We start from the raw sequence: 119,217 nt of genomic DNA, 5'->3' as shown, positions 1-119,217 counted from the left end.
ACTATTTATGTCTTCATTTTAAGTTCTAAAAACCATTCGTTAAACATGTTTGTGGTTTTTACAATAAAAAATATCACTTTTTTCATACTCGGATTTTATGCTTTTGTCTGATTTTATATCAATTGTGCCAATACAGTATGTCAAAATGAAAAAATAACTGTAATTTCAGACACATTAGGTTGTGCTGAAAAAAAAGATACCAAACAAGGCAAAGTAATGGTGAAGGAAAATCCCTTCACATGGCACAGAAGAGTCTGGAGTGCAGAAAAACTGGTAGAGATGCAGTTATGGCTCCACAAACTATAAAGAGAATAAATAAATTGCTGCACATTTTGTAGACTAACATTTCAAGATTATTTTTTTAAAACAAAATATATCTTTTTATAACATTAAATGTTACGAGTCAAATGGAAGTTTTTATAAAGTTATTTAATGATATTTATATTATGAAAAGCAGATTTTTGACATTTTTTCCCGTTTTCAGATAAAATAAACACGCACAAAACAAAAGCAAACAGCCAGAACACAAAGCTGGAAAACCCACCGACCAAAATCAAGTCAAAATACTCCCACACAACAGAACCAAATCTCTCAGTAGAATGATCAGTGGTTCGCTATCTGTCACCATCAAAACACTCCACAAATCCCGCGAATGATTCACTTCGTTCCATTTGAATCAGGTACCGAAGCAGTTACGTGCGTAATGAAGCTTCGGATGTCACTGGTCACGTGACTTTTGCCAAACGAAGCAAGCCTCGACACAGTGCTTCTGAACCAGTGTGTTGTTTTTTTCGACACACGCTCCGAAGCGCCAGCTTCAAGCGGGCCATCACTAGTAAATATTGTTTTTTTCATCTTTACATATTGTGTATTTGAAATATTCTGGTTTATTGTTGTTATTTACTTTATTGCTATCAAATAAATATCCATGTAATATTGTTCATAGTTAGCGTTATGTTCATACATGTTAAAAATGCCTGTAAATCAAATTGAGTTCAGTATCAATAATTGTTTGTTTTAATCAATTTATTAATGACATAAAACCTTTAAACTAATGCAACACATATAACAATGTAACAAACATATTCAAATACAATACAATAAAACTTTATTTGTATAGCACGTTTAAAAGACAGGTTACAACTGTCCATGATATGTGAGTAAATAAATGATATTCTGCCTTTTTTCATCTCATTGACCTTTAGTATAGAATCCAAACAGGAAGGAGGGGGGAGAGTGGGAAAATTAGCAACCTTTTTACGTATAAAATCTCTGATTTGCAAATATCGCAAAAAATGGTTATTAGTCAGACCAAATTTTCTAGATAGCTGTTCAAAGCTAGCAAATGTATCATTAATATACAGATCCTCAATACTGTGAATGCCCCTGTTGTGCCAAATTTTGAAGCCATTGTCCATTAAGGATGGTTGAAAAAGATGGTTATGTATTATTGGAGAGTAAATAGAAATACTCTAAATACCCAGATGTTTTTTAAACTGATTTACAATGCGTAGCGATTGAGTAACAATGATGTTATCTTTAACATTATTAACTAGAGGTGGTAGGGGTGCGCAGAGTAAAGCTGGGAGTGAATACGGCCTGCTTGTGACCCTTTCAATCTGTAGCCATGCAGGGATCTGATCATTCCAATCCTTTAGCCACAGAGAGATGGTACTGAGATTCGCCGCCCAATAATATGTGCGCAGGTTTGGCAGTGAAAGCCCACCTATATTTTTAGGTCTTTCCATAAATTCTTTTCTTATACGAGGCGGTTTATTATTCCATATAAATGAAGTCACCATTCGGTTAAATGACATGAAAAAAGACTGTGGTATGTAAACAGGTAACGCCTGAAATAGGTATAGAAATTTTGGCACAATATTCATCTTTACAGAACTGGCTCTCCCAATGAGAGATAATGGTAAAATAGACCATCTTCTAACATCTTGTTTGCACTGTTCCAACAGAGGAGTGAGGTTACTTTTAAACAGACTATAATAGGATTTGGTGACTTCTACACCCAGATATGTAAAGGACTCGGTAGACAACTTAAACGGCAGATTGGGGTATTCTCCTGCATTATTACTAATGGGGAAGTATTCACTTTTAGTTAAATTCAGTTTGTATCCAGATATGCTTCCAAATTCCTGTAAGACTCTGAGGATTTCAGGGGTAGATATGATTGGATTTGTTACATATAACAACAAATCGTCCGCATACAGTGAGACAGTGTGAGTTGTGCCACCACGCGAGATACCTTGTATACTATTATTGCTTCTAAGAGCTATTGCAAGTGGCTCTATAGCTAAAACAAAAAGCAATGGACTCGCTGGATCCCCCTGCTTGGTCCCCCTGTGAAGAGGAAAAGGTTCTGATGAGATACCGTTAGTATAGACTGAAGCAGTCGGATTGGTGTAAATGAGCTTGATACAATGAATAAAGTTAGGACCAAAACCAAACCTCCAAAGTGTGTGAAAAAGATAATCCCACTCAATCCGATCAAACGCCTTTTCAGCGTCAAGTGATATTACTGCTTCTGGGGATGGAGTATCAGGCTCAGTATAGATGATATTAAACAATCGTCTCAGGTTAAAGTAGGATTGTCTACCCTGGACAAACCCAGTCTGGTCCCCCGAAACAATATGAGGAAGAATTGTCTCAAGTCGGAGTGCCATGGCTTTTGAGAACACTTTGCCATCACAGTTTGTTAAGCTGATTGGTCTATAAGATGAGCAATCTCGGGGGTCCTTATTCTTCTTTAATAAGAGTGTAAAAGACGCCTGCCGAAGCGTAGGTGGAAGAATGTTATTCTCCATTGCTTCTGTGTAAACCAAGAGAAGGAGAGGGGCAAGTTTGTCCATAAATTTCTTATAAAAATCAGTTGGAAACCCATCCGGACCAGGGGCTTTTCCACTCTGAAGGGACATTATTGCATTTTTAATTTCTTCCAGTGTCAGACTTTGTTCCAATTGTTCTTTCGAGTCAGAGTCAATTTCAGGAATATTCAGATTAGAAAAAAAAACATCAAACTTATTTTGAGCTGATGCTGAATTTGAGGAATATAATTTAGCATAAAACTCTCTAAAATGGTTGTTAATAACTTGATGATCCTCAGTTGATGAGCCATCCGATAAGAGAAGTTGTGAAATAACACGGGATGCTGCTTTTTGGCGGAGCTGGCTAGCTAATAATTTGGACGGTTTATCTCCCTCTTCATACAACCGACTACGGGATTTTAAAATAAGCTTCTCTGCTTGGGCAGTAGTTAATAGATCAATTTCAGCTTGTAAGGCCACTCTCCTCTTAATCAAATCAGGGGTCGGGGAACCAGATATGAGTCCATCCAGGGTCTTGATTTCTAAGGATAACTCTTCAATCTTCCTATACTTCTTCTTCCTCATATAAGCAGAATGAGAGATAATCTGTCCCCTGAGATACGCTTTAAGCGTCTCCCAGAGGGTCGAAGCTGAAACGCCATCCGTCCTATTTACCTGTAGAAAAAAATCTATTTGTTCTGCAATGAACTTCACAAAGTCTGAATCAGCCAATAGGAGTGGGTCCAGCTGCCATGACCGCTTTGTCCTCAGAGTCGGAAGAGTTACCTTAATACTAACCGGGGCATGATCAGAAATGATGATTGGATCATATTTACAGTCTGTAATAGCACTCAGTAAGTACGGGTCAACCAGAAAAAAAATCTATCCTAGAAAAAGACTTATGCACATTAGAATAAAACGAATACTCCCTTTTAGTGGGATATCTAAATCTCCAGGGGTCTACAAGTTTATGTGCCTCTACGAATGACTGAATAGTTTGCACAGATTTAGATGGTCTTAGTAAAGAGTGGGAAGAGCGATCCCAAACAGAATCCATTACCAGGTTGTAATCCCCAGACATAACCAAATGATAACTATCCAGATTGGGAATGGAGCTTAGCATCTTCTTATAAAAGTTCTCGTCGTCAAAGTTTGGACCGTAAATGTTGACCAACACTAAGCGAAGTCGAGACAGCTCTCCCACAACCATTACATATCTGCCATTAGGGTCCAAGATAGTATCTGATACGATGAAAGGAATTTTTCTATGGATGAGTATAGCCACTCCTCGGCCTTTACAATTAAATTGTGAATGAAACATTTGGCCCACCCATTCTTTGTGAATTTTAGATTGATCACAATTCCTCAGGTGGGTTTCCTGTAGGAAGGCAACACCAACCCCAAGATGTTGTAAATGAGAAAGGACCCTTTTTCTCTTGATTGCCTGGTTCATACCCTTCACATTCCAACTTATAATTTTTACGTCAGCATTATCTGGGACAAGGTCCAATTTACTCTTCGTCAGAACTATGTAATTTAAATATAGATGTTTGCCCAATTTGCACAATAAGAAAGCACAGTAGGTGCACACGGTAAATACAAAACAAATGCCACACCGAAACAACACATAACACTGTAATGCACCTCTCCAACAGGGTATTAAACAAACTGTAACGCCCTTTCATAATTCGAAAAAGAGAAAAAAAAAGAAAAAAGAAAAAAAAGGGCAATAACATCAGTAACGAAGAAGAGAAGAAAAAAAAAAGGAAAAGAAAAGAAAAAAAAAAGGTTGAACATCCAGGAAGGTGTTCATGAGTGGCATTACGTGTCGTCTGTACTTACACCATCAAATATAAAACGTTCATTGCCACTATGACCAATAATAATAGAACACAATGGGAGTAAAGAAATATTCAAAATATGACAGAGTAACCATGTCTAATGATGCCACCTTCTGTGAGGTGATTTTCAACGTAATTAAGCCAATCGTTACCGTTACCTCAGTCACCAGCCTCTGCAGGGTGCGAGGCGGGGCGCTCGTTGTCAACAGTGATATTATTATTAATGTAGGTCAGCGCCTCTGCAGGGTCGGTAAACCTCACGCGTTTCCCGTTGTGTGTGAACTGCAGAGTAGCTAGCGAGAATTGGGAGGTCTCCATGCTGCTCAGTCTCTTGTCGAACTCATTCAGTCCTTCCTCCACGTCGGTAATTCGTTGGCCGTACCCACTCAGGATTGAATGTAGAGAAGCAATAGATGCCCGATTCTCCTCCCGAAACGAGTCGATAGAGGTTTGTACCGCCGTAACCTCATTCGCTGGCGCATCCATGCTGTTAGCATTAGCATCTGTTTCTGTACTGGCCGAGGAGTTTGAATTGTCGCGCGCCGTGGATTTCCCACCCTGTCGTTTGGGCGGTTTAGGAGGCATTCATCCACTCAGGATAAAAAAAGTCACCTACTAAATGTTCAAACGAAGTTCAGTCGGTTGCGAGGTGCAGAATGAATTAAATTAATATACTAAAGCGGGAGCTGGGGAAGACACGTCTACTCACTACTCATGCTCACGCGCCCAGTCCTCAATCTGGAACTTTTGATCGTTAAATGTCGCCCTTTCTATCTCCCTCGGGAATTCACTGCGGTCATTGCCTGCACTGTTTACATTCCGCCTCACGCGGACTTGGACACTGCCTTATGTGAGCTACATGAGGCTCTCACACATCAACAAACACTTCACCAAGATGCCGCACTCATTGTTATGGGAGATTTTAACAGAGTGAATCTCAAACGGACATTCCACAACCTTCATCAGCACATCAACTGCCCCACTCGGGGCACTAGGACATTAGACCACTGCTACACCCCATTCAAGAACTGTTACAAGGCTCAGCCCCTGCCGGCATTTGGAAAATCGGACCATGCCGCCATCTTCCTCATGCCTGCCAACAAACAAAGGCTAAAGCAGCAACCACCAATCAGGAGGGAGGTCGCTCGCTGGACAGACCAATCAGTGGCCGCGCTGCAGGACGCACTGGATGACGCACTGGATGACGCAGACTGGGACATGTTTCGGCGCAGCTCTGATGACATCAACATGTTTACGGAAGCGGTTGTGGGATTTATCGGGAAACTAGCGGACGACACAGCAGAAAGAACTATCATACGAACATTTCCCAACCAGAAGCCGTGGGTGGATAAAAACATCCACGACGCTCTGAGATCCCGCACCGCTGCCTACAATGAAGGGCTCGTCTCCGGTAATATGGACCTATACAAGGCTGCGTCCTACAACGTGCGCAGCGCGGTCAGAAAGGCAAAGCGGAGCTACGGGGAAAAACTAGAGTCACAGCTACGACAGTGCGGCTCTAGGAGCCTGTGGAAAGGACTGCGGACTATAACGGACTATAAACGACCAGCTTGTTCAATGATGAATGCCGATGCTTCACTGGCTGATGAGCTGAACACGTTTTATGCTCGCTTCGAAGCCGCAGCAATTAAAACAACAAACGGCTGCGCGCGCTCGGAGTGCACCAGTGAAGACAATGCATTCATCATCACAGAGCATGGCGTGAGGAACAACTTCAGGAGGGTGAACACCAGGAAGGCAGCAGGACCAGATGCAATCCCTGGCCGGGTCCTGAGAGCCTGTGCTGACCAGCTAGCACCGGTGTTCACGGAGATCTTCAACCTTTCCTTGGCCCAAGCAGTGGTTCCCACGTGCTTCAAACAGTCCATTATTGTTCCTGTTCCAAAGAAACAACAGCCAGCTTGCCACAATGACTACCGTCCAGTAGCACTGACTTCAATTGTGATGAAGTGTTTTGAAAGACTGATGAGAGATCACATCACTTCTTCACTTCCTGCCACCACCGACTCACTTCAGTTTGCTTACCGGACTAATCGTTCCACAGACGATGCCATATCTCACCTGCTCCACACATCCCTGAGTCACCTGGACACTGGCAGAGGGAATTATGTTAGGATGCTGTTCGTGGACTACAGTTCAGCATTCAACACAATAATTCCCTCTAAGCTTTTCACCAAGTTGACGGATCTAGGACTCAGCTCAGCACTGTGTCAGTGGATCCTCAACTTCCTCACAGACAGACCCCAATCGGTGAGGGTGGGAAAACAAGTCTCCCCCTCCATCTCACTCAGCACTGGAGTGCCTCAGGGCTGTGTTTTAAGCCCCCTGCTGTACTCACTGTACACTTATGACTGTGTAGCCACTTCAGACACCACCTCCATTGTCAAGTTTGCTGACGACACTGTTGTTGTAGCCCTGATCTCCGACAACATCGAGACAGCCTACCTGGAGGAGATTAGGAACCTGGAGAACTGGTGCCAGGAGAATAACCTCCTCCTAAACGTCAGCAAGACTAAGGAGCTGATCGTGGACTTCACTACAAAGCAGGCGAGGAATTACAAACCCCTCATCATCAGTGGCACGCCAGTGGAGAGAGTGGACAGTTTTCGATACCTGGGTGTCCACATCACTCAGGACCTGTCATGGTCCTGTTACATCAACACCATGGTTAAGAAAGCCCGTCAGCGTCTCTTCTTCCTCAGAAGACTTAGAGACTTCCATCTACCACTGAAGGTGCTCAAGAACTTTTACTCCTGCACCATCGAGAGCATCCTGACGGGAAACATCTGCACCTGGTTTGGGAACAGCACCAAGCAGGACAGACAAGATCTGCAAAGAGTGGTGCGCTCGGCCGAACGCATCATTCAATCAGAGCTCCCTGACCTGCTGTCCATCTACACCAAGCGGTGACAAGTCCAAAGCTAGGAAGATTATGATGGACCTCTCCCATCCCAACAATGGACTCTTCTCACTGTTGAGGTCTGGGAAGCGCTTCCGCTCCCTTAAGGCCAAAACAGAGAGAATGAGGAGGAGCTTCTTCCCCCAGGCTATTCACATCACATTAACACACGCACCACCACACATTTCCTATAATTTATAATCTTTATAATCTCTTTCTGCTATTTGCACATTTTTTACTGTAAATTTCTAAGCTAATTTGTAAATTTTGTAGTAACCTGTAAATTGTAAATACTGTAAAACCTTTTTCTGTCATTTAATGGTCGGGCATTGTACAGCTACAAGCATTTCACCCCTATGTCATACTGTGTATGGTTGTGTGTGTGTGACAAATAAAATTTGAATTTGAATTTGAATTTGATTAAAGTGGTGGGTGGGTTCTTTTACATTTTGAGAGAAGCCAATTGAGTCTAATAACAGATTAAATGCCATGTTGAGGCTGTCATTTTTAGCATCTACATGGATGTTAAAATCCCTCACAATAATTATTTTATCTGAGCTGAGCACTAAATCAGATAAAAAGTCTGAGAAATCAGAGAGAAACTCTGTGTAAGGCCCAGGTGGACGATAGATGATAACAAGTAAGACTGGTTTCTGAGTTTTACAGCTGGGGTGGACGAGGCTAAGCATCAGGCTTTCAAATGAATTAAAAGTCTGTCTTGGTCTCTCGTTAATTAATAGACTGGTGTGAAAAATTGCTGCCACACTGCCCCCTCGGCCTGTGCTTCGAGATTTTTTGTAGTTAGAGTGACTTGGGGGTGTTGATTCATTTAGACTAACATAATCATCCTGCTGCAGAGTAAATCGATTTGTTGATCAATTATTAAGTCATGTACTAACAGAGACTTGGAGGAGAGAGACCTAATATTTAATAATCCACATTTCACTGTTTTACTCTTTGGTTCAGATGTGGATACTGTATTGTCCTTTCTTTGTGATTTTTTATGTTTAAGTTTTTTATTGCTGGTTTTTGATTTGTTTTTTTGTGTGTTTGGGAGCTGACACAGTCTCAATGGAGATGGGTTTTTGGGGGGGTAGCAGGAGGAGAGAAGCTGCAGAGAGACATGTAAGACTGCAACTCTGCTTCCTGGTCCCAACTCTGGATAGTCATCCAGAGTATCTGTTCTTCTACTTAAATAAATAATGTGTGTACTTTTATCACCTGTGCTCATAGCATTGCAAGAAAGAAAAAGAAAGTGAAGGAGGAAGGGAGAGCTGAACATCCGAGGGTGTGCCTGTGGACAGCCTGACCACCCGACTGCAAATGATTGCTGTAATAGGTGTGGGCTGCTGGGTATTCCCATGATGCACTGGGTGTTTCTTCTTCACTCACTATGTGTTAATAGACCTCTCTGCATTGAATCATACCTGTTATTAATCTCTTTCTTTCTTCCACAGCATGTCTTTCTCTCACTCCAACAGATCACAGCAGAGGGCCCTGCCCCTCCAGGCCTGGTTCTGCCGGAGGTTTCTTCCTGTTAATTCTTTCAGCACAAAGTTAAACAGCCACAAACCGTCAGTGTGACTTTACATTAGTTACAGAGTGCTCTTATTGTGAAAATCTGTCTGCGGTCAGGTGAAGCCCTGGCTTTCCAGAAAGCAGCTGAACTATAAGGAAGTAAGTGGAGCTTGTTGCTGGTGTGTGAAGAAACTGTAAGTTTGCTTTGTTTCCTCCTTTAACAGTTTGTCTTTAGGAACTTTACTGTTTGTTCATGTTTGATTTCTTCACACAACAAACTGTGTGTGTTTGTATTTCCGGTCTCTCCATTAAAGTCAGTGTGTAATGTTTTTCTGGCTAACATCAGCTGTGTGCAGCTTAGTTCAGCACAAATCTGCCACTTCATAGTTCACGGTAACGGACTCACAGCTGGACCAACGAGGCCGAGTGTGTCCGTCATTCTTGTGTTACGTTCGTGTTTGTGTACTTATATGGGCAGAAATCTGTGCCATCAGAAACTGAATTTGAATAAGTTAAATTTGAATTTGAATTGTAACTTGAATAAATGCTTTTGAAAACTGAATTTGAATTAGTCTAATTTGAAATTGAATTTATGGTTTGAAAATGAATTCATTTGCTTTGAAACTGCATTTTATCCTTTAAAAATTCAGCTCTCGAATAATTTCAGTTTCACTCTCACCATTCAGTTTCAGTTCTACAATTCAATTTCAGTTCCAAAATTCAGTTTTTTGGAACTTACATCCGGTTCCGGTTCAAGCGCAGATTAATAGAACTACATTTTGCCAGCGGACTGAAAGTGTTACTGACGGAATCTACAGCGTCTTCAGCTGAATTAAGACTTCAGAAGTCATTCGTCATGTCGAATGACCAGCGGATAAACTCTCAGGTTGGTAATAAATGTATTACATGTATAAGAACAAGCGTCATGTTAACAAATGATAGTCGTACAGTAACTTTTATGCTTATTGTAGCTGCTAGCTAAAAACGCTAATTTAGCCTAGTTTGCCCTGGATTCAGCTTTGACAAACAAATATGATCGACTGTTTCTAGTAGAAATCCAAAGTTGTCATCTTGTACCCTGTCAGAGCCCTGTATGCTTGCAGAGACCCCTACAGTAGGGAAACATGCAAAACGGTGTCCAAACCTTTGTATTTTAGCTTTATGTCTTACACAGCATCCCAACTCTTTAGCTAACTTAATAACTTTAGCTAAAGTGAATAGTTAGTCTAATTCATTAGTGCAGTATTACTGGATCACCTCCGTTTGAAGTGATATGATATATGACTATCACTGTGTTTAACTATCATAATAATTCTTAGGGTACTGAGTGCATGATTAAGTAGTTGTTGTTTTTTTAAACATACTGCTCCATTGCTATGTTTGACAGGCTGAAGTTGTCGGGTCACCTCCTAAATCGACCATCTTTTACAGGTGTTTTGTGCCAGAAATGGAGTGTCCACTGAAGACTGAAGATACTGAATCTCTATGCCGTGCCATTGATCCCACTTGTGCCTTCATCTAGACAAGAGACATCAACTTAACCACTCTCACATGCTCTGTACCTACATCACCTTCCCTGACAGTCGTAGCTTGGCTCATCTGAGGGTGAAATTATAAGAATGTGTTATTTTGCAAAGTGCTCTCTAGGGTTCCTAAATAAAATATGGCATTGAGGTCATTTCTTTTGAATTAATCCCTTCTTCTGAAATATAAGAACCTCTTCTGGTTTTATTGGCACTTTGGATTTCCTTACTTTCTGTTCCACTCCCAACCCCAAACAGATGCTGACACAGTAACATGGAAGAGGGAAAGAAGTTGGAAAGGACTACTATAAATAAACCTAATGCCTAACAATGAAAAATGTAAAATAAGAACAATAATAATAATAAAGATAAAAGATGAAGTAACAAGTTTTTAGTTTTTTGTTTATTCCAAATGATCATCCAGATGTCTGTGACATGTGATGACAAACACCATAATGGAAGGCCTTTGTCATCACATGCTTAAACTCATATATTTTTGCATTTGCTGAACAGGCAGTCAGACATGCTGTAACTGTGGGGTAGAAAACTGCATGAACACCATACGGCAGGGGTCTCAAACTCCAGTCCTCGAGGGCCGCTGTCCTGCAACTTTTCCATGTGTCCCTGTTGCAACACACCTAGTAGGTCATTAGCAAGAGTATAGAACTTGAATGCATGCTGAGTTGGCAATTCAGCCATTTGATTCAGGTTACAGCAGCTCATGAGTGAATGAACATGGTGCAATAAAAGTATTTTAGAAGTATATGTTTCCAAATACATATATTTACTTAAATTTACTTGAGTAGGTAGGGGTTAGGGGCTGCCACCTCAGCATGCAGTCAAGTTCTATACTCTTGCTAATGACCTACTAATTGTATTCAGGTGTGTTGCACCAGGGACACATGGAAAAGTTGCATGACACCGGCCCTCAAGGACTGGAGTTTGAGACCCCTGTCATATGGAATATGACAGGTGTGGTTGAACTGCATGAAGACTCTGAAGTTTCTCTTCTCTTCTGGCAGGACAGGAATGTGGCCTTGTCCTGTGAGCCACCGTAAGGATGTACTTGGAGTAGAACTGGACTGTCACCGGCCTCAGGCTCTTCACCTTTTCAAAGACAAAGCAGTCATTTAGATAAAATATTAGATATTGTTTACCTGTAAATGCACAAAGAGAATTTAGAAATGTAATTATTGTCAAGAGTGAACAAGCACTGATAGTGTAATCTACAGCTGTGGCCAAATGTTTAGAGAATGAGAAGTGTTGTTTGTTTACAAAGTTTGCTGTTTCAGTGATAGTTGTATATCATATCATATCACTTCAAACAGAGGTGATCCAGCAATGCTGCACTAATGAATTAGACTAACTATTCACTTTAGCTAAAGTTATTAAGTTAGCTAAAGAGTTGGGATGCTGTGTAAGACATAAATAAAGCTCAAATACAAAGGTTTGGACACTTATTTGCATGTTTCCCTACTGTAGGGCTCTCTGCAAGCATACAGGGCTCTGAGAGGGTACAAGATGACAACTTCAGATTTCTACTAGAAACAGTCGATCATATTTGTTTGTCAAAGCTGAATCCAGGGCAAACTAGGCTAAATTAGCGTTTTTAGCTACCAGCTACAATAAGCATAAAAGTTACTGTATGACTATCATTTGTTAACATGACGCTTGTTCTTATACATGTAATACATTTATTACCAACCTGAGAGTTTATCCGCTGGTCATTCGACATGACGAATGACTTCTGAAGTCTTAATTCAGCTCAAGACGCTGTGGATTCCCGTCAGTAACACTTTCAGTCCGCTGGCAAAATGTAGTTCTATTAATCTGCGCTTGAACCGGAACCAGATGTAAGTCCCGAAAAACTGAATTTTGGAACTGAAATTGAATTGTAGAACTGAAACTGAATGGTGAGAAGTGAAACTGAAATTATTCGAGAGCTGAATTTTTAAAGGATAAAATGCAGTTTCAAAGCAAATGAATTCATTTTCAATATATAAAATTCAATTTCAATTTAGTGATGATCATTTTCAAACCATAAATTCAATTTCAAATTAGATTAATTCAAATTCAGTTTTCAAAAGCATTTATACAAGTTACAATTCAGATTCAACCTGAGTAATTCAAATTCAAATTTAACTTATTCAAATTCAGTTTCTGATGGCACAGATTTCTGCCCATATACTTATAGTTTGTACTTTGAGAGCTGTCCTTTACCTCGTTTACTGTTGCTGTGATTAATATTTACTAGTGATGGGTAGACGAGGCCTCATGAAGTGTTTCAGCACATTCCCAAACTGTGTCGACACAGTGTTGCTGTTTTTGCTCACACCTGCTGCACCTTAAATGTCATTGCAGGCAACTTACTTGAGACTCAACAGACACTGATTCAAATACTGTCATACAACCTAGTCATAGTTGTATACACTGTAACGAATTGTACTTTCCATGGAATCATTTTATATCTTTTACATTACAAATATTGTAGACATCTTTAAAATATATTGTGAATGTCATTAAGTGAAAATTAAAATGAAAGTATTATGAAAGTAATATTACCCATTTAAATATAATTGACTCAGAGTTTATTATAAATTTCTGTTCAGAAAATTAAGTTTATCCAATATGTTTGTCTATTGCAATTTTTGACACCATTTCCCCAGCTTTCTAAAACTCAGAAGCATAGATGATGCTGGGGTACATAAAAACTGTAAAGCCAGGTGGGAAAGGTTCTGATAAAATGTCTTCTTATTCCCCCAGTACGTTAAAGGATCCTCTGATCTTGGAATGTTTCTCTCCGACACTCTCCACTAGGGCTGCCACAAACAGTTATTTCGATAGTCGACTAGTCACTGATTATTTTTTTTAATTAGTCAACTAATGAGATCATGCATCCATTGGACGTAAAACATACAGCTTATTGCACCAGCATGCATCTGATCTTAAATAACTAGCCTTAGCTTACAGCTTAAAATAAAGACAAGATGATAGTTTATGATTTTTAATGAAAACTGCAGATTGTTTCGGTGAAGTTTAATAAACTCAGCCGTCTGCTCCTTGCTATCTAAAATATAACAGGACACCGGAGTACATTTTCCAGCGTCTCACACTTCTGATAATCAGTTTTCTGCTTGACGTTTATTCAGCTGTGTAAAAACTATAACTGTAATCTCAGCCAAACCAATTTACTCAGGATAAATGAGGATAACAAATAAAATACTGAAAAAAGCGAAACAATAACATTTTATGTTATCTAAGTGACTTGTATGTCACGTTTAACCTGAGTAGCGAAAGACAGCGGTGGGTTTGAAAACGATTTGCCCCGAGTCTGTTGTTCTCACAGGCACTAGTGATCCTCAAACCCCGGCTAACAGATGTCTTCTAAAACGTCGCAGCGATTTTGAAAATATGTGGTGTCTTGTCTGTGAAGGTTCTTAGTCATACAGGTCATCGTAGTCTAAGGAGCTTGAAAAGAAAAGCGTCTGGACTTCTTTAAGTTGCTTGAAGACGTTTCACCTCTCATCCGAGAAGCTTCTTCAGCTTTAAGGGTCAAAAGGTGGAGTCCCAGATTTAAACCCAGTGGGAGTTTCCCCCCAAAGAGGGACAAAGGACCCCCTGATGATCCTCTGATCCTCTACCTAATCACATGAGCCAAGGTGTGAAAGTGGGTGTGGGTCCCAATCAGCCAGGGTTTTGGGTGAGCTCGTTGTTAAACCTGGCCCCACCCTATCATGTGATTTCCTGAGGTCAGATGGCCCAGGATGTGAGTGGGCGTTAAGGCGTCTGGGAAGGGAACTCAAAACTGGATTATAGATGGCAGACAGTTGGTGTCGTAAACCACCGCCTCTGTTCAAAGATGGTCGCTAAGAGTGGACGTAAATGGCTACTTTCACTCCTCTTTCAAACCATCTGTCCTCTCTGTCCAAAATGTGAACGTTGGCATCCTCGAAAGAGTGACCTTTGTCCTTTAGATGCAGATGAACTGCTGAGTCTTGTCCCGTGGGACTCTCCACCTTTTGACCCTTAGAACTGAAGAAGCTTCTCGGATGAGAGGTGAAACGTCTTCAAGCAACTTAAAGAAGTCCAGACGCTTTTCTTTCCAAGCTCCTTAGACTATGTAGTGTCTTGATAAACTGAGCAGATATTTGAAGATTACACAGCTACATTCTGGCCTGAAAACATGTTAAACGTTTATTTTGTGACCCAGAAAGAGTAATAAGAGTAATATTAAAAGGAACTAGCTGCCGCCATTGTTGGAAAGTGAACAGGGCTGCGCTATGAATTCTGGGATAAAGCTTCTTCTTCTTCGGGGTTTAACGGCAGCTGACATTTCTGTACATGCAGTGCTGCCATCTTTTGTTTCAGTCTGTTATTACACTCTTAAATGCTACTACTTATTCCTGCATCTTTTGTGATCTTCCAAAGCTTCAAATGACACGTCGACTATTAAATTAGTCATCGACGATTTTGATAGTCGACGTAATCGTGACTAGTCGACTAATCGTAGCAGCCCTAGTCTCCACAATACTAAGGGGTTGGCAGTCCTTTAGAATAAAATTCAGCACTGCTTGGTCCAGAACAGTCTTCCTGGATGCCTGATTTCAAAATAATAAAACGCATATTAATAACAAAATGATGATAAAGCTGTTCAGTGTCAATATAGGCCTACGTGTGTTCATTTTTCAGTGTGTTTGTCTCCTCATTTTCATGTTTGTAATGACTAAACATTGAGGAGGTGCTTTTGTTTGTGTAAGAAAGCTCCGCAGAACAAATGCGACATTTAGCCTGCATAAAATGAAATAAATAATTTACACTGCAAGTCACATTGCTGTTTTTCCTATTCTGATAGATTACACTGAAACAAATAGAGACAAACTATTACTGTATTTGCAGTTAAAAGATCAAAATGATCACACACAACAGAAACATTTCTTTTTTTTTTTCAGGCTCCATTTTGTTATCGAGAGATGTGTATTTTTTTTTTAATCTTTGTTAGAGTAATTTTGTGTTTTTTTGGCGGCGACTCATTCCGTTGACAGATGCGGATGCGGTACCTTTTAAACACAGTCTGTCGCGTTCGCAATGCAAGAGCACTTGGCTGTAGCCACTGGGGAGTGCCGGAAACACGTAAATTCAGTTAAATCGACTTTGACAGCGAAAACTAAATTGTGTTTTTGTTACTAGTGATGCTGCTGATAAATAAATGTGGTTTTAAGTTGTTTTTTTAATGTGTGTTCTGATTGCTGTAGACCATTGTCAATCAATCTAGTGCCGTGTCTCCTGCACAGCAGTTGTCCCCAACACCCAGCATCGTTTGGTACCGGGCCGCGAGAGTTTAGGCTCGGGTGTGAAGTGTATGGTTTTCAGTGTTTTTAATTGTTAAGTCGGGTTCCCTGGGTCTTTTCTCATGTTGTAGTCATGTGTCTTATTTTGAAAGAACTATTTACACGTTACCATAGCGACCAGAGAACATTAAGAAGCAGAGAGGAGGACTTTGCTCTCAATGTTGTTGGTTTCAGGAGGATGCTGCTAATAAAGTTACACAATCACACAGTGAATTCACTTTTATTATTATATGTACAAAATACCACAGTTTTTTCTTTGTCTGTATCATTTTATTTTGTTGTATTTGTCCGCGACACCTTAAAGGCCGGTCAGCGGAAATATTTTCTGACATTAAACTGGTCCATGGTGCAAAAAAGGTTGGAGACCGCTGCTGTACAGTACATAATGCATTTAGCTTGTCGAATTTATATAAATCTTCAATTGCTAGCAGTGTAACTCTGAAGTGCTGCACTGTATGTTTGTGAGTTTTCTCCCCGACAAACAACAATGTTGACAAAACATTTTGCAAAGTTTCATTCTATAATACTGGATTTATGTTTCTATGAAGATTTGAACTTTAAGAGTGTTTAAACAAAAGAGAAAAGTTTGAAAATGTTCATGCCTTTCTGAGAAAAGTGTATAAAGCATGTAGTGAGGGGTTTTACAGTCTTAAAACAGCTACAATAACTGTAAAAAATAAAGTTGGCTACTTCGCAGATTTCACCTGTCGCAGGTTATTTTTAGAATGTAACTCCTGCGATAAACGAGGGACCGCTGTATTATTAACAGTAGAGTGTGGGGCATCTAATTGATTAACATCAACATTGAAAATTATGCACTATTATTTTTGTTCATGGAGAGCAAAACATTTAAAACTCTCTCTCAGCTTGTCCGTTGCCAAAAATGGCCACTTTTGTGCATGTTCACAAAATGCTGTAAAATGTATATTTATTAAAACATTTATTTACTTTTACCGACTTGACACTTCAAATTACTAACAGTCTTTTTCCTCAAAACCAACATTTTATCTACATTCTTATTTTTTACACTAAATGCCAGTTTGGTTATATACATCATATACATTAGGTTACATTTACACTTAAATTTGTTACTATAAGTATGGGAACAAGTGAACATTTTATAATAGGTTTAACTGGAATTCTGTACGCTGAAAAACAAACAACACAAAACCACAAACAAACAGACAGGGCCTTCATCTATCCATTAAATGTCAAACATCGCACTGACCCGTAGTCCCTGCTTGTCAGCACGTTTTTAAAAAGAGCTCCATGTCCTCTGCAAACTGAAAAACAAAGAGGAAGAAGTCACTCTACACAAAAACGCTGCAGATGACAGGCCAGGCACACATCTATAGACCTGTTTGAATGCCTCCTTATCATGTGAGCCTTGACGTTTTTTTTGTAAGAAGACTAAGACCACAGTGAGGGCATTTCATTGTTATGGACTTTCCACAAGCCACAGTTTCATTTAGCGCAGAGGGTAGAGCACATGAATGTTCTACCGAAGATTCAGAAAATGGTTTAGATGCTGGAGACAAGACATCGAGAGAGAGATGGGGCTCCGCTGAGAGTTCAGTGGGGAGCAGTCCTGAATGCTGACATGACAATAATTGCCTTGCCATATCCTCACGCTGTATGACTGTCATGTTACAGACAGGGCACTGAAAGTGCACCGTCATATAACTTTGTCTCTAAGAGAGAAAAACAACAACAGCATGTAATTTAAATGCAGTTATATATAATGTAATCAGTTTATCTAACAATCAGATTGTACATATTAACAAAAATATCCAAGCCATCATCAATAATGAAAGCAAAATGGTGTGGATCACAAGAGCTGTCAGGAAATGTGGTGAACAGGAAAAAACATTTAATGAAAACACACTTTTTTGTCTTGCTGATGAATGCACTGAACTGTACAATGTGAAAAGCAACTTTAAGTCAACAAAGAGACTGCAGAAGTGCTGAAAAGAAGTGCATATTTATAACTATAACTATGAGGTATATTTAATACCAACACACCAAAGCATTTTTAATGTGTCCATTTATATGCTCCTCAATCTTTGCCCCTACAGTAGGGCTGAGAGTGGGGCACAGAGGACAGTGAAACAGCCAACACATGGTGCATTACTGCAATTCTGGCTTGGAGGCAGAATTCCAAATTGATATGTGCATCTAAAACAGAGAGAAAAACAGATAAACACCATATACACATTTAAGTTCAGGTTTTAGCAGAAATAACACGTTACAGTTAGCATTTAAGAGATTTGGGAGAAAATTCTTTACAAAAACATAATTTACAAGAAACTTTTATTTGTGACATACGTATCTATTGACATATAACAGACAATTTAAGGCTAACTAAAATCTGGGCAATAAAAAAGCAGAGCAGAATGGTATAGAGAATATTAGTATTTATAAATAAATATAAACCTCTTTGTGACGATCTTTGCAATGTTTTTGCAGGTGGAATGAAAGACATGAATAAAGTGCAATATGCAATAAATGGAACAATGTGCATTGATGTTACAGATAGTGAAAAGTAGTGAATTTGTTCAATAACATGCAGAAAACAAATACGTTTGAAACTGACCACTAAATGCTAACCAGAGGTGTAAAAAGTACACACATTCCTTACTAAAGTTTAGATACTCAGGGGTCTGACCATTGTTGTAAAGCAAACAAAGTGCCAACATAATCAGTGTAAGCAAACTAGATGATTCCTAGAATTATATAATTATTAACATCAAATTTATACATGAAAGACTCTGTGCCAACCTTTACGATCCACTTGCAAGGTTTCCAGAGTTGATGATGCACGTGTGGCAGGATGAATGTTATTCCTTGGTTCAACCCACTTTCAGCCTGGCGCATTAGGGGGCGCTAGTATAAATAGTGGCCATTTGAGCGTCCCTGGATCGCTTACCTGTGATCTCCTTTTTGGTCACCTGACTTCCCTTTGGTGTTGCAGAGATCATTTGCGGGTTACTCTTCTGAAGCCTCCATCGCGGCTGGTAGGTGTTTACTCATTGTAGTGTGTATATTACCTTACTTGGTGGTAAACGGCTATTGTTTGTAGGTCGTAGCTGGAGAAGCCTCCTCTGAGCCATTCTGCTCACGTTTTATGACACGGCTTACTCGGTACGTAATCAACTTTTGTTACGCTCTCTGCCTTCTATTGTTCTTGGGCCTTAGTTTTGCGCCAAGCTACGCAAACTGAAGTGCTGCTGCTTTGCTTTGCTGTGCTTTTACCGTCTGTTCCCGTTGCGAGACTTCTTTTCCTGCTGCTGCCAGCTTTTACAGTGGACGTCGGCGTGGACAGCGGCCATATGCATGCCGGTTATCGGAGTCAGCTGGCGTGCATATTGATTGACCGTTAACTTGTAATCGTGTAGACGGCAAGTTGGAGCAATATGGCGATTCCGTTTGCTCCAGATTTTAGAGTTTTATCCAGATTGTATGTTGTTTTACTGTTTTTGATTTGTAGTTTGGATTTTTGTTACGCCACTGGTGGGAGGCCCTTTTTCTAGCTGTGGATCACCAGTGTGGTCCTGCAGTTGGGTTATCCCCCAGCGCTACATATTAGTTTTGTTGTAATGTATTAAAATTTTCTTTGTTTGTTTTATTCAGATGCGGAGTGCTGACGTGGAGGAGACTAGGGTGCCTTGGTGGTGGGATCCCTTGAGTGTACACACCTGCCTTGTTTATTTTATTAGTGTGAGTGTGTGATAATGTGTTGCACTTGTGTCTTGGTGTGTTCTTTTTTTATTGTTTGTGCGTGGCATCCCTGCCCCTCCACTGGTAAGCCTCAGCTCTGAATACCGTTTTAAGCATATTTGTACATGGATATTTATGATTGTGCTTTTATACGGTGTTTTAAATAATTATTAATAAATTGTCAACTTGTTTATCATTGAACCTCGTCTCTGTACTGAGTATAGCGAACCTAAGTGCCTTTTTGGTGATTTAGTGTTACTTCCAGTATTCTCTGGGTGAAATTCCCAGGGTGGCATTGTCTTTTAAAACTGTGAAGAGTATTTACTTTATTTCCACCTGGTGCTGCCACTGTGGAGGTCACGTGTTTCCGGTTAGTGTGGAGGTCACGTGTTTCCGGTTAATGTGGAGGTCCCAATATGGCGCTCCCCAGTGGCTGCAGCCAGACCACCAACAACAACAACAATCTTTATTTATAGAGCACATTTAAAAACCAACGGTATACCAAAGTGCTTAACAAAGAGCAAGGAAATAACACAAGTATTATAAGGCCTTAATAAAAGTGTAAAATTATGTTCACAGGAAAATGCCACAAATACACAATGGTAATATAACATACACAGCAAAAACCAAATAAAAGCATAATAAAACACCAGTCAAAGAATGAGTAGGAAAATTAAAAGAATAAATCTATGCAACAAATGCAAGCATTAACAGGTAGAAAAGGCAAGATTAAACAAATACGTTTTAAGCCGTGATTTAAAAGATTGAATAGAATCAGACACCCGGATCCCAATCGGAAGGTTGTTCCACAACTCTGGTGCAGCCAGGACAAACGCCCGGTCACCTCTAGACTTCAGCCGAGATCTAGGCTGCACCAATAGTAACTGAGTAGATGATCTTAAAGCCCTGGCAGGAACATATGAGTTAAGGAGTTCCTTAAGATAGCTCGGTGCTGTATTGTTAGTGATTTTAAAAGTAAGCAGCAGAAGTCCCTTCTCTGGCCAGTGTTGCCAACTCCTCAGTATTGAAAATCGCTATTGGCTGTCCTAAAAGTCGCTAGAAGTCACTAGATGATGTCATCGCCTAATTTGCATAATTGGTCATGCTAATTTAATTGTAACCTATGTTGGAGAGAGAAATAACATCTTGGATGAGACATAAAGTGAATGAAAACTAAATGCATTTAGAGTTTGTTTAGAGCTACAAATTAAATTTCTTTTAGCAATTTTGTTTTTTTTTAATATCACAATTCCAACCCTGCTCCTTTATGTGGACCGGCAAAAGTGACCCGAAATAGGCACTCTGCGGGAGTTACTTTGTGTGCGTGTGTTCATAAGTAGTTTTAAACCTTGCGATTCACAAAACAGCATAAGAGAAAAAGAAGAACTGACTGCGTTACAGTCAGTGCGGGAGCAGCGGCTTCGCTCATGCGCGATTTATTTGCAGTTTGGAAGCATAGGTGTGAATGTCTCTTGCCCTGATAGCAGCTGGGGGAGGACTATCCTCCGCCTGTGAGCGCTTTGGAACGGGCGAGGTGCCCACGGCAGGACCCGCTGCTTGTTGAGAGTAAGAGCGATACATGCTTTCACGTCAAAAAGTCGTCATAAATAAGTCTCCAATAACACCAGAAAAAGTCACCAGATTTGTCCCTAGTCGCTTTTTAGGAAAAGAAAAATTCACTAAGGGGGTCTGAAAACTCGCTAAATATAGTGACAAAGTTGCTAAGTTGGCAACACTGTCTCTGGCAATGAGCAATACAGGAGCTCTTGGATCACATGACTTTTTCTTAAAGCGACGCATTCACCGATACAGGTTTCACTCTGTGAGCTTGATAGATGCGTCGGTGTTGCTGGACCCATCACTAATATTTACAGACGAGACACCTGCAGGGCTCTGATGCTAAGCTAGCCACACAGCATGCTAATGCTAAGCTAACTCTAAGCTAACGCTAAGAGCTCTTAAATACACTAGTTAAAAAGCTGCTTTTAGTTTGTGATCAGAATCCAGGACTGAGAGTAGCAGCAGAGTTGATGGATAATGAATTACTGGATGGAAGAAGCTTCTCATTAGCAGTAAATCAGTGTGTGTGCAGTTCTCTGCAAACTCAGCAGGAATAATTAGTGTGAAGCTTTAACTCTGCTGATCCTCTTTGAATCATGGATCAGCTGAAAGGTTTAAAACGTTGTTCACACGCGTTGGACTGACTGAAGCTTCCAGTCACAGTGAATCAATGTGTGTCAATGAATGCATCGTGTGTGCTTCACGGCTCCATCTAGTGGACTGATAGTAGAGCAGCTGATGGCAGCTTCCTCTGCCTCACACTGCTGTCTGACTGCATTCAGCTGACACTGAGATGAAGCAGGAAAGAAGCAGCTGATATTTGGACAGCACACATGATGGAAAGGAGGATTTCAGTTGATGTGCACATGAATGATTTGTGTTTCCTCTGCAGGTGAAGGTAGAAAGTGTGTGTGAGCTGAATTGAGCAGCATGGATCAGTGTGAGGACAGAGAGGAGGGAGTCCCTCCCTCTAAAAGCACTCTGTGTGGGGAACATGAGAGCCAGACCAAAGCTCAGAGGTGAGATGACCATCTCTAACTGTCCATGACTCTTCTCCATGTCACAGCTCAGCACTCACATCACAGCTCCATCATTGTTCACAGGAACCCACCTGGACCTCCACCCAGCTCTGTGTCCTGTAAGAGTGATGCGTTTAAAGAGGCTGAAATTGACTTTAAATCAGGCATGTGCCATCCTGCAGAGAGGTAATGTGAGTGTAAATGTTGTTGTGACTCAGTGTTTGTGGCTAAATCCTGTTAATAATCATGTTTAATGTCAGCTTAGCTCTGTTTCACACACATTTCTATGTTCATATGTGAAGCAGTGTGTGTTGGAGTGTTTCCACAAACACAGAAGAGGTGTTTCTGTAGTGAAAAGGTTCTGTAGGACTCCAGCTGCTCCAGCAGGTGTCTCCTTTGTGCTTTGCTTCAAACACAGTGTAGGGAGGAACTTCCACTCAGCTGTTCAGGTGTTGCTGATAGATGAGGACAAATAGTTTAATGAGACATTTCCACCTGAAACTAGAAGAAAGATGTTAGGAGTTATTGGGATTTGTGTGAAACTTGTGAGTTTGTGTTTTAGAGCGAGTGATCAGCTCCAGTCTGTGAGTGCTGCCCTCAGTGGCCAAAGTTTAAGCTCAGCTGTGTGTTTGTCTGCTCTGACAGAGCTCATTAGATTCAACAGGAACCTGAGTTAACCCATCATCAGATAATTATATTGTAACTGTTATTATAATGAATTCCTCAGTACCAGATTCCTGATTTAGAAACCTCATGTTAAACAGGCTCAACTATAACTCTTGACAAGGCTAATTTGATAGTTCATTGTTTTCATTGAGTCTTCTGCTTTTATTTTCTTTATTTGACTTCATATTACATTTTTTTGTACACTCAGCTGCTTTTAAACAGTTTTCTAAAGTCTGTAAGCTCTCTTTGTATAGTGTTGATCAGTTCAGTCCGTTTTTATTTCATTTACATTTTAACAGCAGTGTTAAAGTTAAAGTTACATGTCACACTTACGGTGTGTTCACACCGAACGCGATAGGCGCGAGCGAAAACGCCCCAAACGCCCCTAATTTGACGCGTGCACATTCGCACGTTGATGCGTGTCCAACAGAAATCCTTCGCGCCTCAAAATTGGATATTTTGACGCCCGTGAACTGGAAACGTGGGAGGGATGTGGGAGGAAGTTGTGCCAGACGGTATCTTTGCTAGATGGCAGCTGTCGAGCTAGCGTTTGAAGAGAGAGAGTCTCCCTCCTCTATTTACTGTGGAGAGCAGAGCAGCGGCGTTAAGGACGTCCTCGCCAAACCTGGGTCCGGTCCTCCAGAGGCGGCAGCAGTTTGATGAGTTTCACCACTTGCTCCAGGAGCTGCACCTGGATGACGGCGATGACAGCGATATCACCGTCTTTCACTTGCTCAGTTTGAGGACCTGCTGTCCCGCGTCGGTCCCAGAATCGCTCGCCTAGACACCAACTACAGGCGCTTAATCCCACCTGCAGAGCGCCTGTCCATCTGCCTGAGGTTAGTAAAAGTGTTTAATACAGTAGTCCTTTATTGATACCTGTGTTAATATATGCTAAACCATCCATTTATACACTGCTAACATGGATGTGGTATGCTAACAGTGAATGCCGTCGGTGTTTACTGATAGCAAACTGTGGTACGGAGACGACTGTGTATAATATTTCTAGTGATACTCGAAAGTTCTCATCAAGTCCCGTTTTAATTTGATTTCTGCTGTTATCAGTGTTTGCAATGATAACATGGCTGTAGTGTCTATCAGTGTATGCTCTCGGTGTTTGCTGATATCAAACTGGTATGAGGCCCACTGTGGGTTAATCTTATAGTGATACTCACTCCTTTTTTTATTTACACCTGGTTTAATTCTGGTATAGTTGAATATTTGTATGTAATCCTTGCAGCTGTCAGGCTCTATAACAGGGGTCACCAGCCTTTCTTAAAACTGTGAGCTAGATGAAATTGTGAACAGTTTGGTTCATCTTTAGTTAGAATATGCTAGATAGAATCATATATCTTGATATGTTGTCTTATCACAGGTTAATTTTTCAAGAATATTAACAATGATTTAAGCAAGGAAAGGGCTACATGTCAACATACAACTCTTTATTTCTATTAATGTCTTACTTCATTCCTACCTGACTGACATGTCTAGGAATTATGAGTGATTGGCACACTGTAGTGGTAAAAGTTGCTACCAATCAAATTATGATATTTGAAAGTTAAAACAAAACACAACTGACTGTTTTATATTATATCTAATATATATTATGTAATTATCCTTATAATTACCAAATGTTTTATGTAAGATTTGTTTTGTAATTTAAATCTGACATCACAAAAGTATTTTTGAATTTGAATATTGTATTTTGTAACTGCAGTACACATAATACTAATTTTGAACAACTTTGTCCAGGTTCCTTGCCACCGGGGACTCCTTCAGGACCATCACGTTCAGTTTCAGAGTCGGTGTGTCTACGGTGTGCCAGATCATCCCCCAGGTAGCGACGGCCATCTGGGACTGTCTAGTGGACGACTTCATGGCTGTGCCTTCACCTGGAGACTGGCGGTCCATCACAGAGGGATTCCAGGAGCGCTGGAACTTCCCTCTCTGCTGTGGAGCTCTGGATGGGGAGCACGTCCAGATGAAGGCCCCCCATATATCATATAGGAGACACACACATTGATATACACTAAATATTTATTCCATTTCTTTTTTTGTGGTGCCCAAATTTATGCACCTGCTTGATTTTGTTTAAACAATTATTGCACACTTTTTGTAAATCCAGTAAACTTCTTTTCACTTCTCAAATATCAATGTGTGTGTCTCCTGTATGATTTATTTAACTGACATTTATTATTGTAACAACCAATAATTTATACAGGAAAATAATGGCTATTAACAAGGTTGCCCAAACTTTTGCATCCCACTGTATTAGTATATTTTGTCATTAGTATAATATGAAATAAATTCTACATGTGTCATGTCGTGTGCCAACATTTGCTGTGTAGTAGAACTGAGACATTAGTCATTATAAAAATTTATTTGAAATAATATTAAAATTCTCAAACAGAAAAACATTAAACATAAATATATAAAATTTAAGTATTTACAGCGAGACAGGAATAAAAAGGACCCAGCTGCTCTCCAGAGCAGGAACAAGGCTGAGGAGGAAATGCTCCATTGGAGACTGGCGTGGCCTCTTCAGGGACACCAGGATGGCCAGCTCCACCACCGATGGATCGTCCTGGGACCATCCCTCATCTGCCTCGGAGCTGTCCTCCTCTCTGGGCCTGTAAAACAGCACAAAACACAAAGAAATGAGAAAGCTGCTACTAGATTTTCATTTCAACATTGAAAACAAAAACAAAAAACAGGATATAATCAGATTAGTTGTAGATATTTAGTAAAGGTGATCACAAGGGAATCCCACCGAGTAAGAGAGGGGAAGAAACTGTTCTTATGGCGAGAGCTTCTGGTGCGAATGGACCTGAGCCTCCTGCCTGAGGGGAGCAGGTCAAACAGACTGTGTCCAGTGTGAGAAGAGTCAGCTGTGACCCGAGCTGCACGCCTCAGTGTCCTGGAGGTGTACAGGTCCTGCAGAGATGGGAGTCTGCAGCCAATCACCTCCAGGTAATCTGCTGGACCTTCTTATGGTTCTGTGTGCTTCCTGAAGTCCACAATAATCTCCACTGTCTTCTGGGCGTTCAGCACCAGGTTGTTGTGGCTGCACCAGGACACCAGACATTTACCTCCCTCCTGTAGGCAGATTCATACCCCTCCTAGATGAGGCCGATAACCGTGGTGTCATCTGCAAACTTAACTAGTTTAACAGACTGGTGGTTGGAGGTGCAGCAGTTAGTGTACAGGGAGGAGAGCAGAGGAGAGGGAACAGAGGCCTGAGGAGCGCCAGTGCTGATGGTCCGGGAGTCCTAGACATTCTTCCCCTGCCTCACATGCTGCTTCCTGTATGTCAGGAAGTCAGTGATATACCAGCAGATGGGATCAGGCACATTCATCTTGGAAAGCTGGCCTTGGAGATGGTCTGTAAGGATCGTTTTGAAGGCAGAGCTGAAGTCCACAAACAGGATCCTGGCGTAGGTTCCTGGGGAGTCCAGATGCTGCTGAATGACATGTAGAGTGTGGGAGCTTTCCGAGCATTCAGGCTCTTTAACTGTTTCTTCACATCTGCTTCATGAACATGAGGGGTTGTAGTGGGAGAAGGTGGTGTTAGAGCCTCATAGGTGTGGGATGAAGAGCAGGGTTTGTGGTTGAAGTCTTGTGTTGGTGGTTTGTGGTGGTGATGGCTCTGTGGTGGGGGAAGGGGTGGGGGGATGAGTGTCCTAGATGTCTCTATTTTGGGGGCTGGTGGAAGTGTGAAGGCTGCTTGATGGCTCGTCCAAACGGCAGTAAAAGTCGTTAAGGGTGTTGGCCAAGAGCAAGTCATCAGTGGAGTGGGGGGTTTTAGGCTTGTAGTTGGTGACCTTCCTAAAACTTTTCCACACAGAGGCCGAGTCGTTCTCTGAGATCTGCTGCTGCATCTTCTCAGAGTGCTGATGTTTAGCAATGTCCACTTCTTTTCTGAACCTATACTTGGCCTCTCTGTAGCAGTCCATGTCTCCGCTTCTGAATGCCTTTCTCTTTTCTAGCCACAGCTATTTGAGTTTAGGAGTAAACCAGGGTTGTCATTCTTATAACTCACCCTGGTGCATGATGGCACAAAGCTGGCCCCCGCAGAAGTGGATATAGGAGGTGATAGTGTCCCTAAACTCATCTAAGCTGTTAGAAGCATATGAAGTAGTAAATCCATTGCAGATGCGACAAATACTGGAAGAAAACCAAAGGTGTTTTAGTCCTGTGGTTAAGAAGCTCTTCTCTGAAGACTTTCCAGAGTGTCCAGACACACAAATTATGTTGAAAAAAAAAGACAGACGTAGCACACTGAAGTACCAGGGCATCCATTCGCAGTGCCATCTTGGATGTGATGTTGTCATGACTTATTTTATAAATGTATTTAAGTGTTTTAGTCTGACTTTTTGTGTTTCCTTCTCAAAATAGTTGAGTACAAATATCATACTTGTATTTTTTTGAAGACAAATTTATTACTCAAGGTGAACTTTCCTCCAACAGGAAGTGCTTCAGCCCATGCAGCTTCATCACTTTCATCAGAAGGTAGGAATTCATTAGTTGGTCTCAGGACATGCTGATAAGGCCGTAACACATTAAGCCTGATGTGACTAAGCAGAGCTCGGGTTTCTCTGTAGCCTCAGCTCTGCAGTACGACTAATGTCCAAGCTTTATTGAATGAAGACCTGATTGGTTTATTAGTCTCTTTAGTTCACTAGATCACTTGATGGTGACAGAGCTTTAGATGACATGTGAGGATGGTTCATATGCAATTGAATTTTATTTATGCAGCGTAAATCCCAATAACAGTTGCCTCAAGGTGCTTTATATTGTAAGATGGACCCTACAGTAATATATACAGAGAAAAACCTGAAAATTGAAGGCTCTGGCTCCCATTCTACTTTTAAATACACTAGGAACACCAAGTAAGCCTGCACACAAAAACCCTGAATTTTATAGTGTTTTTTTTATCGGTAAAAATAAGTTGAATTATATCTCTGCCCAGTACCTGTGCAACAGATGGTATTGATGGTTCAATAGAACCATCCTATAAAGCAACAGATACAGGTATATGAGCCCGTTCTCACTCCCGAGGCGTAACATCCCGACGTTTTGTCACGTCCTGCAGCGTTCCTGAGGAACGCGAAAGGTGACCTTCCACGTTGTTATGGTACGCGGCGAGTTCCAGCCCTGTGTTGCAGCCCTAAACCTAACCTTATCCCTAAGCCTAACCATAATCTTATCCCTAAACCTAACCATAACCGTATCCCTAACCATAACCTTATTCCTAACCTTAACCATAACCGTATCCCTGTGCCTAAACCTAACCTTATGCCTAAACCTAACCATAACCTTATCCATAAACCTAACCATAACCTTATTCCTAACCTTAACCATAACCGTATCCCTGTGCCTAAACCTAACCTTATGCCTAAACCTAACCATAACCTTATCCATAAACCTAACCATAACCTTATTCCTAACCTTAATTACTGGGGGAGAATAATGAATGATACTCACAGTGAGTAAAAAGTAAACTGAGGGCATTTTTTGGACAGAGATTCACTTTTAAAGTGTCTGTATAATATAATACAGATACATAAAAATACACTCCAAAAATAGAAGAGTCCTTGAAATGTACAAAATATTATTAAAAAATTTAAAAAAAGAGACACCTTGGTCTATGGTACAATGTATACAATGTATGAAAAGATCTTTACTGCAGATGCTACTATGGCTCTGCAGATTTTTTCTTTTCTTTTATCCTATGTCGCCTCACCTTGAGGTTGGCAAATCTGTCGATCACATTTTGGTGGTCAAGTTTCTCAAGCATCTCTTTCTCAACTGACATCACAGCCAGGTGCTGCAGTCTGCTTTGACCCATGGTCCTTCTCAGGCAGGTATGGAGCTGACGCAAGACACTAAAAGACCTTTCACAGCTACAGCTGCTAACTGGGTTTGTTAGGGCAACCTGTATAACAGTTTTCAGTGTGGGGAAGATCTGATTATCCAGAAGATTGTACAATGTTAACATATCTGGGATGGCACCAGCCTCACTCTTGAGCTTCAAAAAGTTTTTGGCAACCGTGACTTCCTCTGACTGAAGCTCAATATGATAATGCAGTGCCAGGGCTGACAACCCAGTTTGCTTTGCAGATTCTGTACAGCAGCTTTAATATAGGGAGAACACAACTTCCAGATTGTACGAGTAAAATTAGTTCTTTTTTTTTCTTTGTCAGTTTAACAGTTTCTGTTTTGCCTGTTAGTACTCCCTGTCGGTTTTCTTACCTGGTTCTTCCTGACCTTGTACTTTCTCCTCACGTTCCCCTCTTTCCTCTCTCCCTCTTTGGACTGACAATCATACACAAATAGATTGTATTCTATTAGATTAAAAAAATACTATTAAGAGAACTAATAAAAGTCCTCTCTCAGTGTACTTTCAACCAAAAGGCAAATAACCAGACCACATGTACATCTAATAAAGGATATAAATATTGGAACACTGATCCAACATTATCTTTTATTGATGGATCATTTGATCTTAAATCAATTTATTTATACACAGTTTCACAGGATAAAAACCACAAAGTGCTACACAGTAATATAAAACAGAAATACATAAAATATATACAGCACAAATTTAATTAAAAGCCAACCTAAATTAATGAGTCTTAAGCTGCCTTTAAGAAAAATAAATACAATCAAGGCAGGACAGTGGTAACAACAGCAGCTACGGACAATGTTAAGTTTTAGATTTTAAATAGGCTGTATAAATGTCAATGGGAGCAACAGGACGGTCAAATATCGCTGATTTTACTACAGAGCAGGACAGACTGAAGGGTAGCAATCATAGGTTTCCAACACTGCAGGTTACCTGGGTGTAAGGTTTTTCAGCTAAAAAGAAACATGGCCTGACTCCTACCTAACTATATAACTATATATACATACCTAACTATAGAAAGAGTAACTGAAGGTTAAGCCAGGCACTTCCACCTCCGCTCCGCTGCCTCTCAGCCTCTATCGCTCTGGCAGCAGCGGCGCTAGAGCCGGAGAGCCGAGCTGGAACAAACCATTTTGGGAGGGGGGAGGGGTTATCTATACTTTTGTTGTAAAAATGTTCCATCTCAATTACGTACTGTATGATTTCTATATTTTTAGTAGTGTATCCCACAAACAGCAAATATTGTCAATAAAAGTACGAAATCTTTGTGGGTGCTTTGATTCATGGGCTAAAATGCTGCTCTCAGGTTAAATGTCTGACTGTCAGCAGAGAACTCTGACGAGGTTTGGATGAATGTGGAGCTGAATCAAAGTGTTGACAGATGTTTGTTTCAAACAGGAAAATGAGCTGAAATTAATCAGCTCTGAACAAACAGCCGCCTGTCAGTATTATTATGGTCTGTGCAGACAAACATGTGCTGCTCATTCACTCAAACTAATCTATTCTGTGTTTTTCTACGTTCAACAGAAAATGTGCTGCGTTCACTGACTCCATCCTCTCTGGCTGTTACTGACGCAGTTTACTGCTGTGGAAAAGCGGAGGGGACGTAACAAAAGCGGAGTGAAACGGAGCGCTGTGATTGGTCAGAGTGTTTGTGGCTGTGGGATTGTGGACCCTCTGTCCCACAAGCCCCTCCCTGGTTTTTCCCTTCCCGAAGTTTTTCTCTCCTGAACTTTGACGCTGATCGTCTCCGTGTGAAGCTCTGTGTGAAGGTAACGTTAGCAGTGTGTAATGTTTCCTGGCTAACATCAGCTGTGAGCAGCTTAGTTCAGCACAAATCAGCCGCTCCACAGTTCACGGTAACGGACTCACAGCCCGACCGAGAGGCTGACCCGCCCTGAGCTCTGAGTGAGGCCGCTGTACGTGACGTGGAAACAGATGTTTCTGTCAAACAAAGGAAACATGCTGTGAATATTTGCTCTGTCGTTTGTTTCTCTGCTCGCTCTGCTGTCGCTTTGATTTTAAGAGGAAAAAACATTTTCAGTTAGTCTCTGTGTTTCAGGCTCTGAGTGTTTGTAGGAATCTGGACTTAAATGTAAAGTTAAAGTAAAGCTGTTTGTCATCGTGTGTCTGGGATGACGTCACATCAGAAACAGAGGGTTTGTTATCTCTGTGAATAATTAGGAACAGAAACACACCAGAGTCATTACGTCACTGAGAACAGCGAGAAACTCCCTCCTGCAGCTGCGCACTCTGACGTCAGCGCTGCACAGCTGCTCTCTGCTCTCAGTGCACACAGGTGACAGTCAGTAACCATGGATACAGGTGACAGGGAGGGCTTCTCTTGGATGAAGAGTCCCAATAAAAGATCTCAGCTCATTAACAGACAAACTGGTCTCTAGAGTAACTCGACTGGAAACCATATGATCCACAGATTTACACAGGTGTGCAATGATTTGTGTGTTTCATCTGAGGACTCACAAGCGTGTGCTTCAATCCACACATCCCAACCTGAGTAGATCCTCAACATTTACACTCAGTTTATTAAGTTCAGCTTCACCAATTAAAAACCATCCTGTGCACAAATATCTAAAACATCTGGCTCCATCACACGTGCAGTTTTGAGACAAATGTCACGCTGTCAGCTTCATGCAGCTTTCCACAAACTGAGCTACGTTTTGTCTTACAGATAAACAGATTTATCAGCATTTTAATTTTTTCCTTAAGATTTTTTTTGTTGCTGAAAAACAAATGAACTGTAACAACGATGAAGAACTCAGTGCTCTGTTTGCTTATATCAGCATCATCCTGTGACTCCAAGCTTTACTTTTCTCTTTAATGTTTTATATACATTCTGAGCAGCATTAACATGAGTTAGCTTAGCTAGCAGAGCAGCTAGCAGTCAGAGTATGAACTCTGTAAGCAGTCAGCTCGGTCCTGGGCGTTGTTACTGACATAAAGCTGCTCTCTGCAGCCATGTTTGACCTTTGTAGGACTACAGTAATGGAGGATTTGGAGGCTGAACTGGGCTCTGTGGCACTGATGTGAACTGATGAAAGCTGTGTCTCAGATGGATGTTAGTCCAACACATCAGACACGACCTCTGCAGCTCTCAGTTGATGTGCACATGAATGATTTGTGTTTCCTCTGCAGGTGAAGGTAGAAAGTGTGTGTGAGCTATAGTGAGCAGCATGGGTGGCAGTGAGAGCAAACAGGAGGGAGTCCCTCCCTCTAAAAGCACTCTGTGTGGGGAACATGAGAGCCAGACCAAAGCTCAGAGGTGAGATGACCATCTCTAACTGTCCATGACTCTTCTCCATGTCACAGCACTCACATCACTGCTCCATCATTATTCACAGGAACCCACCTGGACCTCCACCCAGCTCTGTGTCCTTAAGGAGTGACCGGTCTAATGATCGCTGGATTGATTTTAAAGTCCAGCCTGTGTCTGCTGCAGAGAGGTGAGCTGTTAGTAAGATGAACTCTTTGATGTTGTTGGATATAAACTGGAGTGCAAAAAAGTAATTCCCTCTAATCCCATTTAAACTGTTTCTTAAAAACGTGCCTTTGGTTTCTGAACAACTGAAAATCCACTTTAGCAACCAGGAAATTAAACATGTAAAGGATCCCGCAAATGAGCGATAGAAATCCGATCGGTGCCCATGTAATCACAAAAATGTGCTGGCATGATGTTGGGGGAGCAACCTTTTTTTTGCCAATGCCAACACTGACTCCGCCCCCACCACGATGCCGCCCTGATGTCGCCTGTATCAAAACCCACCACTGTACACAGGAGAGGAAACAGAACCATGATTAACACTAAATCAAAGAATATTAATGAACCCAGAGAACACATAAACACTGGGTCACAGGACCATAACAGTTACTGTCTGTGTAACACATTTTTGGGGTGTTCTTATTTCACATCACTACGAGCCGTCAAACATCTCAGCCTAAAAAGAAACACATGAAATGCTTCTGCTCCTTCATTTATCACCAGAAGATGTCAGATAAATACAGACGACGTATGCCAAAGCCGTGGGTTAAAAGTGGAACAGTGATTTATTTTGCCAGGTAATTTCAAATGCAGCATTTTTATCAGCTCAAAAACATCAACTGACAAACTAACAGACAAAAAGAAAGAGAGCTGAAGAAAGATAAGAAAGGACAGGGATAAGAGAGTTTACATTTAAAGGTAAAGACTGCTTATTAGTGTTGGTTAAACTGTAAATGTAAATCTCTCACATGTTTTTAAATCAGATATCAGGTCTGTACATGTGACATTATGTTTCTTCATATTGTGAAACGTGCTGCAAAAAACTGAGTCAGGCGAACTGTGTTTGATTCAAGCTGAAAACAATCAGAATTAAAAGTTTGTGTTCACATCTACTGATATTTATTATATTAATGTTCAGTTCATTTTTATTTCAAACATGTGCATTCACAATCCTTACAAAAAGCAGAAACTCCAGCAACACTTGAAGAAAGAAGAACAATGTTAGGTTTTGTATTGTTGATTGTCTTTTATGCTTAGAAATATCTACTCATATACGCTTAGAGTTTTATAATTAGTTGTAGATTAATAGAGGTTTGATCCTTAGTAGTCTGCAGACACACGTTGTGTGCATTCCAGAGCACTCTGGCTTTCACACCCACATCTTGGGAGCATGGGAGAGGTCGTGCCTTGTCTTATTGTTTTATGGTATAGGAGGACACCTACTCTGTATCTGGTTAAGCATAAGAGTCTTTTGTTAGACCGCTAGACTCCTGGCACCAGCTTTGGGGAGTCTTCCTGGGGTCACATCTTGACCCCACACATTTCAAACAGGACAGTGGTAACAACAGCAGCTACGGACAATGTTAAGTTTTAGATTTTAAATAGGCTGTATAAATGTCAATGGGAGCAACAGGACGGTCAAATATCACTGATTTTACTACAGAGCAGGACGGATTGTAGGGAAGCAAACATAGGTTTCCAACACTGCAGGTTACCTGGGTGTAAGGTTTTTCAGCTAAAAAGAAACATGGCCTGACTCCTGACAGATACACACACACACACACACACACACACACCCCTATACCCGTTTCTTGGGTTAGAGGGACAATTTCTGAAATTTTTGGCAAATTAGACTGGACATAGGGCTATGGGGACACCGGGTTCCAGAGGTGCTAGAGCTACAATATGCATATCAAAAATCATGAAAAAAATCAGCAAACCTATACACAACTTAAAATTTAAACATTTTCTTTGCTCGACTGAGATATAAAAAAGGCTATTTTTTCAGACATTCTGGTGGTTTGTAGAGACTTTTCTGTAGCTCGGTCTATAAGGACAGTCTGGTGTACAAGGTCAGTGATGTCATCATACATATACACAAAGTATAGTCTGTTCTGAAGGGACACATGGTGTGTAAAGCCAGTCTACTGTACACACACACACACACACACACACACACACACACACTGAGTAAATCTGGTTTAAAAGGACACATGGTGTGTAAAGCCAGTTCACTATACATATACTCACACATGCACTAAGTATAACCTTCTTAGAAAAGAACGTGTATTATAAGACTGTGACTGATACATCATTATAGTAAAATTGAATAAATTTGCTTAGGCTGCTGCCCCCGCGACCCGGCCTCGGATAAGCGGTTGAAGATGGATGGATGGATGAATAAATTAAAAAATAATAAAAAGACTATATTTTGGTTTTCTCTGATGAGCATTACAATCTGACATACAAGCTTACATAAAACACCACAGATCATATCTGTTGTGATCTACTAACAGGTGGTCAAAGTGTCATTAAAACAACTAGAAGCATAACACAACAGTGCTTGCATCAACTAGAACAAACTATATATTATAGAGTTTTTCATTGTCCTGAAGAAACTGGCACTGAGTGGCTGACCAATAAAACAGCACCTTTGCACACCAGGGGTGAGTCGGGCTGACACCATGACTTATACATAAGACTTATATCAACACACAACACATTTGTTGAATTACTGAACTATATTTAATATAACCAACTCAATAATCAATTCCTTAAAAGGACATCATTGTAACAATTATTGAAGGAAAATAAAAGTGAATCCTGGCATTAAAAGACTCAGGCTAACCACACATCAAAACAAACACTGCCTGTGAGCACAGTGAAGTCAACTACATACTTTTTGAATGGAGAACACTAACCTTGAAATCAGGCCCAGAAAGGTAAAGGCTCAGACTGTAAAAAAAGTGCATTTAGTGTTTAACATTTATTTTTATTTTTTTAAAGGCCAGTCCTCTGTTGCGCACAAAATCTCGAATGTTTTGAATAGATCTCGTCTCCAAGATAGGTTGTTCCTTTTCTTTGCACTTCAGACACTTCTGGTTGGTGACAGTGATACCGTTTTCAATAAAAGGCTTCATATGTTTCATCACCGCTCCTATCTCCTCCTCAGACCATGGTCTCTTCACACACCGCCTTGCTGAAACACGTAAACCTGTTCAATAAAACAAAACAAATTTGAAGTTTAAAAAGATCATGTGAGATGCACTTGTAGGTAGAGATGGTGTTCAAAACTGTGAAAACAAGCTGGTACTTGTCTAAACAAATTGTGTGTGATAATAAATAGACTGTAGACCTGATAAAATTTAAAGTTTGATTGTTTTCATTAACATGATAGTTCATCACACTGCTTGGTAAACACAAAATACATTCAGCTTCTTTATATGTTGTATAATGTCTAACGACATGATGTTGGTGTTGACTGCACATAGTGCCTAGTGATGGACATGGCATCTGATTTATATCATACCTTTAGTAACTGAGTCAGGGACAGGAGGTGAACCAGAAGTCACACAGGCATCATTCCCCTGGTCATCTAAAAAATATTGCACAGTATAAATGTATGGGCTTAAAGAGGCTTTCTGCCTACCAATCAAACACCATGGGCACAGAGGGAACAGTGACAGCCAGTTCTATTATAATAACTATACACATGGCAATGCTGCTGAACTGGATGAAGTCAACAATACCTTGGGTAATAAGTTTACTGGGAAATGATGTAGATTTTGTACAGGCCAAATCTTGCTTGGCCAAAACTGATGAAGCATCAAAATACTAGTCATAAAGCATTAGTGTCACAATAAGGAATGGAACAACTAACAATCGACCATGTAAAAATGTACTGATGGTTAGTAATATTGTTCTATACACAATCCCAGGTTATCATAATCAGCATAGTAGTGTTAATAGTAAAGTCTGATTTCATTTTTAATGCAATGAAAAACAGAGATGCAAGTGGCATTAATGAAACAAGAGAGCATCGTTATCATACGTGATGTGCGCTGTTAAAATACGTTACTGCACATTTCACTGGATTTGTCTCTGAACAGGACTAACTCACAGATCCCAGCTCATTACATAAGATATGTTGGGCAAACTTTGAGTACAGCATTGAAAATGTACCTTGAGCTGCAGTCTCGGAGAAGTGAGGCAAATCAGAAGTCACAGAAGTTAATATTTCCTCATTGTCATAGATAGATAGATAGATATTTTGCTAGAAATATCTATCTATCTAATACATACAGTGAGGAAAGTAAGTATTTGAACACCCTGCTATTTTGCGAGTTCTCCCACTTAGAAATCATGGAGGGGTCTGAAATTTTCATCATAGGTACATGTCCACTGTGAGAGACATAATCTAAAAGAAAATTCCGGAAATCACAATGTATGATTTTATAACAAGTTTTTTGTATATTTCTTTGTAAAATAAGTATTTGAACACTTGAGTCAAACTATATTAATATTGCCTTTTAACAATTACAGCGGCCAAACAGTTCCTGTAGTTCTTCATCAGGTTTGCACACATTGCAGAAGGTCTTTTGACCCACTCCTCCACACAGATCTTCTGTAGATCTGTCATGTTTTGGGCCAACACAGACTTTTAACTCCATCCACAGATTTTCTATTGGACTGAGGTCTGGAGACTAGTGAGGCCACTCCTGAACCTTGAAATGCCTCTTACGGAGCCACTCCTTGGTTTTCCTGGCTGAGTGCTTCAGGTCTTTGTCTTGTTGAAAGACCCAGCCAGAACCCATCTTCAATGCTCTGACTGAGGGAAGGACGTTTTGGCCCAAAATCTCACAATCCATGTCCCCGTTTATCTTCTCCTTAATACAGTGCAGTGGTCCTGTCCCCTGTGCAGAAAAACAGCCCAGAGCATGATGTTTCCACCCTCATGCTTCACTGTAGGATGGTATTATTGGGATGAGACTCATCCTTCTTCTTCCTCCAAACCCCAACAATGGAGATTAGACCAAAAAGTTTTATTTTGGTCTCATCTGACCACAGGACTTTCTCCCATGACTCTGGATCATCCAGATGGTCCCTGGCAAACTTCAGACGGGCCTGGACATGGGTTGGCTTAAGAAGGGGAACCTTCAGTGTGATGAATGATTTTAAACCATGACGTCTCAGTGTATTACTGATAGTAGCCTTGCCAACGGTGGTCCCAGCTCTCTTCAGGTCATTGACCAGCTCGTCCCGTGTAGTTCTGGGCTGATTCTTCACCTTTCTTAGCATCACTGACACCCCACGAGCTGAGATCTTACGTGGGGCTCAAGTCCGAGGAAGACATTAGCCTCTTCCATTCAGGGGCGCCTGCAGGAGTCTTGCAGAGGGTACGCACAGTCACCTGCACACGCTCCATCGCGCACACGCACATGCGTGCACGCGCACTGTCGCGCACCGAGCTGCTTGGCAGTGGCTCTGGAGCCCTTTCCAGCTTTGTGAAGGTCTAAAGTTTTGTCTCTTGTGTCGTTGGACAGCTCTTTGGTTTTACTCATGTTGCTGCAACACTTTTGACAGATTGTGGGGTGCACATGTGTATTTATGAAAGCTAACGGCATCAAACAGGTGCTGCTAAATTAGAATCATGAGCAGAGTGTAGTTGGACTGTTTAAAAGCAGAATAACAGGTCTTTGAGGGTCAGAAATCTGCATGATAAGCAAGTGTTCAAATACTTATTTTAAGCAGTAATATACAAAAATATTTTAATAAAATCATACATTGTGATTCCCGGAATTTTCTTTTAGATTCTGTCTCTCACAGTGGACATGTACCAACGCTGAAAATTTCAGATCCCTCCATGATTTCTAAGTGGGAGAACTTGCAAAATAGCAAATACTTACTTTCCTCACTGTAAATGGTATTAACTACACAGCAAAGTACAAACAGAACTGCAATAACATTATCTAAATATACAAAAAATGTAAATTTAAAATATTTTATCAATACAACTGCAAAGTCTATAACACAGAATACAATAATTTCAGTACCTCGCAATGTGGAAGCATCAGGGAGTTGCTGTGATCCAGTAGCCATCCCATCTATGTCATCTATAAAATTGAAAAAATGTTATTAGACCAACCATATTCACAAACACCAAGCCGATTTAACAACATATAAACCATGCATACCACCAATTTCATCCAGAGTTTTTCCTTGAATATCCTTCACACTTCCCTTCTCCATGGCCATGAGCAACTTGGAGATCTTAGCCAGCTGAATTGTTGATTGGGGCAGTCGATAGTACTCTCTATGGACCCTGATGTCATGGCCGAGGAAATCGGCCAGCTGGTCTAGTTCATTATCTTTCAAGTTCATGACTTGGCTTATCGTGGCAATCTGTTTGCGAAGGTTAGTTGATCTGAGGTTCTGAGGATGTTCAGCTCCGCAAGCATCTGCAAACGGACCAAACTGCCCTCTGTAGTGACCATCACTACAAGGACTGGCGAAAAGGTACATATTGTTTTCAGATACCCCGCACTCTTTCCTCTTACTAACGAGGAGTGACAGGTTATCGGTCATATCAGAAGTCAGGATCACAGCCACCTTTCGTCCTTTTTCCCCCTTCAGTTCCACTCTGGCAAACTGCAATGTTAAATGATGATTACCTGTACGTACAATGATTTAAAGACTGTACATGCAGTATAATTGTAATCAATTGATAAACATGATCTTTACAAACCACACTATTTACCAAACTACACATTGATACAATCTTTAGTAAACAGATGAATCCATGCTAACCTCATGCTCAGAGTTGTCTGCTGTAGGTCTAGATGACTGACACTCTGCTCTTAATTCTCTGTCTGTAGAAGAGAACACAAGACATGGAGGCATAGTGCTTTGCAGGACCCCAGGGTTTAACAGGTAGTGCTTACTCAAGCAGGGACTCACCTGTGAATGAGTCTGTAGAGATCACATGGTGCTCCACGTCATGGGCAATAGGCTCTGCAACACACTGTTGACCAGAAGGGATGCTTGCGATCTTTAGCTGGGTATGAAAAGTAGAACAAATATTGTAAACATCTGGCAGCTACAGTGGAAATGTATTTAATTCACTACGAGTGGTCTTTTCTAACCAGTGTCCCCTCAACCCGTGTGTTTTTCTGAGTATGCAAAACACTGGAGATGAAACAGTGAAAGACTCAGTTTGAGCTCAGATGTCAGGACAGTGTTCTCACATACCTTGAGTTTGTCTGTGTCAGACACACACACATAGTTAAGCATTTTCTGCTTCACCTTCAGTTAAATACAGTTCTAACTCTCACCCTAACTGCAAGGAAACAGAGTGATTAACCCTTACCCTAGTTAAGTGAAGCCAAAGTAAGACAATACTAAGAAGCTAAAGTGACTGAGTAAAAGGTGCATGTATATGTCTGACACAGAAAAACCCAAGGTTTTCAAGGACACTGTCCATCAGCCTCATAATGACATCTGAGCTCAAACTGATGCTTTCACTGTTTCACCTCCAGTGTGTGGCCACTCAGTAAAACACACTTGTTAAGGGGACACTGTGGTTAGAAAAGACCTCCTGTTCTAAATAGAGGACATTTCCACCACCGCTGCCAGATGTTTGCTAAAATACTCAAAATGGAGTTTCATGTAAACACCATAACACTTCTAACCATTGGTCAATTTTAAAACAAAGGTCAATTTCAACTCACCTCACAAGCAGAGTCATTAGGCACAGCTCTGGATGATTGTGGCACCTCTTTCGATTTGCTCTCTGTACAAGGGAACACAAGGAGATTCAGTGCTTGACTTTCGTTAAGTCAAAAAAAACACATCTACAGGGAGTGCAGAATTATTAGGCAAATGAGTATTTTGTCCACATCATCCTCTTCATGCATGTTGTCTTACTCCAAGCTGTATAGGCTCGAAAGCCTACTACCAATTAAGCATATTAGGTGATGTGCATCTCTGTAATGAGAAGGGGTGTGGTCTAATGACACCAACACCCTATATCAGTTGTGCATAATTATTAGGCAACGTCCTTTCCTTTGGCAAAATGGGTCAAAAGAAGGACTTGACAGGCTCAGAAAAGTCAAAAATAGTGAGATATCTTGCAGAGGGATGCAGCAGTCTTAAAATTGCAAAGCTTCTGAAGCGTGATCATCGAACAATCAAGTGTTTCATTCAAAATAGTCAACAGGGTCGCAAGAAGCGTGTGGAAAAACCAAGGCACAAAATAACTGCCGGTGAACTGAGAAAAGTCAAGTGTGCAGCTGCCAAGATGCCACTTGCCACCAGTTTGGCCATATTTCAGAGCTGCAACATCACTGGAGTGCCCAAAAGCACAAGGTGTGCAATACTCAGAGACATGGCCAAGGTAAGAAAGGCTGAAAGACGACCACCACTGAACAAGACACACAAGCTGAAACGTCAAGACTGGGCCAAGAAATATCTCAAGACTGATTTTCCTAAGGTTTTATGGACTGATGAAATGAGAGTGAGTCTTGATGGGCCAGATGGATGGGCCCGTGGCTGGATTGGTAAAGGGCAGAGAGCTCCAGTCCGACTCAGATGCCAGCAAGGTGGAGGTGGAGTACTGGTTTGGGCTGGTATCATCAAAGATGAGCTTGTGGGGCCTTTTCGGGTTGAGGATGGAGTCAAGCTCAACTCCCAGTCCTACTGCCAGTTTCTGGAAGACACCTTCTTCAAGCAGTGGTACAGGAAGAAGTCTGCATCCTTCAAGAAAAACATGATGTTCATGCAGGACAATGCTCCATCACACGCGTCCAAGTACTCCACAGCGTGGCTGGCAAGAAAGGGTATAAAAGAAGAAAAACTAATGACATGGCCTCCTTGTTCAACTGATCTGAACCCCATTGAGAACCTGTGGTCCATCATCAAATGTGAGATTTACAAGGAGGGAAAACAGTACACCTCTCTGAACAGTGTCTGGGAGGCTGTGGTTGCTGCTGCACGCAATGTTGATGGTGAACAGATCAAAACACTGACAGAATCCATGGATGGCAGGCTTTTGAGTGTCCTTGCAAAGAAAGGTGGCTATATTGGTCGCTGATTTGTTTTTGTTTTGTTTTTGAATGTCAGAATGTATATTGGTGAATGTGGAGATGTTATATTGGTTTCACTGGTAAAAATAAATAATTGAAATGGGTATATATTTGTTTTTTGTTAAGTTGCCTAATAATTATGCACAGTAATAGTCACCTGCACACACAGATATCCCCCTAATAGCTAAAACTAAAAACAAACTAAAAACTACTTCCAAAAACATTCAGCTCTGATATTAATGAGTTTTTTGGGTTCATTGAGAACATGGTTGTTGTTCAATAATAAAATTATTCCTCAAAAATACAACTTGCCTAATAATTCCACACTCCCTGTACGCATAACGCAATCAATTCACATCCCTGACTGTTACAATTCTACTCAAAATATCCATCAAGACACTATAGAATCATCAGAAATGTCCCAATACTGGCACATTTTTCATGCAGCAAACCTTCAGGCATGTCATGCATTGCCAGAAGTTAACATTTACTCAAAACTGACCACTGGTAAGTTCTTCTGAGAACGCTTGGGGTGACAACTCCCGACACTGGACACCAACTTCACCAATTAACTCTTTCAGAGAAGAAGTGCCACGCTGACCTCCAACAGAATGCACCTAAAAAGTTGCAAAGATGAACAAGCATCAATAGTACAGTGTCCATCTGATCAAGAGGGACACTCTCAGTCAAACCTTAAAACACCCAAATGATGTTGAGAGGGAAATGCAATGTTAAATGATGACTACCTGTACGTACAATGATTTAAAGACTGTACATGCAGTATAATTGTAATCAATTGATAAACATGATCTTTACAAACCACACTATTTACCAAACTACACATTGATACAATCTTTAGTAAACAGATGAATCCATGCTAACCTCATGCTCAGAGTTGTCTGCTGTAGGTCTAGATGACTGACACTCTGCTCTTAATTCTCTGTCTGTAGAAGAGAACACAAGACATGGAGGCATAGTGCTTTGCAGGACCCCAGGGTTTAACAGGTAGTGCTTACTCAAGCAGGGACTCACCTGTGAATGAGTCTGTAGAGATCACATGGTGCTCCACGTCATGGGCAATAGGCTCTGCAACACACTGTTGACCAGAAGGGATGCTTGCGATCTTTAGCTGGGTATGAAAAGTAGAACAAATATTGTAAACATCTGGCAGCTACAGTGGAAATGTATTTAATTCACTACGAGTGGTCTTTTCTAACCAGTGTCCCCTCAACCCGTGTGTTTTTCTGAGTATGCCAAACACTGGAGATGAAACAGTGAAAGACTCGGTTTGAGCTCAGATGTCAGGACAGTGTTCTCACATACCTTGAGTTTGTCTGTGTCAGACACACACACATAGTTAAGCATTTTCTGCTTCACCTTCAGTTAAATACAGTTCTAACTCTCACCCTAACTGCAAGGAAACAGAGTGATTAACCCTTACCTAGTAAAGTGAAGCCAAAGTAAGACAATACTAAGAAGCTAAAGTGACTGTGAGTAAAAGGTGCATGTATATGTCTGACACAGAAAAACCCAAGGTTTTCAAGGACACTGTCCATCAGCCTCATAATGACATCTGAGCTCAAACTGATGCTTTCACTGTTTCACCTCCAGTGTGTGGCCACTCAGTAAAACACACTTGTGGAGGGGACACAAAACAGATAAGCTTGCAATCATTACTTGGGAAAGTCATACAAATTCAAGATTTAGTTAAACCAGATTGAATACCACCAAGAGGACATTTAAACATTGTGACTAGGGCTGAAACAACTAATCGACAACTAATCGATTATTGAAATAATCGTTAGTTGCAGCCCTAATTGTGACATCTAGATATGTAGGTTTTAAACAACAATTCATAGAGGGAAATTTTTTTTTTAAATGACCCACCTTTTTCCGCCAGGGCCATTCTTTCCCACCATAGTCATAAGTAATTTCACTTCCTGCCGCAATTTCCTTCAGTGCAAAAAGGCAGAGATGTGGCTTCCCTTCTGCTTCAATCAACTTCATTCTGCAATTTGGTGTCCTGTGTTCATCGTTTACTAGTCGCCCAAATGACCCATCTTCAAGTGCTCCATCAATACTGCAAATTTGGAAACATACATTAAACAAACATTTATAGTGACACGCCTATGAACTATACTATAATTTTTAAGCACCAACACAAACACAACATCCAATACAAGTTTAGTTGTTAAATGCATAGTTGATAAGTTAAAGAGGGTCCATCAGTCAAGGACGCGTTGCTTTCTGACTGAGATAAGTGTTTGCGCTCCTACTTGTGCTTAGAGCAGGGGTGCTCAATCCCAGTCCTCGAGAGCTACTGCCCTGCAGCTTTTAGATACGTCCTTGTTCCAACACACCTGAATCAAATGAATGCCTCGTTATCAGGCCTTTGCCAGACTTGATGGCATGCCGAAGAAGTAATCCAACTATTTGATTCAGCTGTGTTGGAGTAGGGATGCATCTAAAAACTGCAGGACAGTAGCTCTCAAGGACTGGGATTGGGCACCCCTGGCTTAGAGCTTAAACGTGGTTTTGTTGTACTGTCGCGCTGACCTAGTAGGTGTGGCTGTTACTCTTCTCTTCTCTTCCTCATCTTGCCTACTACCTGCTCTGTGCTGCTGCTGCTTGCGCATGGCCGCTGATTAGACCTTGTGCAATCTACAGCTAAGCGCAGCCTGGTGCGCACTGCTCCGCCAGGTGAGTTGAATTAGAGCAATCAAGGGCGGGCGTGCCTAGTAGAGCTTAAAATGCATGCAGCAGTCATTTGACCCGAGTGCGACATACTGAGAGGACAGCAAACCAAGCACAATCCACTTTCCACTGTGAGGAAGACTTTGAGTTAGACGGGCTATCGGTAAGCTCGGACTCATATTTGCTGCTTATGTTTGGGAACTATGGAAGCTCAATTGTGGAAATGTATTTATGCTTTGGGAAATAGTTACTGCATTTAAGTTTAAAAAATTATATTGATATTAAAATAAATGTTTAAGTTTGAATAAATTGTTTATGTAGCTAGTGTTTCCCACACATTTATGTTAATTAATACTAAAAGTAATTACCCCAAATCCTTGGTTAAATCTTAAAACTAGTGTAAATATGTTTGGTTTAATTTAAGGAAAATAATTCTTTGTAAAAGAAAATCCTTGGTTAAAGTCTTTATTAAAATATTTGTAAACTCTAAAATGTATACTTTAAAAATGTAATTGTTACAGAAAGTGTAAAAAATGCAAGGTAGACCACAGTTTATTTCATCTTCGTTGTTTGAAATTACTCACCTCTGATTTAAAAACTAATGAATGTAAAACTAAAACTAGGATAAATGATAGTTTAGACAAAAGTGGCTTTACTGAAGTGTATATTTTTGTTATTTCATTTGTCTTCTGTACAATGCATTTAATTTATCTGAATGATTAATGAAATGTTCTTTATTTTTTGTGTTGAAAGGTTTTTCACCTATCCATCAAGCCATCCATCTACCTACCTCACAGACAGAGAACACTTGACATGTACTATTTTGGTATTGTACATATTATACAGTAGTTTTGGACACAGTATAACAGTGCACGAGTCTCCGTGTCCACATGTGCCAAATGCGCACAGACACAGGGCCGCTCATTCAGCCCTGGCCATTTGAATTTTCTCTTATTATTTTCTCTATCTCTATATTATATTTTAAATCTTCACAGCAGCGTGAGCACACTGTCTTAGCTGTAAAATGTAGGCTTATATTATTACCCCTCTAACCCCGTACTTTACGCCCGTGAGTGTGTATTAGAGAAGGCACACACAGGCTGAATACGGGGACTAACGGGCCCTCAGCATATGTGGGAGTCCCGTAAGTCCCCAGTACAGCGAGTTCCCGGGGACCACAGGGTCACCAGGAAATGAGATCCCGCTATTCCACGGGTCCGTCACTCCCCCTTCTATAGATTCTGGGGACTGACGGGGCCGGGTACTAGAGGTAAGGACTCGTTAAAGAGCAATATGAGATGTTTGCTTCGGAAATCCTGACCTTGCAATAGAAATGTAAACATTCAGTCATTTTGAACTTACCACAATGTCTTCTGCTTCCATATGAATTCAAACATGAAGACTGAACATGCGCTGGGGTACAGGTTACGTCTGTGTTCAGCTTCAGTTGCATCAATAAGCTCCCCTCTATACTCGACCACAAAGTCTCCTTGTTTGAAATTGGCTAAAGTGAAGATGCCACGACCTGAAAACACAACCATATTAGAGACACAGGCGTGGCAGCACTGCAAATAATCAATTCATTAAATATGTATATCTGTAAATTGCAAGTATGCAATGTTGTGCTTTTTTCAATTCTACATATATAATAAAGAAAACATGTCCGACTGCAGAAAACATAAATAGCCAGGCTCGCTAATAACTAAATTATTATTAAAATACCTTTAATTTTAATTTATATTGATGTTTGTACAGGTCACCACTGGTGATGCGTAACCCCTCAGTCTAGCCTGCAGTGTGTCAAAGTCACTCACCTTTAACTGAATTAATAAATTTGATTTCTAACATTGAATTCTTGTCTCTTCTTGCAAGGATGTGATTAATGGCATCCTGAAGGGGAGTGGTTCTCCGTGACATGATTTGCTAAGGAAATTAAGATAAAAATGTAAACAACATCAAAACTTCAAGCCTTTATGCTTACAAGGGCATTAGTAAAGCCTGAATGAGAAGCACCGCCCATGTTAGCGTATTATTAGTTTAAGGTTATTTTAGTTTGGTGATGAGTGCTGGAGGGATTCTGGTTAACAGATAAATGGATGGGGGCGAGGCTGTATTTGTGCAGATTAACTTGACTGTGTTCCACCTGTGTTGATTAAGTCAAGTATCTGACATGCTCCACCCAATTTTTCTTATTTCACTAATAGCATGGATACTGAAACTGTTTCAATTGAGTTCTATGCTTTCATTACATTCACATAACAGACACAGACAAGGCTGTCTGAGTTGTTTTAACAGAAAGCATGCACTTGCAGATATTAAAGATACTTAAATGTCCTAATTTAACTAAAGCCCAACTCTGACTTAGCCTAAACCTGTCTGTCAAACTAAGCTTTAGATCTCTCAGGAATAATGTGCTTCATCAACACAACTATAAGAGAGCAAAACAAAAATAATGTTGTTGGGTTTTTTTTACAATATTTTATAAACAAATGTGTGCAGAGTGACATCAATACTGTCTCAATTTAATTTCATAAATCTAAAAAAGTTTATTTGTATTTGCCGTCCAATGTTTCCTTGGTATTTGGGCAAAGATCATCTTTTAATATCTTAATCATCTCAAAACAGAACAGGAGGAAAACGGCTCCAACTACCACAAAAAAGACAGGTGTGAGTACTACTGCTACTACAACTGCATCTACTACAACTACTAGTTACAGAAGTAGTACTTATAGTAGTTGTAGTAGTAGCAGCCATTTTACATTAAACAAGTGATCTTGTAGTGAAAAAGGCCTTCTTTCAAACTCAGTGAAACATCACACACTTGTGTAATTTCTTACCTTGAAACAAGTGATGAGATTAGGCCAGGGTAAAAAAAAAAAACGATCCCGGTGCTTGGGACAGTCCGGGAATCCCCGCCCCGCGTGTTGCTGTGACCTCCGTGAACCGTTCCACGTGCTCCGGCCCGCTCCGCCGTCCTCACCTCGTCGTGGTCCGGTTCCCGCGGTGCGCTCTCCGCCGTCCGCTCGTCGTGGTCCAGTCCCCGCGGTGCGCTCTCCGCCGTCCGCTCGTCGTGGTCCGGTCCCCGCGGTGCGCTCTCCGCCGTCCGCTCGTCGTGGTCCGGTCCCCGCGGTGCGCTCTCCGCCGTTCACTCGTCGTGGTCCGGTCCCCGCGGTGCGCTCTCCGCCGTATGCTTTCCACCGTACCTCGTCGTCGTTCCCTCACCTGCCGCCTCACCACGGTTGTGCCTACTCTGAAGCACTGTGTCTGTCAGAACGTCCGTCTTTTAAAAGTTTTATAATTACCTTCTTACCTTTTCTCCAAAGCGTGTCAAAACTCTGCCAAAATTGAAGGATGAATAAGAAGCGCCCAATCAGTCAGTCTAAATCATTGATGTAAATATCCACGGTCCAAATGGGTAATGCTAAAATGCGCATGCGCAGCTTCCAATTTCGCGCCATGTGTATAATGTCCCGCGCTCGTGTATAATTTCCCGCGCTTGTGTGTGCGGCATGCGGGGACAATTCCAACCAACAGGGGGCAGTGGCGGACACACAAATATACAACATATGTCAAGTTTTTGGTTTACAAAGACTTTTGAGAAAAGCACTTTTTGGGTATTAAAACATGCCCAGAAACTATTTTAAAAGGTCAATTTTATGAGGACAGCAAAATGTCCTCCTATGACAGAGGGTCCTCATTGCTCTTTGATTTGTCTTGAAAATTGTCCTCCTAAAACGAAAAACACGCACGCGCGCGCGCACACACACACACACACACACACACACACACAGGGTATTCTGTGTTCACATGTATACCTATATGAAACGTCATATGTTCATGTAACCACAATAAAAGCAGTGCTATGGGGAACCTGGCTGAGAGTCTGACGGAGGTCAAGTGGGTGGAACGACACTTGGCTCCAGGCAGGCCTCCTCATGCATGAGTAACACAAAGAACGTTGCCTACTTGTGTCTTGCTTGGCTGTGTAATTACATTGCCTTCAACGTTCCAGTGAATGGGTTCAAGCTACGAACCTATCAAACAGCTTTTATAATTGACTAACGCGTTTCAGCTTGTGGCCTTCATCAGGGTCGTTCACAATCATTACAAAATATAATTCTTTTGTTTGAAAAGGAGTAGGCAGAAGTGTACACTTATTATTCCCTACCCCCTCAAATTGTACCTCTCATTGATTTAATTTTCTTTGTAGCACAAAGTTCAGTGAGCTTTGAACCAAAACAGGTGGTAGAAACGAGTTACTTTTACTTTCTTACTTTGAGCACAAACAGCACAAATCTGTTCAAGATTCTGATCATTTTCTCTTTCAAGACCCTTCCTGTGTGCACAAATGTATAAAACTAAGCAACAAGAAAACGATCTGAGTCAGGACAGTATGGGAACAATGATCAGTAGGGCTGTGCGATATGACCAAAATCTCATATCCCGATATAAGACATCTATCGTCCGATAACGATATAAATTACAAAAATGTAACATTTCCTGTAAATTCTGTGAATGTCGGGCAGCTCGACTTGCGTGAAGTGTTTCCAGCTGGGCGTCGCGTACCTGGAGTCCAGTGTTTTAACTGATGCATGAAACGATACATTTTTAGACATAAGTTGTAACGGCCGCCGTTTTCTTTGTGAGTATTTATTACACAACGTGCTGCGGGGAAAAGCCTGTTCTAACGTTTGAGTCTAAGGTTTATTTTTAGCACCTGACGGCTCTTTTTTGCTTCTCATCCGTAAATACTCTGCATCTTTCACGTGATTCAGTTTATTTTGAAAAGTCTCAACAGGATCTTGAGCTTTATTGTGAAAGGTTTATGTGGAAAATAAACAAGCGGACACGCCGTGGTGTTACCGTCGTTGTTGCTAACCACAACGCGTAAAAGCAGGCGCTTGTGTGTGTGGTTATATTAAATATAACAGAAAGAGAGAACTTTAAGAAATTAATATAGCCACTACTGTGACCATCAAAATAATGAAAAAATATTGCCGTAAACAGTTTATTTTGCGACACCACGAAACAAACGATAGCGTAAAATGAAACGATAGACGTTTTTATATCGTCATCCGATATATATCGTTATATGGAACAGCCCTAATGATCAGGTCTCCAAAGTGTTTCTACACTGAGAAGCTTCACTGTGGATCTACTTCATGTGGACATTAGCTGAACTCTTCTGCTGTGGATCAGAGTTTCACACAGTCACAGAAACAAAGTTCTCCAATTCAGCAGAGAAGAGTTTGAGCTGCATGTGAATGAGTCTCTCTGACAGCTGATTGGTGCTGATTACAGCTGTCAGCTGATGTGTTAGTTTCACTCAGGATTAAACATCTTCAATTCAAACTGAGGAGATAAAACAGTCCAAATGTGGATTAACCATGTGATTCATGCGTCTCCAGGAATAAAGTCAGAGCCTGCAGGAGCTCCAAGTTCATCCTTGTGTCCTCAGACTGTTTGAATTCAGTGTGTCAGAGAAACAGAAACATGGAGGTGTGTTCATGACAGCGTCTGATTCCTGATGTCAGAGAAACTTTAGATTATTCAGCAGAGCTCAGATCTGCATCAACATGAAGTTCACTAGGACAGTCACAGATATCATGTGTGAACATCACGTGATCCTAAAGTGTCTGAGAGCCCATAAAAGAGCTTTAATTCATACTGAGGTCGGAGTTTGCAGAGAGCTGACTGTATCACACTCAGAGCTGTTCCTAATGTTCTGTCAGTTTCTGCTCGTTGTGTTTTGTTATTGGAAAGTCTTCAATTCCTGAGTCAGCAGGTGGGATCAGGTTTCTGTGATCCCTGATCTGGATCATGTGACCTGGTTTCTAGGTTACATGACAGGTCAGAGGTCAGCGACTGTAACTCAGTCACTCCTGTTAATGTGAACTCACAGAGTGTTTGTGGTTTACCTCTCAGACTGACTGAAGTCCACAAGAAGATGATGATGGAGGAAGAGGAGGACAGAGCAGAGTCTGCAGGGTCCAGCTGTTCGTCTGTGAGGAGTGACTGGTCCAAACATGAAAATCCACACTTCAGTGGTGAACCTGGACCAACGAGGTCAGAGAGCTGTGATGACTCCTTTACATGTTTGTGTTTCCTGGATAAATCTGACCTGAAACATCCTCAGATTGTTACAAAGATTCATTAAAAAGAAAACAATGAAAGAGAAAAGATCCAAATGTTAGACTTGGTCATTTGCTGTTTGAGGACAGTGATGCTCATATGTGTGGGGAAAGTGTGACCTGAGTGGGTTCATGTTTGTCTTTAAAGAGCTGCTCTGATTCTCTTTGTGTCTGATCTGTTAAACAGTCTGAGAGGTCACACAGAGACCCAGCAGCTAAAGCCTGGATCATACTGGCTGCTGTTACTCCATCAGGACAACACTGAACCACAGTGGTGTGGATGTAGTGGATAATCCCACCATACTGATGCTCAGAGTTAATCACAGGGAACAAAACCAGATGTTACCTTCAGATTGTGACCTTTGGAGTGGACGATGCAGATTTCAATGGAGAATATTATAATAATAATTATTATTATAATATTACCAAAAGTACTGACTCGTCTGCCTTCACACACATGTAAACTTGAGTAGCATCCAACTAAAAAGTGTGAGAGAGAGAGAGAGGGTGAGTGAAAGTAAAAAAAACACGGCTCCCAATAAGGAGCCGGCTCGCGTCATTCACTTCAAAGAGTCGGCTCTAGGAGCCGTTTCGTTCACGACCGACACATCACTACACTGCACCATTGCACTTGGTGATGTAAGGCTTGGATGCAGTTAGTCGCTATGGAAACCCATTTAATGAAGCTCTGTTCTTAAGCTCATCTGAAGGCCAAATGAAGTCCTGATTGGCTCTGCAGAAACTCTGCACTTCATCATCCACTGAGCCCACTCTGTGTTTTCCACTTCATGGCTGAGCTGCTGTCGTTCCCAGTCACTTCCACTCTGTTATAATCCCACTAACAGCTGACTGTGGAATATTTAGTAGTGAGCTCATTTCACAGCTGGACTTGATCTATTTCTATGCCTATTTAGAGCTCAAAGAGGCCACCAAACATTAGATATCAATGGAAAGCCCAGGATGTCCTCTATCTATCAAATAAGGAGTTAGTAGGGTAGCTTGAATAACTCAAAAGATATAGACCGAAAACAAATGTCCTTTACAGAGGACATAAATAGGCTGGTTCTCATGAGGATATTGTGTCTATGAAGTAAGTGTCAGGAGAAAGTAAGACAGACACAAAGCAAACAAGTCGTTGTTCCAAAGAACGTCAAAGAAAAGTAAGAAAATGTTTTAGAAGCTTCAAACTGACATGAACGATCAGCAGGTACAGAAATGTTTAGAGCTGCTGTACAAAGTCGTCACAGCAGATTCTGTCAGCAATGTTTCCCATATTTCTTTGATCTTATAGACGGATCGTACTGCAGTGAATGATCACCTGAAACAGGTTTTCTTTTTCTTCCTGGATACGACTCATCATGTTGTCCTGTGACAATAAGTTTGCTAACATATCATTTAAAGTCTGTAGTTCTAATATAAGAGTTGTAGTTTGATCAGCAGAGACCAGAGCTGTGAACGTGACTGTGGTGAAGCTTCACTCCTGAGACTGAACTTAGGAAATACTGTGAAATATTTAAAGTCTATGCAGACGTCTTGGAGCCTTTATCTCACAGCTGCTGCACAGAGAAAAAAGTCTGATTAGTTAAACTCAGAGGAAAACTTGTCCTGATCAAAATGAGGTTGCGGGAAAAGAACAGGAGAATCACATGAATAATAAACGAATAAATAACTACTGGAGCTACTGGAGCCAGTGTGGACATAGAGTCACCAGGAGAACCCAGAGACGCTACAGAAGCTGATCTGTTAGTGTTCCCTTTGATTGCTTCCTTTCCTCCGTCTTTCCTACCTCTCCTCCTTCTTTGTAATTGTTGTTTGATTTGACACTAGGACCAGTGTGCAGTGTGGGTTCCCCTCAGACTGAGTGGGAGAGGGGCCCACTGCATGACCCCCTGACTGTGACAGAGTCAGCGGTGGGTTGATTGTAATAACTTCTCCTGTGTCAGCCCCTCTCAACAGTTTCTGACCATGTTTCTGTTGGAGACATTCTAACAATGCTAATGCTAATGCTGCATAACTAATACTGGGACAAGGATTACATGTTGTGTTAAATAATAAAGAAGCAGCAAAGGCAAAGACGTTTAGACTTGTGTGTGTTTGATCCTGCAGCTGGAGCAGCTGTCAGAAACCACATCTGTAATGTGACACTGAGTACAGTCTGACCGACAGCTGGGACACTTTTGTTTTAGCTGCTTAGAGTTTATGCTGGAGGGGAACCTGCTCATCTTGGATATGTTTGTGGTTCTGCAGACAGTGCATCTGCTCATACTGGGACCAGTCTGCTTCATCAGGAGACTCCTCCTGTCCCCAGTGTGGAGAAAGATCCAGAAGCAGAGCTGGACTGCAGACAGCCAGTCAGAGCAGCTGTGTACAAAGTAAGACTGAACATCTGTCTGCTGATGGACTCATTTCTGAAAACTGGACTTCTTGTTGTTGTTCAGACATTGAAGAGTTTTCTTTCTCTTTCTTTCAGCAGATGTTGGTCTGCAGGAGGTTTTAGATGAACATAAGATCAGTCTGAGGAGGAGATGTGAACGTGTGACTGAAGGAAGTGATGAAACAGGAAGTAGAGCCCTCCTTAACAGGATCTACACTGAGCTCTACATCACAGAGGGACAGAGTGAAGAGGTTCATACCCAACATGAGGTGAGGCAGCTGGAGACAGCTTCCAAGATGGACGCCCTCCATGACGCTCCAATCAGGTGCCAGGACATCTTTAAAGCCTTACCTGACCAACAGAGACCCATCAGAGTGGTTCTGACCAACGGCGTGGCTGGTGTTGGAAAAACCTTCTCAGTGCAGAAGTTCACTCTGGACTGGGCAGAGGGCTTGGAGAACCAACATGTCAGTGTGGTGGTTCTGCTTTCATTCAGGGAGCTGAACCTGATCAGAGATGAGCAGTACAGTCTTCTGGAGCTGCTCCATGTTTTCCATCCAACATTACAGAAGGTCACAGCAGAGAAGCTGGCTGTCTCTCAGCTTTTGTTCATCTTTGACGGCCTGGATGAAAGCAGACTTTCATTGGATTTCACCAACAGGAAGCTGCTGTCTGATGTCACACAGAAGTCATCAGTCAGCCAGCTGCTGACAAACCTCATCCAGGGGAATCTGCTTCCCTCGGCTCTCGTCTGGATAACTTCCCGACCTGCAGCAGCCAATCAGATCCCTCCTACATGTGTCGACAGGCTAACAGAAGTACGAGGCTTCACTGACGCCCAGAAGGAGGAGTACTTCAGGAGGAGATTCAGTGATGAAGAGCTGTCCAGCAGAATCATCTCCCACATGAAGACATCCAGGAGCCTCCACATCATGTGTAGTATCCCAGTCTTCTGCTGGATCACTGCTACAGTTCTGGAGCACATGTTGACTACAGAGCAGAGAGGAGAGCTGCCCAAGACCCTGACTGACATGTACTCACACTTCCTGCTGGTTCAGACAAAGAGGAAGAAGAACAAGTACCATGAGGGACATGAGACGAGTCCACGGGAGCTGACGGAGGCTGACAGGGAAGTTCTTCTGAAGCTGGGGAGGCTGGCGTTTGAACATCTGGAGAAAGGAAACATCATGTTCTACCAAGAAGACCTGGAGCAGTGTGGTCTGGATGTGACAGAGGCCTCGGTGTACTCAGGAGTTTGTACAGAGATCTTCAAAAGAGAGTGTGTGATCTTCCAGAAACCAGTCTACTGCTTTGTTCATCTGAGCATTCAGGAGTTTCTGGCTGCAGTCTACATGTTCCACTGTTTCACCAACTGGAAGGAAGAGGTGCTGAAGGACTTCCTGGGGAACGATTATAATGAGTCATCTTTGGATGTTTTCCTGAGCAGAGTCATGTATAAATCCCTCCTGAGTGAAAATGGCCACCTGGACCTGTTTGTTCGCTTCCTTCATGGCCTCTGTCTGCAGTCCAACCAGAGACTCTTAGTAGGTCTGCTGGGTCAGACAGAGATCGGTCCAGGAACCATCTGGAGAGTCACCAAGTACCTGAAGAAGATGAACAGTTATGAAATCTCTCCTGACAGAAGCATCAACATCTTCCACTGTCTGATGGAGATGAACGACCTCTCAGTACATCAGGAGATCCAAGAGTTCCTGAAGTCAGAGAACAGATCAGAGGAACTCTCTGAGATCCACTGCTCAGCTCTGGCCTTCATGCTGCAGATGTCAGAGGAGGTTCTGGATGAGTTGGACCTGCTGAAGTACAAAACATCAAAGCGGGGACGACAGAGACTGATTCCAGCTGTGAGGAACTGCAGAAAGGCTCGGTGAGTCCAGATGTGATCATTAACATCATTAGTGTAGATCAGTATTTTAGTTCTTCAGATATACACAGCACTAAACGACTCTCATTAGTTTGAGTTTCTCAGATAAAATGATATTTTGTGTTGATCAGTAAATGTGTGTGTGCACTTAGATCCTGCATTGGTAGTCGTACGCTGTGTGTTGTAGACTCACATCTACATGTAGTACCTGTGTTGTGTCATTAGGGGGCAGTATTTTAAACCTGCTGCTGCTGTTGTTGGTCATTCAGACGCTGCTGTTAGAGAGACAGAAATAAGAATCTATGAAGAGCTTCTTTGTAGTGAAGTGAACTCTAATGTTACAAACAGTGACAAATATCCAGAACAGTCACCGTCTGAGCTTCTCCTCTGACTGCAGACAGAACTACAGACACAGAGTTTAGTGACATAAACATGGTGAGTGAGGATGAAGGCTCTGAGGAAGACTCTGGTTTAGTGTGATTATAGTGTGATGTCCTGATGAGTGACAGAGCTGTGGGTCAGAGTGAGGCTCAGAGGTGAACCAGCTGTGCTCTCTTACTGCCCACACTGCTGACATCTGGACTGAACATGTGTCCAATCATTGAGCTAACACTGATGTCACAGCAGCTCATGATTCACTCTCATTCCTGCTGCTGCTCCTAATGATCAGTGTCTGCCTTCATGTCCTCATTAATCACAGAGCTGATTGTTCAGTGTTTAGTTGTTGCAGCTGAAATGTCGTCCCTATTTTCTGCTGATGGAATTCACTGCTGTGTTTCTGCTGCTGTTTACATCCTCGAGCCAACTTCCTGTCAGCGCTCGCCAAACGTTATGATGCCATCAGTGCTTTATAGACGGTGGGAGGTTCATGTTGTAACCACACAGTGTTTGTGTCCGTACGCTGCAACCTTCCACACCATCCTTTATTGTACAGACTCAGCAGCAGCTCCATGGATCCCAAATCCAAGAGTGGAGAACAGATTTGAAGTGTGTCACATCCATGCAGTCACAGCTGTTTCCACCATGTTTCCACTGATATTAATCCTGTTCAATGACACGTTTCATATCAGTGAATATGTTCTTTAGGACGTCCACTGACATGTTTAAGTGTCCTGCTGGAAATCACTCAAATCATCCATGAAATCCATGAAAAATCCTTTTAGTGTTTCTAACTTCACCCTCTGTCCTCTCTCTCTCTCCATCCTCCTCACTGCTTCTTTCACTGATAATCACACAAACATCGTATTCAGCTACAAAATAACACAATAATATCATCTGATGATCATTATTATAAGAGCAGGATCCATATTTGATATCAGAGTAACACACTGCTTGGTTATGTGCAGTCATCATCAGTGACTGTGGGTCAAACAGAAGCTCTCTGATTGGTTGCTGACCTTGGTCACCTGTCCACTCTCACCTGTTTGTGTTTGCTCTCTCTTTGCTGTCTCCATCCTCTCTCTCCTTTCTCTCCCTCTCTGTCTTTGTACCGTCACTCAGGTCCAATGGAAACAGTGACATTTACAAACCAATCAAAGACAAACTGATCCATGTCAGGTTATAACAATATTCAAAGTGAATACAGGCTGCTGCTGGACACAGACAGGTAACATCATTTTGACTTGCTGTCACCTGGATCTGGACTCATAAACACTGAAGCCCTGAACAGGAATACAAATCATTTTCTGCCAACTAGCGACACACCAGCAGATAATGGCTCAGAAAGCTAAAATGAGCCAATCATTTCTGTGTTTAGTTCCCCTGAAATCAGATCTGATATCAGCAGCTCTGAGTTCATTCATCATTATTGTCCAGTGATGAGATTTCTGCTCCGTTTGGTAACAGTCATCAGGTTTTTCCTGCGTGTGGACGTGAACAGTCGTACCTGACAGCAGGTAGCAAACAGAGATCATCTTTCCAGCTGGAACTCTTCACTGAGCTGAACTCATTCAAAATGTTCTGGAGTCAGATTCAAAACAGGAAACAGTCCAAATGTGTGTCTTCACTCTGACTCTGGATCAGATCTCAGTGACAGACTGTGGACATTATGGAAGCCTAAATGTGACACCATCTTCCTCCTTCATCTGCAGATTAAAGCCAAACAAAGATTCTCATTAAAAGTCTGCAGGTCTGAGAGAGACTCAATCGTTGTGTCATGTCAAACACAGTAAGAGGAGCTGAAGCACAGATGTGAGGAGCAGATGTTCATCAGATTATGACCTCACTCTGTTTTGTCTTCATATACATTCAGTCTGTTTATAATGCAGATTTTCTGCTTTTATAATAACACATTTTATATTTTCTATCATCACAGACTGACTCACTGTGGACTCTCAGAGACTCACTGTGAAGTTGTGGCCTCAGCTCTGAAGTCCAACCCCTCCCATCTGACAGAGCTGGACATGAGTGGAAACAAGCTGCAGGATTCAGCAGTGAAGCTTCTGTGTGCTGGACTGGAGAGTCCAAACTGTCGACTGGAGACTCTGAGGTGAGTTCACTGACTGCGGCTGTTGTTATTTTTCTATATTTCGGGTCTTTGATTGATGCTTGAAACTTTCTTTAGTTCCTAAATGTTCAGGATGTGTCTGAAGACAAATGTGAAGAAGTTTGAGTGCTTTCAGAAATGTTGTGTCTTTCCAAACAACTGCACAACAGTTTTTCCTTTTGGCTCCAAACAGAAGTGACAGACTTGAGCAGGGTTCATTTAAAGGCTGACAGAAGTGGAGTGGTGATGGGGAGATGTTTGACAGGACAGTGTTTCAGCCTCCACAGGTTCATGTTGTGCTCCATCAGTCAGTGAAGATGAAGTCAGTGCTGATGAGGCTGTAGAGTGTGTGAGGGATGTGAATGAGGATGATGAAGATCTGATGATAGCAGATAAAAACAGGCTGCAGAGACTTTGAGCTTGTGTGGAAACAGAGAGAGAAAAGAAAGACATGAATGTCAAAGCTGTTGATGGTATCAGAAGCTGACCAGTCCCAGTGTTTCCATGGAGCCCAGTCTAACATTTATTTATACTGTCACGGGCTGCGACGGCTGGCGCTGCGGGCTCCAGCAGGTATCGAGACCTCTGGCAAAGGTGAAGCTGGTTGAGACAGCACAGGGCTCACAGCCGGCTCGTGATGCTGTGGCTGTGCGGTGCAGTCAGTCTGTTCCAGCCCAGGTAAACAGTCCTCACTTAGCAGACTGAGCTCCTCTGAACATCCAGCAGAGGATCGAGTGGGCTGGGCTGTAGGCTGAGTAACTAGCTGGGCAGCTGGCTGAGCCACGGCTAAAGGCTGGGCGGCTGGCCATGTTAGCGATAGATCAGGTGACGGTACTAGAGACAGAGCTACTGACTGTAGTGATATTTGTTGAGGAAGTTGAGCAGGTGCCTGAGCGGCTAACTGAGCTGCAGGTGCCTGATGGTGGAGTGAATGGTTGCACAGCAACAGCAATTGGTTGAGCAGAGAGAGAAGCAGTCAGTAGGGTGGCAGCAGCAGACAGTGAGGCTGAGGGTGGTGTGGAGGCCTCAGGCAGAGGCGGTACTAATTGCAGCTGCACAGGGCTCACGGCCGGCCCGGGATGCTGGGGCTGTGCAGTGCAGGCAGTCAGTTTGGGTAAAGGCAGCGAGATACAATCTTTAGCAACACTCTCTATCTCCTCAATCTTTTCTACCCTTTTTACACAACATTTTCAGATCTAATATAAATAAAAGAAGTGTTTTGTAATTCATTCAATTTATTGTCTTTATTTATAACTGGCATTATTGTTTCATTCTATTGTAGAATCTTACAAGAAAGAGGCAAAATTGTATTCCATTATGCTTTATTAGCTGCTTTGGTGAAAAACAAATCAACAATGCAAAAAACAAAAAAAAAACAAATTTCAAAACAACATGCTGGAAAACAGTTATTCATCACTTGATTGCTTCAATACAAAACTTGGGCACATATATGCAGGACATTTCATGGCTGTTTTGATCTCGCTCTTGTTAAGGTTCATTTTAAGGAGAGAGAGATGGTGGAGATCGGAATAACACCCTGAGCCTGTCAGGTGGAGTCAACGAAGATTTTAATGAAACACGCAGCGTGGGAGATAGACACTGTATACAAACAGCATCAGATCTCATCTCCAAAACTTCAGAACACAGTTTTATGCATCGGGGTATTAGAACGCCCCCTCTTGCGTCAGATAAACACAATACATGATACGTCAAATCAAAACTACAAATGTTCTATTTGACAACTTGTGACACAATTAAAAGACACTGGCTTCCATCTTCTCCCCGGTGGTTTCCCGCAAGCCAGCTCAGCTCTCGCATCGTGCACCTGCTTCTTCATCAAACAGTCACGTACACCAACATAAAACTGCAACCCTAGGCAAACATGCTTAAACTTTCACCTACAAATGAACCTCTCTAACTGTATGTGGGTGTATGTGTGTGTGTGTATGTCTGTGCATGTGTGATCCTCGCGCTGCACCTTCTTTGACCTCTCTGCTTATGCAACCAGGCTGAGGCCATCCTGAGTGTGATGATCTTGACTTATATGTAAAATGTATTAAACAACTGTTTCAATCAAGAACCTCTAGTAAAAGCTTAATCAAAGATATAGATACATAAAAGATACTAAAAAATAACCTGATTGTTCATAACCTGCTCAAAATATACTCTACGTTTGGTTCTCACTGAACCTGTAATAAAGACTAATTAATTGGGTGCCAATATGTTCAACCTATGAATACAATATCAATACTTCAATAAATGTGTCAATGCAAATGCTTGCTATATGATTATGATGCAACAGTAATAACAAAATAATAAAAATAGAATTAATAAAAATAAAATAATAAATGGAAATAATAAAAATAACAAAAAAATAATACTTCCTTCCTTCCTCTCTCTTAACCAATCAAATCTCGCTGAGGTAGCAGCTTTAAACTCGGTATGACCCAGGCTGATAGAGGGTATCCAGTCTGGATCACATTCCTGCATTTTGTAGGCTGGTTTTCCTACAAAACACAACAAACATCAGCCCGCAAAGCCACAGTGAACAAAGCAGCATAGCGCAACGAATTTAATTCAAATAAGTATAAGACTTATTTGTAACCTACATGAACAATTATGTTATGATAAATTACTACATACATAGTACATAAATAACTACAACAGAAGACTTACCTTTGTGGGAATGCTTGGAGCAGACTAACATGTGAGCTGGAGTGTTCTGAGACGTTATATTTGGTCTTAGAATAGCTGCAATCCAGGCCATCCGTCAGCTTTTTGTTACTTCTGAAACATGGCTTGAACATTTTCTCTTCAACGACATAATCCGATAACAACCGATCTCTTTACCCGTCAGCTTCCTGTGGCTGTCATGCGACCGGCTATTGCAGTTAATAATACAACAGCTTCTTGCCATTTTTTGTGTTTCTTTTTATCGCTGTGTGACTGATTTCATGTGAAAACCTGCGTGCGCTAGTACCTCTTGCCACTCGTACCTACAATCCTTTGCGATTTTACCCCTGAATGACGTCACATTTTCAATCTCTATTCAAATAACACAAGAACACTAATAGACCACTAATCATCTCACAGGCAGCAACTCAAAAACGAAGGTTCAAAAGGCAGCAGTACAAAGGCAGAGGCAGGATGGACAGTCTACACCAGGGGTCTCAAACTCACGGGCCATTTGCGGCCCACGTCACCTCTACTTGCATATTGATATGGGCATATTGATATGAAGAAATATTCTTTTTTAAAATTATTATACGAAAAATGATTTAATACAACGGCAGAGTGTTACAGGCCTGGGCCCTTTAAGACTGTACCCTCATGGGCGGTGTAGTCCTTGCTGCATGGAGAACGTGTGGGACCGCCCCTCCTGCTGTGTGTGTGTGAGCGTGAGGGAGGGAGAAAAAGGGGGAAAGTGCGAGGTGCTACCGAGCAGAAACGGGAGATGTAAGCATGTAAATATAATAATAACCACTGCAGCCCAAAAGAGTGCCTGACGAGCCCAGTAAGCTATTAAGACTCGACTGTAGCTGTGTTCCTGTTTTCCTCCGAAACAATAAAGTTCTGCTGGAGCAGCATTTCAACGCCTCTCTCTGTCTCTCGCTAGCAAAGTTGACCCAGACAGTAAAGCTAGTTCCCGGCTACGAGCCCGACACGGAACCCAAAGTATTATCCAGAGGTCTCCTTACCACGGTTCAGAACCGCGGACCTGGCCGAGGTAACAAGAGAGTGCAAACATGTTGAGGGATTGGCTGTGTTAGTTCAGTGAGAGATTTATTTGGAAAGAAAACAGTTTTTAACTTGCAGTCGAAAGCTAATGTGTACGCTTATGCCTACATTTTTATTTTGTTAAATACAAACAGAATTATAGCAAAAGTGCTGCCACGTGTCTGGCCAGAAAGAGCTGCTTATTTGGTAGTTCAATGAACAAAACTGCAAACGTTCTTGTTTGCAGTTTTGTCTTGTTGCACAATATTTTTAATTAAATAAAACAAACAAAACACTACATTTTAGGAAATATTAGTGGGGGTTTTCGTGTTTGTACTACTTGGACACTAAAGTGGCCTCCAATGAGATGATGGTGCCAGAAGTGGCTCATTTGAGTTTGAGACCCCTGCTCTAGAGAAAGAAAACTAGTCTCACCCTCTCTCCTAGTATGTAGGGTCAGCAAGAGCAATCACACAAAATGACAAAGGTCACAAGAAGATGCCAAGAAAAAATAAACTTAGCAACACGCACAATGCAAACAATTCCTTGTTTTTCTTCTGTTTGGGAACTGTAATAACAAGAACCATGTGTCTTCTGCAGACATTACCAATAAGTGTGATGTGTCACATGGCCCTCTTCTTATTGGAAAAACAAAAGTTGTATCCAAGATGGCCGACTTCTAAATGGCCACCATGGTCACCACCCATCTTGAGGATCAAGAGTATACAACCCCACAGTGATACCGTATCAATTTCGAGTCAGGCTGATTTTGCCTTTTAAATTAATTGCACTTCCAAATTGAACAAATTTGACTTTCTCTTGGAACGATTTTGAAATGCTCTAAAAAGAAAAAATTATGGTTCCACAGGGTAATTCCACTTTAGATCAACAATATACAACCCCACAGTGATACTATATCAATATCAAGTCGGTCTCATTCTGCCTTCTAAAATGACTTACTCATTTAACAATTTCAAAATGCTCTTAAATTGAAATTGTTTTCCACAGGGTGTTAGATCAATAGTATCCAATAGTATACAACCCCACAGTGATACCATATCAATATGAAGTCAGGCTGATCTCGTCTTTCAAAGTAAAAAAATTATCCTGAGCAGCATGTACTGAAGGTTAGAGTTGTGACTCCAGGGCCTGGTTTGAGTCTGCCCAAGACCATTTCCTGTGTGTCTATATCCCCACTTCTCCCTCCCTTCCCGCCTTCTCTGTCCTATACAGTGAAGACAAAAGGCTTCAAGTTGTGAAAACTCTTCCCCTTCATCATCTTCCCCTTCATCTTCCAAATCATCTCTCTCATCTAAAATCACCAGTATTCTCTGAGTAGAGAATCTTTTCACAATCTTGAATGATAAGGATCCAAGTGGGTAAAGTTTATGTATTTGCTGTGTTCTCCCCAATTTGTAGTTGGGACAGAGTGTGGAAAAATCTCAAAATTCCATCCAGTTTAGAAGAAAAACATTGAGTGAAGTGTTTGTTTCATCATCTTTCACAGCTCATCCACCAGGTGTCACAAACTGCAGCAGAACAGTACAAAGCATGTCATACTGAATAGTTGCAACAGCCAGAGTTTTACCTACCTTTGGTATTTCTTGACAGTATGAGCGTAATATTTACTGAACAGTCGTCTTCTGTAATCTTTTCAGATTCAGAACACTGTATTTATTTCCAAGGGGCTATTAGGATACTGACCTTGCCAACCGTACATACAATACACAAACATCACATTGGGGAGACAGGTCAGGCTAGGTAGCTGGCCGCTCAGCCGCTGAGATGGTGTCCTTCGCCCTGCCAGGTGAAGTAAACAGTCTTCCAGCCGACCCAGGTGGCCTTGGTTAGGATGTAAAGGAACGGTCTAAACATCAATTATCAATTTTGCTCTCAAAGAGCAAAGTCTGAGTGCTCACGGCAGCGTCGAACTTCTTCAAGATCTTATCCGTGCTGAATTCAGTGAGCCCATCATGACAAGTCACGACCCGTCCCATTGTTTCAGTCACAGCGGGCAGCCTTGTGGGGTTTAGAACAGCTGATTCCACTTTCTTTAATCTTCAATAAGCCAGGGCCAAGCCAGCTCAGATCAGCAAGAACCTTTTGCTGCTGTGAATGTCCTTGCTGCTATATTTCAGTATCAGGCTCTAAATGTACAAATGGATCTGAGAAGATTTCTAATCATGTTTCTACTAGATTTACAGTTTGTTTTCAAGTCTTCTGACTCAGAAGGTGGAGCAGGTGGAGCTTACAAGGAGTAAGTGCTGATATAGAAGAAGAGTTGTGTTTTAATGAAGCTATTTAGTTAACCAATAATTGTATTGCAGTGAAGCTTCTGTCTGCTGCACTGCAGAGTCCACATTGTACACTGGAAACTCTCAGGTCAGGATCCAAACATCCCCACTGCTGATCATTGAATGATATTATTGTATAAACAACCGAGCTTTATAGAATTGGCAGGTGAACTTTTCTTTATCTTTGGATTGCTCAGGAGATTCTTAATTACTGTCTGAAGATTTTTTTACAGTCAAATATTTTGTTTTAATGGTAAAACAGAATTATTGTTCAGTTCAATGAGCAGGTAGCCTCCTGCTCCTGGACTTTAGTAAACACATAAATATCTCCAAGTACACTTACTTCAGAAACTCTATTAAACTCATTACAAGTTCACTTCAGCTTTAAATTACTCCCAACATCAGCACACATAAGTAAATAAAGTAACTCACACAGCTACTGTTCAAGTTATTCATCTTTAATACAAATATATCTCATTATTATGAATCTCTATGTAGCATAGAGGAACCCAGACCTCAGCTTTGTCTGCTGGTTTCTTTTGCTGCTGTTGCAGTATCCCCTCATTGTTTCATCACTAATACCAATACAGAAAACATATTCTTAGTATCATTAGATGCTGAAAGGTGTCATTCTACTAAGTGCAGAGATGGTTATTAATTTAAATAACTAACATTTTGTGATGTTTGAACTGTTTTTCTATGGCAAGTCACTAAATTAGAAATCCCCGGGCCCGCCCACAGTACTGCAGTACTTATACAATACTGCAGCTCATCCTGCTCAACATTTTCACACCAACTTTAATGGAAGTGTGATGTTTTCAGCTGGAGTGATGGTCAGGGTGGCCTCCCTCTCCTCTTCTTCTCCTCTTCCTCTTTCATTTGTAAAGCCACTTCTGCTGCTTTCATTCATGTGGAAGTCCTGATGCTGAGTTTGGGAGAGACTAACAGCCTCGGCAGCAGAGGGGAGAAAGGCTGTAACACCAATAACTTGACTCTCATACAGCGAGACAAAGGCTACGTTCACACTGCAGGTGTTAATGCTCAATTCAGATTTTTTCATCAAATCCATATTTTTTCTTGTCTGGTTGTTCACACTTCAAATAAAATGTGATAGCAAACACGCTCTAGTGTGAACGGTTCGTGGCCCGCATGCGCAAAAGAATAGGTCTTGTCCTGATTCGCAATTTGAGGAAAGGACAAACGACTGGAGGTCCCAGTAGATGTCAAAATAGTGATTTTATTAAACACATATATATGTGGGGAAGAAGCGTATCGTTACACTCTCCAAGGCAATCTCCCCCGAACAGAAATAAGGAGTGGTATATATAACAGTTGATGACGAATAATATGCGTCAAACCACTTGGATTTACTGGAAATCTAAGTATCATTTCTCGTAATCTAAGAACATTCCAGTACATTCCAGTACATTCCAGTACATCAGACCCTGGAGAACCTTGACTCCTTACTCCAGATGCTTCTTGTTACTGCCAAACGGTCACGTACCCTGGACAAGTCACGTAGCAGTTTTGAGCAAAACAAGTTGAGAAACTGTGAGTGTATGTGTGCAGGCCCCCCTATGTGTCTTGTGTGTTATCCTCGGTTAACCTCAGAGTCACCTGTTGCTGGGCAGACTCCACACTGCAGCAGGCCGTGCTGGGCCTACAGGCCTCTATGCTCTAAGCTGTGATGTTATTATCTGTGATGTACTGTATTGTAAGCAGATATGGAATCATCTTGACTTCACCTTAACTTCTCACTTCCCCATAACTTCAAACCCTCAATTAACAACTCTCTAATAAGCAATATGGATAACATGAATACAGTTAACCCTGCAATGAAGGATCATCATGTGATTATGACAACACCTGAAATACAGACTTTGATGTAACAGCAAAACAGCTTCAAAACTGCTCTGATGAAATGATAATGATAACTGATCAGTGATAATAATGATTATGAATACTAACAATAACAGTAAAAACATCCTCCTTCTCACAGTCTGAAAGTTCTCAGTCATCCAGGTCATTGTAGTCAAAGGAGCTTGCAAAGAAAAGAGTCTGGACTTCTTTGAGTTGCTTGAAGACGTTTCACCTCTCTTAATCCAGTTTTGAGTTCCCTTCCCAGACGCCTTAACGCCCACTCACATTCTGGGCCATCTGACCTCAGAAATTCGCATGACAAGGTGGGGCCAGGTTTCACAATGAGCTCACCCGAAACCCTGGCTGATTGGGACCCACACCCATTTTCACACCTTGGCTTTCATGCTTTCTCGTTTGTCTTTTCCGGCGCTGATAATTGGCATCTGTCTTGTGTCAGTGACATAAATGGTAAATGGTCTGTACTTGTGTAGCACTTTACTTACTCCCTAAGGACCCCAAAGCGCTTCACAGTACATTCAGTCATTCACCCATTCACACACACATTCACACACTGGTGATGGCAAGCAACATTGTAGCCACAGCCACCCTGGGGCGCACTGACAGAGGCGAGGCTACTAGACACCGGCAACCTTCCGATTACAAGACGAACTGCCAACTCTTGAGCCACGATCACCCCCTAAAAGACAGATTTAATGCGACATGACCATTCACACAGCAGTCGCTTTCTAAAACATTGGATATGTATCGGATTCAGTACCACATACGAAAGTGACCTGGGGTGTGTCATGTATTTAATATATATTGTTAATGCTTATTTGCTAGTTATATTGTGTTATGTACTTTGATAATGAAGGCTAGTAGAGCAAGGCCACTTTTGACTCACAAACTAAGTGCTCAGCCAGACTGAAAAACAGGAAGTCCATGTGCAGCTGTACAAGTATATTAATAAATACAGGAAGCTATACAGAAAAAGAGGAAGCTACTTAGCTATTTCTAAGTCCATTACTTTCCCATATTTTAAAGGCAGGCTCCATCATGGAGGGTGGGAATATATGATTTGAGTAGATGGGTGCTTTAATTGACATTAAGTGTAACCCAAACCTTTTCCTACATTGCACCCAGATTTTGAGCGAATCACACAACAAAGGGTTACGTTTATAGGTGTATAGTTCTAATGGGAGGGCTGAACTCAACAAAGCTGATAGGCGAGTTTTGCCACTAATTAGATGACTCAATTTGGAGCCAAGCTGGAGTCTCTGTAGTAAAATTACTCATCCAGTACAGCATATTTCAAATATTTGCTGCCCAATAATAAGACTGAAAGTTTGTCAAGGCTAATCCACCCATTGGCCTAGTTCTCTACATAAAATCTTTACGAATTCGTGGACTTTTGCCATTCCAAATAAAAGCAGAGATATGTTTATTCAGTGTTGTAAAATACTTATTGGGTAAGTAGCATGGGATACATTGAAATAGATAAAGGAACTTCGGTAGTATGTTCATTTTGACAGAATTGATGTGGCCAATTAATGACAGTGGTAAATTGTTCCATCTCTGAAGAGCTGTCTCAGCATTCTTAAGCAGCGGGACAAAGTTTCTTTCATAAAGACCTTTGTATGAGTGGGTAACCTTAACCCCCAGATAGGTCACATACCCTGATTTAATGCAACTGTCAGCTCGCAGTTTAATCACCAATGGTACAATTGATAATGCAAAAACAAGAGGGGATAAGGGACATCCTTGTCTCGTACCACGGAGAAGTGGGAAATAAGAAGAGAATAACGAATTTTATTCCCTTCTCACGCGCCATGGTTGAGGAGTAAAGTAACTGAATCCATGAAATGAAATTAGAGCCAAATCCAAATTTATTTAGAGTATAAAACAGATAATCCCACTGCACCCGGTCAAATGCCTTCTCAGCATCGAGTAATAAGGCAATTTCAGGCGCTGTAGTTGACTTGGTGTGTAATATGTTTAAAAGCCTGAGCAGGTTGAAAAAACCACGCCTACCCCTCACGAAACCTGTCTGATCTGGAGAAATTACAACGGTAGATATTGCTCTAGCCTGAGAGCAAGTGTTTTTGACAGTATTTTTAAATCTACATTTAAGAGTGATATAGGACGATGTACAGAATGGTGTACGTCAGTTTAATGCTGGGGGGTGCTGCAATAGTAACTATCCTCGGTCGGAAGGAGAGGCTGACATCCAGGGATTAGATTGCCACAGGTGGAGTTTATTGGCGGTCAGATGGATAGTACAGGGAGGTATGGCATACAGTAGGAGGATGTGGAGGGGTGATATGGTGTGGTTTCTATGATTAAGAACAGGGCATAGGAAACAGAACAATAATAGAACAGGCATGAATACGGATCAAAGATTAAGAAAACTGGTAACAAATCCCTCCACCACAAATCAGTCTGATATCACTTATGGTTTCACATTTACTGAGGCATTACCCAAAAGGCGCCACAAGAGGGCACTCCAACACAAGAGATGACCCGCTTATGATGATGCATCTAGCAAATAGTCAGCCCCCTACCTAGCCACCACACAATACAACGACATTACAGCGCACAAATCCACACAAATTGGCAGGGGGAACAAACAAAGCAGGAAAAAGCCCAAAACAATCAAATAACGGGTTTTCATAGCTATCGCTAACTAGCACATATGCTAAAGGTAACTGACCAACACACACAAGTAGCAGGGTTAACATCTTAAGCACAGAACATTAACTCATGTTTATGTGACGCACACCATCCCCAACAAATACAGGATGGGCTATTTGCTTCCCTTCCCAGCAGCTCTCTCCTCAATCTTAGTCCAGGAATGAACTAAGACCATCTAGAAATCCCATGAATCCCATCACTGCCCAGAGGCTGCTGGGTAATGTAGTCCACACCAAGACAGGCTTTTCTACAGACGATATGATGAACACTCTAGTGGATCCTTATTTGGCTTCAGTAGGAGTGAGATGGTTGTTTGTCGAAGCGTTAGGGGAAGACATTTTGAGACAAATGACTCAATGAACATGTCTCGTAATAAAGGTGGTTAACTGTCTTTAAAGGTCTTGAAAAATTCAACCGGATACCCATCCGGACCCGGAGATTTGCCATTCTGCATTGAGCTAATCGCCAATTTAATTTCTTCCACTGTAATTTGCTCCTCTAATTGGTCTCTGAATGCCGAGGTTAAAGTCAGAACTGTCATTCTATCAAAAAAAGCCTCAAACAGTTCAGGTGTGTTTAAAGATTCAGAATTTATTTTTTGTGGTGTAGTGGTGACATGTCCAAATTTAGTCCTAATTTCAGGGATTATACGAGATGCTTCTGATTTACGAAGCTGATGTGCTAAAATTTTGAGAATCATAGACTCTGACTGCCGGGTTGAGATTAAATTAAATTCAGTTTGTAACGTTAGTCTTTGTTTATACAGTTTTGGAGAGGGGGTTGTAGAGTGTTGCTCATCCAATTGCGAAATAAGGTGTATCAATTCAGAAAGACATTACTGTTTCTGTTTTCTATGAACAGTAGAGTGGAGGTGGCTCTTCTACCTCCACGGGACAAGACTCAGCAGTTCATCTGCATCTAAAGGATAAAGGTCACTCATTCGAGGATGCCAACGTTCACATTTTGGACAGAGAGGACAGATGGTTTGAAAGAGGAGTGAAAGAAGCCATTTACGTCCACTGTGAGTGACCATCTTTGAACAGAGGCGGGGGTTTACGACACCAACTGTCTGCCATCTATAATCCAGTTTTGAGATCCTTTCCCAGACGCCTTAACGCCCACTCACATCCTGGGCCATCTGACCTCAGGAAATCACATGATAGGGTGGGGCCAGGTTTCACAATGAGCTCACCCAAAACTCTGGCTGATTAGGACCCACACCCGCTTTCACACCTTGGCTCATGTGATTAGGTAGAGGATCATCAGGGGGTCCTTTGTCCCTCTTTTGGGGGGGAAACTCCCACTGGGTTTAAATCTGGGACTCTCCACCACTGATCCTTAGAACTGAAGAAACTTCTCGGATGAGAGGTGAAACGTCTTCAAGCAACTCAAGATGTTCAGACGCTTTTCTTTCCAAGCTCCTTAGTCTACGATGACCTGGATGACTGAGAACCTTCACAGACAGTATGATATAATATGGTCCCGTAAGAATGCTTTTAAGCTTTCCCAAACCGTACTGTAGGCCATGCCAGGCATAGTGTTTTTCTTATAAAGATATCAGTTTGTTTGGAAAGATATTCCACAAACTCCTTATCTGACAAAGAAAGAGGATTGAGTCTCCAGGAGTATTCATCCGGGTTCATCCGGGAAGCTGAGTTCCAAAATAAGTGGACTGTGATCAGATATTACTATGCTATTGTATTTACAAGTCTTGATACTGGGAAGCAATTTTTTGTCAACAAAAAAGTAATCTATACGAGAATATGTTTGATGCACTGCAGAAAAAAAGGAATATTGTTTAGTGGAGGGGTAGAGAAATCGCCACGCATCAACAGCCCCATAGGTTTTTAAATATGACTGTAACACCAATGAGGATTTAGGGAGTGGAAGTCTTTTATCTGAGGAGCGATCTAGTACTGGATCCATAACTGTATTCATGTCTCCTCCAAGGATCAATTGGTGTGTATTAATCTGTGGAAGGGAATTAAAAAAGTCATTGAAAAAAGTTGAATCATTCCAATTCGGAGCATATACGTTTGCTAAAATAAGTGAAGTATGAAACAGGGACCCTGTCACAACTACATAGCGACCATTCACCCCAACTGGTCGCAGCAGATGGCCCCGCCCCTCCCTGAGCCTGGTTCTGTCTGAGGTTTCTTCCTGTTAAAAGGGAGTTTTTCCTTCCCACTGTCGCCAAAGTGCTTGCTCATAGGGGGTCAAAATAATGAAATCCCACTTGTCTGGAAGTCTGCTTTTGTTACGCCAATATTAAAAGGAGGCGACCCGGCCATTCTGACTAACTACAGGCCAGTATCAAACTTGTGTGTTTTTGCAAAAGTCCTTGAATCTCTTGTTAGTGAGCAATTAAAAGAGTTCTTGTACTCTAACGAAATTCTTTCAAAACTACAATCTGGATTTAGAAAGCAGCATAGTGCTGTCACGGCTGCCACAAAAGTGATAAATGACATACTTGTTGCTCTTGATAAAAAGCAGCACTGTGCTTCTCTTTTTATTGATCTATCAAAAGCCTTTGACACTGTGGATCACGCCATTTTAAAGCAGAGCCTGCTCTCGTTAGGGCTGTCTAGACATGTTGTTTCCTGGTTTACTAATTATTTGAGTGACAGGACTCAATGCACTAAATGTGAAAATCTGTGCTCAGAATTTCTGAATTTTCACACTGGGGTGCCACAGGGTTCAATTTTAGGACCTCTGATGTTCATCATGTATATAAATGACTTGGGACAAAATGTGTCCAATGCCAGTATGCATTTTTATGCAGATGACACAGTTATTTATTCCTTTGGCTCAAACCTCAAAAAAGCAATACAATCCTTGCAGAAAGCTTTTGACGTGGTTCAGCACACACTTTTGGAGCTGAAATTGGTTCTTAATGCTGATAAGACCAAGCTAATGTTGTTTTCAAACATGAAGAATTCTTCTCAAACTGTCCCTGTGGTGTCCACTCTTGAGGGTGACCTCATAGAAGTGGTCCATACGTATAAATATCTTGGTTTTCTAATTGATGATTCTTTGACCTTTAAACCTCACATAGACAATCTTGTGAAAAAACTCAAATTAAAATTGGGATTTTCCTTTCGAAACAAATTTTGTTTTTCCTTTGAGACAAAAAAGCGTCTTGTGAATGCTACATTTTTATCTGTTTTAGATTATGGCGATCTGCTGTATATGAATGCTTCTGCCCAGTGTCTTCAAAAGATCGATTCAGTATATCATGCTTCTTTACGGTTTATTACAAACTGTAGGGCTCTGACCCATTGTTGTGATCTGTATGTTCGTGTGGGGTGGCCTTCGTTGTCCTCCAGGAGATTTGCTCATTGGTGCATCTTTATTTATAAGGCCCTGCTTGGTCAAATGCCCACTTACATTTGTGATCTGCTCACACGGAAAAGCACTGTTTCCTATAGCTTGCGTTCAAGCGATCTTTGGTTGCTTAATGTTCCATTTGCCAGAACTGAACTGGGAAAGAGGGCTTTTATTTATGCTGCCCCATCCAAATGGAACACGATGCAAAAAGATTGGAAGATAACAGATCTTATTTCATTAAATGCCTTTAAGTCTAGATTGAGAGAGCCAGAGAAAATTGTTGTTTAAAATGTAATTGTTATTTTACAATATATATATGTAACTTTGTAATTTTTAACGTGTTGTCGCCTCTTGGCCAGGACTCCCTTGAAAAAGAGGTTCTTAATCTCAATGGGATTATTTTTCCTGGTTAAATAAAGGTTATAATAAAAAAATATGATTGTTGGGTTTTTCTCTGTACCTATGAAGCGCCTTGAGGCTACTTTTGTTGTGATTTGGCGCTATATAAATAAAATATTGTATGAGAGACTATAAATGGAGTATTCTTATTGATCAAAACTGCTGCGCCTCTGGCTTTACCATTGAATTTGGAAATTTGCCCAACCCAATTTCGTCTTAATCTGGCATGATCTGTATTCTTAAGGTGTGTTTCTTGAAGAAACGCTACATGTACTTTAAGATAAAGAAGATGTGAGAGTACCTTATTTAGTTTCACCGGGTGGTTCAATCCCTTCACATTCCAACCAATAAAGTTAACAAGGCAGCCATTACTCACAGCAGTTGAAGTCTAATCAACAGAAGTCATCACCATATAAGTACATGATGAAAAAGGCAGTTCCAGTCGCAAATGCCAATTCTATCGTGGGTGTACACCGAAATGTTGTTGTTAACAATAATCTGAGCAAATAATATACAACAAAAAGAAAAAGAAACAAAGGAAAAAAATGGATAAATCCCTCCCACCCGCCTCCCCCGTGTTCAGTGTTGTCCCCAAACGACACACACCAATTTCAATTAAGAGTCCCATTCACCTTATTCATAACCCCAACCCCACATAAGCAGAATCATCTGAACTATGAATCACACATGTAGTCCGAAATATATTCAAGTTAGAAAGTCACAAAGTCCAACATAATAGAGTAAAATAATTAAGAGAAGAAAAGAGAAAAACTCCCACGTCAAATTTACCTGCAACCAAAAAACTGACCTGTTTCATGTCTCATCGAAGCTGACCCCGGAGTCCCTTTTAAGTGACAAGTACTGGAATATAGTTAACCTCCCAGAAAACAAGGGCAGACTCAACAACATCTGAGATTTCTAAATGAACTTTGAACATGAAACTAAGCTAAACCAGAGATCGTCCGTTTATTGATTGACAAAGATATAGTCACAATGGTGTGAAAGCCCCGGTGGTTCTTATGTAATGTTATTCGGGAGATGACTCAAACTTGGAGTCAATTAAATCTTTCACTGCTTTAGGAGAGTCGAATACCTGTGTTTCTCCATTAAATGAGATCCAAAGCCAGGCAGGATAAAGAAGGCCGAAGCGAACTCCGTCTTTTTTCTGTAGTAGTCCCTTTACCTCGCTGAAAGTAGCCAGGCGTCTGGCTAAGTTGGCTCTGTAGTCAGGAAAGATGAAGATCTGCTTCCCTTGAAACTCCAGCCGGCCTTTCTGTCTGGCTAAGCACTGTATCCGCTCTTTCTCCTGGTAGTAATGGATGCGACAATGAACGGCCACGGTCGCCCTCTCTCCGTGGGCAGCGCAACCGCCGCCCGGTGAGCTCTGTCCAGGATCGGAGTCTGCTCCAAACCGCCGGGACCACCCAGTACAACGTGCACAATATACGCAAGTTACATCGTCTTCCCCGATTCTCCAAGTCGTCCGTTTTCAGCAGTAACTTCTTGTATTGGTTATTCAGATCTGCGAAACATGTCTCCATAACTTCTAGCCGCTTATCCAGATTATTCAGGCCTTCTTCGTGTTCACCCAACTTCTCAGTACATTCGTCAAGAGCGGTTTGGATGGGCGAAACGGCTCGTTTAATTTCGTCCCGTAGGTTGTCATTTTCCTCTTGAATCACTTCTTTGACAATGTCGCGGAAAGCTAGCAGTGTCGCCGGATCAACGGTAGTTTTGCTAGCGGTCTCTGAGCAGCTAGCCTGTGCTCCTCTAGCAGACTGCTTAGGAGGCATTTCACTTCGAGATAAGCCAAGAAGATGGAAAGAACAACAGCTAAAACAATGCTGACTTTCTTAATAGAGCTTAAAGAATCTCTGAATTGGGCCACAATAGATGATCCATAAAGTAATTTAACAGATAAATGGGACCTCGTGGTTTGCGCGTCTACTCCACAACGTGCCCCCTACTGGACTCCCCCATATAAAGAGTTGTTTGTATCGAAACTGAAACTGTGTGTGACGTCTGAAGTACCAAAATAACACCTATATGAGACTCATCTTGAGCTTCTAATGTTAGAGATTCTGCAACTGGCTTTGGGCTGTGCAGGGCTCTCTCTTCCAGAAGATGATTGAATAAAATATATACATGTTTTGACCACTCTGAGTCAGGTTTTCTCTGTTCTATCATGGAGAAAATATCGGATTTGTGCTGTTCACACTGTCAAACCATGATCGGATATGGGTCATATAGGGTCAAATAGTCAGATTTGATGCGCTTTCGCCTGCAGTGTGGACGTAGCCTAAAATGCCTTTACACATCAGGGTTATCCTGCTGATCCAAGTCCAACACTGAGTTTGTAAAAACATGTGTGTCAATCATGTAGTTTGGTTTATGAGGAAAATGATGCAATAACTTGCTGCTAATACACAACATTTCATCATATTTCCTCATAACCCTCTTTTGTCTGACCATTTGATCCTATTTGAATTTGCAATAAAGGATCCACAGAGTTTGGTGACAATAATGACAGTAGATGTTTGTGTGAAAGTGCTGGAAGCAAATGAGTGTGTGATGTTCTTTCAGTGTTGCACTTTGTAGACGCTCCCTGAGCACTGGTCTCACAGCCAGCTGCACATAGAGACCAGTGTTGTTAATCCAGGTCAGAAGATGACTTGTTGGAATGAAAATGAGCTTGTAGTTTGTCTGCTTTAATCATGTGACTGGAAAAAGGTGTTGGAGTTTCCATTTTTTAAACTTCTACATTCTGAACCTTCTTCGGCTCTGAACAGATGATGAAACACTGAATGATTTCAAGCACTTTGTCTAATAAACTTACATCTTTCATTCTTTATACAGATTGGTGAGCTGTGGTTTGTCTGAGTTCAGCTGTGATTATCTGGCAGCAGTGCTGAAGTCCAACCCCTCGTATCCCAGATTGCTGGACCTGAGTGGAAACTACAACAACCTGCAGGACTCAGGAGTGAAGCAGCTGTGTGTTCTTCTGGAGAATTCAAGATGTCGATTTGAAACTCTGAGGTCAGTCACCATGTTTTAGTTGTGCTGAGATGGATATGATGTGGGTCGGTAGGTCCACAGACACCTCTACACAGGACGCCTTGTTCTACTCTTTGTAGAACTTCTGATCCCTGACCCTCTGACTCAGTAGGTAATGCAGAGTTCTGAGCTGATGTGGGTGAGGGGACTCAGGCAGCCTGACAGAGTTGATGTCCATTTCTTTCCTGCTTGTCCTGATACAAATGAACATGAGTAGTCTTTGCAGGTCAAATGTTATCAGTCACACCTGTTAGTGCAGCTCTCCTCTAGATTGTAATGCTTGTAAAACTAGGATGGTTTTAGAAGCCTGGACCACAGACTCCAACGAAAGATATTATTTGGAAAGGCCAAAGTAACCTATTAGAGGTGTTTGCACTAACTTAGAATAATACTCACATTTGAATCTTTATTGTTTCACAAAGAGTTACAAAGTGAATGTACACTGAGAGGTTGGTAGAGGTTTCTCTTTAAACTCTTTTACAATCACAGTATACTCAATACAATCCTCTTTTTCACTAAGTCACACACATTCAGAGATCAACGTGTGCTGTGTGTTCTCTCATTCACTCACTCTCATATGGCTGAAGTCTGTTTGCACAGAGGCTACCTAATCACACCTTGGCTCCTGTGATTAGGTAGAGGATCAACACGGGGGTTCATGACCTCCTTGGCAGACTCTCCCACAGGGCTTAAATCTGGGACTCTCCACCATTTGACCCTAGAAATAAAGAAGCTTCTTGTATGAGAGGTGAAACGTCTTCAAGAAACTTAAAGAAGTCCAGATGCCTTTTTTTCTAAGCTCTTTAGATGACTGAGAACCTTCACAGACACCTCATCAGTGTCACTCTCAGAGCTACCAGCCTCTTCCTAAAATCACAAAGCTCTTTATTGAAATCAATGATATCAAAGCTGGAATCAAATGAGTCCAAGTCTTCTGCTGATTCAGCATCACATTCATCTTTGGTCCTTGCTCTGCATCCCTACCATGGACTTCATTCCTTTCCAAGCCAGCCTTGAGTGTCCTTTATTCAGCTCATCCTCTGCATTACTTTTACACCTGATTTTAGCTGCTTTATCTCTCTTTCAACAAGTTTCTGTGCCTCAATCTTTTTCTTCTCTCCCTCATAACAAGACAGCTTCTTCTAACTGCGAACATGTTGGAGTGATTACCTAATCCAGGGCTGCTTATTGGGGAAAACACTTCCTGTTTTCAAAGTAATCCCCATTTTTCCCAGGAAGAAATGTAAGTAGAAATCGATGATCTAAGTGAGAACATGAGCCTTTAAAAAGGGTTCATATGAGGCTGCTGCCAGTGGTCAAAGCCTCCAATAAAGCTCTGTAAGTACATATGTGATCATACCTTTACTTTTTAAATGTTTATTCTACTTAACATAGATCAGGTGGAAACAACTAAAATAAAATATAAAAAAAAACTAAACCAAAGAAGTAATGACTGCTGACGTCTGAAAAGTCTAAGTAATCATCAGCACTCACTTTGTTCAATACTGAATACATTGCAGCAGAAATTGTCCACATTTCTGAAATATTTCTGAGTGTAACTGTTACCAAGTGCTATGTAGACCTGGCCTGTGGTTGTTATCTAAGTGATAATCATCAATTCTACTAAAACAAATACAAAATAAAGAAATTTGATACATTTTGTTGATATCAAAAGCACACTGAACAATTCAGTGTTGTTTTACTGCTGTTCTCTCTTCACTTCTTCTCCTCTGATTCTCTCCACATGTTGCTCTGCATCAGTGCTCAGTTTCCTGACAAAAACAAGATTAAATATTGCTAAATATAATAGTATCTCATTACACTTCAACATAAGTGTTTTATTTTTGTAATTGTTTATCTGTTATTTTTCAGACTGAGTCACTGTGACCTGTCAGAGAGAAGCTGTGAAGCTCTGGCCTCAGGTCTCAGCTCTCAGACCTCTAATCTGATAGAGCTGGACCTGAGTAACATTAACCTGAAGGATTCAGGCGTGAAGCTTCTGTCTGAAGGACTGAAGAGTCCACACTGGAAACTGGAAACTCTCAGGTGAGATCAAGCATTGTTTTTTCTTCAACTGACAGAATTAGCAAATTAATAATAAGGCAGCCCTCTAATAAGAGGAGAAGTGGAGGTCTTCTGAAGTGCAACATACTCTTATGTTGAAAAGTTCTAAAACAGGAAGTAGTTCCTGGGAACTGCTTCCTTTGTTATTGTCTAAGTAGAAACATGATGGTGAAACAGTGATGAGTTTGCAGAGGTGAATCCACACAACACAACAATGCTGCTGCGTGCTGAAAGCAGACTTCTCACAGATTCTGAGACTGCAGGTTTCATCACTGTCCAACCAAAATTCACTGAACCAGCAGTAAATGAACATCCAAAACTACGCTTCACTTTTGAAAAACAGATGATCAGGGGGATTTGTGTTTACATCTTTGTTGTGTAATCTGTTCACCTGCTGTTTTAGCTGTTTGGTGGTTGTTGAGATGGTTTTGTGACCTTTTAGCTGAGATTCTGACATTTCTGTAGATACCACACATGTCTAATTACTTTGTATAGCATGAATGGCCATAACATGTTTTTAACAGTAAGAAAAGTTGTAAAACTAAAACAGTATAGTTAAAAGTTCAAAACCTTCTACGTCTGCTTGCTTGTGGTAAGTAGCAGATCAAACCAGTTAAGAATTATACGTTATAATTATAAATGGCTACAACAGCACATTCAGGTCTGTGAGACTCATTCAGACACTGAGCCGTGGCTCTGTGCTACATGCACATATTTCTGCATCTCTGCCATTCAGACACACTTTATATATAGTTTATTTTATGTAGTATTAAATGCTGAACTGTACATTTAGTCTTTTTAAAGGCAGCAATTAGTATTCAGTGTTTTCATAAAAGCCTTATTTTTATCCATTTACTGCTATTAGGAAGAACACATGAGGTTTAAGATCTGGACGAGTTTGAAACCATTTGTCCTCCACAATGGAAAATGGGTGGAAATAAAATGGGTATCACTTTAGCCAGCTGCTAATTTTATCAGTTCTACTACGTGAGGTTTAAGACCTGGACGAGTTTGTTTGCATTTAAGCACAGCTCCCATTTCTCTGTGTACCTGGTCTCTACCACTACCCTTGCTGTCTATGGGACATGTCTTCTTTCACATAATGGTATGATCCCAGTCTGTCTCTTTAAGTGTTTGGCCACATGGTTTGCTCATCAGAATAACATCTCAGCCGTGCTCACATTGATTATCAGGAAGCCTGAAAATTCATCAATATTTGACACATGAAATTATCTCAAGGGCTGGATTTGGCCCACGGGCCATATGTTTGACACCCCTGGTTTACACAGTTTGGTATTCAATGTACGAGTTAGCTCTCAGCTAACTAGCAGACAAGCTAACTGCTGGGACTGCATCTTTCTAACAAGAGCGTCAGACACTCAGACTGGTTTCCTTTGTGGATGATGATGTGTTCTCACACTGATCCTTCATGCTGATGCTGCCATCCACCCACTGCTCCTGGATTCCTCATCATCATCTCCATCAGCCCTCACAATACTCCACCTTCATCAGCTTCATGTTCAGCAGCCTGGATGGACAGTAATTCTTTCCATGGGTTATGGTGGGACATTGAGAGCTGAAGTCAAACAGCAGTGAGAAATGAAAGACTGTTTCTATTTAGTCTTGTGATGTGCAGCTTTGTTCAGAGCATTAAGGCCCAGCAAAGATTACTGAGGTCACAGAGTCACTGATGAAACCTGTGTGCTTATAGAAACTGAAACAAGATGAACCAGAATTGAAGGACATTAAAATGAAGTGTCAGCTGCACAAAGGCAAAGCTTTTCAGTTGTTGGTGTGAGTTATTTAAATGGAGGATGGAGTCAGACTTTAAGCTGCTGGACTCAGTCACTACATCCTGTTCTCCTCATAGAACCTGGATACACAGACTCACCTGTGACAGTGACACACAGTGTGGGCTACACACACATTAGAAAGTGGATCAGTCACACTTGTGCAGTCATTTGTTGTGCTGGTGTAGAGATGAGAATATTATTTTACTGTTATTATTCATAACCAGTATTATTACTGTTGCATCATTTATCATTATCATTTCATCAAAGCATTTATTGAAGCTGTTGATGTTACATTAAAGTTTGTCATGTGATTATGACAACACTTGAAATACAATCTTTCATTGCAGGTGCAACTGTAATCATGTTATACACAATGCATTTTGTTTTTAAAGAGTTGAAGCTCGGTCAAGTTAATTAATGGTCTGAAGCTTCGGGCAGCGCGATGTCTGGCCGATCAATTGAGAAAGTTACGGTGACTCGAGCTATGACAGAATTGCATACATGCTTACAATATAATACACCACATATAATCTAGAAACTGAATAGAGGTCTGTGTGTATTCAGCAACCTGCTGCATTGGAGTTTGCTTGGGAACAGATGTCTGCCTGCACACACACACACACACACACACACACAGTATGTAGACTTGTTTTGCTGTTTAATTCCAGAGATAAGTGAAGTAAAATAACAGGAAGCATTTGGCGGAGGAGCAGAGGAAGGAGCTGTTCTTGTTTAGGGTTAGGGTGTCCAAGGTTGGGATGACTGGAACTGATGCATGTTATCTATCTGCTTTGACGCACAAGGGGCGTTATATTTCCTGATATCCTGATAGTATAAATACAACTGCTCGTTTATTGTTCGGGGGAGATCGAAGCTGGTTGTGTGACGGTGTATCTTCCCCACACACGTGTGTGTAATAAAATCATTGACTTTGCAGTCGTTTGTCTCTCACCTCAAATACGAACCATGACACTGGGCAACCATGAACACTTTGAATCACCATTAATGGCTTTGTTACAGCAACATTCAATCATGAGTTCAAAAGTAGTGTATTGTGTACTTATTTTAATAGTACTGCAGTATGAGAAGTGCAACATTCAGTGTGCAGAAACAAATCAGGTGCTTTCTAACAGCAGTATTCCCTTTAACACAGTAGCAGTTCAAATATTTCTGTCAATCTGAGCTGAAACATGAATCTGATCTAATATCAAAGTTCTTTGCCTCTGCCAGGACGTCAACATTTGATCTATTTTTTTACAAAGTTCCCCTCAGAGTCCAGAGCCACCAACATAACATTATAACAGGCACCTTTGATCAGCAGCAAGTGAACATTTATAAATGTGTGTTTTCAGAACAGGAACCAGCAGAACTATTGTTCTGTTATCAGGTAGCAGCACAAACGCTCATCAGCTCATTTACTGTGCAGGACTTTGAGTGTGTGAAGTGTGTGTTTGTGCTGGATTTCCTTTGGAGAATCTCAGTCAGAAACAAGACAAAGAAAAACACTTTCAATAGTCCAGGTTGAGTTGACAACATGAACTGCATTTATCTTCCTCTGACTTGAGATGTTCTTCCTCCTCTGCACCGAGCCAGCTGCTAAGACTCACAAGCTCACTGACATTTTCTGATGATAAAGAAACTCTCTTCTTCTGTACAATATGAGCAGCAACAGAGAACAAGCTCTCACAGGTACAGATGTTGCAGCTGTGGCCAAGTACATGTGCTGCATGTTTGGAGCAGCACTCTAATGGACAGGCCTGTGTACTGATGTTGGGCTCTGCTCTGTATCCACCACACTGTTCTCAGCTGAGTCTTCCTCCTGTTCACACTCTGATGAAGCACCAATAGGGCAACTTTTTCTCTGGTGGCTCGGATGTTGTTGCTTCCACAGGTTTCCCTCCAACAACCCTCTGTTCCTTCAGTAAGTTCAGTAAGATCTGGGTAAACACTTGAGCTCCTTGAATCTGGCTCCAGTGCAGCAGCAGTTTTCACATATACAATGTTGGCATTTTGCTTGTGTGTCTCCAGGTCTGTTCTGAATGTAGACTTGAATTTGACCACGTAGGCGGAGTCATCATCTGAGCTCTCCATCACCTGAGAGAGACGACAAAACACAGAATCACAGAGCATGAAACCAACGTTTCTCCTCCCAGAAGTTCAGTCACAGACCTGCAACAGAAACAAGAATCAAAGATTCAAATGACGCAGAGCATTCATGTCCTTATATACACAAACATGTCCTCTACATATTCATGCTGTATTTACACACACATGCAGAGGCTGTTTGTCTCTCACACACAGACAGGACACTGAGAAATACATCATGTTAAATATACCTGCAGGGTTCCAACTGTGCATTTTGTGCCTGTTAGCTGTGATTGCCATGGCAACCTTGGTGTTGTGTGCGATGCAGGGACGTGTTCAAAGGCAGACGTCTGGCAGCAGCATCATATTTGATGCACTGTCTGTACTGAGTGTGCTGACTTTATTTCAAATGTCCCACTGCTGTGCAACATGAATCACATGTTAGCACGTTTCTGTAACTCCCAGGTAACCATGGTTACCCAGCAACGTCCAGTAGTCTCCAGAGAGACCAACAGCAGGTTCATGTTGTAACGCGGTGGCTTTCGTAGCCTCTCCTTTTTCTACAGCTCATGTGTTCTTCTTGTGATGGTGCGTCTTGAGGCTCATGCATGCCGTCATTTGTTGATCCTAAGAACGTTCCTCAGACCGACTTCTTCAACAACACTAATCAGCCTGCAGTTTGTAGCTACTCACTTCACTGTGGCGTTTGTTAGCTTGTCTTTCTTTGGTTTATCTAGACTCCTCCCACCAGCTGAATCTATGTAGTCTGCCCAAGCCTCCCACCTCTGTTTGTTTGGGTGGTTTATTTGCTGCCATCAACAGCGTGTAATGCATTTAAGTGATACTTCAGACTTGAAGTACTCTGGTGATAAAAAAAAAACTCAACTTTGCTTCCAGATAACTTTAGTTGTATCAACACTGCCTCCTGGAACAGTTTAAAATGAACATGTCAAAGATCTGTACCTGTCTCCATGTTTCTGTCCCCGCCCCTTTCTTTCTGTCCTGGGTCATGTGAGCGCTGCAGTAGTATTAGGCCCACCCTCAATGCTCTCATTGGCTGAGACGCATAATGACGCCCATTTCAAGCCAGCACTGACCAACATCCCTCCTGTGACCCATGGCTTTATATACAGAGCCAGTGAGCACTTTCACAATAATCATCATTTTAAAAACTGTGATTAAAATAATTGCTGATGTTAATCAATTAACGAGTTAACGAGATAATAACAGGTTAAGTTGCCCTAATAATTAGACTTTGGTGACAAACTGATGTGATCTCCATGTTTCCTTTGTTGGACTGTGGGCGAGTGTCAGAACTGAATGTACTGAGTAACATGTAGAGTTTAAATACATGTCAGTTCCAGTTTTAGAGCTCTAAAGTGCAGCTATCATGTTAGGAATATGTTAGGAATAGACAGAAACACTGAGGTCAAATCTTTATTTTACCACTCGCTGCATTCTTGATGTTCATGAATTCAGCAGGTTCATGATTGTCTGCAGCATTAATCTCATATTTCCATCTAAAGTGTTGAATTTGACTGTTTGATGTTCTTTATGATCTCTGGCACCAGTTCATCTGTAGGCTGAGCTCAGTCCATCCATTTAGTGAAATGATGTTTAAAGGTCTCCTTGTTCTGTGAGCGTGCACAGATCCTGAAGCAGAAAGCCTGGGTTAACAGAGAAATGATCATCACTGTGATGATGCTCATCATCTCTGACTGGGATTTGAGGTTTTGTCAAAGCAGCAAAGAAAGCCTGGCTGTGTTGGACTGGGTGTGGAAGCAGCTCCCAGTTTGAGTTCAGGAGACAGACTCCCTCTCTACTTTGAAGATCAGCTTCCAACTTTACTTTTGATAAAGCTTATAGTTTGAGCTGGATCAGGTGACCCTGAACCATCCCTTAGTTATGCTGCCATAGAGATGGATAACAGACAGATTGTTGTTTTGTGTGTCTGCAGCCTGTCAGGCTGTCGGATCACAGAGGAAGGCTGTACTTCTCTGGCATCAGCTCTGAGCTCCAACCCCTCCCATCTGAGAGAGCTGGACCTGAGCTACAATCATCCAGGAGACTCAGGAATGAAGCTGCTGTCGGCTGGACTGAAGGATCCAGGCTGGAGACTGGACACTCTCAGGTATGGAGAGAATGTCTGATAGAGGAGGAAGAGCTGGAAACATTTCCTGTGTCCTTCACTCACTTCCTGTTTGTTTCCTGCAGATGAGACATGAACAATCACACATGCAGGAATATTTTCAGGGACAGACACACTAGTCTAGCTGGATAGTACATGGATATTTATGCAGGGGTCTCCAAGGAGTCTGTTTGCAGGAACATTTACGTCACAGGTGTACCTGAGATAGATGCCAGTGTACCTAATAAAGTGTCAGCTAACATTTGGAAATGGAAGCTTAAATAATGGAAACTCTACATTCACAGCTGAATTCACAATAAATTTGTTCTCAAGTGCACATTTTTCTGTTATTGTTCTCAAACAACAGAATGAGAATGAAATATTGATTCTAACAGGGCCCATAAACAGCATTAGCTTATCAGAGTTTCCATCATGGTCACACAAATCCTTAGCAGAGCAAAGTGGCCTACTTAGCAATAGCTGCTCAAGTTGTAGAAAGCAAGGAAATATGGCATCTTGTTGTTTGTCTTTAAATCTCTGAATGGATTAGCTCCATCTTATCTCTAACAAAAATAATCCAAGTCGAGCCCTCAGGTCTGCAGATAAGCAGCTTCTGACCAGAACTAGACGTAAGAACAGAGGTGAGCTTTATCGATCGCTGCAGCCAAACTCTGGAACAGTCGCCTTCACATCAGGTCGTCACCAACACTCGACATTTTTAAAACCCGGTTGGAAACACATTTGTACTCTGTAGCTTTCAATTCTGACGAGTCTTTATAGTAATTACTGTGTATGTTTCCTATTTTATCTCTACTCTGTGCAGCACTTTGGCTCAAACTGTTTTTAAATGTGCTGATAAATAAATGTAGATTTCTTTGAATAAAACAGTGGAGCCGAGCTTTGAGCTCAGTGTGTAACAGTGTGTGTGTGAGAGCCATGTAATGTCCATGTGTGCATGCTGACTGCTCTGACCCCTCCTCCTTTCAGGGCGGAGCCTGCTGGAGTCCGATGGTTGAGACCAGGTCTGAGGAAGTGTAAGTGTGTTTTTAATGGGATTCATGAAAACAAAGCAGCACACATTCAACCATCTTCATCATGTCAGGAGTCATCATCAAAGTGTCAATCAATGAACAGATGATGGATCAATAACTGCAGCTGGATTGTGTTTGTTCTCTCCATCAGATTCCTGTCAACTCACAATCGACACAAACACAGTGAACACAAACCTCCAACTGTCTGACAACAACAGGAAGGTGACACATGTGGAGGAGGTTCAGTCATATCCTGATCATCCAGACAGATTTGATGTTTGTCCTCAGCTGCTGTGTAGAAATGGTCTGACTGGTCGCTGTTACTGGGAGGTCGAGTGGAGAGGAGACGTTTATATATCAGTGAGTTACAGAAGCATCAGAAGGAAAGGAGACAGTAAAGACTGTGTGTTTGGACGCAATGATCAGTCCTGGAGTCTGGAGTGCTCTGATGATGGTTACTGTGCTATCCACAATAACAGCTACACACCCATCTCCTCCTCCTCCTCCTCCTCCTCCTCTGTCTCTAACAGAGCAGCAGTGTATGTGGACTGTCCTGCTGGCACTCTGTCCTTCTACAGAGTCTCCTCTGACACTCTGATCCACCTCCACACCTTCAACACCACATTCACTCAAACTCTTTATCCTGGGTTTAGTCTCTGGTCTCCTGGTGCCTCAGTGTCCCTGTGCTGAGTGTAAAGAGTGTCTCCTGTTAGAGAAACACTCTGACTGTTGAACAGTTCAGTCTGTACATGTCTGTCTCTTTCACTCACAAACACGTTTTCAGATTCATGGATTCAATCAGTTGATGTTTGAAACTCTTCTAAATGATTCCTTGTAAACTTCTTCCTCTTCAGTCACAAACAAACAGGAAGTGATGTCACATGTGTTCCTGTCCACACAGCAGAATGAGTCTATTGCTGACAGTGATGTACAAACAGAGTGAGCATTTCTGAGGCCCAAAATAAACTGAGTAGTTCACTGAATGAACACTGTGAGCTCAGTTCCTTCATCATTAGTATGGATTATATATGTATATGTATCATATTAGTATCATATATATCAGGTGCTGCTGGTTTCAGTCATTGTGCAAATGTGCTGTTTGTAAGGTTGTAAAGCTGCAGTCAGCTGAGACTGAAGAAGTCACCTGATCAGTGAGCAAACGTGAAAACGTCCAGATGGACAGAATCAACCTTTTGGGATCAGCCAGCAATGCAGCATCATTGTTGTTCAGGTTCAGAGGTTTGCAGGAATGAACTGATGACCAGAAACAGCTGCAGAGTCCAATAAAATACCAGCTGGAGTTCAGCTGCATTTGAAGAAGTCAAAGAAAAGTAAGGATGGCAAAGGGCGATGTTTTCTTCCAAAGAACTGAAAACATGGTCGACGCCTCATTAGAAGAATCATCTGGACATTTGTGAGGAACTCTAACCAAGAAAGCAACACAAGAAAGCAACGTCACACAGATCCAACAGACAGTTTCCATGACTGCAAGTGTTCAGTGTAAAAATGCTACATTGCATTATTGCATCCTCTCACCACAGGAGGCGCTGTTGGCACCACTGATTGCTGATCAGCTGTTCTCTGATGATCTGATTGATCCTGTGAATAACGGGACTCACTGAACTCTGTGACACAGTGAAGATTACAGAGTTTAACATCTGACTGACGTCACACAGACAGAAGGATGAACCAGTGAGGCACAGAACACAGTTACTGGAGATACTGGATCAGCTCCATGTGAACCTCTGATGGAGAAGCTGCTGACCCAGAGAAACATCAGGACATGACAGGCAGCTGCACTGATCTAACAACATGAGCTGATCTATGTTAGAGGATCTATGACAGCAGCTGAAAGTCCAACACTGGATACCAGCTGAGCCTGTGCTGAGTGTTACAGGAAAAGAAACACTGACACTGGGAGACACAGTGATGCTGACTGGGGCACAGAGCTGAATGATGCAGCAATAACACAGAGAGACACACAACCACTCACAGTTAACCTGACCCCACTAACTGCATGTGTTTGGACTGTGGGAGGAAGCCGGAGTACCGGAGAGGACGCACACAAACACGGGAGAACATGAAGCACTGAAACAAAGATGGTGGATTTGACCTCAGGATCAGGCGCGTCATTTCCAGGGGGGTTACGGGGGTCATGACCCCCCAATAATCAGATCCAGCCAATATAATTTCATCATTCCAGTTTATAAAATTATGAATTATCTTGATTTTATTTGATCTTTTCATTTATTATTAGCAAAATATTTCCATGTTTAATCATCTAGTAATGTAACCCCGCCTCCTTCGCTGCATACTTGGTATTACCCAACCAGCTTTCTCTACCAAACCTTCACTGTTTGCTGTGTGTTTGTTAGCGCAGTCGCTGGTGCCAGAGACTGCCAGTGACTTCAGTCTGAGGGTTTGAAGTTTCCATGTCTGTGTGATGTGTGGTGTGAAGGCTGCTGGTTAAACTGGGACTCACTGTTTAAAGCACTGAGTGCTCATAGAGAGATGCTCCATGAGTCCCAGTACAGACTACAAACATGGTGGAAACTTAGCTTTGATATCCACACACTCTGCACGTCTGTGAGTAACTGTGATGAAGATGTGCAGAGATCTGTGTACAAACAGGAGAAAGACTGTAAAGACTCTGTGCTTCTAACAGCCTCTGTTAACATATGTGAGGCTGTTTGTTGTTGTTGCCATGGAGCTTTTCACTGTTTGGGTCAGCAGGTCATGTGATCAGGTTTGTTCTGCTGGACGATGGTTCAGTGTCAGGGTTTGTTTGCCTTCATCAATAAATATCTAAATAAATCAAAGACTCCATGTTTGTTCTTTCATCATGTGACCTCTGCTCATCCATCTCTGTGTGTATCAGGATACATTTAGTTCATAATACACAGAAAAATCAGAGTTATTACCTGTAATAAATGTGAAAGATTCCTGCAGTGATAACCAGGCAGGACTGAAACACATCACAGCTGTCACCACGGTAACAGCACCGCCCATCCACAGGTGAGGGGCGGAGCAAAAAGAGGGACTTTCACCATTTTATACTAAAAACACTCAACTAATGTTTCTAATATGAAACAAATAAGCCCACATTAATGTGAGCATTTATTAAATAATAATAATAATGATTTCCTCCTGATCTCATTTCCATAGCAGAGAAAACTGTGGTGTATATTGAGGTGGAGGGTGTGGTCTATGGCTCAGGTGTAGAGTGAGGGTGGGGTGCACCACAGCAGCATGCTGGGACTGCTGAGGGTGGAGGAGGGAGTGATGATGACATCAGAGCTGCAGCAGTCAGCAGCACAGAGACCAGTGAACACACAGTCTGTTCATCTTTGCATAGATACAATATATAGCACAATATTGAATGACAGAGACGCTGTGTGAGCTTCCACAGATACACTGACGTCAGCATCCAGAGTCCTCCTGCTGCTCCCCCCTCAGAGCCCCGTGATCAGCACCAACACATTCAGTTAGATGACAGAGTCCAGCTGCAGCTAGAATCAGCTCTGTGAACAACAGCACAGCGTCAGTGTTTCACACTCAGTGAAAGGAGGAAACAGCAGAAGAACACCATGTGTGCTACGTTTCCCAGGACACACTACAAACTGCACAAATACAGCACGTGGAAGGACCTGGAGCTGCATTTAAAGAGAAAAGACAGCGTGATGTCCTGTATGGACAGGTGGAAGGAACCAAGTCCTCAGCTGAAACACTCGTGTTTGTCCACAGACAGGAAACACAGCAGGAAACAAAGAAGCTCATGGATAACACACTTCCTGTCAGTCACAATGAGGCTGGAGCCAAACACAGAAAGGTGTTTTTGTCCAGATGAGCCCAGAGAAGAAACACGAGTGTTCACAGACATCAGAAGCTCAGAGAGGTGAAACATGAGGTTGGAGTCCTCGTCAGCATCCAGAAGAGCTGCTGTGAAACCCTGAGTACTCATGACAGACTCTGATGGCACAAACACATCATGATTCAAACATGAAGACAAACATGGAGCTCCTGATCCTCCTGCATGAGAACAAGCTGACATGAGCGCTGTGTCTGAGAGTGTCTCCCTGTCACAGTGACAAGAACACAGCTGCTGCTCACAGTCATTAAACTGACCTGAGGTCAGCTGCTAGGACGTCTCTGTGCTCCTTACATATGAACCATGTGACCTCACATCAGTGCTGTGGATGACTGTAGTCATAGAAGAGTAGAGCTGTAGCAGGTGGTGTGAGGAGGAGGAGGAGGTGGTGTATTCTAGTTAACGCAGTACTGAAACACTCCAGCAGAGGGCGCTGTTAAGTCCTTATTGTAACACAGTTACTGTGTGCAGTTATACTTCATACATAATCTGCACTTATTTCCATCAGACATGCTGTCAGTAAATGATTGGTTTCTATTGATTCTACTTCCTGTTGACTAGTTTGATGACAGTGAAACAATCACAGCTGATTGTGTGATGATGTCACTGTTACATTCAGTGTGTGTGACATCATGTTAGTGCAGCTGATAACAGCCTGGTTCTGTTAGAAACACATGAACGTGTCCATAGATCAGTGTGTGTTTAACATGAGAGCTTCAGCCCTGCTGATGTGTTCAATAAAGACATGCAGGAAAACTGATGAGACTCTGAAATAACTCTTTATATTTATAATGTAACTCTGCATCAAAAGAACAACAAAGGATCCCAGACAGCTTTATGTGAACAAAGACCATGTTTCTGTGTTTCTAACAGTTTGACATTATTAGGAAACAGACTGCAGTGAACAGGATTTATAAAGAGCTTATATATAAAGATATGACAGCTGTTTGTTGATCACTTGGACCTGATCAGTCCAGCTGTTTACTTGAAATATGTTCATTTACCTGTGACGTTATATTTATGTTCTTGTCTCTGTTGAAAAACACATTTTAATGTCCCTCAGATTTTTCTCCCAGATGAATAAATATAAAAATGACACAAACTGACTGCAGCTACTTTTTGTCCTTTCTGTCAGAAACCTTCATGTGACTCATGAGAGACACGTTTCAGCTGTTTGTGACAGATCAGAGGCCAACAAGTCATTTATAACACTTTCCATCATTGTTTAGCACAAACACATGTTGACACAGCAGCGGGGCCGCAGTGAGAGTCAGAGCCAGGAGATAAAAACTCCTGTTTGACCACAGCCTCACTTTGTTCCTGCAAACACTTCCTGTTGTTGACTGGGTGGAGTCAGGAAGCCAGCGAGGCCCTGCAGGACTGAGACTGCAGACTGGGACGTGCTCTGTGATGAAGATCAACAGCATCACTGACTGTTTCTGTGAGGACACCATCATCCCAGCAGGGCTGTTTCCCAACAACAAGCCTGGACCATCAGAGACCTGAAGCTGCTGCTGAATGAAAGAAGAGGATCTTCAGGTCTGGAACAAGGACGAGCTGAGAGTGTTAATAACGTTACTAATGTTCAGCTACACTTTACTAGGTCACATCTGTGACACACGTCACTTAAATAAAGAAGGAAATATTGGCTCTGTTTTATCTGCTGGGCCCAAAAGTGACTCCCCGTATTTAAACTGCTATGAATAACTTGTTGGTCTATAATATGTGAAACATGTGTCAAATGTCTCCATCATGAAAGATATCAGGTCATCTTGAGCCACAAAAACATTCCTATCATGAGGTAGAAGCTGGAATCAGTTTGTTGCAGAGGGACGTTTATATATCCCATATTTATCCAGTTAAAGTCACATTGAAATTCAAAAATGTCTTTTCAAGAGTCGTCTGTCCAAGAGGAGCAGAAACAAATATAACAACAGTTATTTAAGCTGTTTTAAAGGCCACAAAGGAGCAGATTGGTTATAATGCAGCTGCTTCAGAGGAATAAAGATGAAACACTGTTTTTATTTCATGTGTAACACCTTTCAATCATGTGTTGACTAAAGTCTATTGACCAGTATAAGTAAAGACATCACACACACACACATGGAAACACTGAAACCTGTTTTTGGTGCAGCAGCGGTCCCAGCTGCTCGCCTTTATCTAGACTGGGTCGGCTGCTTATCTCAATATAATCAATGTTTAAAGTTCTCAGTGTTTCTGTGTTGCTTCGTATAGGATCTCCCAGCATCATCACTGTGCTGTCCAATCATTGTGTGCTAGGTTACCCTTATAGTGCGATGTGTGTTTGCACAAAGAGAAGCATGTGTGTCAAATATAAGCACAGAACAGAAAAAGCTGCCAGTTTCTTCTATTTAGAGTCAAGTTAGTGTTTTGTGTCTTTGTTTGAGGCCTAATGTCAAGCAGAGGTGTGTGTAACTGCACTGCTCTGTTATATGTGTGAAATGTGTGCTTCAGCATCATCTTCGTCACTGCTGATTCCTTTGTGTCATCATGTGTTGAGAAGAGAGAACAGTTATAACGGAGGAGCAACAGGAAGCCCTGAAATCTGCATCAACAAGGAAGTGTTGGCTCACCAGTGATCCCAGCAGAGCCACTGGTTTGGCTCCAGTTGTTCTAGATTCAATGATGTTGTTCCTACAGATACATGTTAGCATCTTTATTGCAGTAAAGTCTTGTAATGTGAAGCTAGAAACAAGGCAGGAAACAGCTCCATGATCTGATCTTAATGATGTTGTTTTTATTTCTGTCTTTCAGAACTGGATTGAAACTATCAAAGGTCTAAAAACAGCCTCAACCCTCCCAAAGACAAACTTTACACACGTCATCTTTCAGCTACAATCTTTGTTGCAGGGATCTTCTGCCAAACAAGGCTGAGAGAAGATTTCTTACAGCTGTCATGTTGATGCTGTTTCAATCTTTGGGCAAACACACTCATATATTAGGGCTGATATCAGGGCTGCACAAGTTCTTTGTGATCATGAATAATAGAAGTGTGCCTGTTGAAGATCATGTTTCTACATGATTATATGTCCTGTTATTGTTCTGTATTATATTCAGCTTTCAGCATCCTTTCCCAGCCCCTGTTACACCATCCATACAAAGCCAATCTGACTGTGAGCCAATGTGTTTGATAGTTTGTGTTGGATCAATAGATTTGACAGACTTGGTTCTCATCCAGAGGGAAACAGTCCAAATTCAGATCTAATGAAATGATGGAGGCTGTTTCCTACCACGGTGCTAATGTGTGACTAACAAGGCTCATGGTCTCCAGCAGACAAGCGCCTGGAATGAGGTGAGCTGAGTGTTGCTTTGGTGGGTCTGTGCCCACGTCATGCATCAGGATTCATATTGGCAATAGTTCATATCTCTGTTCTTTAGCCTTCATCACAAAGCTGTGAAGGAAAAACAAACATCTAACAGGATTTGATGGATGCAAAGTCCACTGAGCTCTTTGTCATTTACAAACTTGTCCAACCAACAAGAGCACAGATGAAAAACACAGTGACACTTAAAGGATTTTGCCATATATGAGCATAGATTACTTTCATATAGATTTGCAATGCAGGCTTTTGGTGAGCCGCTGGGTTGTGTCTAATAATCATCTCAGCATTTTACAATAGAATAGCTCTTTATTAGCTCTTCATTTATTGTTATTGGACATGAAACAAGGAAGCTGTGTTTCTCATTGGATGTTAGTTTCATGTTCATCAGGATCATTTTCTAAAGAGCTGATATTTAGACCATTTACTGCACTGGCTGCACATTCTGTCTACATTTCTCTGTATGTGCTGTGTTTGTCTTTCATATTTCTCCATATTGACACAAACAGTGAACAGCAGTAGATCTACTCTTCATCTGTTTTAGGCCCAGTGAAAGATCTGAAGCAGAAATGGTGTCATTAGGAGAAGAAGAACGGCGAGGAGGCAGCAGCTCTTAAAGATGAAACACAGCAACTTAGCCCTGAGCTCAGAGAGCTTCACATGAAAAAGCTCCTCAAGCAGATCATGTCAGAGGTTTGTCATCAACAGGAGGAACTGTTCATATCATAGAATGAAGGATGCTGTCAGCTGGATGAAGAAGGTTATTTAATGGCAAACGTTCACATTGAAGTCAAATTGTTGTGGTGTTGAACAGATTCATGGACTGATTGTCTCCAGAATGTTAGAAGAGCTTCAATGAATCATTAGAAACAACTTACAGCTGCACAGTTGTGTCAAACACATCTTTGTGTCATTTTTGTGTTTCTACATGTGACACACGTCTAAAACATGCACACAATTTGAACACAAACAGGGATCATTTGTTCCCACAGCCAGATGCTGAGAGCCATTTCCTTGTAGTCCTGTGTCTATATATATGTAGCATTAGATGTTATTGGAATGATTGTCAGCTTTGATAGTTTCATGTATGTTTAGCTGGACGGCTGTTTGATCCTCCACATGTTTAAAGGTGTCCAGTCCTGAGACACTGGGGGTGGAAACAGCTGTGATGTCATTGGACTGTCACAAAGACAGAAGTGCATGAAGTGAGCAGCCAAGGAGCCGCTGATGTTTTGGATTCAACAGCATTTGAAAGGTTGACACAGACACATTTGCACATAGAAAGCTGAATTTGTCATATGCCACAGTGAACTCACTGTTCAGTGTTTTTCAGGAAGCTTCTTAACTGCCTCTGCTGCCAAACAAGCAGCTGATGTCCTTGAGAAGAAGCTGAAGAAGTCTTCAACAACAAATACAGGAAGTGGACTTTCAAATACTAGATTCACTTTAGACTCACACAAGAAATGACTCAACTAGCTGTGTTTGATTGACTCCTTTGACTCTATGAAAGCTCAGTGTGTGTCTGTACACAGACTGTTGTGTTGGACTATTATTCAGTTGTTTTCAAATGTCTGCATCTCAGTGTAGATGAGGCTGGGGGTCATGGGAGGCCACCATAGCAGTCTCTTCAACATCATGACATCATCATAAATGCTGCTGGACTGTCTGATGGGCTGACGGTGAAAAAGCCGTCGGGAAGGAAACAGAAGACATTTCAGAGGCTGCAGCAGATTTCTTTGATTTGGGGCCTTTTTCAGCTTTATTGGACAGAGCAGTGAAGATAAGTGACAGCAAAGCAGAGGGAGAGAGAAAGGGGGCGTGGTCAGAATCAAAGCCAGGCCAGCTGCTCTCCACCTCGTGGCACATGGTCACCTGCTCATCCTAGTGAGCTCCACCAGCAGCCCTTTCACACAGTTTACACTGTCAAACACTGTGTGTGGACCTCAGCTAACAATAGGCTCCATTTAAGTCTGGACTACATGCTTTTATATTGAGGCAGATTTTTACCTGTTTTTATTCCATCAGCAGCTCAACATCATGAGCAGCTTTGACATAAAGACATCAAACTCAAGCTGACTTTAAACTGGATCTACTTTTAATACAGGGGCTCAAAAACAACAACATCTTTATTATATATCAGGACAGAAAGTCATCTCAAATGGAAAACAGCTTTATTTGGAATAACCAGCACTATCAACTGGTTTGGGATCTCCACCAGTTTCATGTCTTTCCAGCTTCTCCAACAAAGTTCCTGTAAAATCAGCATCTTTATTGGTTTGATAGTGATTGATTATTCAGTCCCAATCTGCTGTCATCTAAAGAACAAAATGATGTTTCTATGAGTCAAAAAGCTCCACATGTTGTTCACAAAGAAAACAAAGATTAGGAACTTAAACACAAAGTGTTTGGAGCCAAAATGTTCCCAAGCTGCTCTTTTTGAAATGGCAGAGGTACAGTGGTGTCTAACAGCACACTGTGGAAGGCAAACATGTTCTTGTTGGATGAAACTTCATGAATCCTTTGTAGATTTGAGCTTTTGGAGCCTTTCTTTTCTCTTCAGGTGTACAGAGGCTGAGGAGGCAGGTGAAGCAGGTGGAGCTGTTGTAATGCTGGCAGAGGGTGTGTCTTAGTAACTCTGTGAGGTAGAACTGGATCCAACATTGTGGATGTGTTGATGTTGGAGCCATTAAGATTCTCTGCACACTGTAGGATTTCCCTGTGATTCACTGCGGGGGCATTTTGGAGTCTGTCAATGAAACTCTTCATATTTGTGTTTGACACCAGTTTATAGAAACAGACAAATGTGTCATGCTTTTGTTCGGCCTCCACAAATATACACATTTGTTCATTGGTTGGACTTTTTGGAAGGAGACACATTGAAAACCATGTTAATAAGATGTTTCCTGTGGATCCGACACAGAGAGTGGACTTCAGACAGAAAGCGTGGAAGAGATTTTAGAGGCCGTGTGTGGCAACAGGAAGTTTCTGTATGTTTGCTGATCTTCCATGTGGAAAACAACACGTGATGTTTGTGAAGTTCTACAATGATCATTGTTCTGACAGCATTTTGAGTGGGAACAGTTCAAACTGGGAGTAGTGGGAGTTATTTACTGATTGAAACAAGCTGAATGTTTCTGTGCACGATGAAGATCAGCAGCTCAGCTGATCAATGAATTGACATCTATCAGTCATTTCATGAGATGAAGTCATCAGCAGACATTTGTTCTAACTGTGTGATAAATGTCAGAACGTCAGGGCTCTGCTTTAGTCACTACTTGATGATCATTGGCTCATTGTTGAATCACGTGGCCCAGTCTGACCTCTGACCCTTTGCTGCAGGTCTTCTGTGTTATCTCCACTTTCATGTCTGATCTTCTGCTGTATCGTCCAAAATAAACATCTGAATCATTTCCAACACTTCAGCAGATCTTTAGTTTGGGCAGCACAGTACAAAATAACACATATTGTACTATACTGCCCACTTCCTGATCTTATTGGATCTGTGTGTGAGGTTGGTGAAGGAAACACATGTTTACTGAGTGAATCGCTGCCATTAGGAACTAGTTTTTATATCACAGCCTAGAAATCACACAGGACCATTTCTGCAAGTGAAAAGTCCTAATTGGAGGAAAATAATTGTGTAGTTTGTGCGACTGTTGTTTGTAAATGAAGAATTGTCCCAACTACATGTGCTGCTGACCTTTGACCTTTTCTTTAGGTGCACAGAGGAGTCTGTGGAAACATCCTGAGGCAGTGCTACAGATGTCTTCAAATAAAGTGGTGTATTATCCATGTTTTCTATGGATCACATCAACATCCTGATCTAACAAGCCCCCTTTTTGTGGATTTTAGAGCCTCTGACTTTTGCTGCGTCTGCGTCTCATTTCAAGCACAAGAGCAAGAAGTGGATGAAGAAATGGGGCGAGTGGGGTCAGTGTGGTGCATGTCAGCTGTGCTCATGCTTTCACAAAGAACATGTGTATTCATTGGCAGCATTAAGGTGCACTTTAGTCTTCATAATAATAAAGTATTGTGACTTTATTATTGTGAATCCTCACAGTCATGTTGCAGCTCTGCTTTGCTTTAAGAAAATGTTCTACCAGGATGTTACTTTCCTAAACGTGTTCTCCAAATGTTCCCAAAGACTTTGTTCTAAGTAGTTCTACATGATGAAACATTCACACTAAGTTTAAGAAGGACACACAAACACCATCTGTCCTTTCATCATGTGTACAAACGTGTTCAGATGTCAAATGTACCGTGAATGGATGCAAATGTGGATCGTTCCAATAAAATGAGACAGTTTTGTAAGTGGATCCCAGTTTGAAGTTCATTGAAACCTATAAGAACATGTTATTCAAACCAACTTTATCCAACAGGAAGAAGCATCAGGGGAACAGGAAACATTCAAACATGTTTCCTGTAAGAACTGCACAAAGGAAGGAAACACAATCCTACACACGAGCACTTTAAAATGGACATTTAGCTTTTCAAACATCAGGGAGTGCTGCAATAACAACACTGTGCCCATTCTGATCAGACTGAAAGATTTATAGAGATTTATCCATGTGCTGGAAAAGGATTTGATATCAACATATATGCAGATTAGTAGGAGCATTTTCTTCATATTGATTTAGAGTTCAGTTCTAGGAATATGTAGAATTAACATCTGTGTACATGACGAGTGATGAAAACTTTCAAAGGACGTCAGAATTGGTGTCTCTATCTGTGACTGTCCCAGAGGAACCTACCTGAGGGATTATTAAAGATCTGTCTATCTAGAAAGACTTGCATTGATTCACAGTGTACAATTCTTTCTAATCTATTAACATCTTCCTCCAAATCCTGTTTCTGCTGCATCAGAAGGGCTCAAACCTCCTGCTGTTGTCTGCTGGACCATCAATTCTACTTTATGATGATCTTCAAAGATAAAAACGTCAGTTTATTTGTGAACTCTGTGAAATGATGTTTAGTTTGAACCAATCCTGTGTCAGCTGCAGCCACATCATTGCCACGCATACAAATGGCTGCGTTCCTGTTTACACCTGCTGGCTGTCAATGGGCTTCATTCCATTTCAGACTGCCGGTGGTCGCTGTGATCTAAACTCAACATGGCTCCTGTGTTAGAAGAGCCTCTGATTTTAAATTTGCACATTGAATAGTTTCTTTGCAACACTATGGAGCTACCAGCCCAGTATATGTAGCCCACAGTAGATGGAGTTATCAAGCTGCACTGACAAACATCAGGACTGAAAGAGGAAAATATGGGACACAAGAAGTGGGGACAAAGCACAATAACACACATCACTATATCCACAGTCACACAGGGGGAAATCTAATAAACAGAATAACCTGGGAAACCTGGAGTAATCCTCAACACAATGCAAACATGACAGAACACAGGAAACTTCAACCGCTGGGTCAAAATGACCGTGACAGTATTGCTGCTTACATACAGCTAATTTCGATGTTTCTAATGAACCTTTTTGTGATATGTTTTAGGGACCAAAGAGTAAACGGCTCAGTTTATTAAAATGAAGAGAAAATGATCAGAATTGGGCCACTGTGGCATGGAAGTACAAGAATGTCATATTCATATGAGTAGTTTTCTGCCCTCGTTGTTCTATTAGAGGTGGAGTCCTGACTCACTCAAGATGAAGGCTGTCTTTTGTCTTAATATCAATTACAGCAAGTCTGGACTTGGATGTTTGCTGTTGTGTGCAAATTCACTCAGGACTTCTAAGAAAAGGATTCTGTAAATGAGTCAGCTTAGCTCTGTCACAGCAATCACTGCAGTCACAACAGTCTGAAGAAGTCACTTAGATGAGTGACAAGATGTTTCTCCCACTGAAAACTCTACATCCATGTGGACAGAATCAACTTTTGGGTTAGTAAAAAGCTGCATTTAGAGCAGGGAACACTTCATTCATTTTTTCTGCCTTAGCTGTGTTTGTTGTTTCTGAGTCATGAGCAAAGATGACCTCTGTTCATCACATTCATTATTCACATGTTGCTAAATCGACTTGTTTGCTGCTTTATGCAATAAAAGATTCAGCTGTTACACTTTTCAGTATCTGTTTGTATTTCGTGGAATCAACATTTGTGTGTGAGTACACCAAATATTGCAAAAGTACCAAAAATAAACAAAGACGACTCACAACTGTACAATGTAACTGTTACAGCCTCACTTTGTTTTTTCACTATTTGGAAATATTTTAATCACAATAATACAACTTGATGTGTAAATGTTAGGCTGACCACTAGATGGCTTCAATCAGAGCTCCATAAAATACAAATCTGCAGAACTTCAGAAAGAAACTCTGAGATGTGCTCGTCTCTACATAATTAAATAAAACAAAGCATTTTAATCACGACATGAAAAAGAAAATGCTCTAAAGTAGTTATTAACGCTTCCTGATCTATTATTGCTGTTGTACATTACAGATTAGCATGAAGCAACTATGAAAGGAGAGTTTTTACTGAGACCATAAAACTACATGTCCCTGATGATGATGACGAGGATGATGGCGAGTGCTTCACCAGATCTCAAACTGCGTGTGCTCCTTGAAGGCTGCTCTGTGCACGATGTTGTTGCTGAAGAGTCTAGAAAGAGACCAAAGCAGAGAGAGCAGACATCACTCACACAGAACAACATGAATCCACGTGAGCTCAGGCTGTGAATGATTCCTCTGAGAGTCTGAGCAGAAACTCCTTCATGTTGGCTCACCGCACAGAGTGGATGGAGGGGTTGATGGAGAGCAGCTGCAGTAACACATCGGTCGAAGCATCAGTGATCTGATTGTTACTCAGACTGTAACACAAACACAAAGAGTGGCTCTAAGTGATCGCTGCACACTATATTACTGCAGTGTGTGTGAACAGGCTGATGGGTATTGGTGCCTCCCAGAGCAGGATCAGTTTGTGACACTCACTCCAGGACTCTGACTTTGTGCAGATGTGTGATGAGAGGGAGCAGCAGCTGGTCAGTGAGCTGACAGTGACTGAGGTCCAGCTCTGTCAGCCCCTCACACGAGTCCAGCATCTGGACCAAAGCCCCACAGGCCCTCTGATCCAGCATGCTGTGACTGAGATCCAGCTCTCCACCCAGGGCTCTACACAGGGACACCGCCCGCCTCACTGTGTCCCTCTCACTGTTCACAGGAACCAGAGACAGCAGCTGGAGGAGGACAGTTTTACTGACTCTAAACAGGACAAACTGTCAGGATGCATCAACACCAGTGTGAACCAGCTTCTCTCTGGTTCAGACTCTTCTGTGGTCTTTCCCACCTGAGGCGGACCCTGTGCAGGACAGGAAACAGCAGGTCCAGCACACTGTCCTCCACCTCACAGTCTCGCAGGTCCAGCTGTGTGTCCCCGCTGCCCTGTGTCAGGATGGTGGACATGGCCCTGCAGTCATCAGCAGTAAGACTCAGAGGCTCAGTCTGATCCTCCTCTGGTAGCTCCACACAGGAGGAGCAGGACAGATCCAAGCTGTGCTGCAAAGTCCTCAGCAGGCCTGATGCTGCCTCCTGCTGGACGTCACAGGCAGCACAGCAGTGGATGAACCTCAGCAGCTGGTTCCTGTCAACACTGGAAAGAAACGCATGGAGAAAAAAAAACTAAAATTATAGATGCTGGCTTCAATAAAATGTGTTGATCTTTAAAACTAAAGGATTTTGAGAACAGCATCTATGAACTAGCAGCAAATACATTATTGTAATTAGATGTTGGATTTATGCACAGCACTCTCACGTCATTAAGACAAAGTCACACTGAGCCCAGTTTACTGCTTGGGCTGATTGTGCAGGTGGATGTAAACAGATAACAGCTTTAAAGGACTCAGTTTATCTGGTAACTCGTTGTTCATAATTTACTGCATTATAATCAGATTAAAGGCATCATTTGTCAGCAGTGATGAAGAGTAAATCTCTCCTTTGTGTCCAGGAAGCCACAGAAACACAGCGTGTTGCAGATTATTTTAATGGGTCCAATTCAAATGTGTCTGCAGACGAGCTTATGAATTCCAGCTACTGATAAAGCCCAGGAGGTGTAATGACAACACTTTATAATAACTAATTAATAAAAAGTAAACTTAAACCAATTTTAATTGACTAAGAGTAAAATGACAGTAATGCTAATGATACCATTTAATAAAACCACAAACGTGACACACAAATCAGAAGCAACAAATCAGAGGCTGCAGTTTGGGAAACACTGAAGATCACCAGAAATGTTTGGCCCTCATTCGTAAACTTCATAGAAGTTATTTCCAATAATATATTTTTAAAGAATTAACTGTATAATTAATGAGAAATTCCAAAGCTGAAGTTTCTAAACTTTGTAAATAATTCATGCATATTGTGTATGACACCCACAAACAGGACGGCTAATGCTAAGTTGCAGCGCGTTCAGTAATAAGTCGGCCCGTGGGTGTAAATTAAAAAACATAAAACTTTCGGTTAGTCTGAATTTCTTTGTTGCTTAGTAAAGATTGTGCTGGATTAAAATACAACAAACTGCTCTCACTGTTGCCATGACAGCGGGCTAATGCTAAAGACACAATGCTAAAGCTTGTGCGAGTCTCAGAGACTAAACAACCGTCGGGGGTGGGGCATCTGTGATGAAACCCTGTTAAATAGTGAAATAAACATCTGGTCATCATTAAAGAACACATACTACAGTGATAACATGTTGTTTGTGTCATCAGAGTGTAATTAGCGTCTCTTACCAGCTATGATATAAGATATGAAGCTTTAGCTTCACTACATGTCGCCACTATGAGCACCACTATCAGCTGCTCCTTTCCTCCTGAGATCAGGAAAACTGAACTCAAAGCCATCTGTTCAAACCAGCTTACTGTCTGTAAACATCAACAACGACTCCAGTTACTGTTTATCCTGTTTACTGGTCTGTGTTTGTTATGGTGACCCTGAGTTTCTTGTTCAGCTGTTCAGATAATCTTTTCCTCACACTAACAGTAAAATATTAGCTTGTTTATGAAGCAGTGAAATTATGTTACAATAAAGTGAAGTGTGTTGTTCAGCACTCTCAGGTGCAGCGCAGAGAAACAAGCTCTAATATCTGACCTGAGATGAGAAACGTTGTTGAGCATGAGGAGGATGGACTCTACTCCCTCTGCTGGTATGGAGGTCCACAGTAGGTTCAGTCTGACTCCGTCTCCGTGTTTGAGGATGAAGATCAGAGCAGCACAGTCCACTGAGTCCAGCTCTCTGCAGCTCAGGCTGATCACATGACCGAGTGACCTCAGCAAACCGGGTACAGCGTACCCGGTTTGACTGTTGTGAGCTCTGTAGAGCTCTCTGATGGAGCTCATCACAAAGCTGGGACTGGGCCTGAAAACAAACAGCTTATTTCCACCTTTGTTTAAAGGATCCATAAAGTGCTGGTTAAAGGTGAGACAGCATTTCAAATCCTCCTGATTAAACAGCAGAAACTGTGTGAAAGATCAAACTACATTCAGCACCTTTTAAACACAATCCTGTCCAGAAAGGGAAGCAGACGTGTGGTTTCCTCCTGTAAGAACAGGTTCTTCCTCAGGTCCACAGTGATGGTCTGAGCTGATGGCTGCTGCAGCAGATAGTGAAGAAGCTCCCAGCTCAGGCAGCGGGAGGTCAGGTCTCCACCAACCTTACTCAAGAAGGACAAAGTCAAGTCCTTGTCCTGGGTTTCATGGAGGAGAGACAGAAGCTGCTGGAAGCTCTCTTCATTCAGTCTGCAGAGATCATAAATATAAATAAGCTTTAAAGTAAAATCTACATTTTATTTGTCCTGTGATGTTCAGAAAGACATTTACTTGACTGTTAGAGGACCATCATGGAGCAGCAGTGTAATGAGACCCTGAGCAGGGATGCAGGTCTCAGTCAGGTCTAACAGTCCGACTGTCCAGTATCTCAGCAGGGAAGCCAAACTACTGACAGCCCTCAACAATACTCTGTGTGATGGTCGAGCTTTCTTAGGCTCAAGAGAAAGCTGTTTAACAGCCAGCTGACAGGCCACTCTGCCTCTTCTTACCCACTGAGACAGCAGCAAGGACATGTCGATGGAAAGCCTGAAGATTGAAGAGACAAAAAAGCAGAAATGATGAACACCAAGAGCTAAAGATTCAAATATAAATGGTGTTAGAAGAACAAGAGAGAGTCATGGTTTCACTTCCTGCCTCAGACTGTGTAGCTGTGTTGTGTGTCTGAAGAGCAGAGCGCCTCCTCTGGCAGACATCTTGCTGGGTGTGAGGATGAGATCCACTTTAGAGCCACACAGTCTGAGAACTCCCCCCACAGACCAGCAGCTCTTCCTGTGTAACTCTCCTGTTAACAGCAGCTGGAAGCCCAGCAGCTGCAGCAGAGACTCCAGCTGCTAGGACTCCTCTCTGGATCTTACAGACATGGATGTGCACACACTCTGGAAGAACTCTGGATCACAGCTGGAACACAGTGAAGATGGAATCAGACAACATGCTGGAAAAGTTCTGCAAATGAAATCATCATGTCGTATTTACCTGAGCTGTGAGATATAAGGCAGACACTGCGGCAAACTCCTCACTTCACTCTCTTCATGTGAGCAGTCTGTCAGCTCCACTTGTTTCTTCTCTGGTTGGAGTTTCAGCACTTCCAGGAGGATGGAGGTCTTTCTCTCTAAGAGCCTTATGAACCAGACTGCAGGAGCTGAAAATACTGACTGTAATGATGGAAGGACACTCAGACCTGTTTTAGTCTCACAGTCCTTCACTTGGGAGTACAGATCCAGCAGGAAGTCACTCTGATAATACTCATCCATGTATCTGTCATGAAGAGGGAATGTTTGATATGTGCACACTGATGCTAACAGCTCCAGCATCTTCTGTCCTGTCTGCTGTTCTCTCTCTGCTGCTGCACAGAACAGACTCACAAACAACCCGACTGCTTCATGACGACGTGACCACAGAGGAACAACACTGTAACAATAAGAAGGAAACATTTAGTGATGATTTGATGTGAGCTGCATAAAAACAGCCACACACTGCTGATGGACTCCATCTCTTCCATGTCCTTCCTGTACATAATGACGCTCCATGTTATATATAACATACAAGAGGGAAACATATCATCTCAGTTACAGTACTTAACTAATATTTAAGACCTCATACAAAGAAGAAAACACAAATATTTTAGAAATCTGTAAAAATTCCACTTTTAGAAGCTTCTTTAAAACAAGAAGAGACTGTAAAAATCTTAATTTAAGATTCAATGTCTTAATAGAAATAGTTTTTTTTTCTGTTTCCTGTATGTATAGTGCATGTGGTGAACGTATGTTCTCCATCAAAACTGGTCACTAAGCCTCTGAATACAATCTGACTTACCTGAGCTGTGAGATAAAAGGCAGACACTGCAGCAAACTCCTCACTTCACTCTCTTCATGTGAGCAGTCTGTCAGCTCCACTTGTTTCTTCTCTGGTTGGAGTTTCAGCACTTCCAGGAGGATGGAGGTCTTTCTCTCTGAGAGGTCTATGATCCAGACTGCAGGAGCTGAAAATACTGACTGTAATGATGGAAGGACACTCAGACCTGTTTTAGTCTCACAGTCCTTCACATGGGAGCACAGATCCAGCAGGAAGTCAAGACTATATTTCTTCTTATAATCATTCATGGATCTGCCATCAAAAATGAATGTCTGATATGTGCACACTGATGCTAACAGCTCCAGCATCTTCTCTCCTGTCTGCTGTTCTCTCCCTGCTGCTGCGCGGAACAGACTCACAAAGAGCCTGACTGCTTCATCAGGATCTGAACTCCAACGATCAACCCTGTAACAATAAGAAGGAAACATTTAGTGATGATTTGATGTGAGCTGCATAAAAACAACCACACACTGCTGATGGACTCCATCTCTTCCATGTCCTTCCTCTACATGAAGCTCCATGTTATATATAACAAACAAGAGGGAAACATATCATCTCAGTTACAGCACTTAACTCATTTATTAGACGTCATACAAAGAAAACACAAATCATTTAGAAATCGGTCAAAATCTTATTTTTAAACGCTTCTTTAAAACAAGAAGAGACTGTAAAAGTCTTACTTTAAGATTTAACTTCTTAATAGAAAATTTTTCTTCTGCTTTCTTTGTAAAGTTGGGATTAATTCAGAGTCTGGTGGGTTTACCATTACAGTAACATTAAAAACAATATTTTGGTAATTACCAATAAGTATTGTAAAGCATTGTAATAAGAGAGAGCTGAGTGTAAAACCGAAGCTCTGTATTTAGTGATCGATCTATGTCCCTACCCTCACCTACGGTCATGAACTGTGGGTAGAGACCGACAGAATGAGATGGCGGACACAAGCGGCAGAAATGAGCTTCTTCCAAAGGCTGGCTGGCCTCTCCCTTAGAGACAGGGTGAGGAGTTCAGCCATCAGGGAGGAGCTCAGAGTAGAGCCGCTGCTCCTCCACATCGACAGGAGCCGCATGAGGTGGTGTGGGTATCTTTACTGTCAAACATGAAATCAGAGCAATTTGTTTGTTTTAGATCAATAAATATCAACACATTTTTCTGTATTTGTGAAATATCAGAATAAAGAAAATTGATAAGATCTTTATTATGACTTTGACCAAAGTCTGAAGTATACTTACACTATTGTGTCTTTAAACAAAAAGAAAACTCCAGATGAGTTCATTCTGAGCTTAACTGAGTCCATCTGAGTAAACTGGTGACACAGATGTGGATGCATATAAAGGCACAGCCCACACACAGAGCCTCTTTCTATAACATCATGGGGAAATCACCAGAAAGCAACCAGGACATCAGAGAAAACACTGGGGCTCATCCTGTTTCCAGATGCCTGAAGGTCCCACTTTCATCCACAAGTATAAAAACACGGGAATGTACGACCACATTGTAGCAAACACTAAGGAAGTGTAGAGCAAAAAAGTTTACTGTCAAACTTTAAATTAGAGTAAAGAAACAAATGTTTTGTGTTTCTCATGAAGTGTATGCAAATATCTGGTTTCAGCTGTTTCTCTCAGCCTGGGAGTGCTTTGCTGTTTCCCCGGACAAGCTGTAGGATGTGGGGGGTTCTGGGCCTCTCTGATTAGCCTGCTGTACCCCAACACGGCCCCGGACAAGTGGAAGAAGATGGATTACTGATCCTGTTCATGCCTTTGTATGCTATGAACCTGACCCTGGGTGGCCGTATTATAAATCACTACATATTCATAGTGACTGTAATGCTTCAGATGATGGGATGTGTTTAACTGTTATTAACCATTTGACAGTTAATTAACAGATACAGTTTTCATGTCAGTGTGACGTAAATGAATCCATTCTTTGTTTTGTTTTTTTTGTTGTTTTTTTACAGTTTATTTTTATTGACAGTCCTGTATATTTTTTACAAAACATTCAGACCCCCAACACGCACAGAGCATCTAGGCTAACAAACAAAAAAAAGACATATCCTTTTATGGTACAATCAGATCAAATAGGTGAACTACAGCAATGAAACATGGTATCAGAAATTATAATATTTTTCCATTTAAGTAAAGGTCCCATTTTTTCCAGTATTTCTCAAATTTATCGGCAGCCAGTCTTAGTGAAAAAGTCAGTCTCTCCATTGTGTAGATTTCCTTGATAATATCCAGTCCAAGAATGATGGTGGATCCATGTTTAGCCATTTGCGAGTTATGGCTTTCTTTGCACCAGCCAATAATATCAATAAAAGATATTTGTCCGAATTCCTCAGTCCTTGTGGCAAATCACATAGATAAAACACAGTGAAATCAGGGGCCAAGTTCAAGCCTATCATGGTAGTGATTTCTTTGATCACTGCTAGCCAATAGCGGACAATCTTAGCACATTCCCAAAAAATATGAAAATGTCCTGCAGATACACATCCACAGTTCCTCCAACACTGAGCCTTGTCGGGGTCTTTACTTTGTTTACTCTTAGCAGTAGGCATGACAAAAAAAACGCACTGTGTTTTTCCATGCAAATTCCCTCCATAGACCTGAGCTCGAGGTCATTACCACAGCCTTACAGCTATTGAACCAGTTGTCGTCATGTATTATTATTTCAGCCTCTTTTTCCCATCTAGTTTTGATATACGTTGTGTCATTATTCCTACATGTTTGTAAACATTTGTATAATCTGGATATCTGTTTCTTTGGTGCATTCCCCTTACAAGAGTCAAGGAAGATTTTAACCAAGCCCGTGTCCTCCTCTTCTAGGAATTTTATGTTTCTGTCGTAATGGTGCCTCAGCTGGAGGTATCTAAAGAAATCCTGTCTTTCCAAGTAAAAACTTCTCTGGAGTTGCTGGTAGTCTTTTAGTACATTTTTATCTGTGATCTTCCAGTAGACTGTTATACCCTTATGTGATCACTGTATAAATCTCTTATCCATGTTTGCAGGTGCAAAATCCGAATCGTAAGCAGGCCATCGTAAAGTCCAGGCACTTTTTTCAGTTTTCTCATATTTGAGTATCCTATGCCATATCTCTATGGGCACTTTCATTAGTGCCGGGAGCAGGTCTGCATCTATATGTCTTTTAATGAGTGGTTGATCTCCCAGCAGTGATTGAAGCGGTGTCTCACAGTAGGATTGATCTATCTCCTTCCATTTAGCCTCACACATTGGATCACACCACCCAATCATCACTCGTAACTGTGCAGCCCTATAATAGTCCTCAAGACACGGCAGAGCGAGTCCACCTTTGTCCCCTTGCAGTTGTAATGTCTGAAATTTTATTCTTGGTTTTTGTTTGGCCCAAATAAAATTAGAGATCATCCTATTCCAATTGTTAAATTGCTTGGAGGGTACATGTATAGGCAGCGCCTGGAACAAATAGAGAAGCTTTGGCAAAAGATTCATTTTTATTATATCTATCCGATTATGCATATTCATTGGCAATAATGACCAGCGCTGTAGGTCTGCCTTAATGTCTGATGTCAGTGGGACATAATTGCATTCATAGAGGTCGGATAGGTCTGTGGGTATATGAATTCCTAGATATTTTATAGAGGTGTTACTCCAGTTAAACTTGCCTGTCTTTTGAATGTCTTGTGATGGGCAGTAATTATATAACAGAATCTGAGTTTTCTGTAAATTTAATTTATATCCGGAATATATGCCAAATGTTTTCAATAATGAAAAAAAATTAGGCAGATTGATTTCCGGGTTAGTTAGCGCTATGAGAACATCGTCAGCATACAGACCAACTTTATACATTATATTGTTAATTAGTACACCTCTAATGTCTTTAGATTCCCTGATAGCTTGTGCCAGGGGCTCAATGAATAGCGCAAAGAGAGTGGGACTGAGAGGGCATCCCTGACGACAGCCTCTCTCTAGTTGTAGTGTATCTGTTAAATCACCATTAATTTTAATCCTGGCAGTGGGTGAGTTATATAGAGACTGTAAGCATCTGATGATTTGGCTGTTAAAACCGAATCTCTCTAAAGCTAAATAAAGATAATTCCAGCAGACAGAGTCAAACGCCTTTTCGGCATCAAGACTAACAGCTACTGATTCGATATTTTTTATTTTATTTATTAGATGGAGAGCCCGCCTCACATTATTGTGAGTTTGCCTATTTTGAACAAAACCTGTTTGATCTGTATCCGTTAGTTCTGAAGTTATAAATTCCAACCGTTTAGCTAATATTGTTGTAAATATCCTATAGTCGATATTCAAGACTGATACGGGTCTATAGGAACCACATTCTGTTCTATTTTTACCTGCTTTGGGAATTACTGAAATAACTGCTCGTTTCCAGGATGGTGGTATCTCACCCCCTGTAAGCACATGGTTAAAGCAATCCCTCAGCAGAGGGGTTACTGGATCTCTGAAGTGTTTATACCACTCTGCCGGGTAGCCATCCTCACCGGCCATCTTATTACCTTTCAATTTTGAAATGGCCTTGTTAATCTCCTCCGCAGTTATTGTTTGTGTTAATCTTTTATTTTGTTCTGTTCCTATCGATGGTAAATCAAGTGAGGAAAGAAATACATTAACAGAGGGCACATCTATCCTGTGTGGTTCTGCGTACAGTCGGGTATAATAGGTCACAAAAGATTCTTTTATGCTTTTCATGTCATGACATATCTTATCATTTGCTGGGTTTTTAATTTTCTGAATAAATCTGTCAGCCTGCTGTTTCCGTAGCCTCCAAGCAAGGAATCTCTTGGATTTGGGACCATTTTCATAATAATTCTGCTTAATGAATTTAGCCCTTTTCTCTATTTGGTCATCATATAACCTATTTAATATCTGGTGTGTTTCTTTAATTTGTGATAAGGTGTCATCATTGTTACTTTTCATATGTTCTGATTCTAGGTGTTTCAGTCTCGTAGTAAGGTCTTTTAGATACTTCTCTTTTTCCTTTTTTTGTATGAGGATCACAAAATTAGCTTCCCTCTGAGAACTGCCTTCGCTGCATCCCATAAAATACTAGGAGAAACATCACCACTGTTATTGTAGTCCATGTATTCCTTAAATTTTCTTTTTACAAACCTTTCGAATTCTACATCATTTAGTAGACTAGTATTAAGCCCCCATAAAGACTCTTTGCGATCTGAATCCAAATGGAGTGTCAAGTACACCCCTGCATGGTCCGAAATATCTCTCACCCCTATATCACAATTTATAATTCTATGCTTATCAAAGTGTGACATAAAAAAATAGTCCAGTCTTGAATACATATGGTGGGAATGTGAAAAAAAGTATATTTCTTTTCCAGTGAGTGTGCATCCCTCCACACGTCAACCAACCCCAATTCCTTAAGCATTCTTTTAACATATGCTGCTTCTGGTTCTAACAATTTAGTTTTGCTGGACGTGTCCAGAAACGGATTCAAGTGAATATTCCAATCTCCACCGCATATTAATATGCCTGATGTTTCTGTTGCAATTAAATCAGAAAGGGTCCTGATTAAATGTTTATCAGTCCCTGGTGGTCTGTACACGTTAAACAATGTAACTTCCTTGTGATCTATGTACCCTTTAACCAGTATATAACGCCCCTCCTTATCTCTGATTTGTGAGGAAAGTTGGAAATGTACTTTGTCAGACAACAAGATGGCCACTCCTCTAGAATGATTTTTTATATACGAGGAATAATACACATTTTTAAACCCCATTTTACACAATTTTTTGTGCTTGATGGCAGAAAGATGTGTTTCTTGCCAGAAAATTATATCTTCTTTTTCTCACTTCATTTTAGCAAGAGCTTTGTTTCTTTTAATGGGGTTATGTAAACCATTAACATTAAGTGTTATTACCTTATATTATTGTCTGATCTCCATCATCAAAAGGAAAATACACAATACTTTTAAATCTCTAGGTGCTCTGAAAAGAAAACGGGGGTCTGCGGAACAAAGGAACAACGTACCTGAACTAATAACATATATGACTTCCAATTATGAAGTGTACGTCCAACTTCAAAACAAAGAGGAGAGTGCCTAGAGTCCCAGAGAGCCCCTCGTAGTGCTGCTTGGTGATCTCCGCTCATCATAGCAGCGCTCTTGGAGAAAGCTGGTAACATCCCAAACTGCGGTCAAACCTATCACTCTTATTTTACAGAGGAAAACTGCAGTCTTAGGTGCGGGAAAAAAAATTCTTTTTAGGTGTTACTATCCATGCACTTGAATCTCTGGAGCTTTTCCTGGATGTATTTCATCCGTTCCTCCCAGGTCCGCTGTGGCGCCCTGCTCGCTCTTTCCCAGAAGAGCGTCCTCGGCTTGGGTACGGGGATGCGTGGTATTGGATCGTCCGCTCCCTTTTCCATCAACTTCCTCTTCTCCAGGTCGTCGGATGCGTCTTGCACGTTGTTGTAAATCACAGGCCCGTTTTCATAAAACACACGCAGTCTCGACGGATACAGTGTTTGGAAGCGGAGCCCCTTCTCTTTTAAAATCCTCCTGATCCTGTTGTATGCTTTGCGTTTCACTAAAATGTCACTAGGATAGTCTTGGTCGAAATACACACGTCTCCCCTTCAACAGTATTTCTTTTTTGGTCCACACAGACCGGAGCACCAAGTCCTTGGTCTTGTATTCCAAAAAATTAATCACGACAGACCTGGGGTTGGAGCCCGGAGGTGGCTTGGGGCCGAGTGAGCGGTGGCACCGCTGTATGCCCAGATTGGTGTCGGGGAGGGACAGTTCCTTCTTTATGAAATTCTCCATGAATTCGAGCATGTTGTCCCTTTCTTCCCCCTCTTGTATCCCGTGAACACGTATGTTATTCCTGCGGGAGCGGGCTTCCAGGTCGGACAGACGTGTCTGGAGGTCTTCTTGTAACTGGAGAGTATGGCCGAGCACGTCTTTAAGGTCGACTGTGACCTCCTCCACCTCGTTTACTCTCTGTTCGACCTCCTCGATCCTGCTTGTTACCTCTTTCATGTCCGTGACAATTTCGTCGAGCCATTGCCCCACTTCTTTCCTAAACTCCGACATTTCTGTCTACAAGTCCAGTCTTTTCCGCTATTTCACTTTTTAAATTATTCTGGACTTTTTTCAGCTCAGCAAGAATGTTAGCTTCAATTGCCTCCATAGCTCTGGGTAGCTTTAGCTTGCTAGCACCGTCAACTTCTTTCGGTGAAAAAACTCCTTCCTCCGCACTTTCTTGCTGAATTCCTCTTGTCTTTCTTTGTTACCCCCTGGCATACTACTATGAATATTCTTAGTTGTGTTATAACATGTCAGTTTTCAAGGGGTAACCAGACCGCCTGGGAGCTGAAAGATTATGCTGCAACCAGCTTCCCCACCATCCGGAAGTCCTTCATTCTTTGTTTTGCATGATTTGTAGACATTAAGAGTAGATCACTTTACTTAAACACGTGTGAAAGAGAGAAAAGATGAGACACTGACACAAACCAAAACACATGTGCTGTGTGAATACAGACTGTGGAGGAGAGCCCATCATGTTTCAATGTACACTGTTAAAAATGACTTTTGTGGAAACAAACTGCATGTGGTGAACACGTTCTCCATCGAAACTGGTCACTACAATCTGACTTACCTGACCTGAGAGATATAAGGCAGGCACTGCAGCAAACTCCTCACTTCACTCTCTTCATGTGAGCAGCTTCTCAGCTCCACTTGTTTCTTCTCTGGTTGGAGTTTCAGCACTTCCAGGAGGATGGAGGTCTTTCTCTCTGAGAGCTTTATGGACCAGACTGCAGGAGCTGAAAATACTGACTGTAATGATGGAAGGACACTCAGACCTGTTTTAGTCTCACAGTCCTTCACATGGGAGTACAGATCCAGCAGGAAGTCACTCTGATATTTCCTATCTTCATCATCCATGTGTCTCTCATAAAGAGGGAATGTTTGATATGTGCACACTGATGCTAACAGCTCCAGGATCTTCTGTCCTGTCTGCTGTTCTCTCTCTGCTGCCGCACAGAACAGACTCACAAACAACCCGACTGCTTCATGGAGCCACCAAGCATCAACACTGTAACAATAAGAAGGAAACATTTAGTGATGATTCGATGAGCTGCATAAAAACAGCCACACACTGCTCATGGACTTGTCCATGTGTGTCCTGTATATATCAAAAGTCCATTTAAAGCCGTCTGCCATCAGAGCAGCTGAACATAGTATTTAGACTTATACTGACTCACAGCCAGTGTTGGGAAGGTTACTTTTCAAATGTATCCCACTACAGATTACAGATTACATGCCCCAAAATGTATTTTGTAACATATTCTGAATACTTTGAATTACTTACTATATTATCATGGTTTTTACAACTACATGAATGTACTATTGCTGTGTGATTTATTACTATTAGTGAAGGTTACTCGCATTACCAATACCACCTAGATTTGCAGTTTATTTCTCACCTCAAACCTTTAGTAAATAATTAAACAAATAAAAGTAAACTGCAATAATTCACTTGTAGCAATAAAATACACTACTACCTCTTTTAAGCTCTGTCCACACCTATACAGGTATTTTGGAAAACGCAGCTTTTTCTATGCGTTTGGGCCTTTTGTCCACACGTAAACGCCGTTTTGATTAATCGAAAACTGAGATTTTTAAAAACTGAGTTTTTTAAAAACTCCTTTTTTTGCGTTTTAGTGGACGAGGAAAACGGGTTCATCACGCAGCGTCAAAAGTTGTGGGTCTTTTTTCACGTCACGTTTTTCACGTCTTACTATTTGTGGGCGCAGTACTGTCCCTCCATTTAGAAAGGCAGTGTTTGAAGGCTGTAAAAGACCTCACTACAAGCTTTAGACACTTTACTCAGACAGGCGTGAACATTTTCACTCTTTTCTCTCTTGTTTAAACACAAAGTTCAAACCTTGGTACAAAAATAAGTCCAGTATTATAGAATGAAACCAAAGATCAAACCCTGTTTTCAGAACATGGGAATAGAGCAGCTGCAGAGAATTCAGCATTAATGAATTAATGGTACGGAAGTAGAGGAAGCAAGAAGAATGAGTAAAGTTTGACTGCTCTGACTGATTTGTTTTGCTTAATGTGCCTTATAATCTGAAAAATGCTGTAACTTCTACCTTCCTTTAGCATGTCCAGAAGTCCCACTTTGTGTGCGATGGTTAGCATCTTCCTCTGCCTTTGGGTGCTACCGCAGGAGCCTTTGACGGTGCAAAATGTTTTGTCAACATTGTTGTGTTTGTTTGGGAGCAAACTTACAAACATACAGTACAGCAGAGTCACACTGCTAGGATCGAAGATTTATGTAAATTTGACAAGCTGAACGCAGTCTGTACTGTACGGGAGACACGGCACGAGATTGATTGGTAATGGTCTACAGCCAATCAGGATGCAGAACACAATGCGCTTTAAAAAAAGAAAACATTCATAATTGCAGGGGACTACACTGCCCATGAGGCTTCCGTCTTCAGGGCAATGCCTGTAACACTGCTCATATTGCCTTCATATTAAATATTTATTCATATATTTTTTAAATTTAATTTCATAACTGTACAGTACTCTGTTTATAGAAACCATTGTCCTTAATGTAAATATGTAAGAAAAAAACTGTGTATGTTTCTGTTCTGTGTCCTGTGTGCTGTTTGTTTGTATATGTGTCTTTCTGGCTGCTGTTAGAACCAAATTTCCCCTTGTGGGACAATTAAAGGATTATTCTATTCTAAAATATTTTTTCAATAATAATTTTTAAAAATATTTCTTACAGCTCTAATGTGCAGCTGTCAGCTTACAAATAAACTGAGGCCTTTGATTTGTTATTTCTCTCTTCTTAATGAATAATAATAATGGATTGCATTTATATAGCGCTTTTCGGGGCCCTCAAAGCGCTTTACAATTCCACTATTCATTCACTCTCACATTCATACACTTCTTCCACACAAAATGGACCAATCGAATGCCGCCTTGATCAGTCACAAACATGAGCACATGAATGGATGATAAAGATCTATGAAGAAGTGAATCTGAATGAATATATTTGTGTGAGCGCTCTTTTATGTGGACAGAGACTGAAGCTGAGTGAAGTTTTTCCCCACATTGTGACAGCTGTTATCTCTGACTGCAGGTTTAGCTTTCATCAAGCCAGCTAACACAAAGAAAGCCTGCTTATGATGGACCCGCTTCGCTGTTCAGCCCTCTGTGTATTAAAATTAATGTTTCCACTGCTGACTTCAGAAAGCATCTCGTCTTATGAAGAATTGTCTGTGAAGGTTCTCAGTCATCCAGGTCATCGTAGTCTAAGGAGCTTGGAAAGAAAAGCGTCTGGACTTCTTTGAGTTGCTTGAAGACATTGAATCGGGGGTCCTTTGTCCCTCTTTGGGGGGGAAACTCCCACTGGGTTTAAATCTGGGACTCCCCACCAATTGACCCTTAGAACTGAAGAAGCTTCTCGGATGAGAGGTGAAACTGTCATGATCCTGGGTCCTTTTGACCCAGCGTTTTGTGTTTTCTATTAGTGTGATGTTGGTTCTGTTCTTCCCCCTGTTTAGTGTTATTCTGTTCTGCCCATCTGTTCCTGTGCTAAGTCCGCGTTCCCAGTCTGTGTCTTTGCATCTATGTGTTTCCTGTTTTATTGTGAAGGTCTGTGTTCTTCCCCTCAGTCTCCCTGCGTCTCTCCATGTGTGTTTCCCCGGACCTCCCTGCTTCTTCGTTTCTGGTTTGCTTTGTTAGTTTTCCCAGTTTAGGTTTACCCGTTAGTGTCACCTGCCATTTCTGTTTATTTGTACCACTGTTAATAAATTCTCACCTGCACTTGAGCTGCCGCTGCCTGGTCCTAATTTATTTCCACACGGCTTGCACCCGCAAACCGTGACAGTACGAACCAGCCATCATGGACCCAGCAGCAACAAATCCGTCCGAGGAGCTCCGGGACGACATCACCTACAATATGGAGAATCTTCTCGGCCTGTGGCTGGAGCATCCCCCGGAAGAGCTTCGCCGCGCAGTGGAAAGCCGGCTACAACGACTCTTTTCCGGCCTGCCATGGCTATTGGAGTCTCTTTCCCCGACCATGCAGGCCTTTCTCCATCTCACACCACACCTTCTCTCCGCCACCCCTGCCTCGCTGCCCGACTCGTCGGATGTGTTCTTGCCCGGCCCGTCGGAGCCATCTGCGGGGAGGAAACGCCGATCGCGCCGCCGGCGCGCCACCCCACAGCCGGTCGTTCGGACTTTTGATTCGCCGGCTGTGGTGAGTGAGGACTCATTTCCGTTCTTGGACTGTGTGACTGTTCGTTCTGGGGCTGTCTTCTGTGCGGCAGATGACTATGTGAACAGCTCATCGCCTGCTCAGCAGCCACTCTCAGCGCAGTTAGCTGCCCCGCAGCCACTCTCAGCTCAGTTAGCTGCCCCGCAGCCACTCTCAGCTCAGTTAGCTGCCCCGCAGCCACACTCTGCTCAGTCTCCAGTGCCACACTCTGCTCGGTCTCCAGTGCCACACTCTGCTCGGTCTCCAGTCCCACACTCTGCTCGGTCTCCAGTGCCACACTCTGCTCAGTCTCCAGTGCTCCCAGTGTCGCCCGTAGTTCAGTCTCCAGTGCTCCCAGTGTCGCCCGTAGTTCAGTCTCCGGCGCTCCCAGTGTCGCCCGTAGTTCAGTCTCCAGCGCTCCCAGTGTCGCCCGTAGTTCAGTCTCCAGCGCTCCCAGTGTCGCCCGTAGTTCAGTCTCCAGCGCTCCCAGTGTCGCCCGTAGTTCAGTCTCCAGCGCTCCCAGTGTCGCCCGTAGTTCAGTCTCCAGCGCTCCCAGTGTCGCCCGTAGTCCAGGCCCCAGTGCCGCCCGTAGTTCAGGCCCCAGTGCCGCCTGTAGTCCAGGCCCCAGTGCCCCCTGTAGTCCAGTCTCCAGTGCCTCCAGGGCCACGGTGCCCCCTGTAGGTCAGTCTCCAGTGTCACCGTTACTTGTAGTTCAGTCTCCGGTGCCCCTGTAGGTCAGTGTCACCGTTACTTGTAGTTCAGGCTCCGGTGCCCCCTGTAGGTCAGCCTCCAGTGTCGCCGTTACTTGTAGTTCAGGCTCAAGTACCACCAAGTTCACCCGTTCACCCCACGCAGGGAGAAAGTCTTACGTCTTCTCAGCGTGCTTTTCAGGGTTTAGCCGCCGTTGGTGCAGTTTGCCACTCCAGGGCTTCCCCAGAGGCTAGATCTCAGTCCCCAGCTGATTCTGGACCCCTGAGGTTTAAGCAGCCCCCTGAGAACCACACCATGTCAGCGTTGCCTGGGCAGAGCCAGTGCTCAGTGCATTGTCAGTCGCCACTGTGTCAACTAGTGGCCTCCATGACCGCTGGCTTAGTCACGGCTTCTGCTGGAGGGTCCGAGGGACCGCTCCGGCCTTCGTCTCGTGTCTCCGCTGGAGGGTCCGAGGGACCGCTCCGGCCTTCGTCTCGTGTCTCCGCTGGAGGGTCCGAGGGACCGCTCCGGCCTTCGTCTTGTGTCTCCCTCGGAGGGTCCGAGGGACCACTCCGGCCTTCGTCTCAAGTCTCCGCCGGAGGGTCCGTGGGACCGCTCCGGCCTTCGTCTCTAGTCTCCGCCGGAGGGTCCGAGGGGCCGCTCCGGCCTTCGTTTCGTGTCTCCGCCGGAGGGTCCGAGGGACCGCTCCGGCCTTCGTCTCGTGTCTCCGCTGGAGGGTCCGAGGGACCGCTCCGGCCTTCGTCTCGTGTCTCCGCTGGAGGGTCCGAGGGACCGCTCCGGCCTGCAACGCCTCCGTCTCCGGCTTCCACGCCGCCGCCTGCAGCGCCTCCGTCTCCGGCTTCCACGCCGCCGCCTGCAGCCGCATCCACGCCAGCTGCAGCCGCATCATCCACGCCAGCTGCAGCCGCATCATCCACGCCAGCTGCAGCCGCATCATCCACGCCAGCTGCGGCTTCGGCTTCTGCTTTGCCTGGTCCAGCCTCCGAGCCTTCATCCTCGCCGCCTGCAGCCTCCGAGCCTTCATCCTCGCCGCCTGCGGCCTCCGAGCCTTCATCCTCGCCGCCTGCGGCCTCCGAGCCTTCATCCTCGCCGCCTGCGGCCTCCGAGCCTTCACCCTCGCCGCCTGCGGCCTCCGAGCCTTCATCCACGCCGCCTGCGGCCTCCGAGCCTTCATCCACGCCGCCTGCGGCCTCAGCGCCTTCATCCACGCCGCCTGCGGCCTCAGCGCCTTCATCCACGCCGCCTGCGGCCTCAGCGCCTTCATCCACGCCGCCTGCGGCCTCAGCATCTGTTCCTGCCTCCGAGTCAGCTTCGTCCTTGCCCGGTCCTGCCTCGGCTGGTCCTGCAGTAGCAACACTGCCATCAGAGCCAGCTCGGCCTGTGCGTTCCAGGCCTCTGAATCAGCATCATTGCCGTGTGCGAGGGCGGCCCCCTGAACTGTTTGCCCGTCGCCGCCATTGCCTTCCGCACGGCCGGCCCCCGGACCACCTTCGCCTGGGTCACCGCCGTTGCCTTCCGCACGGCCGGCCCCCGGACCATCTTCGCCTGAGTCGGCGCCGTTGCCGTCCTCACGGCCGGCCCCCTGAACTGCTTCCACGTGGCCGCCGCTGCCTTCCACACGGCCGGCCCCCTGAACTGCTTCCACGTGGCCGCCGCTGCCTTCCGCACGGCCGGCCCCCTGAACTGCTTCCACGTGAAGCAGTGTACTGTTTTTGTTTTCCTGTGCTCTATTGTGTTTCTTTTTTTTTTTTTTTTTTTGTCTGTCCCATTTGGTTCTTTAGCCGTCAGAATTGTTGTATGAAGACCAACAAGGATAACAAATGGATTTATTTTGCCAAATGGATCATCATGGCATTGCCATATTGGTCCATTTGATCAACTTTTGTTGTTATTATTTATTTTATTTTCAGTAGTTACAGATGAGACAGACATGATTGGGGGATAGGAAAGGGAGAAAGAAAGAGAGGAAGGAAAAGAAAAACAGAAGGGAAGAGGGACAGTGAGAAAGGGCACTTACAAAGACAAAGAGAAAAAAAAAAATCTCCTGGATCACCTGTTGAGAGAAAAAGAATAGAAAACAAGCAAAAAAAAAAACAAAGCAACATACTAAACACAACACCATCATGTTAATCTAGCTAAGTGTAAACAGCAATAAATACTAAATATTGAATGTTGTTGTGCAGCACAGACAGCGCACAATGTGCTTTGAAGTAGCAGCTAAGAAAGGTGTAGTTTATGTCTACGAACAGTGAACACCCATGTGCACACCCGTGTGGATCAGCGCGCTTGTATACAGAAGGTTTCCCCATGTAACGGTCTGCTAGAGGGTGTGGAGGGCCATAGCCCCGTCCCCCAGGGCATGAAGCAGACATGGAGGAGATCCAGGCTCCAGACATCCAGGGACCCCAGAGTGCGAGAGCCCAAGGAGTACCACCGGAGGGGCATCCGTGCCACCCTCCTGGGAAGGGCTGAGGAGATCCCTAGACGAGGGGTCACCCAGTAGCCACGGAGCAGAAGCCAGAGGGGGCTGCACTGGCGCGTCCGCCGGCTCTGCCGGCAGCCAGCTGTGCCAGAGTGAACCGAGCTGCAGGCCCCGAGGCCGGAGGTTCAAGGGCCCCCTTTGCCCCGGAAGAGGCCTGACCGAGCGACAGGCACCAGGCCCCGCCAAGTAGCCACCGGGAGTGAGCTGGTGTATACCTGAGCGCCCAGCCCCGGACACCAAGAACCACCAATGCACCGACCCCTGAGTGCATCAGTTACCGGCAGGGAGTGTGGTGAGGGGAGATAGGCCTCCACACTTTGGAGGGCCTGGGTGTTCCCAGGGAGGTGGAGTCTAAGACCTGACCTGACATATAAACACAGACAAACAGGCACACACAGACACAAACATGCATTCCCACCCTCATGCACACATATACAAACACTCAGCACTCACCCAACGTAGGAATAGACATATATGCACATGTACACAAAATCGCACTCCCCAAACATACTCTATACCCCGGGTCCAGGTACCCTCGCCCCCAGAGGGGGAAACAGCACCCAGACCCAAGAGATGTGACCCTTTCCCCCGGGGGTGGGGGCAAGCAGACCGCCCCAGGCCTCGCAGAAGCAGGGAGGCCGATCTGTCAGCCAACACCTCCTCCCAGCCCCCCGGTTTTGGACTCGTGTTTTGTTTTGGTTTTTGTCTTCTGGCTTTCTGGTGCTCCTGTTTTGTTTTGCCTCGAGCCCTCCTTCCTGGGCCCCCGCCGCCCGCCCTGGTCTGGTTGTTTTCTGTTTCTGGGCGTTTCTTGGGGTTCTTGTTTTGGGCTGTCTGGAGCCAGCCCTTGACGGGGGGGGGGGGGGGGGGGGGGGTACTGTCATGATCCTGGGTCCTTTTGACCCAGCGTTTTGTGTTTTCTATTAGTGTGATGTTGGTTCTGTTCTTCCCCCTGTTTAGTGTTATTCTGTTCTGCCCATCTGTTCCTGTGCTAAGTCCGCGTTCCCAGTCTGTGTCTTTGCATCTATGTGTTTCCTGTTTTATTGTGAAGGTCTGTGTTCTTCCCCTCGGTCTCCCTGCGTCTCTCCATGTGTGTTTCCCCGGACCTCCCTGCTTCTTCGTTTCTGGTTTGCTTTGTTAGTTTTCCCAGTTTAGGTTTACCCGTTAGTGTCACCTGCCATTTCTGTTTATTTGTACCACTGTTAATAAATTCTCACCTGCACTTGAGCTGCCGCTGCCTGGTCCTAATTTATTTCCACACGGCTTGCACCCGCAAACCGTGACAGTAACGTCTTCAAGCAACTCAAAGAAGTCCAGACGCTTTTCTTTCCAAGCTCCTTAGACCTTATGAAGAATTAATCGTGTAAAGTAGAATTCATGTACCTGAGCTGTGAGATATAAGGCAGACACTGCATCAAAATCCTGACTTCACTCCCTTCATGTGAGCAGCCTGTCAGCTCCACTTGTTTCTTCTCTGGTTGGAGTTTCAGCACTTCCAGGAGGATGGAGGTCTTTCTCTCTGAGAGGTCTATGAACCAGACTGCAGGAGCTGAAAATACTGACTGTAATGATGGAAGGACACTCAGACCTGTTTTAGTCTCATAGTCCTTCACATGGGAGTACAGATCCAGCAGGAAGTCAAGACTATATTTCTTCTTATAATCATTCATGGATCTGCCATCAAAAATGAATGTCTGATATGTGCACACTGATGCTAACAGCTCCAGCATCTTCTCTCCTGTCTGCTGTTCTCTCCCTGCTGCTGCAATGAAGAGATCCATGAAGATTCTGATCTCTTCTGAAGACTCAGGTCTGATTCTGAAATCATGATAGTGAAGATTAATAAACTTTAATTGTGTAGTTTGAACAAAATAAAGTTTTACTGTAAGTTTTAGTTCCAATATATTAGACAGGGCAAAACTGCATATAAGAACAGTCCCCAAATAGTTCCAGTTAGTTTCTCTGGTATTCTGTAAAAGCTGTGCTGTTTTCCAAACACAGCTGAAGTCATTCCAACATGCCCAAATCACCCCGAGCCATTCAATCGAGAGGTAGGGTAAAAATTAAAAGATGATATTCAGGACAGGCAGAGTTAATTATAATGAGTAAAGCATATAAATATACAGGAGGTCATACACCTTTACATTCAATGCAGGTCTGCAGTAGCAGTGTGGCAGACAGAGAGAAACAGGCTTCAGTAACTGACAGGCTCAAGTGTAGGAAGGTAGCTGTGCCACATTTTTACCTCATGTTCAGCATCATTCTTGTATTAAGTCAACTTACAGCCCTCCACAGGATGAATAAAAGTCAAATTTATGATCAACAAAAGTTTATGTCTATACTACGAGACTCTGGGACCGGTGCTGTTAACTGTACCAGTTTCTCTATGCTGGAATGTTTTTCATTAAAACATAAAACTAAGAAAATTTGAAATGTTACAGGCATAACCTTCCCTTTAAGAAGGCAGCCTACGATGTGATCAACAAACTATTATTTGTACACATTTGTTTCACACTGGGACTTGAATGCAACTTACATTTGTGCATCTTTAAATTAGTCTCAAAGCACACGTGAGCACACGACGTGATCTGTGCGTATCGGGCGATTCGTCCTCACATATTTAAGGTTTTGTGAGCGAGCGAAAGAGATGTTACGTGTAGTTTAGACATTTCTACGCACAGAGAGGGTTTGGAAAGCCAAAATTATTAGATTTGGGAAGCTGAACTTCATACATTTTTATGTCATTCATTTTCCAGAAGGTGTGACTAAAATAGACCTGCAAATTATGTTTTAAAAAAGAAAAAATAGGAAAAATGCAAACAGCTACAAACAAAGAAAAGAAAAGAAGAAAAAGAGAAACAACATCAGAATAATTTGGATGAAAAGAAGCTGAAGTAAACTGCAAATTAGAAGAAGAGGTTTAAAAACTATTGCTGTATATGAAACAAAGATAGTATTAAACAATAATTCTGCAAATTACTGGAAT

The 119,217-nt window shown here is 42.2% G+C and overlaps 2 protein-coding genes across 5 annotated transcripts; one reads left to right on the top strand and one right to left on the bottom strand.

Moving 5' to 3' along the window:
- Positions 1 to 30,464: 30,464 nt before the first annotated feature.
- LOC134624174 (protein NLRC3-like) lies at positions 30,465 to 86,046 on the top strand. Of its 4 annotated transcripts, none has more exons than XM_063469159.1 (12): positions 30,465 to 30,605; positions 31,987 to 32,113; positions 32,193 to 32,294; positions 49,810 to 49,950; positions 52,263 to 52,387; positions 52,489 to 54,274; positions 56,586 to 56,759; positions 73,901 to 74,080; positions 75,971 to 76,144; positions 81,998 to 82,171; positions 83,156 to 83,202; positions 83,351 to 86,046. In XM_063469159.1, exons 2-12 carry the CDS (start codon positions 32,025 to 32,027, stop codon positions 83,887 to 83,889), a joined length of 3,531 nt encoding a protein of 1,176 aa, XP_063325229.1. In that variant the 5' UTR covers positions 30,465 to 30,605; positions 31,987 to 32,024; the 3' UTR covers positions 83,890 to 86,046. The 4 variants fall into 4 exon arrangements, with proteins under 4 accessions (XP_063325229.1, XP_063325227.1, XP_063325230.1 ...); XM_063469157.1 differs by having other exon boundaries at positions 30,469 to 30,605; positions 52,486 to 54,274; positions 83,351 to 86,044; XM_063469158.1 differs by lacking the exon at positions 30,465 to 30,605 and adding an exon at positions 30,737 to 30,752 and having other exon boundaries at positions 52,486 to 54,274; positions 83,351 to 86,044.
- Positions 38,891 to 48,490, bottom strand: LOC135932476 (uncharacterized). Its single transcript, XM_065469959.1, has 10 exons — positions 48,451 to 48,490; positions 46,865 to 47,101; positions 45,247 to 45,409; positions 43,078 to 43,270; positions 42,223 to 42,319; positions 42,073 to 42,134; positions 41,693 to 41,807; positions 39,838 to 39,899; positions 39,068 to 39,164; positions 38,891 to 38,979 (listed from the first exon to the last, which is right to left on the bottom strand). The coding sequence occupies exons 1-10, from the start codon at positions 48,488 to 48,490 to the stop codon at positions 38,891 to 38,893; spliced, it is 1,155 nt and encodes a 384-aa protein (XP_065326031.1).
- Positions 86,047 to 119,217: the final 33,171 nt, after the last annotated feature.

This window comes from Pelmatolapia mariae, linkage group LG3_W (assembly GCF_036321145.2).
Source record: "Pelmatolapia mariae isolate MD_Pm_ZW linkage group LG3_W, Pm_UMD_F_2, whole genome shotgun sequence".
NCBI classification, from domain to species: domain Eukaryota; kingdom Metazoa; phylum Chordata; class Actinopteri; order Cichliformes; family Cichlidae; genus Pelmatolapia; species Pelmatolapia mariae.
This window is presented reverse-complemented; position numbering and strand designations above follow the sequence as displayed.

What these genes read in the sequence shown, in the direction of transcription:
- LOC135932476 (XM_065469959.1), bottom strand. Translation starts at nt 48,490, where the DNA reads ATGTATCGTTTCATGCATCAGTTAAAACACTGGACTCCAG. An exon ending in CTCTACAGACTCATTCACAG is followed by an intron (nt 42,135 to 42,222) that starts GTGAGTCCCTGC and finishes TCTCTTCTACAG; the next exon opens with ACAGAGAATTAAGAGCAGAG. An exon ending in CTAATGACTCTGCTTGTGAG is followed by an intron (nt 39,165 to 39,837) that starts GTGAGTTGAAAT and finishes TTTCATACCCAG; the next exon opens with CTAAAGATCGCAAGCATCCC.
- LOC134624174 (XM_063469157.1), top strand. Translation starts at nt 32,025, where the DNA reads ATGGGTGGCAGTGAGAGCAAACAGGAGGGAGTCCCTCCCTCTAAAAGC. An exon ending in TGTCGATTTGAAACTCTGAG is followed by an intron (nt 74,081 to 75,970) that starts GTCAGTCACCAT and finishes GTTATTTTTCAG; the next exon opens with ACTGAGTCACTGTGACCTGT. An exon ending in GAGACCAGGTCTGAGGAAGT is followed by an intron (nt 83,203 to 83,350) that starts GTAAGTGTGTTT and finishes TCTCTCCATCAG; the next exon opens with ATTCCTGTCAACTCACAATC.